This window comes from Brachyistius frenatus, unplaced genomic scaffold, assembly GCF_029030835.1.
Source record: "Brachyistius frenatus isolate BFR_SWC_R1_liver_20210118 unplaced genomic scaffold, ASM2903083v1 Contig_23, whole genome shotgun sequence".
NCBI lineage: Eukaryota > Metazoa > Chordata > Actinopteri > Embiotocidae > Brachyistius > Brachyistius frenatus.
In genome coordinates, this window is record NW_027210622.1 from 1,535,568 (window position 1) to 1,678,245 (window position 142,678).

General features: G+C 39.8%; 8 protein-coding genes and 1 long non-coding RNA gene across 16 annotated transcripts in view; 2 read left to right on the forward strand and 7 right to left on the reverse strand.

The window, feature by feature from the left end:
- Window positions 1-4,031: 4,031 nt before the first annotated feature.
- znf207b (zinc finger protein 207, b) lies at window positions 4,032-12,024 on the reverse strand. Of its 2 annotated transcripts, XM_069697243.1 has the most exons (11): window positions 11,844-12,024; window positions 10,221-10,347; window positions 9,961-10,099; window positions 9,433-9,615; window positions 8,692-8,767; window positions 8,422-8,483; window positions 7,925-8,064; window positions 7,446-7,544; window positions 6,347-6,595; window positions 5,762-5,918; window positions 4,032-4,823 (listed from the first exon to the last, which is right to left on the reverse strand). In XM_069697243.1, exons 1-11 carry the CDS (start codon window positions 11,882-11,884, stop codon window positions 4,672-4,674), a joined length of 1,425 nt encoding a protein of 474 aa, XP_069553344.1. In that variant the 5' UTR covers window positions 11,885-12,024; the 3' UTR covers window positions 4,032-4,671. The 2 variants fall into 2 exon arrangements, with proteins under 2 accessions (XP_069553344.1, XP_069553345.1); XM_069697244.1 differs by lacking the exon at window positions 7,446-7,544 and having other exon boundaries at window positions 11,844-12,023.
- A 2,138-nt stretch (window positions 12,025-14,162) lies between these two features.
- On the reverse strand, window positions 14,163-77,414 carry rhbdl3 (rhomboid, veinlet-like 3 (Drosophila)). Of its 2 annotated transcripts, none has more exons than XM_069697261.1 (10): window positions 77,226-77,414; window positions 76,483-77,020; window positions 75,792-75,815; window positions 45,601-45,759; window positions 37,748-37,972; window positions 36,820-36,968; window positions 26,266-26,378; window positions 17,983-18,083; window positions 17,210-17,270; window positions 14,163-16,230 (listed from the first exon to the last, which is right to left on the reverse strand). In XM_069697261.1, exons 2-10 carry the CDS (start codon window positions 76,621-76,623, stop codon window positions 15,959-15,961), a joined length of 1,245 nt encoding a protein of 414 aa, XP_069553362.1. In that variant the 5' UTR covers window positions 76,624-77,020; window positions 77,226-77,414; the 3' UTR covers window positions 14,163-15,958. The 2 variants fall into 2 exon arrangements, with proteins under 2 accessions (XP_069553362.1, XP_069553363.1); XM_069697262.1 differs by lacking the exon at window positions 77,226-77,414 and adding an exon at window positions 77,103-77,206.
- A 3,434-nt stretch (window positions 77,415-80,848) lies between these two features.
- rhot1b (ras homolog family member T1) lies at window positions 80,849-96,682 on the reverse strand. The gene is made up of 20 exons (XM_069697245.1): window positions 96,410-96,682; window positions 95,027-95,085; window positions 94,760-94,841; window positions 94,601-94,644; window positions 94,451-94,504; window positions 94,257-94,309; window positions 93,737-93,845; window positions 92,143-92,244; window positions 91,766-91,864; window positions 91,521-91,629; window positions 91,295-91,415; window positions 90,864-90,948; window positions 90,252-90,397; window positions 89,720-89,820; window positions 89,183-89,313; window positions 88,257-88,340; window positions 87,065-87,187; window positions 86,762-86,964; window positions 84,940-85,062; window positions 80,849-83,786 (listed from the first exon to the last, which is right to left on the reverse strand). The coding sequence occupies exons 1-20, from the start codon at window positions 96,444-96,446 to the stop codon at window positions 83,669-83,671; spliced, it is 1,983 nt and encodes a 660-aa protein (XP_069553346.1). The 5' UTR covers window positions 96,447-96,682; the 3' UTR covers window positions 80,849-83,668.
- A 1,078-nt stretch (window positions 96,683-97,760) lies between these two features.
- On the reverse strand, window positions 97,761-104,183 carry LOC138620153 (arf-GAP with dual PH domain-containing protein 2-like). 2 transcript variants are annotated; one of them, XM_069697126.1, is made up of 12 exons: window positions 104,036-104,183; window positions 103,325-103,455; window positions 102,842-102,933; window positions 101,296-101,384; window positions 101,041-101,153; window positions 100,764-100,910; window positions 100,364-100,447; window positions 100,035-100,184; window positions 98,958-99,020; window positions 98,779-98,856; window positions 98,329-98,557; window positions 97,761-98,209 (listed from the first exon to the last, which is right to left on the reverse strand). In XM_069697126.1, exons 1-12 carry the CDS (start codon window positions 104,121-104,123, stop codon window positions 98,181-98,183), a joined length of 1,293 nt encoding a protein of 430 aa, XP_069553227.1. In that variant the 5' UTR covers window positions 104,124-104,183; the 3' UTR covers window positions 97,761-98,180. The 2 variants fall into 2 exon arrangements, with proteins under 2 accessions (XP_069553227.1, XP_069553228.1); XM_069697127.1 differs by lacking the exon at window positions 100,035-100,184.
- A 2,177-nt stretch (window positions 104,184-106,360) lies between these two features.
- On the forward strand, window positions 106,361-109,099 carry tefm (transcription elongation factor, mitochondrial). The gene is made up of 5 exons (XM_069697247.1): window positions 106,361-106,492; window positions 106,728-107,215; window positions 107,565-107,714; window positions 107,824-108,002; window positions 108,187-109,099. Exons 1-5 carry the CDS (start codon window positions 106,450-106,452, stop codon window positions 108,449-108,451), a joined length of 1,125 nt encoding a protein of 374 aa, XP_069553348.1. The 5' UTR covers window positions 106,361-106,449; the 3' UTR covers window positions 108,452-109,099.
- A 167-nt stretch (window positions 109,100-109,266) lies between these two features.
- Window positions 109,267-115,545, reverse strand: atad5b (ATPase family AAA domain containing 5b). Its single transcript, XM_069697246.1, has 14 exons — window positions 114,892-115,545; window positions 114,118-114,456; window positions 113,934-114,030; window positions 113,749-113,831; window positions 113,400-113,548; window positions 112,749-112,920; window positions 112,338-112,612; window positions 112,123-112,216; window positions 111,984-112,048; window positions 111,590-111,788; window positions 111,374-111,498; window positions 110,487-111,280; window positions 109,863-110,021; window positions 109,267-109,539 (listed from the first exon to the last, which is right to left on the reverse strand). Exons 1-14 carry the CDS (start codon window positions 115,451-115,453, stop codon window positions 109,437-109,439), a joined length of 3,216 nt encoding a protein of 1,071 aa, XP_069553347.1. The 5' UTR covers window positions 115,454-115,545; the 3' UTR covers window positions 109,267-109,436.
- Window positions 115,546-118,323: 2,778 nt separating this feature from the next.
- suz12b (SUZ12 polycomb repressive complex 2 subunit b) lies at window positions 118,324-130,380 on the reverse strand. Of its 4 annotated transcripts, none has more exons than XM_069697250.1 (17): window positions 130,087-130,380; window positions 129,669-129,813; window positions 128,734-128,780; window positions 128,575-128,639; window positions 128,361-128,429; window positions 128,100-128,149; window positions 127,674-127,759; window positions 127,346-127,577; window positions 127,029-127,134; window positions 126,832-126,937; window positions 126,489-126,666; window positions 124,778-124,863; window positions 124,320-124,463; window positions 122,279-122,436; window positions 121,474-121,672; window positions 120,490-120,569; window positions 118,324-120,231 (listed from the first exon to the last, which is right to left on the reverse strand). In XM_069697250.1, the coding sequence occupies exons 1-17, from the start codon at window positions 130,099-130,101 to the stop codon at window positions 119,919-119,921; spliced, it is 2,079 nt and encodes a 692-aa protein (XP_069553351.1). In that variant the 5' UTR covers window positions 130,102-130,380; the 3' UTR covers window positions 118,324-119,918. The 4 variants fall into 4 exon arrangements, with proteins under 4 accessions (XP_069553351.1, XP_069553353.1, XP_069553352.1 ...); XM_069697252.1 differs by having other exon boundaries at window positions 124,778-124,866; window positions 129,669-129,746; window positions 130,087-130,379; XM_069697251.1 differs by having other exon boundaries at window positions 124,778-124,866; window positions 127,674-127,711; window positions 130,087-130,379.
- A 1,246-nt stretch (window positions 130,381-131,626) lies between these two features.
- Window positions 131,627-142,678, forward strand: part of utp6 (UTP6 small subunit processome component) — a 14,795-nt gene continuing 3,743 nt past the window's right edge. The window contains exons 1-19 of one of the 2 annotated variants that reach the window (XM_069697254.1): window positions 131,627-131,863; window positions 132,541-132,625; window positions 132,728-132,769; window positions 132,920-133,012; window positions 134,012-134,059; window positions 134,138-134,201; window positions 134,367-134,485; window positions 134,680-134,757; window positions 134,859-134,940; window positions 135,903-135,984; window positions 136,196-136,374; window positions 136,975-137,054; window positions 137,216-137,293; window positions 138,188-138,367; window positions 140,131-140,211; window positions 140,568-140,677; window positions 140,830-140,896; window positions 141,154-141,226; window positions 141,588-142,167. In XM_069697254.1, the coding sequence (XP_069553355.1) occupies window positions 131,772-131,863; window positions 132,541-132,625; window positions 132,728-132,769; window positions 132,920-133,012; window positions 134,012-134,059; window positions 134,138-134,201; window positions 134,367-134,485; window positions 134,680-134,757; window positions 134,859-134,940; window positions 135,903-135,984; window positions 136,196-136,374; window positions 136,975-137,054; window positions 137,216-137,293; window positions 138,188-138,367; window positions 140,131-140,211; window positions 140,568-140,677; window positions 140,830-140,896; window positions 141,154-141,226; window positions 141,588-141,742 (1,788 nt within the window). In that variant the 5' untranslated portion in view covers window positions 131,627-131,771 and the 3' untranslated portion in view covers window positions 141,743-142,167. Of the gene's footprint in view, window positions 131,864-132,540; window positions 132,626-132,727; window positions 132,770-132,919; window positions 133,013-134,011; window positions 134,060-134,137; window positions 134,202-134,366; window positions 134,486-134,679; window positions 134,758-134,858; window positions 134,941-135,902; window positions 135,985-136,195; window positions 136,375-136,974; window positions 137,055-137,215; window positions 137,294-138,187; window positions 138,368-140,130; window positions 140,212-140,567; window positions 140,678-140,829; window positions 140,897-141,153; window positions 141,227-141,587; window positions 142,168-142,678 lie in introns of those variants that run through there. The other variant, XM_069697253.1, reaches the window with a different exon arrangement.
- Window positions 142,136-142,678, reverse strand: part of LOC138620239 (uncharacterized) — a 4,808-nt gene continuing 4,265 nt past the window's right edge. The window contains exon 2 of the long non-coding RNA XR_011310861.1: window positions 142,136-142,678. This exon is cut by the window's right edge and continues 2,389 nt beyond it. This is a non-coding gene — a long non-coding RNA (uncharacterized lncRNA).

The following is a 142,678-nucleotide window of genomic DNA, read 5'->3' on the forward strand; positions in this document are numbered from 1 at the left end:
TGACATACAAAAACCAGTTGGCCTCATAGCACTGTAGATCCTCACACCTTCAATAGTGTTGAATAAACAGTCTGAGCAGATCTGACTTATGAAAGACTTTGAAAAACTTACTGGACATCTAGAATTAATAAGTAAAAGGCCTCTTTGACTAGTTTATTATCGACGACATCATTTCTGACTTAATCTTGTTCACACGTTGTTGTTTTTTTCACACACCAACCTGCAGTTCAGACACGAGAAGCAGTTTTATATATACAGTGAACCCTCGTTTTTCGCGGGGGTTACGTTCCAAATAGAAACCGTGATAGACGAAATCCGTGAAGTAGTAACCTTTATTTTACAATTGAAATAGATAGAACTGGACATTAAATATATCTACGTTACATATAGTCGTAATGTGATTTCAATGCACGATGCAAATCCGTGAAGCAGCGAGACCGTGAAAGGTGAACCGCGTTATAGCGAGGGTTCACTGTACATCATATTTTTTTTATTAAAAAAAACACACAAAAAACAGAAAATTAGTGCAGAACATTAATGACCACAATCGGGCAAATTTGACAGTCGTGAGCGATGGTTATCTAACCGGTCTGCTCATGTCTCTGGTATCAGCTTGAAATAACCATTTCCCCGTCCTCCTTTCAGCAGGAAGCCACAGTCAGTAGGTGCGGAGCCGGTGGTTTCTGTTCACTTTACAAGGTGCACCAGTTTGAAGAAAGTGTGGCAGTTTGACGACCTTCAGCTTTGGTGGCTTCTCTCCGAATTCTTCAAATTGTTGTTATTGGTCAGTTTTGTTTGTGTGTATGGCTGCATGTGAATGCATGTGGATGTACTAATTTCGCAATATAGCGGAACACGTCTGCTGTCCTCTCTAATGCTTCTAACCATAAATAGGTTCCAAAGATGTATGACTAATTCCTGTAAATGTACGCAGCCGACCCCAAAAACAAAAACAGCCAATACACACACAAGTACCTTTTTTTTTTTTTTTTTAACACCAACATCTCATCTAACAGATGTAATTCTTTCTTATGTGCAGTATTATTGAAATAATGGCTCCTGTCATTTCCCTCTATTTTAACAGTCTCCTGGGCATTTGAGGTCTAATGTGGATGTTCAGGGGCCCATTAAATTCCTCCAGATGCCGCTAGGTGGTGCACTTTCTGAAAGCCTACAAACTCCAGTTTGTATCACCTCAAATTTAAATTCAGTAATCAAAGAAAAACAAGTGGCAGCAAAATAATGGCACAACTTTTATTTAAAAAAAAAAGAAATTAATAAAAAACATGATTTTGACAAAATGACGTTACATTTTCATTCAATTGTTCTTTAAGGGACAGTTTAGTCATTTTAAAATGTCATAGAAATCATGATTGCGCGTCAAGACCGCAAATATTTGAAATCAAATAGGCTACATTTAAGTTAACAGTCATGACACCAAATTTGGTAAGAAAAAGCAGACATCACTAACCAACATAATAAAACGCTCGACAATTATGAAGATCTTAATACTTCAGTTAGTTCACCCAAAAATGACCACTTATGTTTTAGTGGTGTCTTGTTCTGGTTTTATTTGTCCTGATAGAGAAATCCTTTTCTGCACCTACCACAGTGCAAATAAGATAAATAGTTTTTGATTTTTTTGGTGCCACCGCACTGAAAACGTACATTTAACTCCATGACTTTGGAGAAGCAGCGTCCCTTTTCAGTTGAATCAATTCATTGTGGGAATGTGTTCATAAAAGTGTTGATTTTGTGGATTTGTCAGACCAACATTGTTTCTAGAAAGTGAAGCTGGAGATACATTTTCTAAATGTCAGTTCTGTGATCACCATATACAAAAAAAAAAAAAAAAACATTTTCCTAATTTTTAATTGCAGAACAGACAGAACCCTAAAATCACAACAAATAGACCAAAAACCTGCTGAATGTGTGGTTCTCAAACTGAGGTCACGATTCCATAAACAGGCTCCAAGATGAACCTGAAGGGTCATTTAAAGATTATAGGGATAAAAAAAAAAACAAAAAAACATATTAAAAACTGTTACAGTTCAGAAAAATCATCTTTGATGGAGGTGCACATTTTTTAAAAGGAGCAGTCTGTCAATTTTAAAGTTATAAAGTTAACAAAGGGCAAAAACAGCTTTTCTGTGACTGAAGGAAGCTTTCTTAAGGATGAAAATCATTTTTTATTTTTTTTTTTTTTAAAAAGCATCCGATGTGATAAGATCTGGAGACCTTAAATTTCTGACAAACTCCTTCATACAAACTGGTTTTTTTTTAAAAAGACTGACATTCCCAGGTTGCATCGTGGGATATCCAAGATCCAATGTTGTTGAGACCGACTCATTCCAGGGACTGAAAGTCCAGATATCTCTGCTGCATTCATTTGATTTTATATATATATATTTTTAATACTAAATATGGTGAAAACGCCTTCATTGGGTCGCGAGACCAAAAGTTTGAGAACCACCGCAGTAAGATACTACTACTTAAATCAGGGTGAGTTCAAACTCCCTCGTACACACGAGCTTTAAGCCCGCTGCCGACTACTTACCATGATAATCACACCGGACAGGACAAGGGAGCACAAACATTCTGAACGTACACGTCCGCTCATAAATAAGATCAATAGAAATATCACCAGAGGCCTATTCTTCTCCTCAACACGTGTTTGATGATCTTGGGAACTTCTAACATACTTTAACACAGCACATCATGAGGCCTACAGCGTCCAGTTGTACAGGACAGACCCACACTATAATAAACATCAGGTACTTACTGGGTTTAACTGACCTGTCATGCCAGCTGATTGGGTTTTAAGGCTGAAAAGCTCATATGGACGGGCTACAGACAACAAAAACAAATACAAAGCAGTAAGTGATGAGGGCAGAGGAAAAAAAACAAACCAAAAAAAACAAAACACTAAATATTTACACAAATTTCTGGCACCACCATTTTGTTTTTCCTGATGTGTGCACCGCAGACCCAAATGTGTGGACGGACCTGCAGTCTGCATGAAGAGGCAGGTTTGTTCTTTTAAGGGATCGCTTTCCGTACAACAATCTCCCACAAACAATTACTGCAGATGACAGACTGATGTTTATGTAAAACATTTAGAACAGAAAGGATTCCTAAAACACAAAACCACCCAGCAACACAAACCGGCACCGCCGTAAAGACCAATCAAGCGAAGCTCGTTTTCTTGACGACGGATGTACAAATATCACTTTGGCGCCTTCGCTTGGCAACATTAGGTCGGCTATCTGTCATGCCGGCGAGAATCTCGGCGGCTGCGGCTCCTTCTTGCTAAAGCACGAGTTTTTAGGACAAGCCTTTATATTTCTGCTACGACACGTCCGTTTGCAACGACGACTGCAGGAGCAATTATCAGATACGCTTGTTGCACACGCGATTTATTTTCCTTTTCACGCAACTGCAAAGAACAAAAGTCTCAATCAACTTTAAAATCTAAAAGAAATTGAGAACCGAGCTTCACAATATTGGAATTTAACCCAGAGATGCTGCATCGATGGGTTTGTTTTGCTTTCCCTCCATAATGCTCTACAGGGAGACACAACAGACACCAACATCGGAGCGTTCATGCTGCTGTGCATGTATAGAAAAATAAAAGATCCATGGATAAGGATTGACGTGTTTTTTTTTCTTTTCATTGCGGTGCGAGTATAGGATCTCTAAAATCGTTTCATTTGCAGTTATTTCCAGCATATCACGGGTGTAACGTGCAGTATTTGGAACCAGAAGTCGGCCAACATCTCAAGTTTGGGGCGGGAGACACAAGAAATCTTTGTATCTAAACTGAGGTGAAGTTTCCTTGCGTACAATTATATCCTGTCTATTGGTAAGACGATGGAAGGTGGACTCACAAAAACAAAAAAACAGATGATGGCAAACTCGGGTGTTTAAATAAATACCTGATGAAATCCTGCCGGAGTCCCGAGATGTGTAGAGATACGACAACAGTACAAACCTTCGTGACTCACCTCCACGTACGTCAGGACAAACCAGCATTGGATTTCAAGATGGATTTTATTACAACAGATTGATAAAACATTACAAAGAATGCATACAAGTAGACTGTTGACCAAAAAACATTTAAAACAAACCTGAAAAGAAGAATAAAGCTAGAGACTGATGAGTCATGGGTTTGTAACACTACTTTGTTGGAATCATCTTCATCACTGAGACCCTCACCAACCAAGGTTGGGGACAAATGTCCAACAGCACCTAAGTGTGCTGTGAGGGCCTCAATCAATCTACCAAAGCAATACACAAAATATAATTAATCAAGTGTTTACAAGAGAAACTTGCCTTTGTAAGGGGTTGGTACGTTCATGTTACTCCAGCAGCTTCAAAAGAAATATGAATATTTTAACACACTTCACTTCTATGAACCTGAGTGAAACCTAAGGGAAAAATATATCCTCACATGTAATCAAATAAGAAAAAAAGAGCCGTTAGAAACTTAATGTGGTGTTTGGCTGTTTTCCAATAAACATGTTACATTAAATGTCCATGTGTTCTAACAAATAATGTTTGTCTTCACCACCGCTGGTCTTACTGCTTTTTGCTTGCAGCTAGGTTTGAAAAAGCACAAGGGTGAGAGAAAGGTGTTAACCTCAAACCTAATGTGGTGGCTGCTTTGCTGCTTCAGTAGCGTCCGGCGGGAGACATGACAGGCGGCCTCATACCCATGGGAGGGCCTCCCTGGTAAGGGGGAACCATAGGAGGTCCCTGCCCATATGGAGGCATCCCTCCAGGCATGTAGCTTGGTATGCCCTGAGGAGGGGCACCATACTGACCTGCAGGGAGAACAGAGATCGACGTTAAGTACTACTGGAGCAGGTTTGGGTTGCCATTCAATTTAAACAAATTGGACACTGTCCATATATTTTGATTAACTAAAGAGTGAATTTGGAAGGTTTTCACTGAATTCTCTGTGACTTGATAAAGCTTGAGGTCTATAGTGCGTAGAAGCAAGTGCATTAAAGGCGTGTCCAGATCCACTCTTTCTAATTAAACAGCAGGTAATCTGAGTGCAAAGTGAGGTGCACGGTTCAAAGGGGGTTATACTTTGTGCCATGATTAATGACAGGTGTATGTTGGGCAGAACACAAAATAGACTAATTAGACTGTCACTTCTCCTCCCTTTTAAAAGCCGAGGGCACCTGCACCGCAGGCAGGTTTAACATGGAGGAGGAAAGAACTGCAGAGGAAACAGATCTCTGTTCGTGTGCAGATTGAGAGGATTAATGTACACAAGAATTATCTTTACCAATGTAATCTTGTTATTTTTAATCTTTTAAACTTATTGTTGGAAGCACATTTGCTACTCAACCAAATATAAGCGCTGGACGTGAAAGTGAGATCAATGTCGGTCTGAGACGAGCAAAGACTCGTATTTGGACCCGACGCCACTGTGTGCCGGCCGTAAGATAGAACCTGGGATCTTTTAGTGGCCAGTTTGAATAGGAAGAACAATTATAGCAAGGAAGGGCCTCTTTCCAATGTGCACTTTATTATTGTTTTGAGAAAGATGGTGAACCTATCCTTTAAGGTAACTGAGGGACCCAACTTGAGCAAACCTCAGACATTCACCACAATCTTGTGATATCAAAGTTTAGTGTCTGTACATAAAATCTACCAGGTCCAAAAAAGAAAAAAGAAAAGTGGATTTACACTTCAGAACATTTAAAGGGTTTCGTACACAAGCTGATTTCCCCAACAAGCATTTTCTTACCATGCATGGGATGCCTCATACCAGGCTGCTGTGGTGGCATGCCTTGCTGTGGGGCCATTATGCTGCCCACAGCTGCCACTGGGGGAGCAGCCACATGGGCCTGACCAGGCCTGGGTATAAGACGCTGATAACGGGGCAACTGGGCCCTCATCTCTTCCTGTTGGCAATGACAACACACAAAGCAAACATTCAGTCTAAAGAAACACTAGTATGCCCCTTACAGTACAAAGAAAAACACTCCCAAAAAAAAAAAAAAAAATGTTGCGGAATTGGGTACCAATGTTGGGCGAGCCCTGATTTCAGACTGAGGATATTCAAGTTCAGAATCATTCTTTACCACAACCATAAAAGAACAACTACCAAATTGTATTATTGATCTACAATTTAAATGCTCCACTTGACATTTGATAAGATATTCTGCAAATATCCGATTTCATTATGATCATGATACACATGTGGAAAACTAGATGTATGGTGAAATATTGCACCAGCCGATATCCTCCAACTACTACTTGTACTGTTATATGGATATATCAGTCATTACTTACTGTGAAAAGGGCAAAATAGAAAGCTCAAGCAACTTACCAGTGAGATATCCTCATCAGGATGGATCAACTTACTAGTTGCACTCGTGGTGGTGAGGGTGGCAGGTTTACTGGTCACTGTGGCTGGGGGTTTGGCCACAGTGCTGCTAGAGGGGTTAGAAGAAGAGGAGGTAGAAGAGGAAGAGGAGACAGAGGGCTGGGTGTAGGCAGGGAATGTTGCTTTGGGAGGGTCGGAGGAAGCGATTGTGTTGTGGGAGTTTGATGCTGCAGCTCCTGAAGCATTCTGGGCCTGTACAGAGACACAACACAGGTAACTGCCTGGTAAAAAAACAAAACAAGTTCAAACGGATGCTCATCTTTCTACCCAGCAAAAACACAAATATTATAGACACACAAGAGTCAAAGGATTATACCTGACTGCCAACCATTGTGTAACAGATTACATTGAGAAATTATACAAATTTAGCTTTTTTTGAACATTCAAATTTTCAACTTAGCTGAGGATTTGGTCATTCAATGTAAAATAATATAGCATTCAAATTAAAGCTCATCAACAGAATTCAAACAGTATACTAATCTGACTTGTGAGTTCTGTATCTCAATAAATCAGGTATTAATGTCTTCTAGTTTCAGGTACAAAACTGTTAAAAGTTGCATCATTTACTCTCAATCGTAGTGCAATTTTGTAATCAGATAACTTTAGTTCTTTGTATCAAGAGTGGTCTGACCAATCAACTGTATCACTTCAGACGCTCAAAACTCAGATTGAGGAGAACTGGTGTACTGCTGCAACATAAAAAGGAAAAGCACAATGAGAACTTAATGCACAACTCATGCTCCAGAGGTTAAAAGGGGTTGATGATGCCAAATAAGATCCTTGAAAGTCCCTTCTTATGCCTCATACTGTGTGAACAAAGCGCATGCACAGTAATTAAGCTCACAGACAAAACGTGTGCCAGTTCCTGTCAGAGACAATCGTCCTCTGACACCAACGTTAAGGCCGACGTGCTTGTTCTGACGCACAAGTAGGCTAACAAGGCAAATAGTGTTATTGAAACAGCCTGGTTTACAAGCAGAGCTAATAAATACGCAACATGCAGCTGCCACAGATCACGCCAAAGTCCTGCCTGTGAGCATACTTGTGGCATGTTAGGAAAGGGAGGCTGGGAGGAGGCAGACTGAGGGTCTGCAGGTGGAGAGGGAACAGCTGCTGCGCTGCTGTGAACACCTGAGCCCATCTGCAGCATGGTGGAAAGGAGATCACAGCATTGGCATGTATCATGTCCACATAATCTAACCAAATTCAGCTACGAGGACAAAATTGAATACACAACAGTGGTGCTGATTTAAAACAATTACATGGGGATACGAAAAGGAAATGAGACTTCAGAAATCAAAGGAGATGCAAAATGAAATATGTTTTTAATATCCCTGAATGCTGTGTATATATATATATGGTTTAGTTACATAAAAGGTGGGCAACTATCTAATTTGCATACAATTAGATCGTTAATAGCTAATAAAAAATGGCTGATTTCTATTTTAGTTGATATCTCTAAGAAGTCTCACACACACGTGTATGTGTGTGTGTGTGTGTGTGTGGTTGAATGATGCCCACCTGCGCTGCACTGGGGAAGAGAGGTTTAGTGACAGCGGGCTGAGATGCTGGTGCTGCTGGTCGACTAGGTATTGGTCCTGCTGCAGGGGCTGGGGCCATGTGAGGCATCCCTGGCCTTGGAGCCATGTGAGGTGGCATTCCTGAAGGATCAACCAGACATGTTCGGATAACATTCTTCCATCAGTACGGGAGCAACAAGTAAAGAAAATAAGTAGCCAACAGAACGGAGTAAAGGCCATTCATCAAGCTCTCAATTCTTATCACGCGTGTCTGAAATTGTCATTTAATAGAAACTCTTGAAACCACTGTGGGTCTTGTACACGCAGTTCAGAAGCTTAAACCCTTAAAGGTTTTTCAATTAACAAAATAGTTATCTATTGAATGATTATCCAGTTAATTTGGCTGAATTATTAACCGACTCATTTTAGAATGTAAGCCATTTTGTTGAAAAAAGAAGCAACAACAAATTGTTCATCAGTCAACTTCTGTCAACTCACCGGGCGGAATACCGGGCATCCCCGGCATCATGGGAGGCATCATCCCTCCCATCGGCATCATTCTGCAAAAATCAACGAGAACAGAAAGAATTAAAGAAAAAAGGTGATTTGACAGATCACAACACTAAAATTACATTTCAGCGACTCCCATTACCCCGGAAATAAATCTATGAGCATCCATAAAGACAGGAGTTCCATAAAGACCGAAAAATGGCACGATGTTGGATCTGAAAATGTCTGATTAAACCCGATCAGTGACTGAGCTCTTACCCTGGAGGCATTCCATGCATTGCAGGAGGCATGCCGTGCATCATGGGAGGAACACCTGGCATCATCGGAGGCATTCCTGCACAATGATTCAGAAGACTGTTTACAAACCCGACACGGCAGCTACACATTAAAGCAAAATAACAAACCAAAACCATGAACGAACCCACACCCTGTCCAGCTTTAACAGGCTGCATCTAGTCAGTGTGTCGAGTCAGTTTTGCAGGTTTAAAACCCGCTGGCACTGCGGGCGCTTCATCGATATTTGAAACACAACAAATAAGGACTAAAACAGTGACGCTATGAAAAGAAAAGCAACTGCAGAGTTATGAGAAAGATAATACAAGTAATGTTTAGAACAAAGGCAAAAGTTTACATACAAATTCAAGCTACAAATGTAAAAAGCACACAGCAATAGCCTAATCCGTACTAATATTGATGTTTGGGATATTATAATATTTTGATAACAATATATCAGCCAATAGTAAACAAACACATAATATCACCAAATTTGCCAAGACACCAAAAATAAATCCTGCCATGAAGTTAAAAACCTTTACTCTCTTCAGGAATTCAAGCAAAGATTATTCTTTAATCTTGGAAAGCATCTTTACGTTCACAAATTCCCAGACGACACGAGAAACTAGTGTCTGACTCAGAGTAACGTGACAAGCCTTTTTTTTTTTTTTTTTTTTTTTAAACGAGTTGATTCCCGACATTTGCTATTTAGTACAAGGTCCTTGCCTTGATATCCTCCATGCGGCATCCCAGGGGCACCTGTTACAGGAGGCATCCCAGGTTGGGTCATCTGAGTAGCGTAGCCCGCCTGGGGCTGGACAGCAGTAACCTGCTGAACTGACGGTCCTGCTTCGTCGTCATCATCATCGTCATCAGAGTCGTCTTGATTGTTCTTCTTCTTTTGTCCCTCTGAAATCGGAAAAGGTTATGGTGAGGCCTAAACAAATTGTTCATTACCTTGCTCAGAGACAAATATTGTCAGGTGGCTTTAGCACAGTCTTTAGAAACAACTGGACATACATTAAGTGAGGAGGGAAGAACACCTGCACTTTCAGCTTTGTGGTCCACTAACTAACATCTTTCTAACCACATGATACTCGTAACAATTACAAAGAATTTATTGTAATAACTGAAGTACAAAATACATTCCTAAACTCTCAAGACATTTCATTTAGTAAACTAAGCTTTAATCTACAGACACTATCTTGAGCTTTTCCTAAAATTGGCAAGAAAATGATATGAAGATGAACTAACCTTGTGATTTCTGTTCTAATGTCCGTCTTCTTTCTTGCATGTCTTTCTCTGGAATTCCCTCCATGCCGTAGATCTCCAGCTCAATGTCTGTTCTTCCAGGAATTGCATTTGGTACACTGTCAATCGTCTCTTTGTGCACCTGAAACATATGCAAAGTGAGCTGGCATTAACAGGCAGAGTGCCATCAACTAATTTCTCTCTTTGAACAAAATGTTTCAGAAATTATGGAGCTCATCCTCTACCAGGATAAATGTCCATACCTGCATGCAGTGAATAGCCAGGCCAGGGCCAGTGTACAACTTCTTGTGGCAAATATGACATTTGAAATGCTTTGCCTTCTGATGCTGAATGAGGATCTTCTCATCATCAAAGTCTCGATTACAGTACCTTGAGGAAGGAGTTAAGGGCTGTCCTGTAATTAAGAGCAAGACCCAAAATCGACCGGCGCCAACAAGAAAACATTAGACTTAAATCAAACCAATTGCATCACGTGCACAGGTTTGGGCAGCCTTTTACTTGTGAACCATGCATTCGTCTGAGGAGTTGACTGATGATGTGAAAAGGAAGTATTCCAAGTTTTATCGCACGATCACCATCAGCTCCCGAGTTATACATGTTTTTGTGACTACTACTACTACTCCGGGTGTGTCTGCAATTTCTCAATGGACATGGGCGCACAGTCCATTGAGAAATTGGATATGCACTATATCCAATTATGTGCCAAACTCAGGAATCTGGAAAGCCTTTTGCAATGAAGGTATGAGCCTGGAGAGGTGCTTTGAGTGAGATTACCGCTTCAGATGGGCAGAACATCACTGTCAAAGACCGCAAAAAGTGCATCAGTTGGTTTTCATTTACATTCGCAGGCTGGTGCACTGAGAAATTGTCCCCCGGGGTCAAACTGACAACACTGGTGTTTCAGGGAAACATTCAGTGCGAACACCCTGAACTGTGATGCGCTGACACTTCGGTTCTCCAACATAAAAAAAAACCAAAAAAAAGTTTCTTACTCACAGCAACACCGTCAACACTCCCCACCACCCTTACATACTCCATGTGACTTATTTTTGTTTCAGGTACACAGAGACATAAATACCAGGCCACATGTATACCTAAGGTGCCAATGTTAATCAAGCAACATAAATAGCAATACTTGCTCACAAAGGTGATAGTATCTCTGTTCCCTGCGTCTCACGGTGCTGCACACATTTCTCCCTAAACAGTAGCAGTCTCTCATTTTGAATCCACCATCGTGACGTGAAACTATTTACCCGCAACAGCAATACTGTTTTATCAGGTCAGAGGTTTTATCAGGTCAGAGGTCTGAAGGCTTTCTGACACATCATCATCATCATCATGGCATTTAGTTAAAAATATATTGTACTGCACAACAAAGAGGGAATTGCATTGGGACACGGGAGGATTAATAGTATTCCTCTTGTTGCGCAACATAATCTGGTAGAATACTTCCCGTTTAAAAGCAGCGACCAGGGAGCGTAATTCAACAGATTACACAAAAGGTTCAGATTTAAAATCGCTGGAGTTTAACATCTTTGACGTTACCGCGAGTCTTCAATCCGCGGCTAACAGATTAGCTATCATCGGTAGCCTCGATTCCCTGTGGCAGCAACGTGGGCTCAAACATTTTCCTCTTTCATGTAAAGGCACTTAAGGCTAAGTATATTAAATATACACTGGACAAAAAAAAACAACACAATGTGGTTTCCGAGCGGCGATGTCCAAATCCTTCCGGGGAACATTTACATAGGAGGCGATAAACTCACGGAAACGTTAGCTCGGGCCTCCCTTTTGTCGAGCTAACGTTTTAGCCTCTGGCCTTTCAACGATGGCGTTTTGTCACCAAGTTTAAAAAAAAAGGATACCAGCACCATGGTTTCATCTGCTTCTTCTTTTTCCGGCCCATTTTGGAAGAATACTGAAAATGAAGTCTCTCAACGCTAAGTAGTAGTATTATTATCTCTTTGGCGAAGGCATATTGTGGAACCGTCACAGGCCCGAAAATGGCGCTTCTGGAGGAAGTCGAAGCGATCGCCGCAGTCTCGCGCAAACACGAAACTAACGTCATAAGCCACGCCCCTTGGTCTAAATTGGATCAGCAGGAGGGACACTCGGCCTATGATTGGTTGTTGCTTTTTAGGTTGATTGACAGTCAAACAACCAATCACAGTAGAGCGTGCGTCTACATGCTGTGGGGAAAATTGTCGAAGCCCCCCCCAAAAAAAGTTGTAGCCATACCTCCTGTATCTCAGTCATATCTCGTATAAATGTCTCTTACCTTGTTTTTAGTACACCTCGTTTGTTTACTTGTCTGTTCGTCTTCTAGTTGCAGCCTTTCTTGTTTCATTTAATTGCGTTTAAAATGCCTTTTCAGTAGGCCTATTATGGCACCTTTATTGTTTTAGATTGTGATATAACATCACCAATGTAGTTCTAAGTTTATTCCTTACCTTTGTTTATCTGTTCCCTGCATTGTTTGTATATTTGTTTCTGGAAATAAGATTTATTTTTTTAATTGCAACTTGTGAAATTGTCCACTTGATGGAGACACTGCTACAGAAATATACATTCGAGTTTCATATCTAATCTTCATAGGAATCTGGAAACAAGGCTTGTGTAGAAAGCCCACCCACAAGAGTAGAGGATGTTAAAGCTGCGTAGTAATGTTCTTGGTTTAGGGATGATATGTTCAAAAATCACAAACAGGTGTAAAGTGTATTCTTGGCTGAAATACTGCTTGTATCATGTTAATACTTGCCGCTACTGAATTAGCCAAGATACAGTTCGATGTACTCACCTGTACCAATATCTCTTTGATGCTAACAGCCAAGTGTATTTTTAATATATTTTACAGCTTCAGTTACTTATTACTTTGCAAAACCAGATTATCAACCCAAAATGTAATCAACATAAAATGATACTGTATATGATAATAATATATTTATTTGGGTCTTAATGTATTTTAATACCCAGCATTATTGTAAATTGATGGCACCCTTACAGATCTCAATATTAAAATAATATAAATATAATGATTTATGTTATTAATATAAAACGTGTATTTGATTTTAATGTATTATAGTGCCCAGCGGTTTTTCAATTTAATGGCACCCTTACTGGTTACGATATTAATGTAATCTTCATATAATGATATATATAATAATAATGAGTAACTTCATTTGGTCTTTTAAGTACATTTTGTCTTCTCATATCTCTGCATGTACCTAGAAAGATATGAATTATATGTTAAACGAAGGCCAAACTGTAACAAGTCCTTATCAGCAAGCAGCATAAATGCAAAGATGCCACAAATGTATTCAGACAGATTTCACTTCCCTGCTGCTTCTCCTGTCTTTTTTTTTTTTTTTTTTTTTTTTTTTTTTTTAATGTGAATGATTTCCCCTCAAATTGGAGATTTATGAAGGGAAAGCATGAGTGAGGCGGCTTCCCTTGGTTGAATAATGAATATTTAATTGTGCACCTTCAAAACCGCTGCTCTCCATATGGTTGTACTGGCTAGACAGAGGAGACGTTCAGTGACAGCTTGAGGGGTCCCTCCTCTGAATGAATTATGGCTGATTCTTGTACGCTCGCACATTTCATTGATCACTCTGACGTCTGCTTTTTTCACAAAGGCTCTTACCTCGTCTTTCCACTCGGGGCCTGAGCTCTCTCTAAACATTGGGTTTGAATTTGAAAATTAAACTGGTTCCAAGGCTGCTCAGTTCAAGCATTTTTCTTTGCTTGATAGACCCTGCCCTCCTCACTGACAACTGAATAAAACTTTTATGCGCGTGTGTTCAACCATGTGTGACATAATGTAAGGTCAGAATAAAGGTTTTTGATCAGGACATTTGGATTTAGATGCTGAAAAACTGTCACTCACAAAAAAAAAAAAAAAGCAGCATGGCAATCTTCTGATGAGAGTAGTAGAAAGGCATCATCACGGTTTGGGCCAACCTGGACGAGTGGAAAAATCCTAACTAATATAGATACATGCACATGTCCATACGGGAAAGATGCCGAACACACTCAATTTCTTTCTATTTGCCATTTGTTAAATAGCTAAATCATGGGAAAAGTAGTATTTTCTGCAAACCTATATGACAGATTCATTGAACAGGGACAAAATAGTAACAGTAAGAAAATGATTTAGAAGAGAGCAATAATGGAAAGAAATCTCATTTTGTTCTCATTTTATAAAACTGTTTAATGTAACCCAGTATGTACATATCAAATCTACAAAATATGCACAATGTTAAAATATTATCAGTGATTTAACCCTCATTCAGTTTTGTGTCCTAGCCCTTACTATATACAATCCTAGGCCATCATTAACCAATTTGAAATAGAATACATACAGGATATAGCTAACATATCACAATGCAGACTGACCAAACAATTTACACAACATACCAAATATCACCATGTAGAAAAATCAACAGCAAATACATGTTAAAATATTAATCTGTATTTAATTACATTATAATAGTGTTTGTGCGAAGCAGTTACCAGTGTAACATGAGGTTTAGATACAGTACAGTTTGAGACTTACAGCTTAGGGCTGGGGTCGCTTTCTATCCCAGTTCAATCAATTTGCAAATTAAGTTGTGACAGGAACTAATGAGAGAACATTGATTTACTTCTTTGCCCAATTGCCTCCTGAAATGAGAGTGAAAGAACCCCAGCCCAAATGTAGTTGAGGTCAGGCATGTGTGCTCTTCTACGTTTGGTAATGACAACAAGACTAGATTTATGCAGAATGGCCCAGCTGTCTCTACTGGTGTTTTTATTAGTGTAATCCCACTCAGACGTCACCATAATAAATAAACCTTTTTTACCTTCCCATTGCAAATGCCCCAGTGGGGATATAATTACAACAATTTGACTTTTTTTGTTACATTTGAGCGACTCCTTACAGAATTTTTTTTAATTCATTTTGCTAAAACAAAAGCAATACTTGTTTGGGGCTCTAGCTTCCCCTGGTGCTTGTAGCAATGTTTTGGCATCATTTTTGAAAGCTTAAAGTCTGAATGGCACTTCTGCTTCTTTTTTTAATTTTTTTTATCTCTGCACACAATAATACATTTGTCACACTCTTTGCACACACACGTAAGACATGAATTTGAGGTCCAAACTGTGCTGAACACAAATTATTCCTTTTCCGAGGAAGTGGCAAATGCTAAAGGCAACACTGAATTGAAACCCATGCTTGCTCTCCAAAGGTAAATTCATAATGACTTCTGAAGGTGGCCTGTAGCCTTTATACTCTCTGTTCACTCTATACTGTGTTATAGAGTTTGATGATCATGTTGTCTGTTTAATCTGAACCTCTCATGCTCATTAGCTGCTTGTAATGATGATCATCTCCTATGTCCTCCTTCTTTTTTTTTACAGATTGCAGGATTTTCAGGGACTGTTCTGATCTGGAGATGGTTTACACTGTAGGGTTTTACTGCTGTGACCCCACGCAAGAGGCAGCAGTGCAGAAATACTTTCATCAGGCTGATGTCTCCATGAGTAGGCACCATTGGATTGAGGGAGAAGAGGCAGAAAGGGGTTAAGCCATGTGGATTGGACTGCTCCTGCTTGTTTCTGCTGTGTAAGATCCGAGGCATCATCGACGCAGACAGTCATCCCACTGCCTGATACTCTTGAGATAAACATCCAGCAGAGATGGAGACTGAGATCAGGTGGAGCTTAGCTTGTATGGTAAGCAGGAACAATGATAAAGCTTCACCCGAAAACGTAGCAGGTAAGTCGAAAAAGGTTTGAACTAACATAAAGGGCTGCTGTGTGCTAGGTATCCTTGCATCAGAGCACTGGATGTGGGAGGAAGGTGGATGTCAGACTACTCTGCTCATCCCAAGAAGAGGCTCAGAAAATGGGGGCTGAGGTCCCTCATCCAGCCAAGCGGTCAGGCATCTACCAACAGACGAATAAAGGGGATACAGTGTCTTGTCTACTTCTAATAACCAACTCACGGTGGCGGGGGCAGTCGCACGTCAAGCAAGCTGTAGGCAAAAATGTTCCAGAAGACAGCACAGACCACAAATAAAGTGTAGACACAAAAAAAGATCCAGAACAGAGATTGCTCCTGGAGTCGCTGTTCATAGTTCTGTAGGACCACCACGCCCAGTGTGAGGCCGACCACCACTCCCCCTAGGTGAGCTACAAAACTGGGATTGGGGCAAGGAGGAAAGGCCGGAGGGTAGAACCGCAGCCACACCGCTCGGCCAAACTCTACACTCACTATGAGCAGAGAGAAACAGATAGAGAAACATGATGGTTGAGATGTAAGTACAAGTAGATGTGGAAAAATTACTGCTAATAGACAGTTCCTACTATAAGGTGAAATCCAAGTCTCTTAAAACATGGCGTAAAACAACAATAAACCATTATTAAACAAGTTTTGATTGCTGTAATCATTCCTACAGTTTATGCTGGACTTTACAAGATTCCCTTCTAAGATGCCCCAGTGGAAGAGATGGAGGAATAACTCAACAGTCTTTTCCTGTGCACAAATACACTCTGAATCTTTCATATGAAGTTAATATGAGGATTCAATGGCATGGATTAAATCGAGAAGGTATCTCCTACACTCACAGCTATCTTAGTACAAATTGTTTCAAACATTATTTCCTGCTGTTACTATCCCTGCAAGATGTTGTGCAGTTATAGTGACAAAACTAACTTTGGAAAATAGTCACTTAATTTAGGATGCACTGGAAGCAAACAAGCCGCACAACAATGCCCCTGCTATGTCCCACTCATTGATGTGGGTGCATCAAAGGTCACAAGCAAGCAAGTAGATTTGTCCAACAATTGACTGAATTTTGTGCCACACCGCACTTAATTTTTGTCTGTAAGCTTTGAGGCAAACAACATACAAAGCATGCATCCACAACAGGTAAAGACTCACCACTGCATTAATTTTTGTTATCTTTTCAATGCAACACTTTGAACTTTCAACCCTTCCCTTTTTATTGTGTGAGGACTGCATTGCCTTGTAAAGTTATTTGCCCGAGTCACATAGAAAAAAATTAACAGGTGCGAACCTTCAGAAGCTCTCTACCGCTAGAAATTCTTTCTTAATGTTGTTGCCTTTGGACAAAGTCATATTCATCTAATCAGGAACTCTTTAAGCAGGTTAAAAGTACAATTCTTCTGTTAAAAATTAACTGTAAAACTGAGGTGAGTGTGGGAGTGTGGCATATTCATCGAGACTTACTGCAAACCAGGGCCATGGCCATCCGGAACAACTTAAACTGACACTTCATTCCTGACCAATTCTACAGAAAGAAAGAGAAAGAGAGGATGGAGAAATCATAAAGCAGTACAGCTCTGAGGACAGAGACAGAAAAAACTGCTGTGCAAGGGGATCATGTCCACCTCAGACACACACACACACATATGCTGACACGAAATGACATGAGATTGTGTCCTTTGTCTCAATTCATGTCAATTTTGAAAGCCCCAGAGACACTCGAACCCTCGATCTGTTCTCGCAGTGTTAGATAATAAGATTTCAGCAGAGAGGAGGAAGGGAGGAGGAAGAGAAGAGGAAGATTTCTCTGTCCCGACCTCAAGAATGTTGTGGAGGATCTGGCAGTGTAGATAATGTGCACCCCATTACACATAATAGAAGTTCACCTCTAATGACATTTGCCAAATGTCACCCACTGAGGAGAGGATGGGAGGGTTATACCAAACAGAGTAGGCATACATGTCATAGGACAGCAGAGTGCACTGAAATGGGAAAGAATTTTATTCACATTTTGTCACACAAACATGTGCACATGCTCCCACAGTTTTCTGATCTTTGACGGAAAAGAAGAAACGGATGGTGAGGAATGTTTGGCATCTGGAGATAGAGTAGCACCTGTGGGGGCCCAAAATAGGCTGCTTTGATCATGTGGAAATGTTGTGTAGTCACAGGACAACTGAGTGATGGGATAATAGTCTATAGACACACACACACATAAATGCACACAAAAAACTTACCATTACTACATTAGCCAAATGTGCTGAGACCAGAGCGTACACTCCCCCAGATGAGCCGACCACTGGAGCTGTCATATCAGTGACAGACACAGCCAGAGACCCTGCGGAGATGATAAAGGCCACATGTCAGTGAACTTGCTTTTGGAAAATTTGCAAATAAACGAGGACATCCCTTTAAATATTTTAATCTTGAAAATTTAACAAAATACCCAGGGAGTGGCACTGTCATTGAAGCGTTCTTCTTTTTGCTGTGAAATTGAAGCTGTTAAAACCTCTACTTAGTAATCATACTGCTGTTTTTATTTGTATTTTTTTAATATAAATACCAAGTTAAAAATAATGACAACAAGAAGAGTTCTGGGGGAACAGAAGGAACAGTCAATATCAACACTAAAATAATAAGGGTGTTTGAATGTTATGAAATTTAGGCAAAATAAAATCTGATATATCTATTAAGTATCTATAATCAAATCCAAACTGTGTTAAGTGTACCACCAGTGGTACACAAGGCTCCACCAATTTGCCAAAGTCCAAAAAATAGTTAGGTAATTACATTTTATTACATACAACAGTTATTACAAATACACATAAAATTACATTGACGTAAAGAGAAGTTGTTAATCACTTAAAGACTTTTGAAAATTTGCCTAATTTGTCTATATATCAGTCAGGAAAGCAATGAACTTTGAATCTGAACATTTAAGTCAATTTGGACAGGAAGTCCTCAAACGTGCAAAAACCAATTTCTTTGCCAATTGCTGGGCAAAGAAAAGTTTTTTTTTTTAACCAAACCACCGACATATCACTAGTACTTGTTCCAAGGTGATATTGCAAAAATATAGATATATACTGTGTACACAGTTGATATTGTCTATTATACCTGTATTGACAGCATTCATTTAAAGTCATGTTTGTGTCCACGAGATGACTATATAAGTACAAGATTGACTCTCCTTTTAGCTCTAGATCATCTGTTGTGGGAAATATTTGTCTCTCTTGTTGTTCAACACTCCATGTGTGACATTGAACCTGTCATTTGGTGTAGAACACATCTGATAGCAGTTATTTGAGATTGTGGAAGGTAAACACTGAAGTTGCAAAGGAAGAAACCAAGACATTGAGCTGAAAGACGCTAAAATGCTTTGTAGAGCATGGGAACTGTAACATCGGGTGATAAATCTCTGTTGTTTTTTTTTATCTTTACTGTATGAGCGACCATTTCACATATATTAAACTTTAAGTCGTTATTTTAAAATAATTAGAATAGTTGCAATAGAGAAAAATAGAAATATGAGAATTTAAATTATCACTGTGTGATATGATCAGGAGCTCAAACTTCATCTACTTATTAGACCTTGTGGTGAGAATGTTTAGCCATCAATATAAAATTTGATTAGCCAGGCAGTTGGCCATTTTGAGGATAAATGGATACATATGTTTTGTGCAAATTTCATATAATGAGATACAATAGTAAATAATACAGTACTTTCCCAGTTTAATTCAAATGTCTTGCATGTGAAAACTCGAGTTTGTGTCAAACTGACAGACACTGTGAACAACTGATTTATTTAAAAAGTTTTTGTAAAAGCTATGAACATGATGAATAGCATAAAGGCAACTTTGCTGTTCACTATGTGGCTGTATTACAAATAGACCCCAACAAATAGAGGCGAGCTGCACACTGTGATTTTATGTAAAACAAATAAATGCATTCACACATACTGTGATGCCATGAACAGGGCACCTTGGTACCAATTAATGGCATGCACAAAAGATCTAATCAAGCATTGAAAATGTTAAATATGGGGACATTCAGAGGCAGAGTCACATATCTGTTCTCACTGCGGTCTTTGTGCAAGAGACAGAATATAATAAAATAGTGACAAAAAAGAAAGAATTAAACTATTGATTTACCCAAACACAAGCGCTCCTTCTCTCCTTTGCTATTTGCATTAATTTTCCTTCTTTCTTCTTCTACTACTACTCTCAGTTGGTCTATCTACTGCCCACACCACAAAAGAGAGCACAAGGAGCTGTTGATGAATTGTTGCACAGTCTCTCTCTCTCTCTCTCTCTCTCTCTCTCTCTCTCTCTCTCTCTCTCTCTCTCTCTCTCTCTCTCTCACACACACACAATACAAATATACTTTGTTTGCATAACACAAAAGTATGCATGCATGCTGTACATTACAATTTATCTGGTACAGAATCTGGTAACACCATCATTTAATGTTTCTTTTAATTTATTTTGCAACTTCTGCTGCTTATTCAGTAGTATTCAGTAGAGATCGAGTCATTTTTTTGTTCTTTTGTTTTGTGGCTGTAGATAGTACTGATGAATTTAATTTGGAACCCAGCTGTTGGAGTGGAACATTTTATTGGCTGTGCAGTGTCCATTTCTGGAATTGATTAGAGTCTGGATCCCTTTGGGACAAGTGGTTCCACAATTTCTCTCTTTCTGTTTGCAGCACATTTTATAGTTTACCCAGATTTTTGATGAATTCAGGTTTAAAAGATTCATAGGGTTCAGATACTATTTGTTTTTATAGAGCTTACCGTGTAACCCTCATATTTCATTGCTATACATTAAATATAGGACTCAGAAGTAAGCAATGTCTATGTAAACTGTGTCTAATGGCATAAAAAGTATTGCACTCCTTTTCAATCAGGCTCCTAAACAGCAATGACAAATTGTCCAGTTTACAGTCTGGCCAAGACTATGAGTAGCTGGTGACATAAGTGAGTAATTAAGTAATCAATCTTGTCTTAACTGCATTTTTGTCTGTAACACAGAGTCCTTGAAATCGTTTTATTGAAGAACATGCAACATTTATTCCACAAATAAGAAAAAAAAAATGCAAACATTTCGACATATGTGTGGCTTCAGATAAAAATGCTGCTTGCTAAGCTGATCCATTATAAAGCCCTAAAACTTAAAATTAACCAACTAAGCTAAAGCCACATTTTACTGACCTCGTAAATTTGTAAATTGGTGCAGCTGTGTAGTTTGAGCGATGCTCAGTTCTAGGTCTACACTCTCACACACAAAAAAGGGCATATTACAGTACGGCATACTGGACAGTGTATAATTATACCAGACAGAGAGGGATCTGACTTCATATCACCATAAGGAGGGATGATAGGATAAGCCATGGCATCTCAATCATGATGCTATTTATGGGCGGAGGCACAGCAGTGGATCAAGAACAACATAGCCAAACACAAGTATTGGGCCATGTACACAAGCATAAAAAAAGTAGCCACACATAAATGAATATCACAGTATAAATGTTTTAGAAAAAAAAAAAAATCCTAATCATATTGACAGAATGAGGCATGGGCATGGAGGCAATTCAGTTGGTTTTGTATCACATTTGAATGGTGTATGTGTATGAAACATGCTTCATATGTTTTTGTTATTGTTTCCACATCTGTGTGGTGTAGGATGAATGACTTAATGAAAAAAAATATTAAAAGTAGACTTTGCAGTTTCTTGAGAAATTTCAGTGGGATTGCTTCTTCTGCTGTCCTTTGTCAGTTTGTTGCTCCTTAAAAGCTTAAAGTGAATATCTGACTTTGTGTAAAGGAGCAGTAAAAAGAGCTGCAAATAACTGTTAAGCGCCGTTTACTGTCTTTGAGGTTTTACTTTGAAAATCTGTGTGTTTTCATCTGTACTCTATCTTGATACTAAAAGAGACCGAAAATTCAGACAATTAGTTAAAAAGTAATTTCAGTCCATCTGTCTGTTTAGCCCTGTCTGCCTGTCTGCCTTCAAGGAACCTGGGGTTGATGGCCAAAGATTAGACACTGACAAGACCATGGACACTTCGACATGTGGACTGGAGGAACCAGGGATTGAACCACCAACCTTGATCTACCATCTGGGCCACGAACACCCCATGCCTTCGCCCAAAAGTCAGCTGAGATACGCTTTAGACCCCTATTGACCATGCTCAGTATATAGCAGGTATAGATAATGGATGGATGGATGTAATTTTCTCATCTGAATATGTCTGTTTGTGTCTTTATATCTGTGAAGTGAGATTGACAGGTGTTTATAAGCAGTATAATAAATAGTGGAATTAAACATTGTTCAGGTGTGTGGGAAGCCACAGGCGTAGTTGTCATGGGAACAGCACTCTACTTTGTAACATTTCAGACCCCTATAATAGGTCTTAAATGTCCCAGAAGAAAGCTCACCAAATCTAAACCGTAACTCTTATCATCAAAATTTGTTAACCAGAGGCACATCAAGGCTTTGCTGCAAAAACTAGTGCATTTGTTATATTTCTACAGTAAAAAATGAGAACGATAAAGTGTTAGAAAAGGCTAGACTCAAGACTAGTGCATTTTTTTATATTTCTAGAGTAAAAAATGAGGACAATAAAGTGTTAGAAAAGGCTAGACTTCTCCTTTTCTCCTCAATTTTTTAACATTAGACTCTATACAGAACAGAATTATGTTCTTGCCATTCGGCAGCTTTGTGAGCATAAAGTGTAAGCCTGCTGGCTTAGAGGCATATTTCACAAGAGAAGACAAATTTCCCTACGTTATTATGAGAAAATGATGCCTGTAGATTTTGCAAACAACAGGTTAAAGAGAAAAAATTCTGAAGAATTTTCCAGCCTTTCCTCCTCCTTCAGGTCATAAGGTGTCAAAATGACCAGCTCGTTTGTGTAATAAACAATTGTTTTGAGCGATGTATTAATGGTGGGATTGCTGAGTAATCAATAACAATATTGTAACCAAGAAAAAAGGCAGGTTGAGAATTGTAAATTTTCCAAGCATCTAATGCAATTGTACTTTCACACTTAAAACAGAGAATTTAACAATAATACATAAACTAATGCATAAATGACATAAACTAAGAATACTGCACATATGAACTGATTTTCACACACCACATCAAGTTGTTCTCTTCAGCTGCTTCTAATACAATAAAATAACACAACTTGGAAAAACTCACTGGAGAGAATTATAGTAGTTGCAAGCTTTTGTTCTGCTATGATTTTTAGATGATAAATAGAAATAGGAAAAATAATAACACTTAATTTTTAGTAAGTTTTAATCATTATTATTATAATTAGCAGTGGTAGCAGTAACAGTAGTTGAAGTAGTAGTATCAGTAGTACAAATCTTATTTCTGGGTCAAGTTTGAAGAAAGAAGAGAAAATTGTCTCTGTAATTTCTTTAAACAGTATTAAAATTCATAAATCACTATGTGGTGTCTGCAAGGTTTTAAACTGAAAATCTATCAAAAATTATCATGGATAACCTTAAATGAGTTTTAAATCGGAGTTCTGGCTTTCAGCCCTGTATTTTCAAAGTAATACATGTATGTGACTGAAAGGAAAAATAAAGATTACTTTAAAAACTGCAGCTGACATTTAGCACCAACTAGGACTTTAGTAATGTTAACTGTGGAAAAACAGTCATCAGCTTTAATCTAGCAGAATGTTTAAATCAAGTATCCCTTTTGAATGAACCCCCAGAAGAAAAATTGAATAGTAATATATTAATTTTCTCACCCTCTAGATCAGAGGTCTTCAACACGGGGTCCTGAAATTTTTAGGTTGATTAGACAATTTTTCATATTTTTTAAAAAAATTCCAAAAATTTTAATATCTTTAAAAATACATTAACATGAATCCAACATATTGTAGCGAATGGATAAAGTTAAAATAAAAATGTCACTTTGAATAGCTTGTATGCATGATTATCATGCAATTGACAGACAATGTTGATATTGGCATTGGTATCAGTTGACAAGGTATGTTGCCCTTGCACATGTTTAAAATAAAAACATGAATACATGAACCTGTGTATTATTTGAATAGCTTAATATTGAATGCACAATAACAAAGTATGTTTATACATGGCACTAGGCCCAGTTTAATATAAAACACAACTGTCCATAAGAGAGCACTCTGTGTCTTTACATGTAAAGTCCTTTGGTTCCGTTAAAGTGTCAGAGCATGCGTTGGCCCTGAAGGGTCAGGGACCTTTCTCTGAGTCATTAATTGACCTCTGAACTGTTCTTTGACTCCTCTATGTGCCAGCTGAGCCCCTTTTCATTTCATAGGATCTGACAGCAAAATCATGCAGGAAAACACATTGTTTGTTTTGTAACTAATGAGTTACATTGATTACTGTAAATGTGTAAGGATTAAGATACAGTATTCAAATCAAACAGAACATTTAAGAAATGTGTTATCAATGGGTACATCAGCTACAGTTTTTTTTTTTAATCAAAATCTTCTCAGTTCAGTTATATGCACTTAAATATGTAAGTCCCATGCAAAGTAAATGCAAAGTTATGAAGTAAGAAACTCCAGTTGACCAAAGAAGCAGTTTTTAGCAAAGTCACAACAATGTACCTGTGCATGTAAGTTAAAAGTGTGCCCTCACAACTACCCTGCACTAAAGCCAGATTTTTTTAAGGCTGATACAGAAACACATATTTATAAGAAGAAAATCTAAAAGAAAGTAACAATATGTAAGCCCAGATTCCTTCTTTCACAACATCCCCACATCTCTTAAGACATAATAGACACAAAGAAGTTTAATTAGTTCGCCAAAAGAATGCAGTGAAGGTCAAACATAAACAAATCTTAAACAAACACTTTTGCCAAAGATGCTACAAATTTGGTCATTTTAGACTTCTGTAGGTATTTGGGCTGACAATTTTATAGCCTGACAATAATTGTTACAGTAATTTAAAATAAAAAGTAGAATTTAAATTTTAAGCTTAAGAGAAAATTAAATCTTTCTATACAGTTTAATATTCAATAACCTAAGGTACACCATTAAGGCTAAATATATATATAACTGCAGCTTAAAACATTGATGCATATGTGGCACATAAAGTATAAAATCCTAAGGAAATATCCACTTGTTAATAAATGATTCATATTCTGAAAAGATCTGTGCTTCTACTGCCAAAATAAAAATAAAAATAAAAAAAAGCCCAGTCAGACACAACAAACCCAAACATAACAGCCAACACAACCAGAACGAGCCTCCCTTCTTCCGCTGGTGGTCGATATCTAATTAAAACAGCAGACGTGCGTGTGTGTGTGTGTGTGTGTGTGTGTGTGTGTTGGTCTGTGTGTGTCTATAAGTGTGAGTGATTTATGGTGCGTTTCCTCCTCATTTCACTGTGGGGTTAATGCTACAAGCCACCACAGCTGGTATCCCCAGGGTGTTTGTCAGTGACCCTTCACAGACACAGAGCACGCACGCACGCACGCACGCACGCACGCACACACACACACACACACACACACACACACACACACACACACACACACACACACAGATGGAGACTAAGAATGAGAAAAAGAGAGAAATCTTTAAGAATATTAAACAAAACTCCAATGGCTGTAATTACTATCACACAATCATCTGTTTCTCCCATTCTATCATGAACAACTCACATTTACTGCCAAGTTCAATCTAAAAAAGAAGCCCAATATTTCCACTCCAGTTATTTTGTCAGAAGAATCGCCCCTGGGCACCAAAATAGTTTTAAAAATATACCAATGAAAAAATCTGGCTTGATCCCTTTGGTCGTGATTACTTATTCAGTAATGATCACAAACACTCACAAATGTGGCACTTTGTGTCAGCTGAACGGGGCTGAACACTGGAACTGCACAGTGCCTGAGGTTGATAGGAAAGCAGGAAGGTGACATTTGTTCAAGCTGTGTTGCTTTCACTTTTTCACATTTGTAGTTACTCGCTGTTCTTCTCTTTACTCTTACCCACCTCTTCACGTCCATGTTTGTATTTCTCATATCCTGGACCCCTCTCCAGAACCTCTCCGTCTTATTAGCACTCAATAATTCACATCTCTTCTCTTTCTTCATCTCTACCTCATACACTCTACTTCCTATTTCATTATTACTGCTTGAGTGTTTCTATGATTGAGCTCCATTTGAGAGGACTCTTTTTGCTCTGCCCTATGTTGTAAATGAATACAGGGGGATGCGGGGGCTTTGATGGGGCACTGACAACCCCCCCCCCCCCCCACATCGCACCACGTCTGGTAGGAAGACAGAAACACAAGGCCAGCTGTCCTGAACACACACACATAAGCACAATTTTCTCTTTGACGAGTATCCACCAACACACTGGTTGGACTCTGATAGGCTGTTACATGCATAAAAAAAACACAAAACAAGCAGATGGAACAACAGTGGAGCTGAAAGACAAAACCCTGCAGTGAGTGTTTGTTTTTTGTCTAACTGGGATGTAAAGAGAGAGAGTGCGACCACACGCCTACCTGCCAGTACACCACACACGTAGACTAGTCCAATCCTCAGGGCACCATGGACCATCTCTAGAGGGACCCCCACCAGCAGCTGCATGGCCATGTTCAGGCTTAGGTGTTCAATCCTGTAATATACACACACATGCAAAAATACTGTAAAGGCCAAAGTACTAAAATCCACATCATCATAAGATAATAAACCAGAATTCTATAAAAATAACAATGTTTCATCAAAGTGGCAAAATAAAACTAGCGTGGTGTGAACCAGAGCCCAATTTCCCCTCTGTAAATATATGGGTCTGGGCACCCTCCATAGAGAATCGTTTGCAGTTGTCCCATCCTACTTGGCGTAGACTTCCTGTTAATTTTAACCAATCAGCATGCGCAAAAAACGTCTGACAGTCTGCCACCACTGCAACTACCTACGACCTCTTTCCAAACCTGTTCACCAAAGCTTTTTTTCTTGAGTACAGCCTATTTTTCAAATTGTTTTAATGAACACCAGCATCTTGACAAGGTGCTGAGCATTTATTCTGCACTGAACAATTAACGTGCAGCGATTTTTTTTTTTTTCCGGTCAATGACAATTCAAAAAATATTAGCAATACATTTGTCACTGTCACCAGCCATCCAATCACAGTGAAGGAGGGAAGGAGGGGCGGGACAGACGTGGTTAACCATCCACACTGCTCGCTGTTTGGTCCGCCCTTCAGAGTAGCTATGCAAACCTTAATACAAGCCGAGTTCCCAGACGGTTATCACAGCAAATAAAACTCAAGTTGAGCCACAGTCAACGCAGCCAGGCTAAAATAAAACAAAGCCACTTTATTATAGTTGTTAGAAGTAAAATGGTGGTAATTGTAATGATTCTCATAGTATTATTACTTTGTTTTTGGAGGTTAAAATGAGTCTGAAATTAAAATAAATTAAATGCTATGTGCAATGTGTGAAGACACAAATGGACCGTGACAGAGTTACAAGCAAAGAATATCAATTATTGTGCTTAGACGACTGAAAAATATGACATTTAAGAGATTAATAAACAATGTGTCTTTCCAGAGGCATTGTCCTAGTTACTGTGATTCACCCACATGCAGTGAAATTTTTTCATTGAAACTACTTTTTACAAAAGAATCTCCATAAAAACTCTTGACATTGTGTTGTGTTTTGTTCAGAGTTACCAGGGCACAGTTTCAGGAAAGACCCATTGCTAATGACTATTTTTAAATGTAATTTTTCAGAGCTGCAGGCACTACAAATTAAGTCATTATTTCCGTCATATTGGGGTAGTGGTAAATCTCAGAGCTGCTCACTCAAAGCCAATAGGGCTACAACAAACATTTATTTTAATTGTTTGACCTGTTCATTTCGTCAATTAAATGTCAAAGAGCAGTGAAGATCGTTGCAAGTTCTGAAAGCCCAAAATGATGTTATGAAGCGACATAATTTGTCCAACTAGCAATCCAAACGTACAGATGTCCAATAACACAAAGTACAATAAAGCAACTAATCTTTACAACTGAAAAGCTGAAACAAACAAATATTTGCCAGTTCACTTGATGAAACTAATTAAATTAATGAAAACTTTAAAATTTGTCAAAATTGTTTCTGATTTAGAAAGATTAGAAAGATTCAGAAAGACAAAAGAAGACCTGGGGGGTTGGTAAGTCTGGATATTTCTCCACTGAGGTTTGTTTCTGGAGCCAATATTTACACTCAGTTTTTGATTTGAGAATTGGGAAGGCTCTGCGTGTCTGAGTTGCTGACAAGATTACACGGTTTGTGTCCTGTGTGTGCAGCTATTGAGGATAAAGTGTCCCCAAAATAACAACTAAATTGCTGACTATACTGTTTCGAACTGGTTGAATGCTATTCGAACTTTTTTCACTATGGCATAATGGAGTAAAAAAATAAATAACATCCACCTGCCTTTTATGTCTGTCAGTCTGGCTGGCTACATTTCTCCAAACCTTTTCAATACATGATGCATGTATTCAGATTTTTACAAAAACTTGCAATAAAAATCAACAAGACATTAACTAATTTCCCTGCCAGCAAAATGTTCCAAATGTGAAGACATGAATGTGAAAAGGAGGAAGAGGGAAACAAGATATCACGATTTATACAGATAATGCACAGACATGGACAGAAATAAAGGAAACGGGTGACTTAGATGATTGTCACAAGTAAAATGAAAACAGTATTATCTTTTAACAAACTCTCGTTTAACTAAATAACAAAAGTATTAATAGGAAACAAGCCTTAAAGGACACCCATTATGCTCATTTACAGATTTTTTAATTTGATTCTAGGACTCCACTAATATAGCTTTGCATTATTCACAGCTCAATAAATGTATTCATCTTATACTGGCCCTTTTAGCAACCCCTCAGCTCATCCTTGATCTGAAACAAGTTGTTTTGGCTTCAGTCTCTATAAGGGCCCTCCTTTCTAAAAGTCCACTTTCTTCTGCTTGGCCAACTTTCAGGAAGGCTGCTGAGCAGCAGAAGCCAGTACTTGCAACCCCCGCTTCATCCTCTCACCCATGTGCAAAACAAAAGGTGACCTCCTAACTACCATGGAAATGGAAAATTTTTAAAATCTATGTCTACATGTTTGTGTTAGCACAAACACCTGCAGCAACAAAAATTACAGCAGGACGTTTGGTAATGATCATTACCTGATTATTGTGGGAGATAACGGTTAATCGTTCAGCCATTAGCTGTTTATAGAATTTTTACTATAAATGTCCTTGTTAACAGGTGAACTTGTGGGAAATACACTAATGTAGCTGTAAATGTTTTTCTACCATCACCAAACATCTATAAATTACATCATTTGTACTCTGGCCTGCTGTATCTGGAGCAGATGACCATATAGTTGTGCACTTATATAGCTATTAACACTGTAGCAGTCTGAAAGTGCCTTGCACTGTTTCCCATCCACCCACAAACCAATGGCTTGATGTTCGTTGTCTTGCCCAAGGGCACTTCCACATGTGGACTGAAAGAACGGGGGTTCGAACCACCAACCTCATGATTTGTGGACAACCACTAGAGCAAGAATTCTGCAAGGAACCGAGTGTTTAGAGCAGCCTGAGACCTGAGTTTTTTTCTTAATGGAATTACTTTTACATACATTTACCTCATTATGTAAAACATTGGCCATGTATAATATAAAATCTAACAATGTAACATTATGTGTATAAGAGAAAATACAAAAAGCATAAAAGGTCCTCTTCAGGGCAAAATTAAGTTTTCAAGATTTCAAACAAGTTTTAAAAGCAGCAGAGATTCATATGTCCCTGCAGTGTTAATCAGTCAGACAGCACTGTGTATTTTTTTTATTTATCACCTGCCTGTTTCCTCCGCAGCCATGCACGCACACACACACACACACACACACACACACACACACACACACACACACACACACACACACACACACACACACACACACACACACACACACACATGCACGCACGCACGCACACACACACACACACACTGCTCTTTCATCACACCAAACTGTCATCATGGCCATTAACAGATAATCATCAACATATGCCAGTTCCCCTCTAGACATTACTAACACAGACAGAGGCACACAATGTGCACACAAAGTCACACACCACTCAAAGACAGAGGCAGATATAAATGCACTCACAGTCACAGAGATTTGCACACAGCATAAAAAGATTAACTAGAAGAACAATAAAAAGATAAAAGAGGTGTGTGGCTTCTGCAAATGTACCCAAATCTTCTCACAGCTATGTACTCAATATGTGGTGACATAAGCAAGGAATAGTTTCACGCACAAACACACACACTCCATGTGCCCTTCATGGCTGCAGAGTCCTTCCAGCCAAACCTCAGTCAGCAGCTCAGACACATTCGGGTGTCACAGCAGAATCCAAAAGGAGAGCAGCTAGAATAATCTGGCCTCTCAGCCTGCCTCCCTCTCAGTCTTTATCACCGTCTCTCACTTTCCTCAATCCCTCTGTTTCTGTCTGAATTATTCTGTCATCTCTGTTTCAGCAAATGTCACAGAGGTGACAGAGACAAAGAGAGAGACAGCGATGACTCTTTTAGGATCGTTCTTTTTTAACTTCCTGTAGTTTGACAGACTCAGCCGGTAAATGCAACATGTCCCAGTACATTCTTAACAAACAGTTTTTCCATCCAAGAAATAAACACAAACACTTCCAAAACAGACAGGAACACACACATACAATGCCTCCAACACAGCCAGAAAAAACAAGACAAGTCCAATAATGTATTTAGTTTGAAACAACGCAGTTACCACAACTACAATGCGGAAATAGAAGATTGTTGCAGTGATCAGAGACACAATGGGGCATATTGATCAGCTGGGAGAAGCCTGTCCAAACACACAAGGACAACTCCAGTACAGATAACAGTGGCTATTTATTTTGATACTGCTAATGAGCCTGTGAGGAATGGGCTGCACTGTCAGGCAGTGGATGCCCATGAGAGGTCCTATTGTGCCCAGATGACCACGGTCTTTCAGGACACTCAACAAAAGCACTGTTGAATATTTTTCTTGTTGTCACTGGCTCACCAAATTACAGCTGAACTTTACAGTTAGTTCAGTTTACTGGAACAATTCAAGTACTAAACTGGGAAACTGGGTGCAACTTTTTTGGAACGTTGTTTGAAGAAACATGAATAAATATGAAATTATTACAGAAACTTAATCACATGCTCAGGTTGTACTGTAACAGTAATGCTCATGACAAAAGCAGGAAAACCAAAAACAAAATGTATCCAGGCTCCAAAATGTTTCAAGTCCTGGTTTCATCTTGCAAGTTAATCTTTCTGAAGTTTTCATTGCTGCTGCAGACATTGGTTTTGTATTTGTGACAGACAGGGAGAAGAGAGGAGAGAGACTCTGTATAATGCTCTGCTGAGGGATGTTTTGGGGCCAATATTTACATTCTGTTTTAGTGTTGAGAATTGGAAGGATCAGTGCTGCTAAGCTGCTGACAGGATTACATGGTTTGTAGATGTGTATGAGAAACTGGTATATGTATGTGTATGTGTGTGTGTGTGTGTGTGTGTGTGTGTGTGTGTGTGTGTGTGTGTGTGTGTGTGTGTGTGTGTGTGTGAGAGAGAGAGAGAGAGAGAGAGAGAGAGAGAGAGAGAGAGAGAGTGTCAGTGGACTGCAGCAGCTTATTGAGTAGTTCATATACATAAATAACAAAATAAAGTAAATAAAATGCACAAAACAACTAATTTGCTCGTAAAAAAAAAAAAAAAGGACGGTGAGTGTAAGCATAGTAAAGTAGCAACAATCTCTGTCTGGTCTGTCTCTCACTTCTCTCTCCTTCTTTCTCTGTCCTCCCCTCCTTCTTTCTTCCTTCCTGGCAGCTGTCTCCTTTTCTGCTTCCTTCCTGTTCCTTTCCGTCTTCCCTTTTCTCTCTCTTCCTTCCTCTTTTCTCCAGGTGAGTAACAAGCGCTCCAACAGTTTCTGGAGGGCTATTCTACAGGGGAGCAGGCAGCTCAAAGGCTGCAGTCTCAGAGATGAGGCAGGCTTGGGACTGTCCCAACGGTTGGTCCGCCACGTTGCCTACGAGACGCTGCCCCGTGAGGTCGACCGCAAGTGGTACTTTGATAGCTACACCTACTGTCCCCCTCCCTGGTTCATCCTGGCTATCACAATTGCTGAGGTAACATGTTCGTGAGCGTGAGACCAATATGTATTCTACACCTAAATGTACATTATATTATGAGGGTTTTTGTGTGATGGTGAGCAGGTCCATGCACAAAGATGCATATGTTTCCGCATGCCAGCGACTGAACACCAACTGCAGATACCAATAATGCAAGGCAAAGATTTTTAAGAAGAACTGTCCGGTGAGATGTAGCATTTACTTATTAATTTTATTAGCCTAACGGTATACTTCTAGTCCTGTGTTAATTGATGTTTAATGTTAAAACGCATCACATGCTGTCAACATTTTTTTAAAAGGGAGCAGTGGACAGTAAACAGTGGACAGCAATGAAACCTATATGTAACAGCTGGGAAGGAGATTCCCAGAAAAACATAAAGAGTTCTTTGAACCAGAGTCTATCAGCTGAAATCAAAATTGAATTTTGAGTATTGCTCTAAACACTCGCTGTATAAATGCTTTTCTTACTTGCTCAATGATGCGCGACTCGTTCCTTTGAATGTTTCATGACAGCAGCTTCATCATTCAGACCCAATTTGTCAGCTAGCAGCTGTACTTGGACCTGCTAGACAGATCAGACTGAGAGGAGTGACATATTAGAATTCAATTTATGGCTGACTTCAGTAAGGATTTGAAGTGATTAGAGAGAAGAGGTGAGGGGACCTGTGACAAACTGAACCACATGACATTTCCTTTAGTGAGGCTGAAAATATTCAGGAAACCTATGTGTTACATATTCCTACCACCACAACTGTCAAGGGAAAGTAAGTAAATCAGACAAATTAAAGCTACATACATCACAAGTGGGAAATTAAATAAGGCCTATGCTAAAGACTCACTCGTTTGTATACTGAAATCAGTGAACAGAAGTCTCCCCAGCTGCTGCCCCATAAACACATTTTCTTTTTTAGTGAAACTTTTCCCTATTTTTGGATCAGGAAACTACAAATCCTGTGTCACTTGCTGAAGATGGTCTGAGATTACCTCTCAGCCAGACAGACAGCCCACGGTATGAAGCCATGTTGAGATGATGTGCTTTGTGTTTCTGTATTTCCAGTAAAGGAATGTTCAAAACTTATGCACGCCTGGAAGTCCCCTTTGTGTGTGCAACAAATATAAATGCTTTTATATGTAGCCTATATATTTTTTTTTTACATTTTGAATCACTGAAATTTTTTCTATGAAAACTACGCCCGGAGAAAACACATTTTTATTTATTCATGGATTATATTTTCTTTTATATGTAGCCTATACATTTTTTATTTTTTATTTTGAATCACTGTCAACCACTGCACAGGTGTGTTGTGTTGTTATTGCTTAATAAATAATTGCTAAATCCTAATCCTTGAATCACCACATGTGCACATTCGTAGAAAGAAGTTTCTCTTCCTGTGTTTCTTTGGAGTCTGAGACTTCTCTTCAAACTTTTCCTCCTTCATCTGCAGGACATGCTCTCTATCAGTCAACTCTTCCCCCTTCATCTGCAGGACCTGCTCTCTATCAGTCAACTCTTCCTCCTTCCTCACCAGGACCTGCTCTCTCTCTGTCAACTCTTGCGCCTTGCTCTGCAGGATTTGCTGTAACTCTTTTAACGTTGTCTGGTTCTTCATATTTTTCACAAATTGCGCATGTAATTTGGCTATCTGCTCTACCTGCCTCTCAAGTAAATCGTCGTGCTTCTCCAAATCCTGCTGGACTCTGTGGTTTCTCATTTCCTCCACATCCACTGCTTCCTCATCATTGGGCATCTGTTCTGGAGGAACCTCCCAAACCTCTGATGCAGTTTCCACATCAATGTCAGACGGTGTCCTTGAGATGTTTGCCTCGCTCTCGGTGTTGATGATGCTCGTCTTCTTCTGGACCTGTGCCCTCTCCAACTGTTGATGGGTCTCCTCCACTTTGAAACTGAGGTCCTTGCTCTTTGTGCGTACCGGACTCGGACTGGAGGCAGAGATCATCCGGACCTTGTTCAACTCACACTGGAGACGTGACAGGTCCCGTGACAGCTTCTCTCTCTGCTGTAAAGCCTCGAACTCTCTGGCACGACTTTGTTTGAGCTGGAGTTTCAAGTCACGAGCAATTCGCTTGTGGGCACGGAGGCTTTGAGCAGTCTGCCTCTCCTTGTGTTTGACTTCCTTGAGTTCAGTTTTCGTTTCAACAAGATCACTCACCTCACAATAATTTTTGGGAATTTTGGAATATTTACCATTCAGACGATCAATGACGGTATGCAGTGTCTCAATTCTCAATTTAACAAGAGCTCTCTCTTTTGGAGTGGGAAATAGATGGAGCTGCGCCATGTTGAACATAAGCTCTTTGCAAGTTATAGTCTCCCACTCTTCAATATAAGAGGCCACTCGTTCCTCCAGGCTCGGAGTGGACTGTCTTCGTTTGAACAGTGACATGGTAAAATGTAGCTGGTGTGACCAAATGTGACCTACTTAGTCTGGGCTGAATTTTTGCTCTTAAGAACCAAATCAATGCAAGTGAAGAACTTTGAGCCACACTGAACTGTGATGTCACAGTTACGGAATGCCTTTGATGGAAGGCCACACCCCCAAATCAAAACACACCCTACTCTCTGTTCCCATGGTAACAGAGAGTAGGGTTTAGAATGATGCAGGATCCTTTTCTCATATCCACCACACTGCTGTTGGTTTTGTGGTACGGAGAACACTATTGGAAAAAGTGTGTTTGTCACAATATTACAGCTGCATACACAATGGAAAGGCCTGTACAATTTAAAAAAAAATAATAAAACCCTTATTATATAAGCAATAGAGAAATGCAGTCTGCATTAATCCCTCCTGAGAAAAAGCACTTTCATTAAATTGTTATTGCTGCTTTCTTACTGTCACTTTTATCTCTGAGGATGCTTTAAAAAAACCATTTCTGAACATAGGTTTTATTTATGATGCAACAAATAGAACTATAATCAAGGACCGCTTTCATCCTGGACACAATGTGTTTCACTTGCACAAGAAAAACAGGAGAGTCATTTTTCCAGAGTTCTTGTTATTTTCCTCTAAAGGAGTCCTATTTAATCATTTTGGAGCGTAATTACTACCAGTAGCCAGTAGAGTGGGAGCAAATATTCAGAATAAAATCTATTGGAGTAAAACAGCGTGACCACGCCCACAACGTTTCCTTAAATTTGGTTTCTGCTGCTATGACTGCGCTGGAATGAGCTGAAGTGAGAAACAGAAGACGGCATTTGTAATAAGATGTCAGGTAAGTTAATTATTTTTGGTTAACTTCATGTGAGTAAGGTCAACTTTGTAGCAACATTGCAGCTAACCGACTTCACCATTTGCATTGTCAGATACAAACCGTAACTTCTGATTGTTTGCGTTGCCAGATGCTAACGTTAGATTCTAATTTTTTCACGTAGTCACGGTCAAAGCTTCGAGCAAATTAACATCAATTTGCACAACTTTTGGTGGTTTATGGACATATTCACGCCAGGTGGATTGTCAACACACCTGTATTAAAGTCTCTACAAAGCAGTATTAGCTACGATCAGTAGCCAGCGGACTTCACTGAGCAGGTGCACTTGTGTTTTATTCTGTTGTAGAGGGACCGTTTTTTGCTGCAGTTAGTTGGTGTAACGCATGTATTTTACTGTGAAAAGAGCTCTGTAGACAGGCCGTTACAATCTGCAGTTTGTTGGGACCAACACGTGTATTTTACTCTGAAGCGAGCTCTGCAGGTGGACTGTGTTTATCTGCAGTTCGTCAGCACCCTGGTCGATGCAACATGTGTGTTGTACTCTGAAAAATGCACTTCACTGTGTTGACTACTAAAACGAGCTGGACTTGACGTTGGCACAGGCCACCCGCGAAGCGCGGGTAGAATCGGGCAGCACAAGCTGATTGGTCTGTTACACTGTGGTGAGCTAGAGACAGCAGAGTCAGAGACAACCAGGTGAAGTAGACATTGTTCAAGATGACGACAACTCGGTACATTTCTTGTTACTGTAAGTCTGCACATCCTCTGTGTGTTTCTGCCAGAATTACCACCGCTAAAGGGTTCAGACTCGATAATTGCCTGGCTATGAGTTAACTGGCGGCTATATGCCCTGTATTAGAGTGAACGTGTAGTCAACATGGCTTCGACATTAGTGTTCACTAAAAGTAAATAACATTGATAACACAATGACAATTGGTATTTATATCAGCATATAGCCAAGGTGGAACAGATCTTTAACACTCCTCCCAGTGCACAAGTTGTCTTTTTTATTGTACGTTTTATGTTTAAATATTTTAGCATAAGAGATGCTTTTCAGTTTTATTGGTTATTTTGACCTGTTGTTAGTACAGTGTAATAAAGACGTGCTTGAAATTTCCTGTATTTTTATAATGAAATAGTTTACCCCTGTGGAGACATAATATTAGTCCATGCATCATGTCTTTCTAATGTTAGCTTACTATGATATTACTAATGTCAGCAGTTACACTGTAAGCGATGCTTACTGACTCCGAATATGCTTTGTAATAAAGACTCATTTTGAACTTTTCCCTGGTTCTCTAATTGATCCCCGCATTTGACTCAATTCCATTGGGTGGTGAGTGTTATAGCTTTTGATGATTAAACTGTTATGTAAGGCTCTCTGATTCACTTCAGCTTTCTAAATGCCATAAACCAAACCACCCAAAGCATAACAACTCTAATTTGTATTCATCAATATGTATATTCCACCAAGTGGTGCTACACACACTCCTCTGACCAAAAAACTGATGTAAACAAACTGTAGCAGATGTTAAAATGAGTGATTTCCATAATAAAAAATCTGGATGGTAACAAGGTTACAAAAACACTGTGAACTATAGCATAAAACTCGAACTTAGAAATCTAGTTCTACGATTTGAACTCACCCAGTATGCATGAAAATGTAGCTGAGGTACCTCCAGGCCTGGGCTCGTAGCTGGGGGTGGTAAGAGAGGGGGCTCTTTAGGAAGGATGGGCTGGACACCTGCAGGACTAAGCGGTCCAGCTGAAACCCATAGTACATGAACACGGCTACCTGGCAGAGCACAGAACAAACAACGAGTGAGTTTAAGGAGTGACGGCTTGTAATACATATCACAAAAATACAATTGATTACTCTCGTGATTCGATGAAATTTGGGAACAAGTTGCTGTAATCAACAGCCATTGTAATTCTTCTAAGAGCAGGTGACGTTTATTTGAATGTGAATAATTTGTCTTTTTTACAGGAAATACTGATATTGGACCCAAGTTAGTTCTCCAAATGTAAAAGATCTGTGTCAATAATGAATGGCAAAAACGAACATTTCTGTATTGTACTGCAATATATCTGCAAGTTTTTTTTTGTTACTTATAATCATTAAACGGAACTTTGTGGAGTTTTTTTTGGTAACAAACTCAGTTAATTTTATACTGAGAGTACTGAAAGCATCCATCCTCAATAAAATACCTGCAAAACCAGTATTTTTATGTATAGTTTTACATTGTTTATATCTATACTAAAAGTTACAAATTGCTGCCTGTTTCGCTGGTACATACTTTTCTTTCTATTACTGCTATTAGTGGAATAATATGAAACAGAAGAACTTCATATAATGACTGACATTGAGGTAAATGCTTCCATCTCACCAGACAGTTCTTCTTAAAAATCTTTGCCTTGCATTATTGGTATCTGCAGTTGGTGTTCAGTCGCTGGCATGCGGAAACATATGCATCTTTGTGCATGGACCTGCTCACCATCACACAAAAACCCTCATAATATAATGTACAATTAGGTGTAGAACACATATTGGTCTCACGCTCACGAACATGTTACCTCAGTAATTGTGATAGCCAGGATGAACCAGGGAGGGGGACAGTAGGTGTAGCTGTCAAAGTACCACTTGCGGTCGACCTCGCGGGGCAGCGTCTCGTAGGCCACGTGGCGGACCAACCGTTGGGACAGTCCCAAGCCTGCCTCATCTCTGAGACTGCAGCCTTTGAGCTGCCTGCTCCCCTGTAGAATAGCCCTCCGGAAACTGTTGGAGCGCTTGTTACTCATCTGGAGAAAAGAGGAAGGAGAAAGGAAAAGGAAGGAAGCAGAAGAGGAGACAGATGCCAGGAAGGAAGAAAGAAGGAGGGGAGGACAGAGAAAGAAGGAGAGAGAAGTGAGAGACAGACCAGACAGAGATTGTTGCTACTTTACTATGCTTACACTCACCGTCCTTTTCTTTTTTACTAGCAAATTAGTTGTTTTGTGCATTTTATTTACTTTATTTTGTTATTTATGTATATGAACTACTCAATAAGCTGCTGCAGTCCACTGACACTCTCTCTCTCTCTCTCTCTCTCTCTCACACACACACACACACACACACACACACACACACACACACACACACACACACACACACACACACACACACACACACACACACACACACACACACACACACAGAGAGCACTCCCACTTTGCTGTGGCAACAGAATCACTGAATCATCACCTAGCAACCACCATACCCTTCTACCCTTCTCTTCCCTCCACTGAAATCAAGTTCTATTCCTTATATGTACTTTATGCCCATTTTTGATGGTCATTCAGAACCAATCAGGTCATAAGTAATTTTAGAAACCTGACAAAATTACTTTTCAGTTCTGGGTGCGAAGGTGCCATTATTTATTTTGATTCAGTGTAATAATTTTGCCAGCAAAGCTATCACATTTTTCAACTCTCACAACCTCATGCAGGACACAACAATTGTATTGATTAGTTCACTAATTGACTGCTTGGAAACAGTTTTGATAGTAATTTTCAAAAAAAGAAAATGTAAATGCAATTTTTGCCATTCAACAGTTCCTGCCTCTCAAATGGGAGAAATGGCTGCTGTCATACTGAAATACTTACATTACAGTAAATTCTATGTTTTTCAGCTGCAGCCCAGACAAAACAAATGATCTTTGATGACTTTTAGAAAACCTACTTATGACAATTGAAGGAATTTTTCACAGTTATGATATTTTATAGATCAAACAAATTATTAATGACTGAAAACAATAATCTGCAATTAACTGATGACGAATTTTGGCTGCAGCGCCACACCACACAGTGTGAAAATGTAGAGGAGGTAAAAATAAGCACATCTTTTGAACATACTTCCACAGCCTACACATTCACACTCTGTCCACAGACTGGATTTGAGAGATATAGTTCCTTACTAAATCTCAAATTGAGATTATTCATGAACACATAGACCTCGATGATAAGATCAGATATATTTCAGATAGAGAATCTGAACCCCCATAACAAATCGTTGACTTTTAGATGCAGAAAATAATGAGTGCACATGCATTTTGTCCAGCTCCTGAAGCAAGAGTGTCTCATCGTACAGTGAAATTACACCTCACCCAAATGAACCATCCAGCTAGCGGCATAAAGTCTACAACCAAAGAGGGATAACAAGCTAACAGTGGTTCAATTTTAGCCTTTTTTAAACAGTTTTTCTGAGAGGGCAACAACTCAGTAGCAGTGCAACAAACAGGTCAGAAAAGTTAGAATTATAAGCATATATGCATATTCATATTGAGTCAATCTTTACATTTCATGCACAGTTTGTACATGAATATGAGAAGAAATATAAGTAGAAATGTAAATGAGTATATCTTTCTGACCCAAAATAAACCATTTATGAAAGGAAAATAATACTTGTGTTCAATAATAAACAGAAGATTGGTATGCTATGGACACAAACTGTGTTTGTATCATGTAGAAGATGACAAAATTTGGGACCTGAGCTTATCTCAATCATCTTATGTTGAGTGCAGTTGAGGAATCCATTTGCATAGATGGGAAACAGATTTTAGTTTAAAGCTGCTGTATGAATAGCTTTTTACCTAAATGACTGCTGTCTCCAAGCATTGTGGCTTTTATTACACTTGCTGGGTGTTTTATAAGATCCTTCACAACAATGCAAAGACTCCTCCAGCCTCTCTCCCACAGTCTTCTTGCTTCTCTCACTCTGTTTCTCTCTTTCCATTCATTCCCAATCTATTTCTTACTCTGTTTGTGACACTCCATAACTCAGTGTACTCCTGTGTTTGTGTCTGTAAAACCACAGGAAGACCAGATGTGTGAGTTAGAAGATGTTATGATCTGGCTATAAGGATGAGTGATATTGTTTTCAGGAAGGACAGAGATGATCAAACAACATGAATGTGATGTGGCAAAGCGGCTATCGGCAATAAAAGTGCAACAATAAAAGGCGGATGGATATAACCACTTTGACTTCAAAAGCTACAACTTTAAATTGCCTCAAATTGTCAGATGTGTAATAAAGCTGTGATTGATGTTTATTTAAGAACAAACTCAGAGTATCGCAGCAATAATGAATTATTTTTGCTTTAAAGATAGCAAATTTAGCATCTTGAGAACATCTTGAAAATAAAAGTACATATCACAATTTATTTCGAACTGAATTAGATGGAACGATATGTACAAGAAAATACTAATAAGAAGACTTGTAAAATCAGAAGATCTGGAAGATTTTTGAACAGTTGGCTGATGGTTCTTCTGACACTGTTTAATGAGACATTTAGTGTCTCTGCAGGCATCTCTCTTAAGAGAAACTTCAGAAAAAGCCAATTATTTCACCGTTCAAATATCACGGCACAGAGACCTGTGGGAAAATGATTACGGGTTACCATGGACACTTCTAGACCGCACACCAAAGTAAGAGAAGAGGTACACACAGAGCCCCCCCCTCCCACCAGGAAGCAATGCTCCATAAAGACAGTCAATTCTTCGTGTGAAGTGACTTCAATTCCTCTCCTCTTTGTAAAAGTCAAAAGAAAGAATGACGTTCTCTCTGTTTACCCACTGCCAAGAGGAGAGGGGAGAGGGGACAAGAAGAGGTGAAGGGGGACCAAAGGGTGTTCGGCCAGCAAAAGAAAAGTTCACTGTTTGAGCAATGGAAAACAGAGAGACAGTAAGACACAGACAGAGGTAAAAACAGAGAGGAGACGGAGACATATGAAGGAAATAGAGAAACATGAGGCTGGAAAGGAGAAGGTAAAAGGAAGAGCAGCAGAAGTGCATCATTTTCATCACAGAACTGTCACACATGGTGAAAGTATATGCATAATTAATTTGAGCTTTTCTTCTTTTTGTTATTTTGCCAGCTGGGAATCAAACCAAGGACTCACTGCTGATTGCATTTGCGCCCATATCGTATGCACCCTAGCCACTCAGCTATCTGACCCCTACTCCCTCAAGCCTATATGGGGCCCCTCTCTTTCATCTGTTTTGCCAAAGTGTTTTGTTGTTGGCATCAACAGAGCGGTCTCAGAGGGTTGTCAGGCAAAAAAGTTCAACGTTAACTTTTGCCGCAACATCCACCCAGCCTGCAGTGTACAATCAAATAATGTCAAAATTCCTGACGGATGGCTTTGTAATGTCATATTTCTACTAATAATATAATTACCATTGGGCAGTGTTTGTTCAATTGAACTCCCTGGGCTGTACCTCACTGTCTCACTGATCACATCACAGTATTTTGTCCCACCTTTTTAAATGAATTGAGCTGACTCTATATCAAATACTTCACCTGTCCATGGTTTTAATGTTATGTTCGGATTAGTGTGTTTGGGAGAGTTCCAGAGACAGGCACTAGATCTTTGTTGTCATGGTAATAATAATAATAAACACACTAAACAACAAACATTATATGCTACAGGATACACTGATAATTTGCCCTGCCTTCGAACTGACGAACCTAAACCAAACCATAAAAAAGAGGAGGGTACCCATATACTTTTGACCATTGTTTGCATCAATTGAAAAAAACAAAAAAACAAAAACAAAATGACTGCTATACACAATGCAAAACAGGACATATACTGTATAAGTATCTACACTATGTATGCTTTACATAATTTCCTCCAATGGAGGTGAAAAACAAAGTGGTTAAAAGTGTCTCTTGTGGGAAATATACAGATCCAGTTTCTGCCCAAGACATTTGTAATAAAGGCAACGCTTCAGTGATGTGTGAGAGAGTTAAACAGAAGGAGACAAATAGACAAAAAGAAGAGAGTGAAATGAACAGATAAGGAATAAACAGTGGGAAATCCTGAGAGTTTATACAAAGGAAGAAAGACAGAGGTAAAGGTAAAGAGTGAGAGAAGACGGGGGGGGGGGGGGGGGGGGCGAGGAAGAGGAAAAGAGAAGAATGAGCAGTGATTTCAACGCTGACTGCAATGGAGAAATGAACACGCAATTACTGACAATCACAGTGATGGAAGAGCTGTGGTGCAAAGGAGAGATGGCGCGACAAATAAACCCCTCACAGTTTGTCTCTGTCTGTCTTGGCCTCGGCCTCCCCTTCCATTGTTACTCCCTTCTTCTACCCCCGAATCGTTGGCTTCTACCGTCTTTTCCTCGGGAGAGATAAAAACGTACCAACAGAAACTAGGCACTGCCAAATAACATGGAAGAATTATAATTCTCTCTTTTAAGTTACTGTTTTGGCTTTGGCACTTTGATCTTTAAGCCCCTAAAAAGTCCCTTATGTCATGCTTACATGCCACACACTCCTGCAGATTAATGTATGATATTTACAACCTTTTTCACACAACTGTGGGTTGAATTACACAGTGGCTTTTGGGGCATCTCTGTTTTTCAGTGAGCACCGCTACTAAACATGTACATGAAAGTGTGCGGCAGCAAATTCAATTGCAGGATTTCTAATATGTTCTCTGTCTTTGTCTCTAACTCTCTCACTTTCATTGACTGTCTCTTCACTCTCCCTGTTGTTTCACTTTTTCCTCAAGGGAGGAAACTCAGGGCTTAAAAGGCTTAAAGACCACTAAAAGAAGCAGGAAACGGAACAAAGTGACATCTGTCTGTCTCAGTGAAGAAAAGTTCAAGAGTCAACATAAACTTAGTGATCTGAGTGCAGTGCTGCCAGACGAGGATGGTCACAACTGGGAGTCTCAGTGAAGACAAATATTCTAAAATTGGTATGGGCAAATCAACACACAATATTGACCTCAATATAATTTTACTATTAGTATTTATTTCAGGAACCTTATTGTAGAGAAACTCAAAATCTCTAACATGTGACTGCAAAAATGAACGATGGTTTAGAGCTCCCACTAAAATGTCTCAAATTAGGCTTTCAGGGGAGATCAAGTCCTTTTCAAGTGCCTCCCCCGTAATTCAAACCTTGTCTGTGACATCTCAAAAAAGTAAAAAATACTACTCACTTTATTCAAGAGCCTGATGTAATGTCTCCAATTCCCTGGTTATGATATTTAAATGAGATAAAACAACATACCTTTGCATGAAATCATGTTACTATATTATATATTTGTCCTGTTAAACTGAATTTATCAACTAATAATGGCTGTTAATGAACTATCTGTCTATTGACCAATTAATTCATCGACAATAGTCTTTTGAGCACATCTTATCGCCAACACTTCACCATGCACAGGCTATTGTGTTTTAGAATCAATCAATTAATAGTCCAAGAAATATTTTGGGATTTACTGCATTACCAAAACCTCAGGAAATGTCTTAAGACAACTTGTTTTTCCTTATCAACACTTCAAAATTCAAAGAATTTAGTGATTAAAAACATAAAAGCAGCAAACCTTCAAATGCCAATAACTGAATGAAGCAAATATTCAGCAATTGGTTGAATAAATAATTCACAAAGCAGTTAATTTCATCGAAAATAATTGTACCAGCACCTCTTATAACACATCATTAACATAATCATGAATAGTGACTTCTTTCTTTCTTCTGTGTTTAGCGGCTGTTGTTGTTGCCTCTGTGAATATCTGAACCAGTGGGTGGGTGGGCACAATAGCAACTAAGAAAAAAAAAAGTGAAAGTACACACAAAATGCACATACCCTATTCCTCTGTGTCCCACATCCAGTAGCACACCATGACCCATAACATCACACGTGACATGAATGCACCAACTGGAAACCAACAGCAAAAAGGCCCTTTGATATTTTTCCAAGCTTCCTACAGGCCTCATTCCTCACCCTCTGTATCAGACAATAAACAGCTCTGAGGAACAAGACAGACGGGGAGAGATGGACATGCTGAAGCTCACAGACAACAATGAATTCCCTACAGTCGCTACAAACATGCACACACACCCCCACCACATCCCTCAGCCACCCAGTAGTTATTGTTTACCACAGAACTACTCCAGGCCACTCCACACTTTCCTGGGTCAGCAGTTCAGCCTCCCATGAGGAACAGCAAAAACACAGTTGAAAACAGAACACGAGAAGGTTACAAGGAAGCAAGCACGGCTGGAGATACTTGAGTGAGACCTTGGACAATCAGCGGCAGGCTGAAGGTGAAAATGGAATTGGGGCAAGGTGACCATTAAAAGGGGAATTTATCACCAGACTGAGAGTTATTTCTTACGAGGAAGACTCTCCACCTCATAGCTGTGGTGATCTTGGAATATAGCTTTTGGGGCTTGATGTAAAAATGTAAAAAAAAGTGTCATGTGTGATTAAAAAAAAACCAATAACTGCAGATGCAGACAGTGAGGTGTCCCACAGGAGAGACACGGACATTGATTTGCAAGTCACAAGTAAGCCTCCATCCTCTGCTCTTGAGTCAAGAGTTAATAACCAAGTCATGTCCAAACTCTAAACTGCTTTGAGCTTTATTAAAGGTATAATGCACCCTTTGCCAATTCTAATGTTTTTTTTAGCAAGCTATATGAGCATAGTGGTTTTAGTATAGTAGATTTACAGAAATAATGAATGATTCGTGAAAGTTAGAATTTATTACGTTGGAATAACTATAAGCTACAATAATTAATCATTTCTGAATATAATGTTTTGCATAATGCTGTCTATTTTTTGTTCACAACAGCAGTCTCTTTACAGTTGAATGTAACACACGGCTCACACCTCACAGTGCTGAACCTTCGTCTCCCCCCTTTTGTCAAGGAGAATAATTACAAAAACACTGTTGACACGCGCTTATGTCGGTGGCTCCGCCGTAGCCTAGTCTGTTGCTACCGTTGTAGCTGTAAAACAGTGGATGAATATTGGATAAATGGTGGATAAAATTAAGCAAAAGGTACCCCAACCCCGCAAAATGATTTTTATTACTATCAGAGGTTGGTTTGACAACATTTGGAAAGTCTAGAGGAGCCCCATGATTGAATTATTTCATCATCATTCAAGATAGCATATGGCTAAACCGTAAGTTAGCTGGCTCTGCTGGCATACTGTAAGCTTCTGGTGTGCATGCTCTGCAAATTCACCACGGTCAGTTTGCATTCATTCAACCAGCACACACATGTCTTGCCAGACAGGAGATGTAAAATCTGCAGTATGAAATACAGTAAGATTTATCTGGCAGTGATAGGCGTAATGTATAAAAGAATTTATAAAAGATCTTGAATGTAATGAACGTTCATTTGTGTAAATGTTCAGGTATATATCTTTAAATTTCAAAGTGTGAGCAACTGTCAAGGGATTGATTAAAATTATATCCATTGTTATAATAATGATAACCTCGGATGAGGAAGATGTTTGTATATACATTATATTGATATTAAAATGACATTCTAAACCCAAATATAAATACGAGAAAGGTCACAATAAAGTATTGAACAGTGATGTCGGTCAGTCTAAAAAAGTTAAAACATCTCACCAGGTTGACAAAGTCCTGGTAGCAGATCTTTCCATCAGCGTTGCCATCGGCGAGGGCCAATAGGACTTCAAGTTTGTGGGGGTCAAGCTCTGAGCCGTGGGTCGCCAGCAGGTCCCTGAACCGCTCTGTACTGATGAAGCCTGAATTCTCTGGGTCATACTGCAAATGAACAAGATAATGCATAAATGACCAAAAACTTATGTTATCTGTTTGAAAGCAATAATATTGAAGTGTGAACATAACAGAATAAACACAGATACATCTCTGCTTGAAGCAAACATGACAAACAAACAAGTACTTCACAGCCACAACACACATGCAGTACATCAAAAAGGCACTGGAGATAAATAAATATATTAGAAGTTTACCAGTGGTCAGTATCACCCAGTGCATAATTTTTTTGTGCAGCCACACATCAAAACCCCAAAAAACCATCAGCAGTGGTTTAGTCAGTTACAGCATCTTGAAAAAAAAAAGCTCTGGTTGCCCTGAAAAAGCCAGACCGTTGAATAACTTTTAACAGCTTTGGATTTTATTTTGAAATGACACTCAGCACCACATTTAACCACAGGCTGTTTTTCACTTATTTATAGCCAGAGCAGAGGAAGCATTCAAATGTATCTGAAACAAAAAAAAGTCAAATATTCTGACAAAACTGAAAACATTTGAAAAGCTGAAAATTCAAAAGCTCTTCAGAACAGTGATTGCTTAAGCACTATTCTCCATCTTTGTTACCCTTGATAATCGAGGTCCCACACGCTCTTTTCTTTTCTTTGTGTTTAATAGCATAGGCCTTCAAATCTTAAAAGGCCATATATAGTGAAATTGCTACTTGATATTATACAAATATAAAATATAGAAATACTGCATATTCTGTGTTTGACGTTACATCCCAGAGAGATTGGACTCATGAAAGAGGCTTACTGACTGCCGAGAGGTGAACTCTGTTTTTGGAATAGTCTGTTGGTAATTCTGCCAAGTGACGCTGCTGTTGATGCCCTAAAACAAGGATAAAACAGAGAAAAGCTACAGCTGTGTGACAGTGTCTGTCTGTTCAGTTGAGGACAAACTAGCCCGGAAAATATCGCAATCGAGGATTTGAATGTCAGGTTGTTTGTGGATGCAGACAGAAGACAGCTGCTACCATTTTGTTTAGTGTACCTCTCTGTGTATGTGTGTGTAAGTGTGTATGCAGATGAAACTGTGTCTCTTTGTATATTTGCAAATGTGCATTTGCGCATTCATGCATAAAGATGTGACATTCAGACAATATTAACCACCTGCCAGATTCCAACACCCCTGAACCAGAAATAGTGAGAGTACACACGTGTGTGTTCGTGTGAGTGTGTGTTTGCCATATGCCGGCGTTAGCAGAGGCTGAGTACAGCCAGGCTGGCAGCAGGTGCTCTGTGCTTGACCAAGTGAGGACATGGAAGAGAAGTTTTGGCTCTCCCTCGTGTTGTTTTTGTCCATGTTATCTAACAGTGATGATGCAGTTTTTATTCCATCTTAAGGGTACAGTTATTGCTACATTTTCCACTCCTGTCATCCTAGAAATCTGGCTGTAAAACTCACCGTGTATATTCAAACTTAGCCTAAAAATAATGTTCTAAATTCTGTGGCAGTTGATAATTGAAGGTATTGTCTACAAAATTGACTTTCTGTGATTCTGTGTGACATGTATGCTGATGTTATAGTAAGTAAATTAGGAGTTTTAAAGCGATACTATTTGGCTTGGAATGACTCATCAGAAGTGGGCAGACTGGATTATTACAAGTCTCTCAGAGGAGATGAACGTTGGTCTGTTCTTTTGCAGATGGACACTCGTCCCCATCGACACCTGTCAGCACACAATGAGGGAAACCATAAGGGTTTCGCCAACTGTCACATTAAAAGCATGAAGGATGGCAGGAAGATTATTTTATTTATTTTTTTTATTTTATACACTTTATTAATCCCCGAGGGGAAATTTCTTCACTACAGCAGGGGGGCTCTCAGGGGGGAGATGCTGCAGCAGGCTGCCACTAGCGCGGCGCCAGGTAACCTGACCTAAGGTGCATGTTTTTGGATGATGGGAGGAAGCCGGAGAACCCGGAGAGAACCCACGCAAGCACAGGGAGAACATGCAAACTCCGCACAGAAAGGCCCAGGACCGGATTCGAACCTGGAACCTTTTTTTTTTGCTGTGAGGTGACAGTGCTAACCACTGCACCACCGTGCCACCCGTTGGAGAATATTTGGGCACAAGTGTAAAAACAAATACGGCAATTTGAGTTACCATGATGGAATATGACACACAACTGTACTTGTAATGTATGTTTATCTACAGGAGGAGGAATTGGTAACGAGATACCCAGAAATCTGACAAAGGTGTTTGGATTTTAGCAAAGTAAGCATTAGAGCAGCCAACAAGCAACTGCAATAGCATTTCAGGAGTGATACTATGAATTAAAATGTTACTTCATAAAGAGTTTTAATAAAATCATGATTAATAATGAAACTAACTAAGATTAATTAAGTCCATACATGACCTTATATCTTTACATTACATTTCATTTAGCTAACGCTTTTATCCAAAGCGACTTACAATAAGTGCATTTCAACCATGAGGGTACACAACCCAGAATAACAGGAATCAAGAAAATACAATTTCTTCAAGAAAGCTAAACTACAAAGTGCTATCAGTAAGTGCCATTTTAAGTGCTACTAAAGTTCTACTGTTCAAGGTGAAGTCGGAAGAGGTGCGTTTTTAGTTTGCGGGGGAAGATGTACAGAGTTTCTGCTGTCCTGATGTTGGTGGGGAGCTCATTCCACTATTTAGGAGCCAAGACAGCAAACAGTCGGCAGTACTTTTTCCGGCTTCATGTTGACTTGTTCCTTTCTAAGCTACATTGCATCTGGATTATGTACAAGACGATGTGACAACTTGCATATCTGGGAAAGAAGTGTGGGATATGTGAGCGCAATGTGAGTAGCATCCTGTTTTGGTGAAACAGCATCAAGCCTTTGAAGCATTCTGGTGAGTTTGCAATAAGAAAAAAAGGCAACCTGGGATCAAAGAAGTAACCAGAAGTGAGCTATTCATTTATGACAACTGGTCTGAATGTGCCATCTGAAGAAGAGGAGGAGGAAGGAGGTGTTGCAAAATATAGTTCCTGTTAAACTAGCGGACATCCTTCCATTGACAGTACATGTTTACAGTTGTATCTTCATAAAGAACAAACCCTGAATACAATGGAACTTGCACTAGATCTGACTACAACAACACACACACTGCCCCCTTCACTTGCATATGTGCAAACATCTCCTTTTCTCTTTCTCAACACACACACACACACACACACACACACACACACACACACACACACACACACACACACACACACACACACACACACACACACACACACACACACACACACACACCAGATGCATCAAATGTAAATTCTACTTTCCTAAAGGAAGTACAAACCTTATCTTGCAGTAGATCAGCCGGTTTTTGCTGAGGACATTTTGTCATGATGAAGTAACGTCAGCCAAAGCCAGTCTCACCTCTCAGTGTGTGAGCAAGACAATATGTTCAGTGTGTGTGTGTCCCTGTCATATTGTTTGTCCCAGACTGTGCAGGGTCATTTCCAACCAGGACTAAAGGATTACAGTCCAATCCAAGACCCTTGCCGCACACCTCCCCCTTCTCTCTCACTGTCACTCCCTCCACCATACCAAAAACCCCAATCAGCCTCTCGCCCCCTTCCTCGCTCCACCCCACGCAGAACACCCCCATACCCTACATTCATGCAGTCCTCCTCCACTCTCTCCCCTCACTTTCTCTTTGTAAAGCAAACACGCAAGCTCCCTCAGAAGAAAAATAAATAGTTCAATAAATCTGCCTGTTATCTCTTTTCCTGCCACTCACAGATGCAGGCAGCCATACATTATTTTCTTCACACAAACACTTCCCTCACTCCGTTTTGCACCACCACAGGCTTCATAGTTGAGTGAGCGCACTCTGAAGTCAATGGGCAGGCTGCTGGGTGGAGCTGCAGAGGGACATGCACCCGACAATGGGCCTCTGATGGCAATTTCATGCAAGGTTTACCCAGTCCCGTCACTCCAATTAGTGATCATTTGCTTTTGATGCAAGTCCATGCAGAGAGGGACATTATATAACACAAGAACAACTCCCCATCATGGACTTCGCAAGCTTTACAACAAACTAAAAAATAAATTTGCAGATTAAATATTTACTGCAAGAGAAATAGCTAAAATTTTAATGAATTAAACACTGGATTTTTTGTCCCAATTAAATTAATAATTGTTTGTTTAGAATAGTAAAAATGCTCATCATAATTTCCCATGCCCAAGTTCACATTTCTAAATTGCTAATTTAGTCAGGTGTTCAGATACTTAGATTAGATATTCAATTTATTGCATGAACTATTAAGATTTGTTTAAACTTTACTCTTTTCATATTGACTGTGTTACCAGAGTTTATTTATATAATATTTATTAAATACACTTTGTAATAGATTTGCTTGGTCATAACATTGGATTTTTTTTACATGTTGGAAAAAGTGTAAGCTCCACATAAAAAGAAGATTGGAAACTATATATTTTTTAAAGTAATCTCCTGATATTACATGATGAGAAGAGGATTTTGGGTAATGTCCTAGTCATACGTTGGTAAGTATTTAACTTGTGCATGTAAGAACATATACCAGATTGAGGATATTATTGCACTTTAGGCCAACCACATTTTAATTTTCATAACTATGTTATTGCCTCTGCACCATAAGGCCTGTTTTGCATAGAGAGAAGGGCGTATGATGCAAGTCACTGAGATTAAAATAAACACACACACACACACAACACACACACACACACACACACACACACACACACACACACACACAAATCCTGGTACAGACATAATAACACAAAACATCCACTACCAATGAGCTTTCATATTAAGGGCGTCTAAGCAGTCTGTCAGTGCAGAGGAGAAAAGGCAGCAGAGAGGGAGGGGGTCAGGGACTAGAGGAGGGGTGTGTGTGTGTGGAGGTTGGGGGTTGAGGCTTTGGCGAGGGGGTGCAGATTGGACACAATGCAAGGCTTTTTGTCTTCAGCCTCATTTTAATAAAGCTGAATATTAAAGAAGTAGAGAGTAGGCAGTTTGTAAGGGTCAGCCAAGAATGCAAGTTTGCATAGAGAGCCTGGAGAAAAGAAGAAGCTCTGAGCAAACAGTGGAAAATAAGCACAAAACAACTGAAGTCTGATGAAATGTAGCCTAATGTCATATCAAGTGACTGAAAAGAACCAACAACAGAAGACCTCTGCTGTACTTTGGATGTGATTAGGATACTGCAAGCCATTAACTTGTTTTCCAGAGTTACATCCCTTAAAATAAAGAGAAAAGCCTGGCAGGAGGTCCAATTTGATCAGCTTCACCACTGAGCTTCAGAACTATCTGACCCCTTGGACTTTCAGTGAGCTTTGACGTTTGACCCAGACTGATATGGGTCACTGTCCAGGAGCTGTGATCTACTGATGATCCGGTAAGCCTGGGGTAAAAGGGAGAAGGCGGTGTGGGGCATGAAGGGAGAGAGGTCTCGGTTAATTAAAAGAGACAGTGAGTATCAGTATCTTATTCCAGTATACTAACAGCAAACTGGTGGCCAACCACAAATCCTCTTATACCTACTACAATAAATAAACAGTCACGCAGGTGTACTGAATGCTGACGTATGATAATTTTGTTCTTTTGTGATCTTTTTAAATTGTTTCTCCACTGTATTAAAAGAGATCAATAGCTATACCACTGACAATAAATAGAGTATCTGTCTAATTTATGCTGCTTCTGCAGGAAATATTTCCCAAAAATTGTTGACAACAACATCATTAAAATTTCAGACAGGATGCAACCTGGGAGCTCTGCAGGAAACAGGTCATACTGTTCCATGTAAACTCAAAATGTTGGTTTTGAATGTAGATGTTTGCCGTGAGTCATCCTGACAGTCAGTCATTCTTTCACTGCTCGTTGTCTTCTCTGTAACATAGCAGAAGGGCTGTGAAACAAACTGACAGGGCAGGAAATCGAATCCGTATCCCTATAAAGTCATCTAATTTCCCACTGGAAAATAATTCAGTCATACAGATTCATGCAGTAACAGGCATGAAGCACTCATTCAGCAGCATGACATGTGTGATCTGTCTCACCGGGATGTAATGACACACACAGGCTTCTTTCCCGTTGTTAATGTCACTCTGCGATCAGTTATACTGTGAGGAGAATAACTTAAGTTGTCTGGTGCTGACGGTTACCTGAAAACAGCAAAGGTTTGTTGGGGGACAAGGACATGAAGCAGTAAACATGTTGCTTGAACACATGTGGCTGCTGCCTGAACAGTAAGTGGAGATTTCTAATGTCACACTTTTTAATAATAACATCCTCCTGAGGTGGTGAGGGGGGCATGACCACGGATAATCAGCAAGGTAGCACACAGTGGCAACACAAACCAGTTGCATGTGTAACCTGAACTGCAGAGATTTAACTCAGACCAATAGTTACTGTATGGATATAAGGAGGGACATAAGTAAAGTATTTTGTGTGTGTTTGTGTGTGCAAGCATATGCTGCAGGTGTGTGTGAGGAGCGAATGCTATAAATAAACGCTGCCTTTACGATGCAGGAGATTTATGTTTGGCAGCATCTTTGGATATTTAATCAGAGCAGAACGCAAACTCACTTTATTTGTGAGAACGCTCACATTCTCTGTGCAACTGTGTACAGTATATATACATTATATTCTTTATGTTTCACTACATGGTAAACATCCCTGTATTGATATTGTTCCTAAATCACGTGTGCAAAGCTCAATCACCATAAAACTTTGATTCTGCAAAACTATGCTCATCTTAAATATTTACTTTTTTGCATTGCATTTTACATTGTCATTTTGAGTATTAACAATACACATACATAACTATATTATTGGATCTCTGTTTATCATTATTGCTTTCTTCCAGTTAAATACGTGGTATGGAAAAGTGTAGTCAGCATATAGCCTGTCCAGCAGTATAATTACTTACAACCGTGCCTCAGAGTCCAACAGTGTGCACAACTGAGTTGTTGCTATTTTAAGGATCATGCAGTAGAAAAACAACAAAATCAGCCTCTATCTGCACAATCTGCCATACCACAGACAAAACAAGCTATTGAATTATCCAGTCACTGGCATATACTGCATTCTACAGAAAATCAAACATCTTATTAAAACTTCCAGCAGTATGGCTACACAGTACTGTTGTGTACTACACAAACACCTGCTTTACGGTAAAGATGATAGGAAGCTTGGCGATGTTAATGCTTTTATTTTAAATTCATACCTATACGACTGGAAGCTTCAAAATTAAAGGGTAATTACGGTATGAGGTGATTGTGTATTCCACTAGACACAAAATCTGTTATATTGCATTAACAGACTGGCCAAGACAGACCAATCAACTGTAGCTGACATTATAACAGAACATTTAATGAGCTGGAAGGTTGTTTGCTCTCCTAATGGCTTTCCTTTTTCTCTTTGAGAGTTTCCAAATTGAACTGCAGGCAGCTGGTGTCATAGTATATAATGTCTACATTTATAGCATGTTCGCAATATATTTTTGCACAACCTATTACATACAGCACTTCATCCACACTAACTGTGAACTGGTCAGCACTGCCTTGTCCTCTATTGTGTCTTTTGTCCTGTTTAGAAGTTTTGTCTTACACTCTTTGCACACATGCCCTTATTGTAGGTCTGTGACACCAAGTGCCTGGAGGAATGCTGTTTGGTCTCTCTGTCAGTGATGGTTGACATGATATAAAGCCACTCTTGACTCTTGACTCAATTTGAGTTTGGTAGAGACCTAAAAGTTTGGGAAGAAAAAGCAGGTATTTGGCAATGATATAAAAAATATGCATATATGTGCTCCAAAAGGGATACAAAATCTCTCTAACATGTGAGAAATGTAACTCAGCCAACCTCCCTTAGAAAAAATAGAAACAATTCAAAAGAAGCTTTCGTGTCTTTTTTAGTGCAGTGGAGGAAAACACTGGCAGGCAACCTGGAGCATGCTAACTAACCGATTAATCAGTCAGCCCTGATTATTGAGGAGTTACGAGGTCCAGGCATACACTCGGTTTCAAGAAGAAGCAAGGACTCACACTCACTCTCTCACACATACACTCTCTCTCTCTCTCACACACACACACACACACACACACACACACACACACACACACACACACACACACACACACACACACACACACACACACACACACACACACACACACACACACACACACACACACACACACACACACACACACACACACATGTTCACATCTCAACTATTTCTGACTACTAACAAATTAAACTGCCATAATTTTTCACCATTGCTATTAAACATTAACATATATTCTAATGAGCAAATAGAAGGTGGCAGCATGACCTAAATGATACTAAACCTTTAGTCTTTGTCACAACAGAAATTATTGCATGTCATAGTAGTAAAAGCACAGGTGTTGCTACCAATATTAATAATGGCTCTGCTCTTCTTCAAGTGTCACAGTAAGCCATCACAGTGTGACGGTGAGGCAGCATGCAAGTTACCAGGATCCTGAAACTGACACAACTAAATGGAATTTTGACAACATTAATTTTACTATTGACACATGTGAAATGTCAAAATGCTGAATGATCAGCAGATTTATTCACTAATAAACAGGGTCTAATCCTAATCTTCATGAATCTAAAAGACTATTACAGATCCACGGTTAATTTGGTCTAAACTGACCACAGGAGCACATAGACTGTACATCACTCTCGAAGCTGCAGTCTAAAATCTGACACTCAAAATGTACTCACTTTATGAGGCCAAAAGCAGGTGAGGTAAACAACTAGTGTTTGTGGGGTTATAAACATAAACTACACAAGTTATCACAGCTTGTGGGATAACACCAGCAGTCCACAAAGTTGTAAACAATACAGCTTCTTATTGAGACATTTACTGTCATTAATCTGTCATACTCCTCTCACTGAAAGCAGCATCCTTCCTTCTGTGTGTTTTATTTCTGCAGTTACACAAAAAACATTTCTTGAAAGAGAAGTCAGTTAGAGCCTTCTCTCAGACTTGATGGAGAGCCTCGCAATTTAATTTATCAAAGCTCAATCAGATTGAACTCTGAGTCAGATTATGACTGGAAACCTGAGTCTCAACCTCATCACAGAAATTGATGGGGAGGGAAAATTCAGTTTGCACCAGCAGTTCAAGTCATAAGAAAAGAACACAAACACAAACATTCTCACATGTATATACTGTATATGCAATGCGAATGTATGTACATGCATATATTCCTGTCGAAATGAAATCGTTTAAATCACTTCTCCAAATTTTCTATTACCATTGGTCTATAGATGTTAAAACAGCAAACCCCCATAGATTGTGGACATTTATACACACACATTAAAGAACCCATACACAGTGACTCCACATCCCTGTGTTTCCTGAGTACACCCTTGACATGAAGCAATTAGCAGCTCTAATAAAAAGCCTGCCTCTTTAAAGCTCGTTAGTCTCCCTGCTAATTACAATTGGAGCACCAGGGAGGACCAGCATACCACCTCATCCACTGGCCATCACTCTCACACACACTACAATGAAAAAAAAAGACTCACACACACACTCACCTTGTCATGTTAATAAGGCTTTTCAGACTGTGCCCTTGACATCAGAGGGGGTTTTCCGGTGTAATCTCTCTCTTGTCTCATCCCTGTCTCTTTTTCGCTCTCATACACATTCTTTTGTCACATTATCTGACACAGCTGAAGCAGTACATTATCAGTGCTATTGCCCACTGTAGGCTGGAAGACGCTCTGTGGTTATGGGGCTTATCATCGGCCTGCTGGTGGGGCCCAGACTCGGTCTCACTTAGGAGACTAGTTCAGGATGAGTGGAGCCGACAGCTTGTCAGCGGGAGGCATCTCTGAATGGGAGGGGCGGGGCAGTGATGTAGAGGTGAAAAGTTAAACACTCAGACTGACAGCTGACATCCCCAAAAGAATCAAGACTGTGACGCAGTGAGAAATCATGGGCACGGATGAGAATCTTGATTATGTGGTGAAGTGTTTGTGTTTCTTGAGACAAGGAGAAAGAGAAATAGAGACCGTGACCATGTAATGTGGGATGAAAATGAATATTTTGCAGTCCTTTTAACCTTCTAACCACAAGGTGGATGTAATAAAACATTGCCATGACACATGTATGTTCTCCAGAAGATGAATCCTAATGATTTTGACAATCCCCTTAATTTTCTCTTAACACCACCAGATCAGCATGTTTTTTATTGAAAAGTCTCATCAACTATTGGATGGATTGCCATGAAAATTGGTACATAAGTATTTTCCAGAGGAAAACGTTTTTATTTATGAGTAAACTACACCCACACATATGCTCACACAAAATAACACACAAACTACACTGACTGCTGTGTTGTCTTGTAAGAAAAAAAGTGCCAAGTTCACAGAGGTCGATCTGACATGACCAGGTGTAATCTCTACTACAGTCTGGGGTTGAACTGACAGCTCCCAGCTCGGGCAGGCACTGATGCTGACGGGGTACCAGTCGGTAGCGAGTTGGTTGTTTCATTGTTCTCTAACAGAGAGAAAATTCAGTTACCCGGACAAAAGCAATACTGTTGAGAGCAGAAGACGGAGAGGAATGTGGCAGCAAGTAATAAAAACCTACTCAGGAGAGAAATTGTTGGTCTAATTATGCTCTGGTACGTGTATCTTCTTTTAAACCTCAGATGGCAACACCTTTATCTGCACTGATGAAAAATAATCAGCTCAATTGGACTTGTGTGACACTGAAGCTAGATGACAGTCTTTAGTCTTGTTGTCGCTCAGATTATCTTTTCAATTTCATTATCACCAAAGTGTTCAAAATGAATTTTGAATGCATTTAACTGAAAACACATTTCTACCTGGGATTAACACAGATAGGTAAATGCAATACCTCCCTGCTCCTCCCAGTTAGATCTCCCCACTGGTGTCACTTGACAGCTGAGTGACACTGCGACAGGAGAGTGAGGCAGGTTGCAGAAGGAGGGGATGTGATCAGCCACAACAGTTTCACACCATTAATTACTCAGACATCACCTCCCCTGTCGTGAAGATTTCTACAGGAAAAGGTCAGCCGTCTGGCTCGCATAAAGACCAGCTCACCATGCATGTCACGGCACCCGCCGGCCCAGCCAGTGCTCTGCCCACGTCAAACTTTAGAGACATGACTAATGCCTCAACAAGACTTCTAATAGCCTCCAAAATGGCACAGCAGTGCCAGTGAATGCAGCCATAAACAACACCGAGACTCAATGGCTAAGGCCAAGGCCACAGACGAGTAAAGGGGAAGAGGGGAGGACTAGACAGAAGACAGAAAAAAAGGAATGGTGGGGCTAAAAACGAGGAAGAATAATGAAGAAGACACAAAAGTAAGGAAAAAGGAATAAATGGTATTATTAAAATAGGAAAAGGCATAAATAGGGGTGACCGTTGATTGGGACTAGATGTTACACTAACAATCATGTTGATCTGTCTTCTTTATATGATAATAGTAATGTTACACCTGTCTATGAAATAATAATATAACATAGTGATTGTAACAATAGTATTTCAAAAGCACCCAGACTTTAGCCTAATAGAGGTAACCAGCATAGCTTGGTGGATAGAAAACACTATTGACAACAGGCGGCAGATTAAAATACTACTTTTGATGGGTTAACCTTCCCCTGGGCACAAACCAAGTCCATTAAGCAACAATCTGACATAGCATACATCAGCGAGATACACAAGCTGAGAGAGGACTTTGCTTGAGCACAGCTCTCTATTATAACCCACTCCTATTAAACAGCAGCTCCTCCAATGGCTTCTCACCCACTCTGCTTTCTTTCCCTCGTTAGTCATGATTGAATGTGAGCAGTGTTTTCCCCTGGGAAACTCCGCTGAAAGACTGAGGGGGCAAGTGTTGCACAGACTGCACACTTGAAATTGTTATTTCCCTGGCTCTTTGTGGGAAAAGATGATCATTGTAAGACAGAGAGCATGGCTGAACACACTTTGCTTTGAAGTGTGAGAGACACAGGAACAGGAAGAGAGTCAAAAGAACGACTAATCACTGAGAGGTTTATGTGGGTAGCTCATATACTACACTCAACACTACATATACCAAAAAGAAATTATGATTTTTGTAAATCTCTTCCTTTCTGAATAATTCGCAACAAAGATTTTGCTTCACAAAAATGATCTTTTATGTTTCCTATCATGCATCCATCCTCTATATGAGCATTTACTGTAATGTCACAGAAACAAAAAACCTTATTCTTGCCTGAAGTCGGTCAAATATACTTTTCTTTTCATCAAGATCGACATTTTCCAAACCACTCTTCCACTTGTGACTGTCCTCCAAAAAAACCAGTCCTATAGGTCTTTTGTGCAAGCAGCCTATTATGACTCATAGTAAGATTTTAATGTTGCGAAACCTGAAGAGACAATCTGTTGTCCCGCAGAAATTGACACAGATTATTTCAATATAATGGTATAGGTTTTCCTTTCTAGTAGGAAACAGGTTGGGTGGATGGTTTGAATCAACAGTGTACTTAGGTCGAGCAGAATGCTGTGACAGCAAATGTTGCATATCTTTAAGGAAGTAATAAGTTCAACGTACAACCCAGTGCAAGTCAACATTTTAACCCAAAACATTTTTTTTCCAAACTTTGACCAAGTGTTTTTTGTGTCTAAACCAAGCCAAGTGCACAAATTTAGGAAACACTCCTGGTGGGTCACATTTGAGGGTGAGAATAAATGATCTATATATGGTCATATGGGTTTCAAGGACTTACTGTTCCACTCAGGGAACAGCGTAGAAAAGCATTGTGTAGAACAGGCTGTGAGAACTCAAGAAGGGTACTTGAATATAAACACATTACACACACTCACAAAGCACTTTATTACGTTGAATCAAATGCAATCCGATACATAAGCTCTGCCAGGAATTCTAGTTTTTTGTTGACATTGTCACAAAGGTAATAATTCTACTTTATGTTTTGAGGTTGTACTCGTCCACAATTAATTATAAAGGGTTCCTGTTATTTTGCCTCCCTCGTGTATTTTAATCAAGCTGACAAATTATTACTAATACTTGTAAAATTGGAATCTGGAGTTGTTGCAATAAATAGCAAAAGATTACACAGGTGTTCCTATAAAGTGCACTATGATTGTGTATATAGCAACAAAGCAGACGCTCATCATTTGAGTCTTTTAAAAAGGAATACTAAGTCAGAAAAATAATAGGCTACAGGTAATGCAGGGCAGACTGTACAGGTAAAAACTCAATATCTATGGATACTTTAGAACCACTAATCTACCTGACTCAAGTTTTTAAAAGATGAGAGGGAAATCAACTGAAAACTTCACTGGTGAGAAAAGTCCTTTCTGCACTAAAGCTAAAGTTCTCTCAGCAGGGCAGCTGATCCTACCTGGGGACACCATCCCTTCCTGCAAGTTATACCGAGTCAAAAGGTGACAGAAGTCATGGTATATTTCCCCCAATGTGTATAAACTTAATTAAGCCGGCACATTTGTTGTCGGCCCATTTCTCGGTATTGTGTGCCTCCAGCTGAAACTTTATTCTGCTGTTTTCGTTCCTAGCTATAGTTTACCTGCTTACTGTGTGTTTTCAACAGTGCGGTTGTCTGTGCTCCTGGGTGTGTCACCATACTTCCTATTGCAACGGGGGAGAGTACCTAGGCAGAGGTAGGAGCTAAAAACATCCCCACAAAACTTAGTTATCGGAATGAAAAGATTCTACGTTCCCCTGTTGCGTACACACAAAAAACAGGTAAACCCCTCCCACCATTCTTAGAACAGTGAAATAGTCCCTCCGTTCCAAAAGCGCCTAAAGTCTCAATATCAGCCCCCCCAAAAAATTTAAATTTAAAGTTAATTGCATTTCCTGTGAAGCTATATTCACTCAGGTTAGGTTTATCAGCTCTCACAGAGACAGCTGACATGCAGTCCCTCCTGGCCACAGTATCTCCAATCTCCTCTTCCTCCTTTTCTACTTCCTTTTCCTCATCCAGCCTTTCTCTCCTCTTGTCCTCCATCTCCTTTCATTACCTCTTCTCTCCACTGTGATGGGAAATGCACATAGTCTTCCACAGGTAATTGCTTTTTCTTGTGCACAGTCTAATGTACTCTCTCTGCTCTTCTTCTCTCATTTCTTTTCTACATCTAGTACACCATAAAACAGACAACTCTTACAACACACAGACCATAATAATGGACCAGAATGAATCTATACAAAACAGAATTTGGTTTCTTTTTAACTTCAGCCATGCACAGTAATGCGACGGTAGAAAGCATGCAATCTCAGATTTTAAAACAAATCTTGTATGATAAAAAATACTAAAAACATGAGAATTACAGATTGCTTCTTACAATTTTGGACCACTTTGGTTTCAAAATAAAATGTTCTAGGTAAGTCATCTACATTACTCATTCAGTCAACGGTGTGTCTGTCGGGGCTAATCAAAGGAGCGCTGGGTCACCTGTCTCAGTTGACAGATTAGAAGCCCTCATTCATCTCACACACACGCAGCCCCACATAAACGCTATCGTCTGAGGCCATCACAAATTAGCACGGGCCATCACTGTTCCCTTGCCAACTGGCCTGTAACCAGGCAACGTTGGTCGGTGTGAAGATGTCTTCAGTGCACGGATACACGCATGCACGCACACTCAGTCGGGGCTTAATATGTGTATAGGTGTCAGACAGTCAGGTATTTCTTTAAATCCTGCGACATCTGATCCTCATAATGTGCAGGACTGAAACACAGAGACAGCACAAAAAGCATGCGGACGCACCAGCACACACATGTACTGAACTTGAAGCAGCTTCACAGTTATTTATTCTGTAAAACCCTGATCCAAACCACAGGAGCAGACTCGCATTTAGTTACCACTTATGTCTCTTCATAAGTACATTTTCCGATTCGATCTTCATCATTAATAATTCTACATGATCTCCACACTGAAGGAGGATTTTCTGAGGGAACACGGTACTTTTAGTAAATTTATTCTTCAAGGTACAGTTGCACTAGTGCACAAATCCACTTATACGATATGAAAAAAAGATACCATTCATCATTTTAGTCAATCTGTTCAAGGTAGGCAATCTAACCAAGATAATAATTAGTGACTCATTCTGTCAAAGATTTACATAATATTAAAGAATATATTTGATTGTGTGAGCTCTGTCTACTTTATCTCAAGTGCACAATTCTTGTTTCTTTGTGATGGACACTTTAGCTCAGAATAATGTATGCAGAGGTGATGAGCTGTGCAACCTGTGTTCAGTGGGTCTGAGTAAACCTGATGTAATATTAGTTTCTGCTGAAGGTGTGAAATGTGCAACCTTTTCTTTTCTGTGCAACCCACTGCTGTAAATAATACTGTCATCCCCTTATATCTTGCTTGACCAACTACGGCTGAATAAATCAACACAACAATGCAGAGACCGCTAGCAAACCTTCCTTCATCCAACAGTCTTGGTTGTTCAGCTGAAAAAAGGAAAACAAGACTGCTGTACATAAAAAAAACTTTAAAAAAAACTGATGATAAACTAAAATAAATAACCGAATGAGATGAGTAATTTAGTTAATTACAAGTGTATATTTCAGAATTTGCAGCTTTTTATCTTGCGGTGCTCCTATACTAGTCATGTGGTGTATTATTTTACTTGTTGGAAGCTTTGATTATCAATGTGCATACTAGAATAATAAAAAAAAATATTTCAAGTTTATTTTTTTGTTTTATTGATTCCTCATTTAGAGTTGCAAAGTTAAAGTGAAGCACATTGAAGGCAAACATAATTGCTCAATGAATTATTCAACATTGTGACTGATACTTTAAATTGGAAATGCATTGGTTGGTTATACAGTTATGTTTGTCACAAAATAATTACATGTTTTGTTACCTCTTTATTGTGGCAGTAAAGAAACAATGTGAGATTTAATGGTGTTCTCCGAGTCGGGGCCTTCCACTGGACTGCAGAAAAACAAAATTATTTATTAATATATACTTTCAGTATAGCTGTAGAGAAATATATTCTCCACACTTGAGTATCTCAGTCACTTATAGTTACAGTGTCTGCCGTATAAGTCTAACATCCCTCAAATTAAAAAATGTTTATGCATCAGTTAACTGGGAACTTAACTGTTTTGGTCCTGTTGTGAGGATTGTTGAGGTTTAAAAATGAACTGTTGGCTGTTAAACACAGAAACAACAGTAAAAAAAACAGTTTGATCTTTGGTTTAGATTAGTTCTCAAGTGAGTGGTGTTGAAGGAGGTATAGCAGTAAAGAGAGTACATTATTTATGACATCCCTGGAATCATATTAATACGTTTTTAATAATGTTTACTAAAAGCTGTGGCATTTACTTTGACCTATAATATATTTGTAAAATAATTTTTCTATTTATTACAATACTAGGCTTGACTTGACAGGTGTGCATGTGTATATATGTGTTTGTGTCACTTTATGTTTTGTTGTAAATTGTATTTCTGGGTTTATTGTCTGTTTTGGAAATTTGTTGTATGTTTTGTGGAGCTGTTTTGTGTTTAAAAAAAAAAAAAGAAAAAAAAAAGGGTACACTGCCAATGCAATCAAAGCTTACAAGCTGCCAACATGTGTGATTACACAGCCACCAAGTGTAGTATTCAAACAGTAAGACCACATGCATACATGGTCTTCGTGGGGTAAAACTGTCCTCTGTTGCTTCTAACAGTAGTGATTTTTGTGGGTTCTGATGCAAACACAGTAGTTTCTTTGGAAATCTTTTATGTCTTTTGTGTGTTTGTGAAAGCAAATAAATGTCAAAATTAAAATCAAGTAATAAATGTCAAAATTGAAATCAAGTAGTGAAGATTTATCCTGAGAGAGTACAACTTGCATTTAACAGAATTTTGGAAAAAAACAACAACTAGATTTTAGAGCTAGACATCAAAGAGTGGGTGTGGAAAAAAGAGAAAGAGATATATTTTCAAAATTCTCTGAAATAGTCCAGACATGGGTTGATTTTGAAGCAACATGAAGCAGGACGGACTGGTTGATAGTTTAAAAAATGGGAGAGAGACAGACTGAAGCAGAGCGAGAGTGCTGTACTGCTCCCAGGACATCTCCAGAAGGAGATGGGATTGCAGCAGACAGTTGAATGGCCCCTCAGCAGGCTCTCTAGCATGTGTTCAAATAAACACTTTACCCCCTGTCGCTGCTTGTGAAAGCATTCACACTGGAGAAAAGCATGTGTGGGAAAAAAAAAAGAAAAACACACCACAGAATTCAGAAACAAGACACACACAAACAAACACACCAGGAGGAGAAAGCTTAAACCACAGCTGCTTTAAATGTAACTCGCACCAAAACCCAAACTCATTTGCGACGAGATATTCAGAAGTCAAAATTCTTGTCAAACACATGCATATAGACACAAAGCTGTGATAAGAGTATCCATGTCACTCAGGAGCAGGGCACAGACAGGTCAGCACAGAGACAAAGATGGAGTTTGATGACCTTTTCTGGCCAAACCTCCCCTTTACAACGAGGTGAGAACCCCTCATTAACGCCAGGCCATACCCCCCATCAAACATCCCCTCACTGCTCCGCGCATTCAGCAGCTCTTCACAGAAGAGGAAAGGGAACAAAAACAGAGGAGAAACATTTGTTTAATGAGCCATCCCCAGGCCGTCTTTCTCTCCCATTCAGTCCCCTCTGCTGCTACAGGCCTGCCCTGGGGTCAACTCCCCCACAACACTATAAAATCCCTGCACCACTGATGGCAGCAGTTCCATTCACAGTAGAGATTTATGATCTTTAATAGCTGGCAAATGGACCCGAGGTTGGGCTTCTTCGAGGGGAGGCCCCAGACTTATTTTCTTCAAATCTCAAAAAGAAAGGGAAAGACAAAAAAATAGGGAAAGCTGTGTGAGGCTTGGGGTGAGGAGGGGGGAGTTAATTGTGCTCTCAGAAACATTTTCAAGGTTGCCATCTGGGCCATGGGGGGATCTTTCAAACTGTCTGTCAATCTGCAGCTAATTCCACTCCCTTATCAGAGGGATCACACTACAGATGCAAAGGACATATTGTACAGGTATGAGGGACAAAATGACTTCTGTCACCACTGACATTTTACTTCCTGTGCCGTTTTAAAGCAATTTTTACAAGCAGAAGCTTTTATCAATCGGCTGCAATTAGGTGGTCAGTCAATCAGCTGTCTCCTGATCCTTAGCGGTGGTGGCAAGTCCCTCTCAGGCACCCTCTCCTTCATAATCCTATTCCCAAAATACGCAGAGGTCAGCAACCAAGTAACAATCCTCACTCTCACTATGACCAACTCTGCTTTCTTTTTAATCAGGGAAAAAGGGAGTTCTTTCAAACAGCAGTACTGAAGTTAAAAAAAAAAAAAAAAAAAAAAAAAAATTACTGAAAAGGCTGTTCATGGTAGTTAAGAGGTAAGGCAGAAATAATGTATTCATGCAGAAGCCCAAAGATTCACAGCCAACTTTTTGCAGGGAATTGACTTCCTTACTTTTTTAAAGTGTAATGTTATTGGATATTATCCATTTTACAGAAATATCATATTTGTTTAACAGTGTCTGACATGGTGAGAGATACGCTTATATATTTTGTCCCACGCAAAAGAATACTAGTTCCTTATGTATTTTTTGCTTGCCGATTTGGATTTAGTTTTCCACTGCAGAAAGCATTTCTACGTCATACATATAGCGACGCCACATGAAATTACCTTGAAGTCATCTTCAGGAATATTGCTGGGAACTAAGGAGGCCAAAAATTGACAAGAACCATACACTTGTATATTATAGTATAAGTACAGTTTTCATGGATATATGATTATATTCAACAAATGTGTAAAATGCTGATCTATTCCTTCCACCCTTGTGACGTTTAAAAGAAAAGCTAGCTCAAGAGGCAGATTGTTTGCCATTTCTTCCATCCCTATGTAGCAGAGGAGTTAATTTCTTCAAGATTCAGTTTTTGGTGTAAGAAAGAGAAAATAATGAGATGTGTGATGACAGTCAAGACAATAAAATGAACCTATGGACTTCAGTTTTTAGACAAACCATTCATGTGGCTGTGCCTACAAGAACTCTGCTACCTATACCCCATTCACAAGTTTATTTTATTTTGGAAAGACTGCAGTAAAAGTGGTAAATAAATGGGAATCCTTCTTCCACCTGAAATGGCAGTGTAAGTTATCACAATACTGGCAGCTGTTCCCTTTAAGGAGATGAGTCTTATCATTATGCCACCCTTAGTGCCAGACCCTGACAGGCTCCCCGATGAGCCACTGTATCTGCAGTAAACCGAGTGACAAAGATAAGAAAACCCCCCGTCTGTCCTGAAACTCTGAGAAGATTTCTATTAGACACAGCGACACTTTTAGTGTGATAGTGTTGTCGCAGGACAGGGCCATCTGAAGGCTCTCCTTGGCCTCGTTTTCACACCAACGTGCAGTTTGGTTGATCGTATTCCAAGTGAACAGCTGGAAATACAGGTGTGATTGCACCCAAGGACACACTGGGATTCGATCACTACAGCCAAATTTGGAGGTGACATGAGCACATAAAAACACAGATTCCCTGCTGGGCTGTCACAGGATTTGGGGTCAATTTACAGCCTAAAAACTTTTCAAATTCAATGCTTTAAATGGAAAAGACATGTTATTGTCCATTTACAGCACTTATCCCATCCCACATAACGGTTACTGTTCATATTCAGGACAATACAGCAAGAGCAAGTTGATATTCAACAGCTAGAGGGCAGGGCTTTGAGAAACCTTCAAATTGGTGCAATAAATAAGGTTCTCACTGCCCTACAGCAAAAAACAATAACAGATCTCTGAAAAGAATAATGTGCCCAAAGAGCAGTGGCATTAACACTCACAAGAAAATTTCAGTTTTGTCTTAACTCGCTTATTATCTAAGCAGAGCATGAACACATTGCAGCTGCAAAAACAATCTCCAAAGATCTCCGCTCTCCATACGGTGAGTAAAAGCTGTTAGGAAGTAAAACAAAAAGCCATATTATGTGCTCGAATACAGAACATGTGTTACCCACCTACACAGTAGCATGTGGTTATACATATTCTTGATCCACTATGATAAAAAAAAGAAATTACAACTTCTTATTATTTATGTAAAAAGCTGTTTTCTGAAAGTTGCAGGGAGTTCATGAGGGTTACCTATAGACTGAATAAAAAAAAGTGGATGTAGCTTCCAGGTCTAAAAAAATGAGGCTCAAGCTCCATAGACTCCAATTCAATTTCTCAAATAAATTATACAGTGAATATATTATTTTTCCACCAGTCAATTTGGTGTCGTTAGCTAAATTCCCTCCGTATTAGTTTTCTGGCGGTACATCCGAAAATAGTCCCATTCATTAATTTGATTTCAGGCCTCAAAAAGAAGCATATATGGGGGGCTTGTCTGTTTGATTGACAGGCCTGCGATGTAGTTAGGTTACCGCTATAGGTGGATGGGGCACAGTATCCTCGAGTTCTCAATCAGATCGTTAAAATTAAATGCTAATTTTATTCCCTATTAATTATCAAAGAGTCACAATACATCTGGCTCAATCATTATACACTGAATACTTCCAAATACTTCAAATGATCAGTATATGCTCTGCAGTGTATTTAATTTAGCCTTTTATGAAAACACACTAGGAGTCAACAATAACAGGACAACAAAAGGTGTTATGACCAACTAAACATAGCAGCAGGGAGTAAATGGCTACTTTTTGTGTATTGATGTGGTTTTGTCCTTGTCAGTTTGCCACTTCAGCACTTTGGCTCGGCTGGCAGGCTTTGGCAGTGATGCCCTGTAAGACGACACAGAGGGGACAGGACGGGAACGGAGATCTGTGTGAAAGCTAAGCACTGTCACTCACCTTGGGCATTTGCTGAGCTTGCCAGGAAAGGTTACCATGACAACAGCCAAACAGCCAGAGCATCTAGGAATTTCAAAAAAGCATGAAAGGATTTGAACTACAGGCCTCCTCGTGTTAATCCAGTTTCACTGTTCTCCCTATAAATAAACGTATTTAAATAATAATGTTGTCGATAATACATATTCTCATAATATTCCAACTTTACTTTTACAAACTTTTCACATGTGTGAAATAAGTTCAAGTGGCTTAAAAATTTGGATCGAGACCGAGGAAAAACCAGGGCTAGACCAGTTGAGAATAACCGTTCAAGTTTAAAAAAAATAATAATAACAATAATACCACACAAATTATGTCTAGTTATTACATTATTTGTGATTTCAGCATGTAGTTCTCCGCATGGGTAAACCACAAAAACTGCATGCAAACCTGGACATTTAGAAAATGAGAAAGCTACCTTTTTTTTTGCTGATTATTCACCTTAACTTAAATATTCTGTGAAGGTAAACAGCCAAATCCTCCCTGCCTTTCTTCAGGCACTCTGATCATAAAACTGGGACAAACACAGAGTCTGAGGTGAAGCCACTTGTGTGATTAATTTAGCTGAGGAACATTACAGTGCTTGTCAGAGGAATCGGATGCAGGCTGAATCGGAAGAACAACTACTTTGAGAGAGGTTACTGTGATTACTACAGGTTATCACAGGTCCTAAACTGAGTGGTGCCCCTGGTGCTTTGTGCATAGTGGAAATTGTTTTTATTCCCGTTGAGTGAGGTGTTAGCGGAGGAGGGGCGAGCTGTGGATCTGACTGAGAACCCGAAGACAACCCAAGCTATAACCCGCCCACCTATCGTAGAAACCTGACTGCACCCAAGGCCTGTCAATCAAACACATACACCCTCCAAAATCCCTCCATTTGAGGCCTAATATCTAGTTAATGAGGGAATTTGTTTCAGATGTACCACCAGAACTCTAATCAGAAGGAGAAAATTAAACAAATGACACCCTAATAACTAACTTTTTGACTTTTTATTTCATCTAGAGAATTTGAAAGGGAGTTTATGTAGCCAGAGGTTTTTTGAAGCCAACCTCTAGTGGTACTCAGTGGTATTGGACATTAAGGCACTTCCACAATGGCCTCACTTATCAAACCGGGAAGCTACATCCACTGTATATACAGTCTATGGTAATCAGAGTCTAGGGTGTTTTGTCAGCGTAAGCACTGATCGTATCGGCATTATACTTTTTGTCCACTTTTATATAGTCTATGGAAAAGACAAATGAGAGAATAAACACATTGTAGGTGATGTCTTTAAAAGGTACAATTTAACAGATTCTTATGACAAAATAGACCAGAAATCCTCCTAAACAAAGAAAGTTTTAAGAAACTGGGAGAAGTGAATCTAGAAAGCAGTGGCTGTGAACTGCAATCTGAATGCTAAACAAAGCAGCAAAAACATGGGATTGCCTTTGAATTATGCGTGTCTTGCTTTCTCTTGTCTACACCACAGTCTACCATGACAGCAAACTCTCAAGGGAGATGAAGAGAAAGGGGAATAAATGAGGAGACGCTGGTGAAGCAGTTTGTTAGAACAGTGCTTCACGGATAGCTGAGCACATAGGAAGACAAAGTGATTTGAGAGCCGACAAACAATTTAGAATTCAAAACCACAAAATGTATCTGCCGTTTTACAACTAGCACACAGGCATTACCATGTGAGCTGGTAGTTGTCAGCATTCATTTGAGGTGGTCGTCAGAGTGCCATCTGTCTCAATAAGGAATGAACTGTTCTTCTACAGGTAATAAAGATGGGGAACAAAAGTGTTGGCTCAGTTGGACGCTCACTGTGCAACATTCCTTGATGGGAAGAGCTTGACTGAGGAGGCAGAAATCAGTTAACACACACACACACACACACACACACACACACACACACACACACACACACCGCAAACACAGGGTTATTGTACCCGTGTCATCACCGCACCTGCGAGGCTTCAGTGTGGACCTGCATGGCCTATGGTTTAGGAATGTGTCCTAGAATATCTTATTTTGCGGCATCTATTAACTCTGTGATAAAATGGACACATTTTACATTTCATGATCCGCAGGTCCCTAACACCTCTGAGTCGTCACTAGAACACAGAAGAAAAGGCTTGCAAGTCTATCACACATTTGTACACACATTCAAACAGCCTCCAGTTGTTGGTGTGATGGATCGTGACCAGTTCTGTCAACACCTCTGTAACTACAACCTGTGGGATGATTACTGTCTCGACCATAAGGTGTAGAACGGACCGGCATTGTGTCTTCGAGTGACAGGTGTGTGTGAGCCAGAGAGTGAGCAGGGTTTGAACTTCCCTTTCAAGCTTTTTTTTTCAATCTCCAGACTAATTCTGTCACTTTCTGCATTATGTCCACCTATACAATTGTATTAGAAAATAGGTACAATAAATGTCTTCAGGGAAAAATTGTACTAAAGTTAATTAACACTTTTATCCTCTTTTTTAAATAGTTATCACATTTAGTCTCTCTCTTTGCCTTTTAACCCGACTATCAAGTTTGGAGGTTTCGATAATCTGTAAACACTTTAATTTAGGATGAGTTTGTACAAAACATTGTGTAAATTAGATTGTTTTAAAAGTCAATTTTCCACCCCTTTGAATACTTGGGCCCTAGTAAACGTGTGGGTCAAAATAAATGTTTTGTTTTATCCCTGCTGCAACTAGGGCAAACTGAAATGACTTCCACCATCTCCTCACTATGCTCCCCCATGCCCTCCAGGCTTGGCCACAAATCCATGTTGTTTTAAAATGTCCTTTATTATTGATATTTTATCAGTATTTATATGTCCCTTTGCTGTTCACTTTCTTTTTCATTGGATATTTTAACGAGGCTGTTCTTTGTGTGTTTGTACTTTTGTTTTCATATTTCATATTTTATTGTTGTTTTTAATGGTTAATTTACACACAAAAAAAGAATTGAATTGAATTGAATTGAATTGAATTGAATTGAATTGAATTGAATTGAATTGAATTGAATTGAATTGAATTGCCAAGGCACTGTCTTGAAAAAGCTAAATAGCTTCATAATGTTGGATGATTTCCAGGCAGGAATTAGTTAACAGGTCGTGTTTGTAAACTGAAAATCACTCTTGTATTTGTTCAGAAAAAATATATAAATGAGAATAACAAAATTGTGATTATGGAGATCAGGAGAGGAAAAGACAGAGGTTGAGACAGCTAAAACTCAGCAAAGTCACCAGCTGTGTGTTTGCCTTCTTAACATTTGCTGCCAGGCACAATTTTCTTGCTTGCCAAATGAACAAGCAAAAAGAAGGAAGATTTCACCATTTTTCTTCTGGTGTTTGAAGGTGGAAAGATTTTTTTCTGATGTGTAAACAGTGTTTGCAAGTTTAGCTAACTTTGTGTGGACATAGCTTAAGAAACAATGCTCATGGCCTTTTAAACTAGTGTGGCTTAACTAGTACCCAAACAATCGAGCATCAATCAGTTTGTTTAACTGAAACATGATCTTCTAGACAAAAGTAGGTTATACACAGCAGCGACAAAGACACTCACTGAGCTCACAATGACACAACATTTAGCCTCAGAGAAGACAACACTCAGCTCCTTGATCAAACCTTAATTTGATGCTTTTCCACTGGGGCCCTTCGGTTTTTGCGGCGTTATTATAAAACTGATGAACTAGTAAGTGGTGGCGGCCGGGAACTGTGAACAGCACTAATGAAAAGAGATTAGTGCTGATGAGCAGACTGAGACTGAAGCCTCATCACATCTGCAGTGTCATCCACTAAACTCTGACAGCCAACCGCACTTCAGAATAAAAACATGAGAGACAGAGAGAAAGAGAGACAGAATAATAAGTGAGAGGGAGATGAAGGTGAAGAAAGAAAGTAGATGAACCAGGGCAAATTTGTGAAGGAGTCAAAACTTACACTGACACTGGTCCTAAAAGGCTGCAGGCATACCCCGCCTCCATCACTGCCCTCCCTTGACCTCTAGTAATGGATTCACATTTTTAGACCTGGCATGCACAAACATACTGCATGTACACACATGCACACACAGAGCTTATCAAGGCTGCCACAATACTGAGCCATTCAGCTATCAAAGTAGACACTTCGATTTCATGCCACCACTGCTATGAATGTTGCACACTATGGGCAATTACTGATAAACTGGCACATCTTCTTTCTCCCATTTACAATTGACAGGCGCAGCAGCTATTTTTACCTCTGCATAAAAGCAGAGACCGTTTTCACACTCCGCCAACTGGAACTGTGCCTTTCATTAAGGAAATCTATTTAGAGCTCAGCAGGGGAGAGGCAGAGGAGCGCAGAATGATGAGCTCTGATTAAATCTTTCAATGAAAATGTTTGAGTTTCTGATTTTTATTTTATCCGCACACTGCACAGGCACAAGAGGCGGAGTTTAATTTTCTACGTTGAACTACTTTTATGATCCTTAATCAAGACAACACAGTTGAATATGGCAACAAACTTGTTTGCCGTTTAGTTGTCGCCAAGACTCAGCTGGTGTCAATCACTGCTGTAGCATTAGATGAGCAGGTCAGCAATCTGTGACACCACCATCTGTGTGTGTCAACAGCAGTTAGGCTAATAAGCATACAAGTATAGTATAGAAGATGTGAATCAAAGAGGAAAAAAAAACTAAGGAAGATGCACAGGAAAGAAACCAAAAATAGGCGAGCCGATTCAAGAATACACCTAACGTAATTGATATAAAAGCAATTGCATAAACAGGAAATATTTTGGTCTGTTCAGCGATAAGAGAAATATCCTTCCCTTTATTTGACCCCTTTTCAGGTTTTTTGAAATTCTACCCTTTCTAGTGTGCGGGTTCCCTTCTTTGAACTGACGCACCTGAAACTCTCCTTTGAAGCTAAGAAAAAAGACATCCTCACCTAAACACACTATCTACCATCAGCAGCACTGCCTGCTGCTCATGATCTCACTGTCTAAACTTCCCTTTGTTTCTAATGTAGGTAAAACTGACGGGGCGTGGAAGGACATCCTATTCCTGCATGCACCACTGAACGCAGCTGAGGCCTCCCAGTTGGCTAATCCATTAAGCACCAGTTACCTGTGTGGTGGACCCTTCATTTAAAATGTACTTTTAAAAAAAGAGTGACGCTGAGACAATGCCAGCTGTGCAGTATACACAGGACGATAAGGCAAAACAATACTACCAGACAAAACAACTTCAGATAATGAGCTCTTTTTAGGTGGAGATGGTGATCATAAATCATGTATCACTTTATAGAAATACAGTGTTTTCCTCACATTGCTAAACGCTAAGTCCCTCTGGCTTGACAACATTCCTAAAACCCTTATATTGACATTTATTTGTGTGGTTCCAGTGAGTTGTTCTAGGATTATACACCCATCAGATACTTTTCTACACCAAGAAATTAAAAGGGAAACACTTTCATGGAAAGTATGCAGTCATGTGAAAGTGTTTAATCACTAAGCTTCTGTGGGCGCGTGCCTGAGGGATCTCAGCATGGCCTTGAGAACAGGCTGTCAACACAAAGACCACTGTGGACATACTTATGGATCACACATACACATAAACATTTATTGGTATAAAGCCCAGAATCAAAGAGATGTTACTGTTCACTGACAGTGACAAGATGTGACAAAAATCTTTTTGCAAGACTGGAGTGAAGAGCTATCTGAAAAATTATACATTTTATACATATAAATTATGTATAATATGTATATGTATAACATGTATATAATAGACAAAGCAATCTTGTAAAACATCCCTAACTTTATCTCCTTGAGTTACAGTCACGCAAGACAATCCATCTGATGTGCCTTCAAAACAAATGAGTTTGGTTCATTTTGTGATCTAAACATGCCTAATACGGTTTATCACATAAATCCAGGACATAAACTGTGGTCCATCCTCAAATCCCTAGAAATCCTTAAAAAACAAGACATGAATGGGCACTTTAGTTATTGTGCATATCAGTCAGCACAGAATTTTAAAAAAGACCCTGTTTCTTCTTTTGGATAATACACATATTGTGTGCAATCAGGCTACCATGACTGCAGTCTTTCTAGGTTTGTGTGTGTGTGTGTGTGTGTGTGTGTGTGTGTGTGTGTGTGTGTGTGTGTGTGTGTGTGTGTGTGTGTGTGTGTGTGTGTGTGTGTGTGTGTGTGTGTGTGTGTGTGTGTGTGTGTGTGTGTGTGTGTCTAGAGGACAAACAGGGACACTTTGATTATGAGGGAGAGAGAGGGCAGTGCAGCTGCTATCCCCCTAACAACGTCTCCTCTGCTTCATTAGACATCGCCTCTGTCTGTGTTCAGTCCTCATGTTTGTTTCAAGCGACTGGGAACATGAATCAAAGCATTCTGATGTTTGCTCGCTTACTTCCTGTACGCAGATGAGGAAAGCACTTATACAGCAACAAAATCCTCTCCAGGGACAGGAGAGCGGAATGAAGGGGAAAGCGAACAGCGACGCAGCACTTTGATTCCAGGACCCGATGGTCTGAAACCCAGAAATGATAGCTGGATGTACTGAGTCACATGGGAGCTGGTAAAAATGATATGATGGCAAAGGCTTTGTACACAAACCAGACAGCTTTAAAGAGGCTGGAGGGGAGCGACAGTGAAAAAAAAAAAAAAAAAAAAGAGTAAGAGAAGATGATCCTGTTTTTTCTCTGCTGTGTAAACATCTTTGATGAGATAGACAGAATAGAATGAGCTCTGCATCTGACCAGGCAGAGATGCCACACTTGATTAACATAAAAGCATCATTGTCTTCATCTCTGTACACCTTTGTTTAGCAGTTTTCTTAGGATTTTATTCAAAGCAATAAATTATGTTAGCTAGAGGGTTAGGTTGTGGCTTTGTGGAAGTTTGAGACGGTAAAGAATGAGGTATGCTTTAAAGAGTACACTCATCCGACCAACTCTAACGGCAAACGTGTTTAGATTCTGTTCAGAATCACCACACTCGATATAAGAAGCCATCACAGAGAAGGGTGAGATGCTATGAACTGTACAAAATCCTCAGTTGTCCTGAAAGACATCCATGTGGTCATGAGGAGTGACAGTAGTAGTGGACACCTGGCCGAACACTGCAACGAGTGGCTGTGTTAGTTGTCGTCGGGAGACCTCTGTTGCATGTCATATCTATATTAGCCCTTGTTTCATGTCTCTCTCTAGATTCTCAACTATCACATAAAAGTGAAATGGCCAAAAAACAGTGTTATTAGATATTTTATGACTGCCCCATTATTATGCTGCCAAATAAACCACATAACACTGGACTTACATGCACAGACGAACTTTGCAGTGTGTATCTTTGCATGAGACATATAAAAGCCTGGGCTTTGCTCTTTGTTTTCCGGCAGCATTTATCTTTTATCCCTCATGCAGTAACACAGGTTGCCAGGGTGGATTAAAACTCTTCTTTCTCTGGCCACTGAGGGCCCATCATTTCTCTTGTCGCTTCACAGAAGGCGGGGGTCTCCGAGGTCAGCCCCCTGACAAATGGAGCAACTCATTGTGAGCAGGAGGGAGGGACAGAGAGTAAAAGAGTGAAAGGATATTTGTTACTGCCAGAGCGGGCAGTAACCTTGCCATTTGGACAACCCCGTGCTTTATTTTTTATTTTTTTCAGACAGACGGCCACTTGAGGAAACTCAAAGCTGTGCCACACGCATAAAGACAGCGGCTTGAGAGGCCCACTCAATGCTCGTCCGTAGAATATACTCCATCACTAATACATACACACACACACACCATAATCCCATGGGACCCCTGTCTCCCCCTGAAAGAGTGAGTCTGACACGAGCCTCAGACCCAACCCTGAAAACCCTTGAAACCCCTGCACGCACACACACACACACTTATGTGCATACAGCTCGCACTGCTGGAGCACCTGCCCGGCTGGGGGCCCCCTACTTTCTTATGTGAGGGATTATATATGTATGTGTGTGTGTGTGTGTGTGTGTGTGTGTGTGTGTGTGTGTGTGTGTGTGTGTGTGTGTGTGTGTGTGTGTGTGTGTGTGTGTGTGATAGGGGGTCCCGCTTGCCGTCTGTCAGACCAACCTGCTGCTTGCATGATCAGCGGGTCTATGTTTGTCTTCTCCTGGGGTTTCTTGGATGTGTGGTGTGGTGTGGTGTGTGTGTGTGTGTGTGTGTGTGTGTGTGTGTGTGTGTGTGTGTGTGTGTGTGTGTGTGTGTGTGTGTGTGTGTGTGAGACTCATAGATCAATGTATCCAACATTATGTATCACCCTAAGCATTATTGGGGTCAGTGTCAGTGAGCAACACACCCACAGCCCCTCCCGTCCTCCCACTCCTCTGATGCTCTCGGCGCTGCAGGAGTTTGGTTTGACAGAGACACGGCGTCGTTACATGTTATGCCATAACTGTGACCCAGCAGGCAAAGGATTTAAACCAGGACTAGGCAAAAACTTGATCTAAAAATACATTTGTCTAAACAGCCTAAATAAAAATAAAAAATGGGGCTGAAGGAAAGAAGACTCTTCATCTCCATCAGCAGAGACAGTTGATTCACCCCATTTAGCCAAATTAAATTCTGGTGCCACGAATGTTTACAATCAGAGGGAAACAAATAAAAATTTAACTGATATACAAACTATAAAGAGCAATGAGTGGGTATCTGAAATAAAAAAATTTCTGACGGTTATTTCTTGCTATCAGTTTGCAAAATTTCCAAGTGCAGGTTTAAGTCACTTCTATTAGTGATAAAGCCACTGTTACAGCCTAATTACAATGTCAAGGTCATGATCCATGGGTCATATTGACACAAAAGCATGTTAAATATTGACTTTTTTCCACATTAAAAAAATAACTTTATCCTGTTTTCCAGTTCCCGTTGTGCAATACTCAGCAACTCAGTTCTTCCAAAATCGTTCCTGTTGTTCATGACCTTTACAATGCAGTGCTTAAACTGTGTTGTTTCAAGTTGGTATTGAAGATTAGGTCAGAAGTCACCCAAAGTTCACGCACACACAGAGATGATCCCCTTTGAAGACAACACGGCTCCAAAATGAGTGAAACATGCACTTGGACAGAGATTCAAGCAACTCTTATACATACCTTGTCAAACAGAGACTTCCATTGCTGAGACAAGGAAAAAGGGAGAGAGAAAAAAAAAGGGGAATGTGAAGGAGTGAGTGAGAAGAAGATACAGGAGGGAAAATAAACTGATACAGGTGCCAGAGAGGAGCGGGGCACCTGTTTGGAAATTATGACCAAAGAGACTTTGTTCTGTGTGTGCATTTTCCTTAATTGCAGACTTGCAATCACATGCTGTTATTATCTGATTATTGTGGTCAATGAGCTGCAGCAAAAAGATAATAAGGCACCAAAAGTGTGGATCATTGTGTAAGGGGTAGTAGGTTGTTTGTGTGTTTGTGTGTGTGTGTGTGTGTGTGTGTGTGTGTGTGTGTGTGTGTGTGTGTGTGTGTGTGTGTGTGTGTGTGTGTGTGTGTGTGTGTGTGTGTGTGTGTGTGTGTGTGGTGGCTGCTGTAATTGTCCTACAGTGTTTTAAATGCAGATGTCCCTGTAAAACTCCCATGATGAGTGATGCAGTGACATTTAGACAAATGACCTTAAAAAAAATAATTTCTGACTGGTGCTATGACATCCGTTCTCATTAAATTAAACATAGCGTACTCTTTGACTGCTTCAGTGAAAGAAAAATTGGAGATCCTGATACGTAACAGTGGAAATGTTAAAAGGTAACAGGGGTCACGTGTTCATTAGAGGTACTGCTGTGTAGACTTACATCCTCTGGAGCCACGGGAAGGACGTCCGTGCTTTCCAAAACCTCGATCTCCTCGCCCTCAGCGTTGGCCGCGACCGCCGGAGAGATGTTTACCGGCACCTCCCGGGTTCCACCCGTCATCCTCGGGCTGCTCTTCTCCATACACCCACGGAGAGCAGCGGCTAGATCCTTAGGAATGACTCTACATGCTGTAAATTACAATCCCATCTCGTTTCCAGCAAATTAAAGGTGTGCGTATTCGAGTTATGTCCAGCGCGCGTTCACCTGACAAACAAATCTATATCCGCAGAGGAAAAGTTGATGTGAAATAGTTTAGTAATAGTTACGGGTTCAAAAGTGTCCATGTGGTGTCAGTATCTTTAACCACGTCGTTAGTCAGCAGTCACAGAGGCTTTCAGGGCTGGAGAGGAGCCTGAATTTTGCTGGCCACGAAAAGAGACAGCGATCGAAGTTTGTGAAGGTGGAAACGCACATTTGCTGAGCGAAATTTTCAGTTTGAGAGATGCGTCGCAGCAGCAGAGGCAGAGCACAGATCCATCTGAAATAAATAATTACATCATCAGTGGTGACAACAACATGAAACCCAGGACAGAGATGACAAACCAAACTGGATGACGCACAGTCTCATATGGCTTTCCCATATAGAGGAACCGGTGAAACTTGAGTTCAGCAGCGAGGGCACATGGCAGACTCGAAGAGAGAAGTTCAATAATGTGCCAATAATTTTTGGTGCGTCATGATACCTGGCACGCTGTTTTCTGCCGGTCGACTCTTGCAGACCGGGGACTGCCGTCTGGTTTCTCCGCGCGCGCCGAGAGGAAACCTAAACAGGCACGGGGTAGGAACACACCGACCGCCTCCGTTGGTATAACTGGTTTTACTCCAAGGGACGCCACGACTCTGCTCCATCCGCATACGTACCCCCCTACCCCCCCACCCCAAGCACAGAAAAAGAGATGGAGAGAGGGTGGGGGCGGAGAGATGAAGGAAGGAAGGGAGGGAGGGAGAGATTTGGCCGGCGGTGAGGAGGGATCACCAGTCACTCCCGCTCAGGGTTTTCGAGGAACTCCGGCTCCCTGAACAGCTGGCTGTCACTGACTCCCAAGGTTTTAGGACTTGCGCATGATGTCAATGTAATGTGTGCCGCATCTTCACAACGTATGGACACATGTAATGTGACATTATCACAAGAGAGCACGCTTTACTTCTGTCTACACACCGAAAACATGTTACTTCTATACTACTACGCCTGTGGCGTCATAGGTGTTGTTTTGTCTAACCCGTGCGTTTGATTAACTATCTCCGTTTCAATATTTGCTCCAGCAAAAACCGAATATGTCAGTGGTCTTTATTCACATTTAATCAGGTCTGATCTGATGTGATACTCTGCAAATGCATGCCTTAAGGCAGAGAGGAGGGCGGGTCCACGGATGTAAATTCCTGTTCGTTTTAGGGGATATAAACTGTCCCCTCCAGGTCTGCTGCTACAATCACCCAGGGGTACCTATTCAGACAAACACCTATCAATTACCTGAAGAGACATCAAACAAATTCTAATAGCTGGGTGGAAGCCATGTATGAGGGAAAATTATGTGTGGTCTGCAGCATGGAGGTTGATCAGCATGAAACTCCCCCAGGATGTGATTGCATTGCCATGGAAACGATATGGCCAGTTGATATTTTTAACACTTGGGGTCTTTCATTGATTCCTACACAGCAGCTGGGATTAAAGTTTGATTCTGTTGTAAAAGATACAGGGGCCATGCTGTGTCAGTGGTTAGCAAACCAAATGTTAGCATTCTGTATTTTCATGTCGTTTTTCTTTCCCGATGAGAAACAGGTTTTGACTTATTATAGCATCGCGCAGAATTCACACAGATCTGTGCAAATAATTTCCTTTTCCTTCTCACATTTCTAAAAGCTAATTTAACTTCCTCTGTGCAGACAAAGCTGGGACATTAGTGACATTTTAGAGGCTGAGCTGCTGATCGGTTGTATGTAGCCTATAGAATATCCGGATTACACAGCATAAAACTGTTGGGATTTACATTACATATATCTATTATTTCCATAAATGTGCTTAGCCAGACTCTATCGGACATAAAATCCATAAAACCATACAAAGATTGTACAAATTGTCACTGCACTTTGCATGCAAAGAATGAATAGTAATACCACATGTTCTTGAGGTTTTCCACAAACAGTAGCAAAAGAAAAAACTATGTTAGGGAGGTAGTAAATTAACTAATGAATAAACGCTACAGTCTTCCAGGCCAGATCAGAGTCTTTCATATCATGGCATGATCATTGCCTCATTAGCGAATTGGACAAAATAAGCTCTGACGTGACGTGCTTTCTCAGGTCATGTGCAGGCATCAGCTTAAGAGGTCTAAATTGAGCGTTAGAGAGAAGTGAAAGATGTGAAGAACAGAAGAGAGTGTGAACAAGATGTGCAGCAAGAAAAACACCTTCTTTGTGATAGAACTTACCACGTATAAATTAGCAGCCGGGAAATATCGCTTTCTTTTCACAGGAGCGGCGCTCAAAGCTGTTAGTAGGCACTACTGCACTCGAGGTCTGATGTGCACCCACAGTTGCACTTTCATCAGCACCATCCCTGATGTCCTAAATGTGTTCATTTGTCACTGTTGATAACATAAGTATATTGATGTTCTTAATATAACTGAACTTTCAATTTCTCAGATCTATTTAGCAAAGTTTGCATGCGTTTTATACTTCCAGTTACTACATTAATAAGCAAGTTAGCTGTGCCAAATATTACTTTGGGAAAAGTAATATTCTCAATTCTGTTTATCCAACACTTTCAATTTCCAATGTTTACACGTTTACAATAACCATTATCCATTACTTTTAAATAACCGTTAGTAGTTTTTTCAACCTTTTATTTAATGGTTTATTTATGCTGACATAAGGTGTCATTCTGTTGTATTTTCATGTAAACCTGGTAATTATTCTGAAGGTTTGAGGATTTAGGAAACATATAAAGCACAATAAGTTCTGACATGTGAGCTAAAGATGAAATATTTAAGATTCTGTACATCAAATTGAAGCAAGAGGCATTGACCATGATGACTCCTTTGTAGAACAGGTCAGATTTCCTTGAGTTGTTTTCTTCCACTGAAGCAGCGTTCAGATGACACCAAGGTGGATTTGATTGACTCATTGGTGGCTTGTTCAAGTAGATCAACTTGTATCTTTTGTCTATAAGCATGGCTGTATCTCAAGTTTCCAGCAGAACACTGCATTTTAAGTGCCATTGTGATAGTGGGAAACATGACATCAGAACTCAGCGAAAGTGTCAGATTGTTATTTTAAGCAGAGAGGGGTTCTCTTTGCATCAAAATATGGCTAAACTGAAGGTTTCTATGGCGGCAGTGCATGGCACTTTGCTCGGTGGAAACTGGATCAGTTGAATCCAAAGCACGATCAGGCAGAACAAAAGTGAACACGCCATTAGAAGATCGATACATCAAGCTTTGTTAGCCGAGACAGAAAAGCAACTTCAACACAGACACCAAATTTGCTAAATAAAGAAGGCAAGACTCCAAACAGGAAAAGTCATGTCAGAAGAAGGCTTTCTACAGATGTCTCAGAGGATGAGCTGTCAGGAGAGAAAACAAGGCCAAATACTTGTGGTGGGCCAAGACATAACTTCCACAGTCACCTGAACTCAACCCCTCTGAACATTTATGGAAACACTTCAAAACTGAGAAAGTAAAGTATTCCTGACATGACAAGAAGCTAAGTCTAAGATGAAATGAATGTATCTTTGTCATGTGTTAAATGGAAATAGTTAAACTGATATTTTGCAATAAAAAAATTTTAATAAAGAAATGTGTATCTCTCCATGTCAGATCGAATCATTACTGACAAAGCAGTTTACAAGATATTTAGCTTCAAAAGTCCAAATGCAGAATCTCTTAACTCTGGAATTAATAATCTGGAGATAAATTGTGGGTCTTTTTAAGACTCTTTAATGGCCCATGAATACATGCACAATATTAAGGTTCTGCTTTTAGAAATGCTTATGGGTTGTGAAGTCTTCCTAAACTAGTCTGAAAGACAGTCAAGCTTTTAAAACCAGATTATCCTCTACCACATTCCTTGTGAGGTCATTCCAAATATTTGGTTTAACGATGCTTAATGCTCACATGCTCGACAAAAAAGAAATTTGGATTCAAGTAGTTTATAATAATGCTTGTAATCTCTGTGTAATCTGTTGTATTATTTGCCTTTTCTGTCAAACATCTTTTGGAAACTTAATGGATAAAGTCATGGTTCTGTAGTTAAATATGTACCAAATCTTTTCATTTTAAATTCTTCCAAAGAAGCTCAACACTGGGTTTTAAGTCAAGATGACACCTTGATAATCTGGTACTGTACAATAATACATTGCGATAATTTATGAGTTTAGTTTTAATTATATGATATCCCTAAAACAGATAAAATGCCTAACATTTTACTCCCTCATTAACTACTCTAACATGATGTCTCCCTGATACCCAACAGAGTGGCTAATTAAACTGGGACACTTGTCTACACACATCAACAGGCTGGAGTCAGTTTCACACTGTATTTAAAAAACGCATTACATATCAGACAATCTGGTTTTAGCCACCATGAAGACTTCTTTTTAAGCAACACTGCCCTCTTGTGTCTTATTAAATCTTGTTCCCATTTCATTACATACTACAGTCAATATAACCTGTGGCCTGACAGAACAGGAAAGTTGATTATGTGGTATGAAATCAGAATAAACCCATAATAAACAAGCTGTTATGGTGACAAATAATTGACAAAGTTAATTTTCAATAATTAAAAAAGTCGGTTTTGTGCTCATTACAGTAACACTTGATTGTTCACTGTGGGTGATGTTCATAAATTCACTAAAGAATCCAATTTTCTTGCAAGCAATGGTAAAATCTTCACATCTCTTAGCAAACTAAAAATAATACATTTCATAACACCACATGTTATAGACATATGTATTTATTGTAAACTTTTGGAAAGGCAGGGCTGAATCTATACATAACGTAAACCTTGTGGCAAGAAGTTTAATTCTTACGAAAATTAACATCTGGGGCCGCATAACCACATCTTTTGCAACCAGGAGAACTGATTGGGTTACAACAATGGCCAAATGACCCAACTCTCCTCTTTTCATAACGCACATCAGGAAACTTGGAGAATACAACCCTGGATTATGGGGGCCAGCAAGCAATGTGGAGAAGTTTGTGTAGTAATGTTTTTTTTACAGCAAGACTTAAAACACTGGAATGCGGTCAGAAATAAGGAAGCATGCAAACACAAAATGTATGCAATGACTGTACTATGTAGCACATGCACGCATGAAATGTAAAGTGAGCAGCATAGGAAGACATGAGAGAGAGCAGCAGACACTTCGCTCAACACATTTACATCCACTGGAATAACACTGACCAGATCAGATGAAGACATAAAAAATAAAAATAAAAATAAAAATGTGCGTGCAGGTATTTGCCCATGAAACAAATCACATTTTTCTGTCAGGTGAATGATCAAAGCAAATGTTTGTGCAATTTCATGAGGATGCTGTTAAACGTATATCTCTGAAATCAGTGTTTTAAAGGTGCAAAAATGTCATGTTTAATTTTTTTTTTTTTTTTTTTTTTTTAAATCTTAATCTTATCCACAGAATGTGAGGCAATAACAGCATGGATATTATGTCAAAGATATTTAGGAATTGTGTTGCACAGATGTTAAGTGAGGTTAGCATGCCAACTAGCAAGCCCTGTGCCATCTTACAATACCACCCCATACCTCAAGAGGCAATAGAGGGCCCAGACTGCCCTCAGTTCAACAGGAGGGGCAGATGACGCAACGATTGGTGATACTTCTGGCAACATAGAAGAGTTAACACTGATGCTGTTGCTGGAGACATCTGTAAAGGAATAAAGCTTAATGATGTTTCTTCTCGACTGGTGGGTAATCAGCAGTTAATGCTAACCGTGACTAATTGTAGTAGTTAGAACAGCTGTATGTGACTCGGTTAGCTCTTCATCTAGCCATCCAACAAAGCAACTTTAAACCAGGCGTACTGACCGTGTTTGGAAGATTTAAAGCAAATCTTTTGTGCAGCTAATAACAATGGAAACTGTACCCAAAACATTCCGAATGGCATCAAGATATGGTTTTGCTGTGTCTGTTTTCTTGTTACTAGGGTCTTGCTGAAAATAGAAATAAGTAAGTTATAACGACAACCATAGGCTTTGTAATGATTTTAACAGATCAATACTGGGTCAATACATTCTAACTTTCTAATCATTGATAACAGAAAAAGCTATCCATCAATGACAAGTTAAGAATACATCAATTTGACCAAACTGATGAAACTTTGAGAATCAGTGTCATACTGAAATCTGTGACCTGTCCTGATATTTTTTACTTTCACTTATGTCTAAATATAACCAACACCGTCAGTCAGTGAATCTCGTGTCACAGTTTTGAGTGTAAAATCGAACTGAAGGCAGACTGCCTTGACATTATAGTGACTCACTATTGCCCCCTACTGTACAAAGTGATATTAAACGATGGCATTTAATTCTTACAAATTACACCTTTAAATGTGAATCAGGTATGTCCCTTTAGACACAAAAAAAACAAATGTACTTTATGTTATATACAGTATTTACACATTGTTCAAAAGAATCCATTCTAATTCATACCTCATACATTACAAACCCTTATACTGTTTGTGACACCAAGTTGATCATCATATCAATCAGCAAGCAACCAAAAAAATAGCTATGTGTAACTAACTACAACTCACCAGCAGCTTATCCATATTTTTCATATAAATATAAATATCTTATCTTTACTTTGCAAATACTTGCAGATCACAGCCTAAGCAAATTAGCAATTTGGTACAAAATTAAATAATTGTCTCTTTAATTCCCAAGAAGAGAAACAGTGGAATGAAAATGCAAAGACAGAAGGTTTGCTGAAGTAAATTTGCACACAGTTTTACCCCCAAAACAAAATGCACTGTTTAAGAGGGGCTCTTTAAACTACAGAATCATGACAGGTTTGAAATGAAAGTTTCATTTTCTATATGCAAATGGAAACTAATGTTTTGACTGGTCACAATGGCTCTATTATGTACCATGCGTAATGATGTGCTCGTGGATCACCGTGTTTTGAGCAGCACTCTGTACATGGCGAAGCCCAACACTGCAAATACTGTGGCCCCAACACTCGCTCTCAGCCAGAAGGTCGAGCTCTTCAGGTCTGCTTGGCTTACGTGCCTGTTAAACAGAGAGAAGCAGGCCCAAGTATAAATACTGAGACAGAGTGAACGGAAGGATGGTGAAAATGTAAGAGAGGAAAACAGAGACTACAAATAAAATGATGAGGGAAAGACAGATTTCTGCTTCATAAATTACTCTTACTGGGACAAAAGTGACTGAAAGACTGCACAATCAAATGAAACATAACTAAAATATTTCTCGTCTACTCGTATCTCTCAAGTTTAAAATCAAAGTGACGAATGGAAGTGTCAGTAGGGACATTAGGTACAAAGAACGATCATGTGAAAATAAATAACATCAAGAAAATATGGCTGAACAAATGACGGAGTGGGAAGGCAGCCTTAAAATATGAAGATGCTGAAGCAAAAGTCATCCAGACAGATGAGGGACACGAGACAGCAGGGCCAGAAATGAGGTACGACAACTCTGTTAAATGTGATGGCGGGGGCACAGTGATTTACATGACACCAGGGAAGCTGATACCAACTGACGGACAAAGGAACTGAAATCAAACATTGAGAAAGCTGCTTAGTCTTTATACATTAATATCAAGATTAAGATAACTGAAAGAGAAAGCTGGAAGAAAACAAAGATAGCCTAAAAGGGCTTTTGAGGGGCAAATCCAACATGAAACAACCAAGGAGAAGGGCACTAAGAGGAAAAAAGTTAAAAACAAAACAAAGACGCACTTCAACACTGGGTCACAACAAAAGCTGTAGAGAGATGGTACCTAAATAACAGTAAAACAAATCTGAGGCAGAAACCCTGCAAACATTAAGTCTCTAAACATATTTGGATATCAAAATCAGCAGCAACACTGAAAATTCAATTCATAACCAATTTAAAGTCACTAATATTAATCTAATCTCTAGTTTCATCTGTTTTGTTTTTTTACTGTACATTTGTGGAGAGTGGTGAGTTAATGTTTCCCACATCTGCATGCAGTAAAGTATTTGCTGGGGAAAGTCACTTCTACAGGGTGGGAGTTGATACAGCTGTGCTGAGTCATTACACGGACCAATGCCACAAAAGGAAACATCTTAATAAAGAATGGAAGTATGAAAAAAAGAAAGAACTGGAAGACAACAAGGAGCACAAGCTGTGATGATGGTAACATTTCAGAGAGATAAAAGAGAAGTTTGCAAGAGACCTTCTGAGTACGACAGCGTAGAGTTTGGCCCTGACCGTCTGCAGCAGCTCAGAGTTGAGGAAGTTCTGACACAAGCAGAATGTGCACCTGTTACAAGTGCACATGCAACGCAGCCGGGCGTGGCTGAGGAAAGACACACACAACAGCACACAGTAGGATTTACAGGCACACAGGAGCAAATGGGACACGCACGCAAGATACAAACGGGGAAAGGAGGGGGAAAAAAAGTTAAAGAGTTGAAAGAGGCTGCCACCTTCAACACAGTCCAATGTGGCTCAACACGAGAGCCAGGTGGATAAAGAAAAACTGAAAAGTTTCTCCTGTGAGATACATTCAAGGAAACAATGGAATCCAGCACACTAATGTCTTAAATATAATTTCAACTTTTAGACCACAAGAGAAGGACAAGAAAGATAACAACTGAGAAAGAATGTTTTTGCAATGTGAATAAACTTCTTTTAAGGACTGCTTTTAAAACGTGTAGAACCCCCCAAAAAGAGGATGCTGGATTACTATGGCGACAGTAAAATCAATAAGATTATTTGAATGCAATTGTCAATTGATTGCAAAATTAACATTTCGACTTTATAACATTTTTGAATGTTTGGATCAGTAAAACCAAAACATGTCCAGATTAAATGTTTAAATCCCAGAATATGTGGATTGGTAGATTAAAATCTCCCTGCAATTATGTAACTGCATGATGTGCATGGAGATGATTTGTGATGACAGTGAACTACAGGCTGACAGACTGCAGGAGTGTGCCCCTCTGGGAGAGATCGACATTACAGCCCAGCAGGGAACCCATGTATCCGCAGCGTAAAACAATGTGGCATCAGATTAAAAGCAACATGTCAAATCAAAAGCATGATATCAAATACCAACACTTGCAGAGAGTGTGAGCAGGTTTACCCTGAGACACGGATATTACAAAGAGCACAGCTTTGTATAAACTGTTTTTCAAATGAATCCTGTGTAAAAGAGAGAACAGATCACAGACTAACAGGTGAGGCAAGTACTTTTATCTAAATACTGACTGAAAAAAAGAGTCTCCTATACAATTCCACCAGATTAATTTCTGCAGTTGGGATGTAATTGGCAGGAAATCGTCCTGGGGTGCAGGTAATACAATTATAACGTTAGATAAAAAACAAAAACGAATTTGCTACCAAATAGCAAATTAGGATTCAATGACTGAGTGACTTCATCACCTCAGGTCCCTGCAGCAACCAAGAAAAAAAAAATTACTTTGTTCAGATCCATCGCTGAGGATTTACCAGACTAATTGGTTTCTTCAATTTCCTATAGATGAGGGAATATATACAAAACTATAAATTGTGTACAAATGTCTCCAAGCAAAACATTTTCCTTTGGTGGGAGAGAGTTTTACCAGACCATCGTATCTTTACATAAAAGTTATTCATCGTAGGTTTAGTAACAATAAAGTGATTATAAAGCCAGGTTAGCTTTAAATATCCTGCTACATCTTTGGAACATTTTCAACCAGGAAGTTGTGCCTCATTAGTACAAATATGATAAACAGAAATGCACACAAGTCCTATTTGAATGCAATTTTAATTTGGTCAATAAATAAGAATGTTCAGTCTACATGAATCTCAGAACTGCGAAATTGCAGTTGTGGTTTACTTTCATTAAGAAACAGACAACATCCTCACGAGAGAGATTTCAATTTCAGCTCCAAATACTCATTTCTGGGATTAATTAAAATGATTTATAATCAATAAACATAAATGTGAAATATGCATAATACAACTGTAATATATTTAGATGAATGTTGCTCATGAAATGTCTGTATACTTACGGGTACATGGCCATAGTGGCAAGTTTGGTGTAGATGTCTCTGCTGGGCGCTGCTGCTGTGCTACTGGTGAAAGACTGAGGAGGCGGCATCTTGTGCCTCCTGCAGAACTCCAGAGGACTGCAGCCGTACATCTGTTTGATCTCTGGCAGGTCTGACTTGGCTGCAATCATCATGCATGGTGTCTTGCTGTCCATGAAGTATTGCTGAGGGACAAGTAGGAGATGAATGATCCCGATTGAGACATTTTTTAAAGTGGACAAACATTTGTCTTTAATATAACCTGAACAAAGGACACAGTCTTACCTTGAAGACTTTGGCGCAGTATTCAAAGGAGTAAGGGTTGCTGACATCGTAGACCAGGCAGACAATGTCGCAGGCCAGATCAGCATCAGACAGGTAGTCGAAGTCAGGGAATACTTCATGAAGCTGGAGAGGAGGTCCAATCATCCATTATTGGAGAAAAACCCTTCTCTGAGTTTCAACCTTAGTTCCGTGTATGAGTCAGAGGTGTGGCGCACCCCTAATGTTTACAGTAATTGTTACTGTTTCCTGTATTTCTGCGGCCCACAGTCATCCACTGACATATTCTGACATTAAAAGATGGTGGAGGAACTGCAGCAAGAGTGTGGCTGGCTTTTGTCTCTCCACTTTTGAGAGCATTGCTATTTTGACTTACTATATGACAAACGCACACAGACAATACAATGTGAATCACTGCACATTTTCACAACATGTCAGAGAAATAAGTCAGATTCTACCATTGAATGTATTCAACAAAGAAGTACACCAGCAGTCCCAATATAAGAATCAGTGATGAAAACCTAAGTGCTGAGTACTACACAACTGACAATAAAGACTGAACCACGCTGAGAAAATAACCACATTGTTTGTGCTAGTGCAGTGATTCACTGTGGATGCCAGAACAGAGGGAGTTTCTGTGTGCAAGTTATCTTTAAATGTTCTTTAACCAGTGTCAACACAAAATCAGTGCAGTTAAAGTTAATGTTGAGTTGGTGCTTTTGTCAAGCAAGCGGAGATGCTTACTTGATAAAAGCATTAGGTAAACATAAGAAGCTTAAATGAAGAGCAGTGTAAGCACAGCCAACCTCAGGCTGGGCCGGCCTTCATGGTATAAATGACAACGCCTCACACAATGCATAGTGGTACATATACTAAAGTCAGGGGCATTCGTATTTGGACAGTTGCATGTTTCTTTGGACTGGACTTCAGCACATTCAATTTAAAATCAAATAATGGTTACTTGGTTAAAATACAAAGTCTGAGCTTTACTTGCAGAAGTTTTACATCAGTACTGAGAGAACTGTGTGGATGATGTAGCCCTTTTAATTGCAAGGTCAAATCTTATAACATATGTTTATATATATTATTAAAATTGTTACTTTAATTATCTATCGGAATTTTTTTAAAACAGAAGTCAGAAAAAAAAAATGTAAAAAAGCAAATCATTCAAGTTAGTTATATCTTTGATACTCACAAGAAGGTATTTCTCCTGGCCGTAAACATAAGTTGTACTGATGGCATAGTAGGATCTGTGTTCCTCTTTGATAGTTTTTTGCCGCTGAGAAGATAAAAGGAGAAGATTTTGTAAATCACATCATGATGCGAGTTTAATTGTGATTGAGCAATGGAAAAATTCAAAACAAAATTTATAGGCCATTCTAAGTACACGGTCAAAAGTGAATGGTGCAAGTGCCTTTAAGGAGTGTCCAAATCCACTTTTGCGAGTTTAACGGCAGATAATCCAAGTGCAAAATAAGGAGCATGGTTCAAGAGGGTTGAACTTAGTGTCCTAATTAATCAGAGTTCTGTTTTAGACGTAACGTGAAATAAACCAATCAGCTTGACATCTCCATTCCCTTGAACATCCAGGTGTGCCTTGGTGAATTGGTGAAGTAGTAGGAAAGAAGGCCCCTCTGCAGAAGAAACAGGTCTGCTTGTGAGCAGATTGAGCACACTTTCACATTGTAAATGTTTGTATTTTCAATGTATTGCACGTTTGGTGCTGCTGCATGTTCCTGCAGAGTGTAAGCGCATTGTGCTCCCTGCCTATGTAGATGAATATTGTATCGTAATAATGCACCCTCAGAATAAATACTGGGACCATTGACTTAAGACCAGGTTTTGGTTGATCAGTCATGCAATAGTTTTCTGCTGCCTTAAGATAATGCACCAACAATACGCCACCCAACGCATCCATAGGCGCTCAGACAGGTGCAGCAACATTTGTTACGGAAACAATGTGGACGCTGGGAGGTAAATAACAACTGCGTCAGTCTGAAACTAGCAAAAACACATGCATCGCGGTTGGCACTGGTCTGTGACGGGTGTAAGATAAAGCCCTACAAGTACAATACTGCTGAAGGACAGTACCGAACTTCACTGGTGTTCATTTCTGCTTACAATGAGGTTTTTGCCCAGGAAGGCTTGGAGGAACCCGCTCTTGCCACTGCCAATGTCTCCAAAGACATTACAGCGGAAGACGCTGCGCTGGGTCTGCTTCTTCTGCAGGTCAATCTTCTTATCCCTGGTCACTGCAGGGGGGGGGGAGGAACCACACACAGGTATCAGAGGATCAGTTTACGCTGTGGCTGTAAACAACACATGCCTGCCATCAGTAAACCACAACATGCAACTGTCCAACAGGTAATGTGTGGATTAACTGATGGGATTACTGATTGCACAACTGTTGAGTAACATAGTTCAATAAAGCAATTTCTACAAAACAATGAGCTTATCAAACTGAATAATAGCAATAAGGCTCCAACATTTCATTGTACAACTGTATCATAACTACATCATATAATAAAAAAGCACTAAAGTCTGACTTTTATCCATATGAACATTACTGTGATCTACAACTCATGATTTATATATTATTTTGAATTAATTCGTGACAAATGTATATGTTAAAATGAAAAGTAAAATGGGATAATTCACCTGTAATCCCTGATGCATGAGACTCCTGCTCAGCGATTATTGAGTAACCAAGGTAGCCTAAATACTCCAGACATCGTTGGACATCCAGATAAGTTGTTAACCTGAAGAAAGAACGGGTGGATGGTAAAACACCTAAACTAAACGGGGTCATTCATTGAACATAAACACCAATGTAACAAAGATGACATATTATTTTACATGCAATCAAAGAGAGAAAGGCAGTAATTGCTTAAATAAATCTTAAAAAAATAAATCAATCTGATTTAGAACAAGTCAATCAAATACATAAACTACACTTGGAATCAGACCAATAGTGTATAGTACTTGACAATTTTTGATACTTTTTAATTTACCCAACATGTATTTATGCTTAATACGCAACACTAGTTCATGAGTTTTTGTTTGAAAATAATAAATAAGTTCATCAGGTGACATCACACAAAGCATCTCTTTAGATACAACCACAAGAGGGCTCCAAAGGCAGAAATCATCTAACTCTACATGTAGGTGCTTTAATTTGATGCAAACTTACGTCCACTGTGAGAGATACCCCTGGTAGGTGATCCAGCCCTGCTCATTAGTGCAAACTGTGTTATTGACATCTGGGCCCCAGGGCATGTAGGGGAACACATCAAACAAGTCTCTCAGCTCCTCTGGCGACAAGGCACAGTCACGGTCCTGACGGACACAAAGGTGGGTTGGCGTTGTACAGAAAGGAATCGCTTTCAGGGGGATTTAGGAGATCAATGTAAACTGAAAGAGCTGCTCTAGTTCATTCGATTTTAGAAAATTCTGCCTTGTCTTTTCTACCTGACACAACAAACAATGATGCACTGGAGCACACTTTCAGTTTGGAGACTAATCACGATGACAGGAAGCGGATCTTGGCACAAGCCGTCACTTTCACTCTGACACTTCTAACACTTCTAACACACTTCTAACACTTCACACTTCTAACCTCAGCTAATGCTTATGTCAATCTGTCCTCAGCGCAAGATGTTAAATAACACCTCAGCAGGGGGTCACCGTCAGCTGTGGGAGTGTATTTTGGTTTTCTACAGCACTGGACACTGAGCAGATTTTGGTAGGTGTCTCTTCAGAGAACAAGCCAAAGTAAATACAGAAGCAGGCATGCAGGTTGTACCTTGTCATGTTTGTCAAATATGCTCTGGAGGAAGAGGTAGGCATTGTGGTTGAGCTCAGTTGTGCAGTCTGGAGGAATCTTCAACCTATAGGAGAGTGAAATATCACAAAGGGCAGTTATATTTACACACGAGATAAACAAACTGCTCAACAAGGATAAATAGGCAAATATTAGAGTTGACTTGCAAAAGTGGGAAGGAATTAAGTAGTTTTCAGTAGATATTCAAGAATTAATCCTATAGCATTATGTCAAGTAATATTATCACAATGTACAAAGGCAATATCACTCAAATATAGCAACAAAATAATAGTTTTGCAATCCATCTGAATGGTAATATTCTGAGGAGCAAAAGCAGAGGTGATTATTGAGAAAGGTGACCTCGTTGCACGCAGGAACAAGCTGGTATTTGTTTGGATGTCAGAGAAACTCACGAGGGGAAAAGATAGTCCTGATTTAACTCCAGGTCGTCGTCATATCCGAACCTCCTCAGCACGGTCCAGGTTGTTTCATGGCGACCTCGCTGAATGAACAACGTGTGCAGGAACAAGAAGCCTGGAGAGAGAGACAACAGAAATATCAAATCAAGCACAGTCAGCAAAAAGCTGACAGAGGTTTGTGTTCACCTAAAAGTGAAGAGGACAGTCCATTCATCCCCACCTTTCAAAGTGAGGCCGTTGTCACACACTCCATCAGTCAAATTCTTCCTCACCACATTTTTGACATCCTCCAACGCTTGAGGCTCTAGTGGGGTGTTGAAGCACGTCCGCTGTGAGCAGTCAAGACAAAAACAACTGTTGTCAAAACTGGCAATAAGGTCACTGTTCACAAGAAAGCAAATGGATTCCCACCAAAATCAACACATTTTCCTTTTTTGTTTTGACAACAAGCAGCAGTTGATTTACCTGGAAGAAGTTGAGCTCATTGTCATTGAGGATTCCATCATTGTCGAGGTCCGACACTTTGAAGATGCGAGTCAGAGCTTTCACACAAAGTGACTTGATCTGGAAATCAAGGAGAAAAATGCACAGTTAATTCAACAAAAAGCTTTAATAAATCCCATTCTGCTAAAACGTCTTAAACCTCAGTGGCATATTCAGTTTTAATACAGATTTGTGGGCTTATAACAGATGATACTTTTATATATAGCATTACATATTATTCATCTCAAATACAAATCTGTACCGATTTAAAAAAAAAAAAAAAAAAGAAGGCTTGATGCAAAACCAGCTGTGAGTCACTGGATAACACAAACAGTGATGCAGTTTGTTTTTGCTCTTACATCTTTTTTTTCTGGACAGTAGAGGGGACCTGTAGGGTGGAGAACTGCCTTTTGGGCGTAGTAGAACAGCTCAGAGATGTTCTTCAAGTTCTTTGCTGAACACTGTAAATAACAAGACAAGGAAAAAAGGAAAATTTTTACACAAGTATGCTGGTTTCTTTTCAAAACAGCCGTGCAGCTCTGTAACTTGTTGCATAAAGTTTATAATATAAAAACCTTGATTATTTTTCAACCCTGTGAAAATACAGTGCAGCGCTGCTTCAACTGTACTATGCTTTGGAGTTTGGCTTTGTAACTAAATCATTGACACTCATCAAAGCATCTATCGACCACCAGACTACCACTGAAAACCTTGTTCGCAGTAACGTTTGTTTACTCTGCAGGGCCAACCAATCAGTGACCAGTGTTTGAGTTCAAATGCGATGACGTTGAAGTAAAGATTTTCTAAATGTAGTTGCAGGTTTAGTTTAGTCTTGGCATGTGTTGGTCAATGGTGGTTGGTTAAAAGCTGCTCCAAAAGCTTCAAAATTAACCTGAGGTCTACACCCAGTAGGATGCAACGACTGAAAATAATTTACTATGGAGAGTACCACGACCTAAATAATGACACGATGGATTTGGGTCTGGTGACACCCGGCTAATTCAAAACACAAATGATCAAAAATGAGGTTAAGCACCACAAGGTTTAAAAGTTGATGGCAACAAATTCTTAAATCATGCGTCATTAATCATCAGCAGAAGAAGGAGGCGCAACAAAACGATGTCATCAAAAGAGTAACAGTCACACATTAAACAGCCGAAAAGTGATGAAAAGTGATGGAAATGTGACATTTCTGTCAGGTTTCTTCAGCTGTTTTTGTACATATAACTGGAAACGATTCTAAAGATTTTTTAAATGATTGTGATCAACTCAAATAATCACGATCAAGTAATGTAATAATTGTAAAAGGTCTACATAAGTTAATAAAAACAGAACACAATTACAATCGACTTTCATCACTGTAAATACTGTATGTAGTACACGTGGAAAGAAAATGATCCATTATGCAGAGGACAGCAATTTTCAGGTATAATAAAATGGGAAGCTAAAGCAACACTAGAGAAGAAAAAAATTGGCAAGTTAGGTTAATGCGTACAAACAAAACAACAATCAATAAAGTTATTTATAGGCTGTAGATCTTCAAGGTTTAGGAATTTAAAATTACATCAACCAATCACAGTGTAAGGGGCCATTTCTCATCTGTAGTCATTTTGTTTCTATTTTTTTCATCAACATAGAAAGGAAGTTAACCTCAATAAACAAGCAATGCTCTTCTTCTTAGTTCCTGCCAAATTGATAGCTTCTACGCAACAGTTATTGTTGAACAGCTGTTGTGGGTCTTCCCCTATTTATGCTCCGTTTGTGAGTAGAAGATAGAGGAAGATATTGATTTCCATTTGTGCTTGTCCCTTTCGCCCTATTATTTACTGCTTATCACCTCTGTGTCTGTCTGCCGTCTGAGTCAATAGCATTGCTGCTGCATTAAACTCGAACATGTAAGTATTTATCAGACAAATCAAAAAGAGCTCAAATTACAATGTTTTGCTTTCTTACCTCAACACAAGTCTCTATCTCACTGTACTGGTTCATAATGGGCAGAATGGTCTCCATGCTGCTGTGTTCCACCAGGTCGGACTTGTTCCCCACAAGGATCAGAGGAACCCTGAACACACCAACAACACCAAACACACATTACATATAATGTAAATTCCACAGACAATGCTTCCAAGATATCTAATTCACAAGATTACACCTCTCTGTATGTGTTTTTGTATTTTTCTTTTCAGAAAAGCAGTGACTCATTTCACAGTGGCTGATTCTGTTCATTTGAAAAGCTGCACTTCCACTGCTGCTCGCTGCATACAGTAAAGCAATTGTGAGCGAGATCACCGTGTGACTACAGGTCACCACTCTAAACACGAGTAGAAAACTTCCCTGGTGGGCTTCTCACTACAGAAACCTGTCATTTGCAGACTAAACTGAAAATTATGTACCTTTTACTTCCCCCATATTTCGCAAATACAAAACTGAGCTGACAAAGAAAACTCTGGACTATTTTTGTATAAGTACACACCTGCTGTCCTTGTCTGTGTTCTCAGTGATGAGGGGGATCCAGTGACTTGTCACCTATTAAAACAAAGATAGAGGGAAAGGCCACAATTTTGAGAGACAACTCTGAATTTCTGAGTATAATACAGACACACATGTCATACTGTTTTACTGAAATACAAACAAATTATGGAAATGTTAGCAGAAGAGGGACCTCACCTTCTCTATGGAGTTCTTGTTGTTGACAGAGTAGATAATGCAAATCACATTTGCCTGTAGGAGGGACCAACACAGACACCCATTAGGCTTTTACCTGAACTCAAACACTTTCCCCTCAGAAATGTATCTATGTATAATGCACTGACTGACCTTGGAAATCTCCTGAAACAACTGCTCATCTGTCTGCTCTGCCTCTGTGGGTGGAAGAGAAGTGTGCTGAAGTAAAAAACAATGAGACTACCCATCTTTCTCAATTAACTAAGCAAAATAAAAGCACAAAGACAGCAAACAGTCATGTTCTTAAAGTACCCGAATAGTCCACAATGTGTGTGGGAACTCGCTCTGGTGTGACATCTGCAGGTATGGTGATTTCCTCAGCTCGGTAGGGAACCTGGAACAGACACAAGTGGTACATATACACAGACATGTTTACAGCTGACTTCAAGGCTTTAACAATACAGTCTAATGAATGGTGTTAAACTCAAGAGTTTGAATAGTGAAGGAACTGGGGAAAATTCAAAGTTCCACAAAGGCAGATATTCATAAAGAGTCTGACATAATAAGATTTATTCGTACCACATCTGGGAACTCCTCGCTGACCAGCGACATAATGAGAGACGTCTTCCCCACCTTGGCTGTGGAGGGAGGGAGAAACAGTTAAGGGATGTTGGTACAACTTCATTTACTTTGGCTTTGACGCATTACATTTAATGTGTTAGCGCCGGGTCAAATACATCATTTATTAATTCAACATGAAAACAATCATGCGTGAGCTCAACCACGTGACTGCGATAGAGATTTCACTTTATGGACATGAGAAAGCCCCAACGTGAATACGAATAACTTTCACCCTTTATCCTGCTACGTCAGAGACCTTCTGTGAACTACAAACTTTATTTCAAACTGTTCTTTTAAAAGCCAGAAAATATGAGGCAACAACCCCATGGATTGCTTCCTGTGCAGAAGACCCATACAGAAGGGTGGATTTGAGTACGCCTCCCCAAATGCTCCAATATTCTGAGTTCACAACCGATAAAATAAAATTAAAAATCCAATAGGCAGATGTCACATGATAAAGTGACGAGTGTTTCAAAAAGTAAGGATGCCCAATAATATCAGCTCGTCATCCGTGTCGGCAGACAAAGGCTTTAAAATGAAATATTGAAATCAAAGCAGAAGCAAATCTATGCTTCAATCATGCCTAAATTCTTGATGCCTGACTAACTACTCGACCAGATGTCCCCGAGCCTAGGGTGCACTTAAGGCCCTGGCGTGCAGCGTGACATAGTGTGCAACAGTTCAAGTTGCTATTTGCAGTGATTGGTCAGAGTCGGTGCCAAGAGGAGCCACATCATTCCTTCGACTCTACAGATTGAATTGTCTATTTTAAGAACAATCATCCCCGTCAGTGGAACAGAGAATTTTTTTTGCATAAATAAGTAGAAGATCTTATATCTTGCAAAACACTTATCAAAAATGCTTTAGCCGTGAATGTAAAATAGTATTTTGGCCATTTGTATGGTTTAGCTATAGTATAGGAGGCAGAGTGCAGTGCTTTTAACGTAGGGTGTAGGTCAATGTGGAACAAACAGTTTGCCATACCTTATTGGATCAATTTTAAATCTTTGTGAAACACGCAAGAGGTTAACTGAGGTTAGCTCATAAACGGGACAGAAAACATGTGCTGTTCTATAAAGCCAAAGCCAAATAGTGTCCTGATCAAGATGTGCCGCATTAACAGTCACATACCACTTAAAACAAAACCATTTCGGGGGTTAAACAAAACAAACAAAAAAAGGACGAGAGAGCCGAGATGAACACACAGACCCCATCATCACGAGGACATCAGCATCACCTGCCCAGCTGGTAGCATCGTTTCAACGAGACCATTAAAGGCTGACTCCGCAGACAACCTCAGGTCACTGTGGACATAGCTTTAACTCCATCAGATTTACTTACGCTCCCCCACTAATAATATCCTCACGTCCTTGCGCATCTTCCACAGCGTCGTCAACCGAGTAGGTAAAGCGTTTTGTGTGCAACATCTATGCTCCGGTCCGGATGAAGGGGCCGGCCGGACGGACGGACGGCCAGCCGGCTCTCCGCCGCGGCCTGGCTCCGCTTGCTAACGGCTTCGTTCACATTACAGCTCCGGGCTCGTTCAATACGGACGGCACACCGTTAGAGGTCTTTACAAACCATAAGATATCCAACGAGGTTGTTGTTGTTGTTGTTTTTGTATACTAAACTCTACCTGTCAGGGACAATCAGTCAGATGGTGCTGCTGCTGCTACAATGACCTGCTAGCTAATCACAGTAACTTGACTGCAAAGCGGCGTTAACGGGAGGTTTTTAGCATGCGTGCTCTCCGCCACGCCCCTTCGACTCGAAGATCGTATATTCAAAAGAAGGGTCACGTAAGAAATAGCCCATCAACTCATCCCACAAGTGAGGTCTTTAAATAGACGCAGAGATCTTACTGCATTAAAGTCTTTAGCGCCGTTGCTTGTCTAGTAAGAGAAGATTTCTGGTACTGGGAAAAGCTTGAGGAGTGAGACGTCTTTCTTTTTCTCCATCTTGGAATGATTGGATGGCCTTGTCAGCATGCGCCACCTACAGGCAAGAAAACTAACTGCAGCAACTACAACTGTGAGACACTCGGGTATGGTGTGGACATAACGACAACTTTAGGTAGCCTATATCCTTACTATTAAATTGTTAAAAGAGAAACTCTCTTGTCAGTGAGCCTGTAGCATATTTCTGTGCATAGTGTATGTATTAAACAAACATTTATGATGAAATGCATCGTGATTACAACATAAACGGAAATGATAAAGCTTTAAACATTAAGTAGCCTATAATCCAGGTGTTGCCTTTAGGTTCTTATCTTTGTCTATAATGTACTTTGCAGTTTCAAAACATTTGATGATAATTAAGTGACAACAAACTGATAAATGCTGATGTGTGGATTTGGAGTTGACGGTATAGCAGTTGTCCATTTGGCCTGGTTGCTGCTAATCCGCTCTGTCCCAATGACCTGGCTGTAATAATAAAGGATCCGACAGAAGCACATCTGCAATGCCTCATATAATCCCCAACTGTCATCTGACACAGTACACTGTATGTTTGTTACTGACGAGGAATATACATGATATATGCCCTTACAATTGGTAAACATTTAAGCAGGAATCAGCTATTTATTAAGTTTAGACAGCTACACAAAAACTGTAAAAAAAAAAAAAAAAACCTTATCTTTTGAAAATGTGCAAATAAAATAATCTACAAAAACTACAAAAATGCAAATTAACTGTAAAGTTTAAAGTCCTTATTGTTAATAAATAAAATATTGGGTTCCAGTAAATCCATAATATATTGCAAAAGATTGCTACTAGGAGTTGTCCTCCTGGCAATGATTACAAAAACAGTGTAATAAATTCAAGAGACACTGCTTCCAATATGCATGGATGTTCTGAAGTAGCAACATGTCAGCAGTGATTGTAACTTCTCCAAAGTGTCAAACAGGTGAACAGTATAGCCAATATGCAAAGTGGTGGAGTTGATCACTTGTCAGTGATGTCAGAAGTTTGCCATAAAAAAAAAGTGTGTTTGTTTCTTTTTTTTTGCCCCACTGACAAGCTCAGGAGCATCTTTGGGGAGCTTTCAGTCTGTTATGTCCCAAAAAAACCGATACTTTAGTCTTTTTGAAAATCAGCAGGTAAAACTGTTCCAGTCATTTTCCCCTTCTCAAGTTGGCTTCATCTATATCAAAGAGAGAAGGAGAGTGGGTAATGATAAGATCAGTGGCACATGTATTAATTTGTGTGTATGTAAGCACAGGACAACATTAGTTGCATTAAGGTGTAACAACAGTATCCTACTGGAGTAGTCCTCTGGTGTCATGGGTTGAGAGATGACCTTTCTGAAGGCCTCCATCCACTCCCTCTGTTCCTGCTGCGTTTCACACATGAACACAAAACACCTGCCCGGAATCTCCAGTGTGATCCCCCAGCACCACCGGCCTCCCCTCGTGCTCCGTCTGCTGCTCTCCGAAACAGAGTAGCCGTGGTTCTCTGTGCCTATAAAGACAGCACCCAGATCTGTAGCATCCTGCAATGTAAACAAGCAACAGAGGAGTATAACTGTAATTAAATATAAACTTTATATATTGTTTCATATCTGCATTTGATTTGATTTCTATCTAAAAAATTCAATTTGTTTGAATGATTAATCATTGTTTTTATCATTGAATTACATGTTTTTATGTTTTGTAATTATTTATTAATTCACACACACACTTCAGGCATAATGATATATCATTTGTTCATTACCAGAGGAGATTTGAAATATAGAAGCTTTCTGTTCATGGAGCACAGCATGAACCACCTCTTTTTGAATGGCTCCCTTTGCTGAAAATACACACATACACAAACACACACCAATCAAATTAGTTTGGCAGATAAACCAAAGGTAAATATATGCAATTCATAAATTCAGATAGCTGACAGACCGTCGGGCCAGTTTTCTCCATGTATCCCTCTGTCAGGCAACGTGTTGTTATCTGAGGTATTAACTGATGTGCACAGAAACACAGGAAACACTGTTAGCTGAACATCTGAGGAAGTTTAATACTTTAACAATCTTTAGTTGCAATCAAAACTATTCAATCCATCAGAGTTTGGAAGGATTTATACATCAAATATTTTGTCATGTTCTTGATTTGTTTGTTACATTTGGATGAATTGTGTTATATAATCAATTTAGCAGTATGCTTTTGTAAAACAGCCAGGTTATAACTAATCAACCTCCGTGCGATAGTGCTGTTTTTCAATCACTTGTTATGTAAGAGAAGCAAATGTTATGCTGGGAACTCTATGAATTTGCTTCAGCTGTGGATACAGATATGAACCCTGCCTTTGCAGGTGTTCAAGCTGAGTAGCAAAGATGACAAAGATAAAGGAGCTGTCTCCAAAGCTAAGATAATTTAATTTATTTTATTTTATTTTTTTATTATTTTTTTTTAAGTAGTTCATTTCATTAAAAAAGGCAATGTTTCAAAAAAAAAAAAAATAAATAAATTAAAAAGCGACGATTTCCAAGACACACTCATGTTACACCAGCAACCTGTTTAGGCAAGGATGACGGATCAAAATGTCCCTAAAGGGAGTCTGACATTTGAAAACAACAGCTGACAATCGTTCTTGTAACACTGAAGAAGACTTCCGGGAGGCACTGATGAAGGCAGGAACAAAAGTTTCACTATAGACTACAAGAAGAACACCAAACAAGGAAGGAGCACAAAGCACATACAAGTCCACTTGAAAAGGCAAGGAAAAAAATGGATATGCCTGCAGTTCCTGGAGTCTGTTTTATGGAGCGATGACACTGAACTGGAGCTGTTTGGACCAATTTATCAGTGGTATAAGAAGGGTAATGCCTATAAAAGAAGAAGACCGCCATCGAAATGTTTGAAAGTTTGGAGGTGGATCCCTCCTGTTTTTGAGTGTTTTTTGATGTGTTTTGCTGCTTGAAGATGAACGTGATGGCATCAGAGTGTAACTTGAAGCTTGGTATTGATTGAACTTACCAGCAAGGAAATCCTACATACATCCAGGTCAACCAAAACTTGGTTCAGGAAATGTTCCTGGAACATCCTTGTTGAGTGGCCATGCATCTCAATCTTCGGATTTGAACCCCATTGAAAATCTTTGATGGGGTTGAAAGAAAGCAGGGGCAGCTGGGAAACCAACAACATTATGTTTTCAAAAATCAGTCAAATATGCTCTATTGAACTTTCTTTGGCTGTTTCTCAGGACTTTACTTTTATTTACAACACTACATTTTCTTGCATGTTGAGAGGTTGAATAGTTTTGATTGCAACTGAATGTAGTTAATCTTAATGAATATTTGTCTCACATCAACGTCTTGAAGATTGGGATGTTTCTTCAGGAGGTATGCCAAGCGTGTCGCCCGAATAGAATTGAAAAAGGATACAATAACCTACATGGGGTCAGACATAGAGCGGAATATCAAAAGGACTAATCCATACAGTGAGATGATTTCATTAAAGTGTATCATTTCTATGTACAGTTTATACAGGGGTCACCTTCCAAACATGGACAGGGGTACAGTATAAAGGATTTATCTGTGAAGGTCTGCTGAGATTAGATTATATTGTTTTTCTCGCATTTTACATTAAGTGCAAGATTCAAAGGTAACGTGCGCTGATTTGATTTCTGTGCTACAGGTTTGCATGCTGCATATCCAGACATTTATCTGTTCAAAGTAGATATAGCAGGATAGCAGCTGCCCCCACCTGGCCATCCTCATGGTAAACAAACAGGTTCCTCGTGTTTTCATCCTCCCGGTAGGAGATCTGCAGACCGTGAGCGTGACCAATCTTCTCGGGCTGGAAAACTGCATTCAGATCCTTCATGCTGACAACAGCTTTGGGAACTTTGGACTTGGTTTTAAGGAGAGGATTTAGTAAAGATTTAATAAGATTAGAAACAAAGTTATTTTAAAGGCTGTAACCCAAGAATTCTCCTAAAACATAGTTAACGTTAATAGTTTGTACGTAAATAACTACTCACATCCTCTTTAATGAAGTATCTGAGGGTGAAGTCTTTCTTTGACAGCAAGAAGATCCTCTTCAGATACTGCTTGTTGTCTCTGCCCTTCTTCCACAGTGTTGAGTCAAACAGATCTGAGTTAGATACACCAAATGGTTCAAAGAGATTAGATGAAACATAACAGCTCATGGTCTGTGTGGAAAACAAATGCAGGATTCTGAATACTTTGCTGATGGGAAGATTGTTTTCTTCTTGGTTTAGTGGCAGGGTAATTACCTGAGCTATAAACCCTCTGAAAATAGATGTTTTCTCCTGTGAATTCCCTTCTTTCATACTTAGCACGGATCCACTGATCCTTAAGAACACTGAAAGCAAGTAAAAAACTCATTAACATTTTTTTATGGATAAAACACAAGAGTTAAAAGTAAATGGAAGCCACTGAAACCTCACTTTTTCCACATTTTGTTATGTTACAGCCTTATTCCAAAATGGATAAAATTAATTTTTTTCATCAAAATTATACACACAATACCCCATAATGACGAAGTGAAAAAAGTTTGTTTAAAATTTTTGCAAATCTATTAAAAATAAAGAAGGAAAATATAACATACATACTGCAAGGCTTTGCTCAATACTTTGTTGAAGCACCTAAGGCAGAAATTACAGCCTCAAGTCTTTTTGAGTATGATGCTACAAGCTTGGCACACCTATTTTTGGGCAGTTTCTCCCATTCTTCTTTGCAGGACCTCTCAAGCTCCATCAGGTTGGATGGAGAGCGTCGGTGCACAGCCATTTTCAGATCTCTCCAGAGTTGTTCAATCGGGTTGAAGTCTGGGCTCTGACTCATTTGTTATCTTGGCTGTGTGCTTAGGGTCATTGTCCTGTTGGAAGATGAACCTTCGCCCCAGTCTGAGGTCCAGAGCACTCTGGAGAAGGTTTTCATCAAGGATGTCTCTGTACATTGCCGCATTCATCTTTCCCTCGATCCTGACTAGTCTCCCAGTTCCTGCCGCTGAAAAACATCCCCACAGCATGATGCTGCCACCACCATGCTTCACTGTAGGGATGGTATTGGCCAGGTGATAAACGGTCCATGGTTTCCTCCAGAAGTGACGCTTGGCATTCAGGCCAAAGAGTTTAATCTTTGTTTCATCAAACAATTTTTTTTTCATGGTCTGAGAGTCCTTCAGGTGCCTTTTGGCAAACTCCAGGTGGGCTGTCATGTGCCTTTTACTGAGGAGTGGCTTCCGTCTGGCCACTCTACCATACAGGCCTGCTTGGTGGAGTGCTGCAGAGATGGTTGTCCTTCTGGAAGGTTCTCCTCTCTTCACAGAGCAACGTTGGAGCTCTGTCAGAGTGACCATTGGGTTCTTGGTCACCTCCCTGACTAAGGCCCTTCTCCCCTGATCGCTCAGTTTGGCTGGGCGGCCAACACCAGGAAAAGTCCTGGTGGTTCCAAACTTCTTCCATTTACGGATGATGGAGGCCACTGTGCTCATTGGGACCTTCAATGCTTCAATGTTTTTTCACGTTATCATTATGGGGTATTGTATGTTGAATTTTGGGGAATTTTTTTAAAATTTAATCCATTTTGGAATAAGGTTGTAACATAACAAAATGTGGAAAAAGTGAAACGCTGTGAATACTTTCCGAATGCACTGTATATACCAAAACCTTTCAGTGTGTACTGTTCCTCTTTCTATATTTGCAACATGACTTCTCCACTCCCATCCACTAAACAGACTATTTGTTGAATGTTCACTATCCACTTCCGTTGAGCTAATGAGGTGAGTGGGTGGCAAATGCGGTAACGGTCACTCACACACAGTCTTTTTGATGAGGCCGGTAGTAAAAGACAGGGACATGCTTCTCAAAAATGGCTTTGGCAACAACATTCCCCCTCTCCTGCATGAACTGAAACCCCAGAGTGGGAGATTTTAACAAGTGAGAACAAGACAATTAATACTCCACCAAACTAGACATGGTTACTCTGCAAAGTTATCCAAGACAGACCTCTGGTTATTATTAACATAATATATATCCAAACTTTAACATGACTAACAGATTCAAAATTCAAAAGTTTTATCAGTTGAATTATCAGACAATATGTTCTAAATGGAATAGAATAAGAAAAAAAAAGTATTAAGAAGGAAATTTGAAGATAAAAATCTAACTATATGTAATATGCATCTTGATATTGCCCTTATATTAGGTGAAAAGGTTCAAATATAACAACAAATGTTTTTACCTCAATGAATAATTAAATATTCCTCCATATAAAATGAATACAACCTACAAAAATTACCTCTACTAGTGAATCTTCCCAGAAATCCAGACGTATGGACTTCACTCTGCTGACAGCAGGCAGATTACGATGTATCCCTGAGCAGTTCAGGCACACAAAGATCCCAAGAGTGTAGGAGGCCCAGTCCGGCCCTGCAAGCAAAAAATAATCACATTGTTTATTTTTTAAGAAGGAACTAAATACATTACAAACTAGTTGTATTAGCCAAAGATATACGTCTAATATTATAAAGTAATAGTGCAAATAAGTACCTCTCTTCTCTGCAAATATAGAGTGGGTAAATTGAGAATTGACAATTAAGAATGAAATGAATTAAAGCTTCTTGTTTGTCTTTAAATGTACTTTCTCTTTCATGTCCTTTCAAACAGGCACACACTGTATTAACTGTCAGTGATGGCAACAAAGTGGTGGAAGGTAAAGGAGGAACAATGAGATCATATCACACATATACCTCTTCCCCTTATAAAGGTTTATTACAAAACATGGCTTAGATATAAAATATTATTTTGGACATGGTTTTGTTGACACAAAAAAACATCACATGGCTTTATAGTACAAGCTACTGTTTAACATGTATTGCACTTTAATAAAGAAAAACATTTCAGATATATAGGTCGTGGCAAAAAAAAAGTTAAGAAAAAGTCAAACGGTGCTAATATATTAATTGAAATACATAGATTTTGTTTGTTGAATGTGTTTTATTGTACTCACCAGGAGTTCCACAGTCAGCACACAAGTCATTACCCGGCTGTCGCACCAAACTCAGCAGGATTTTGTTATTTCTTTCCTGACAGGCCATAGATGAAGGTAGTTTGCTTCTGTCAAATCGACAGTCAAATCCCCAAAAAAAGCTTCCAGGTTTTAACTACATATTGATTCTACATATTGTATGTTACAAGAGCTGTGCTGTGCTGTAGCAGGTAAGAAACAGAATTCCTTCTGACTGGTTGGTGGCCCAGTATTTCCTCTTACCACAGCAGCATCATGAAGTTTATTGTTCAGCACACAACAGCGGTCCAGAAATAACAGAAAGGAAGTGAAACAAACATCACTGTTACAGGGTGATTGACTGACAGCATCAGGCTGATAGACTTAGCTCGTAGAAAACTGAGTTTGAATGGTGCGTTTGAGGTGATAGATTAAGAAATTTTATTTCCAGAATATTTGGCAAATAATTGAAATGAAAGGTAGAAATAACAAAGCATCTGTTTACATTTGGAAACTTTTTAGACACAGTATATTGATGCATTATTCTACTCTTTGCAACCTGTGACAGCTCCAGTGCTAAATCTAATTTATGGTTTGAATAAGTATGAGACGTATTAAAGGCTCTATGGCTACAGCACTTTGACAAATCCAATGTTTTCACTTGTTGTGCCCGATTAGAGGTCTTGTCATTAGGTATTTATTATGGCAAGACAAATTACACATTTACCAATTTAATAGTATAAATCTGTGACTCCCAGTAACTTTATCCAGCTTTTAAATGTGTGCGAGGGAGCAGGGCCTTTAAAAAAAAAAAAATTGTGATGAACACGGTCTCACTAGCTACAATCTGACAAGCATTTCAAACCCTGATCAAATGTTTCCTTTTCTAAAATGTTCTCCAAATTCTCTTCATCTGCTGAAAGGTGATCCAAATAGTCATAGCTTGAAACAGATGGAAAATTGATGGACCTATATTGCAGATCTATAGATTGTCCAGTATTAGCTGCCTTGTTTAAATTATGTTTTGCCCACCAGGCTGGTCATGTGACTGAAAACTTAAAATTTTCATAACACAAAATTAAAATAAGTCAGTCTTTTTTATATATAACTCTCTAACTTGCATTACATTAATCTAAAAACTATTTAGGTTGATTTCATACTGTCAACCAGTCTTTCATAAATGTCTTTGTGAAACTGATTTCAGGGTTGGCCTTTTACACTTTGGCTCACAGTGTGACCACAGTAACCATGAAAGAGAGGGAAATGATGCAGGAGGGGATTTTACAGGTAAAGTTAGCATCCCCCTCACCAGCTGAGAACAGACAGATCAATGATGAGAGGTGGTAATGGATCAACATCAGCTTTGAAGTCTGATTATCCAGTCTGGGACAATTGACAGGCTAATTAGTGAAACCTGCAACTTGTCATGAATCCTGTGAGGTTCTGGTCATTAGGTCTTCTTTTAAAAGGATAGCTGCTGACATCATGAAGAGCATTCTTGCTGTGCAATCACATAAGATTATTTTTTTCACTATGCAAAGAATTTTATGGTCTTTGGCCAACTGAATTGTTTGCATTTAGTTTACCTATCTGTTACCCTTGATACTGCTGATATCTCAGATAAATATTTGCTTTTTTTTTAAGACTTGTTCTTTACTTACATAGAAACATCTTTACACCTCATCCACCTCAATCTAAACGACAACTCTCCATCAACACAGAGCTGCAAAAGAAACTTGCAACGTGTTAAAAGTTGCTGTACCCCCCACAGCGTTCTTTCAACAGGATGTAAACCTACTTAAATTAAAACTGAGTTTTGCATCTTTACCAGATAATTTAAATATACTTGGTTGGACTGTAGGCTACATATTATACATATTAATATAAGATTGCTACAGATGTTGAAATATAACAATACTAGTCAATCCTGTCTTCTGCATTTGGTCACAGGTTCTGATGAGTGTGTACTTCCCCTGAGGTTAGGACGTAGCCTCTGCAGGCCATGTGAATACATCTCTAAGATTAGGTAGGTAGGTAGGTAGGTAGGTGGGTATATACTTTATTAATCCCCGAGGGGAAATTTTTTATTTTTTTAGAATCTTACATCAGATTAAAAAAAAAAAGGGTATAGACATAACAATATTTAAATGCAGCTCAGTTATGAAAGAATTAACCACGTGATTTTGTGGCGTTAACTCTCTGCACATTCCCATACAATAGGTGGCAGCCTCCACTTTGTTTTACAATCCTCTTATAAACAAGGAAGAAGACCCCCGGAACCAATCAGAGTTGTATCGTTGTCCTACGCCGGTCCGTTGAAATCGTCGGACACCATATAACCTGAGGGCAAAGTTGTTCAATTTGCATGATGTTGTAGCTCAAATTAGTAATTTAAAAAAAAAATTAAATGAACGATTATGTGGGTCGCTCGGCGAGTTCTGTCGTCTGTCGTTCAGAGAAGTAAATATTTGTTATAAAACTATCAAGTCTTAAATTCGTTGTTTTCTGGATTAGCAAGTAGCGTTGCTAGCTGGTAATGATAGTGTTATCTTAAGATTTTAAAGGTTACATTTATATTTCTATACTTTTATCTGTTAAGACCATTATCTTTGTTGTTGTTCCCCCCCACCCCCCACCTTTGGACTTGACATATTTGTTTGGACAATAGTAACTTCACACCGTTTTTGTTTTACAGCTCAGTATGCGAGTCGGTGCGGTTTATTCCGCCGCCCTCAGCACGGCTCCCTCCCCGAGCTGGAGCCGCGGTACCTCCAGTGCACGTGTTGCTGGAGGAGCCGGGTTCCCGTGGCGGGCTCCGAGACCCTGAGCGCCACCCTGTCCTCCACCTCTGAGCGGGAGGAGGAGGACCTGAGCAGATCCCTGGATGCCTGCTACACCTACGAGCAACGGGACTCCATCCTGCAGCTCCTCAACAACGCCACGCCGTCGGAGCTGGCCGGCGTGAAGCTGCTGAGAGGCCGCAAGTCGCTCAACATCGTGGAGTACAGGACTAAAAACGGACCTTTTAAAACTCTGGAGAGTGTGGTGAATGTGCCTCTGCTGAAGCACAAGAGTGCCGTCATAGTGTTCAACTCCATCCTCAACCCGGTGAAGAAAGAGAGGAAAGTGAGGATACAGCTGGCCAAGTTTATCAGGCCAGAGGTCGACAGGTCCTGGTTGGAGGTGAGTTTCTGATCCTGTGTGTGCGCGATCACGGTTCTCATGTTTGTCATTATGTCAGAAAAAAAAAAAAAAAAAGTATTGTAGGGCAGAGTTTTAAACATATTTGTTGTTTTGGCTTCTGGTTTCTATTTGTCTGCATCCAACCTGCTTCAGGATGACGGGGGAAACCTCCCCAGCTGTCTTGCCTCCCCTTTATTCATTGACAGCTGGTTCAGACCTCTCTTTCCAATGACAGATTTAGTTTTGATCTCATTGCCTCTCTGCTGTCAAATAAAATGTTAAATATGAAACGCGAAAGCATGATAATGCACTTTGATCACCTGCAACAATTCTGTATTTGTTTATTCAGGAGGCCAGTTCCATCGTGTCAATAGTATGTGGGACTAATAAAATCGCCTGGGCACATGTGGACCGTGGAATGATAGTGTTGGACTGGCAAGAGCTCGAATGTCCTAATTTCTTGCGAGGAACATACATGGTCTCTGCTTATTTGAATGATGTGAGTATATTTAATAGACTCTTAATAGACACTTCGATGGGTTCAATGACCAGTATTTTTTTTTTTAATAAAAATTTGGTTAGAATCTAAACTTCCTCTCTGCCAACAGGTCTCTTCAGTCGTGTCACTCCTCCCGTCAGCGGATTTCTACATTATAGAGAAATCCTCCATCTCAGTCCAGAATACAGCTCTGTTCCCCATCATGGCCCACATGAGGACCGTGGAGGCCATGCTGTTCTCTCTGCTGGAGCCCAGAAACTCCCCACCAGAGGCCAACATTCCTCCCAGGTAGGAAAAGGCAGTGCATACCAATAAATACTGTTGTCGACCTCAAACATGTACAAAAACACTGTTTTAGTAACATTTCAGACCAGATGTGGTCGTTTAATTTTTCTTGGCATTTAAAATCCTGAACACTTGAGCGGACGTACATGTGACGACTCGACACTAACTTTACTTCGTTCCTTTGCAGGGTTCTGAATATGATGCGGACTGCTGTGGGACGCCACTTTGGACTGATGGTGGGCGAGTCTCGGACCAGCGGGGCGCAGGCGGTGCGGCAGCTGATGACCGAGTCGGTGACACAGAAACTTCCCAGGATAAACTTTCCTCAAGAGATGCTCGTCAAATATAGGAATTCCTTCCAAATGGGCAGCAGGAGAGGAGGGGAGGAACTCTGCGATGCTATGCTTCAGGCTGTAGCTTTTTACGAGCTGCTCAGTGAATCTTCCTCATAGCCGCCACCAGGATCAGTCTCATGTCCTGACTGCACTACATCCACTAAAAGAAACCTCCTGAGTGGCATTCTGAGCCGTTTAGAACTTTCAGGAACAGATTTGTTGGGAACAATTGACACCTTTAAAGAATCGGATATTCTGACTGTTCCCTAAAACACTCAAATACTGTTTTTCAGGCCCTGAAGATGAGGGCTGCTGCTACGGTGTTTTGTATTTCTCCTATAGACCTTGACAGGTGCACAACGTAACGGCTGTATGCCATTTTCCTGCTGTCTGAAAGTTTTCACTCTTTTTCTTGCCTGTCACAATTATTACATAACTGTCTGATCGTAATTATTTGAGCATAATTGTCAGAATAGTTTCTATTCATCTGTATAACAACTGATAAAACTGTCCCTTTATATTTCCACGTCATTTTCCACCAAGTGAGGTTGACTGGTGTTGTTACCATGACTTCATTTCATCGCACCCATTTTTCTACTGTGACTTAAAGGCACATGATTGGAGAATTAACCATTTCTTTATCTCGAGGTGCTTAACAGTTTATATTCAACTGACTGCTTTTTGATGAGCAAGTATTGACATAAACATTGTGGATTTAGTTTTTAAAGCCAAACACCACAGCCAATAAATGGCTCATCTTCATAAGCTGTTTGAATGTTTAGACTTTGGTTAGGTTTAAACTACAACTGTGACTTTTAAAAAAAGAAAACCAAATTAAATCCTTATTTCTATGACAATTAATTGTCAACTAAAATGAGAAGTATTATGCTGACCTCACCAATTACACAGGTCATCACAAAGTACTTTACAAATTCTTTAAAACGGCTTAAATGTAATTTACAAAAATAGAATGGTTTTTTTTTAATTCACTTTTCATGGTTGCACTTACATTTAAATAACACATTTCATCTAGGCTCTATTAAATTAATCTGATAGTATTCAGGTAAAACAAATACTGACAGGAGGAAAGAGGTAGTGAGGATCAACACTCTTTCCAGACTTTTCTCCAAGTGAAATCTTCTGACAGGAGCTGCATGGTTGACTTTGAGAGTCCCAGGTGTTTGCTGTTGAGGTAGTTCACAACCCTAATGTGGGAGATAAATCATTTAAATTTTAACTACAAATAATGATGTTTAAATAGTCAAATTGAGGTTAAATGTTTAATAACACTTCAATAATTGGAAATAATTATTTAATCCAGCAGTGATCTAAATAACAATAGCTGGCCTGGATCTACACAGTGTACAAAGTAATGAGTAAAGTAGGGGTATGATTGAAGATACAACTGTCATCTGGCTTACTCCCACAGTCTTCATTTATTAAATACAATTAAAAATGTATTTTGCAAATTTATAAGACATTTTAGCCTGTCAGGTCTGAATTTATATCACTGTTGTGTGTGGCCTACCGGACCGGCTCCTCTTTGAGTTGCCGAGCTCTGTGAGAGCGACAGATAGAGCGGAGGACCGGCATGTAGTCGACACCAACGGCCTCTCTGTTCCCCAGCAGGCTGAAGGATCTACTGTTGAGAACCATCCTGCTGAGCTTGAACCTCCTCTGGGCGACACTGCAGGGTCACAAACGAGAGGTGAAAAACAATGTCATCGGCAGAGTGTCCTTTTCCAGTAAAATAAGAAAAAGCCATTAAGGTTGGATGTAAAATACCGTCTTATTTTATTAACAATAAGCTCACAAATGCATTGATCTCTGAAACTCTTTGGCAGGTCAAATGTAGTTTTAAAACTTTTATTTCTTAAACATTGCTAAATAATGTTACGCTGAACTAGTTATGTTTGAAATAGACGGACTCAAAATCTGGCTCCTACGTGGTGTGAGTGCACTTGATGTAAGTTGTTAACAATACTTTCACTTTAACTCAATAATACAGTAAAGAGGAAATGAACATGATGGAAACTTTGACATTGAAATGCCTAAAGAAACGTATGACTGGAAGACTGAAGTGAAAACACTGAAATGTCAGAGTGAACCATTTGAATCAGTATTCAGCAGTTGAGATGGAGAACAGACTCACTTTGGTGCACACAGAGGTCGAAAACTAAAGCTGAGACTCTGTCTGTTAGAAGAGGAAGTTAACGCCAGGCTGTCGACCAGCTTCCCCCATTGTTTGTCCTCCAGTGTCTGTCTGTGTTTTTGGGCTTCAGTCCACGCCCCCGTCACTCTCCACGAGCACCTGTGACACCCTAAACCTTCAGCAGCAGCCTGAATATACAGCAGTCCCTCCTGGCTCCAATTCCGGTCCTCCTCCTCCTCGCTCTTCTCGTCCAACAAACCGTCTTTGAACTCTGCTCCCGTCCAGACAAATGTCTCAGAGCCTGGACCGAGCCGTCCTGCAGCTGGCAGTGTGGCATCGAGGTAAGACATGAGGTCAAAGAAATCCGTCAGGGCGTCTAAACAGTCTGACACCACTTTGGCTGCATTTTGTTCAGTCTTGTCACTCAAACTAAAGACTCTTGAAGGATTTACATTAAATGATAATGATGTTTTTTGAGGTTTAGGGGTCAAAGTGGAGGATGATGTTTTGTCAAACACTGCTGTGACATATTTCCTTCTGCTAAGCCGTGAGATTCTTCTGACAGATTTGTTGCTGGTCTCTGACAAACTTGGACTGATATTGCTCTCCCGCTGCTGGATTTTAAAGACACTACCTGAAGGTGCCGGCTCACTCTGCAGCCCAGAATACATCACCTCGGCCCTTAAGGACAGAAGAAGCTCCAGGTTGGAGTAAAGAAGAGGCACACCTCTTCTCCAGCTCTCAGCCAACAGCTTCAGGAGCTCGTTCATGTCTGTTTCAGACCAGCACTGAAACTAAAGAGTCCAAAACAGAAGTTGTTGCCCGGTGAGGTGTATTTTTCTTTACAGAAAAGCTTCTGAGCATTATGTAAAGACACAAATACATACCCGGAGAAGGTTCAGCAGGTGGTTTGGTGTTACAGGGTGGAGACCCAGCATGTCGGCAGAACAGCCAGCCTCACGTGGAGGAAGCTGTGAGTCTAAACTGTTTCCTTCTTCAGTAGCATTTGAGTCTAGAGTAGGAAATCAAGAAAACTCCTGCAAATCTGTACTGGCATTAAAAAAGTTTCATTTCGGAGTAGAGTCAGAGTTAGAGAAACTTACACTGTACACAGAAAGGTTCCTTATGGAAGCACCCACTCTGGGATGCTTGTCTTCCACCAGTGGTGACCCACAGCTGCAGCTGCAGGAGGCAGCGTCTGATGTCACCACAGGTGAGTCTGATGAGGCTGCTGACGTCATCCGGATCCAGCCGCACTCTCTCAGCCAGACACACCAGCTGCAGGTAACTACAGACATTTGCCTTTGGATAGATGGCGTAAGTTTATGACTTACTGGATCTTTTTTTTTTCTCACATTTTCTTTATCAATTCTGCTTCAATGACACACTGGGCAGTCAGTGGAGGTTTTTTTTGGCACAAACATACCAAAAAAAAGTGTCGCTACCTCCAGACACATGCAGTGGAGCGGTAAAGGGATGTAAAAGTAACTGACTTACTGCGGACGGCGTTTTGAAAGTGATTTCCTCCAGGCTGCAGTCAAATCTCTCCTTGAATGAGGGATCTAAGGAAAACATTTGTTTTGCATCACAGCTCATCTTCAAACAATTCAAAACTACACAGTGTGTGTTTGTTTACCATTTGTGGTCAGAATGACTGGTCTTTTAGTGGTCGCCATGAAAGCCTTGATGGCCGCAAGGAAGCCGACATCATCATCAAATATGACATCAACCTGGAGGAGCAGAGGGTTGCAGATAAATCAGACCGAACATGGCTGATGTGCAGCCCCATATTATCATATTATATTATCACAAGTTACATGTCTGACAGCGTGGGGTTGCCGAAAGGTTTACCTCTTCAAACAAAATAAGTGATGTGGCTGTCTTTTTGTTTTGTGGCTTTGGTTGGTCAGAGCCTGGTGATGAGTCGCCCAATTTCTTGCTGTCAGGTTTTTTAGATGTCGACAATCCACCAAAGTGTAAGTCATCTACTTTGGCCTTCATCTTAAAGTAGTGTGCCAAAGTGACTGTGGCTGGTTTAGCTTTTACTTTACGACCGGAGCAGCCGAGGTGCCTGGCTGCTCTCCTTTTTGAGGTAGAAGTGCAATTTTTAGAAAGCGTTGTTGCTCCTGTTAGAAGAAAAGGATATAAATATCTGTAAAATATGTTCAAATGACACTGAGGCCTCTATTTTTGGCTACAGATATAAAAGCTTAACGCTGACACCATAAGGTTTTTAAAAGATCACAGTCATCCGTGTCCTACCAGGTGAGGTCTCAGATTTCATTGTGCAGCTGTTGGTGTTGTAGTTGCTGAAGTACGCTGGTTTCAGCGGGTCGTTCCCTGACATCTCCACTAGGTGGGACTGGGTAACCTCCTTCAGCTGGGACAGAACATAGCGGCCACTACGCTGTGAGGAGCAGTTCACCTCAAATACCTTTCGTTGAAAAGGAAAAGAAAAATGAAAACAAGGACCTCTCTCATTTAAGTGGGATGTCCAGATGAATCCTGACGTGAAACACACATACCATCCAACTAACTCTACTATTACTCACACGAACATGTGACATGTCTGCAGTAAACTCCCAGGCAGAGGTCTGTGCTCTCACAGTACCCTTGCAGTTCACCTTAATTATTTTGAATGATCCATCTGCGAATACCTGAGCGAACGAGTTTTATAATATCATCGTTATATCTGTCGACTTTTCAATGTCAATTTGTGATTCAAGTGTGACAGTCAGTGAAATACAGCTCAGGTCTGAAAGATAACACTATCAATAATAAACTGGGACTTTTAGAAATACAACATATACACATTTCTGACATGTCCAAATTTGAATACAGAAAAGATAATTAAAGTTGTCAGTCTTTTCCAGCATTGATTCAAAGAAACTGGATCTATCTGAGAATTCCCACCTTGAAGCCGAGCTCCTGAGCGCAGGCATACACTGAGGCGGTCTTGCCCACACCTGAAGGTCCTGTAATCAGCAAGGTATTACACAGTGGCTCCTCTCCACCATCCTCTGACCCAGCTTCACCCTGGAAGTCTCCACAGTCCCATGAGTCTGCACAGAAGGACAGTTGTTACTTTTCCAACCAAAAATTACACACATGGAAACCTCTGACAAATCCTGGGTCATTTAAAAAAAAAAAAAAAAAAAAACAGTCATGTAGATATTTCAAAAAGGCAGGCCTGTGGCAAATTTATAGTCATCTTTAAATAAATGTCGGACTCTGAGCAAAAAGACTGATGTGATTTTCATACCATTACTGTTTTCTTCTTGTTTCCTTTCCTCCATGTTCATCCTCTCATTACAGGAAGCTCTGAGTTTCCATTTCTTCAACCAGCTGAAAAATGAAATAGAAAAATCAAAGTTATGCTCCTCACACTGATTTTAGGTCTAATATAGTGAGACTGTCGGCTACTATAGCCAAGTATACAAAATTCACCTGTGCAGTTTATTGACTGAGGCAGAGTTACCAATGACTTCACTTGAACGCTGAGGGCTGTACTTGTCTGTCCAGAGCACGTCCTCAAAACAAGTAACTGGGAAAAAAGAAAGGAAAAACATTTCCTGTTATTAAAGGACAAAACATGCAACAAGTATAAAGAACTAAAAAGCACGTGACAAACCTTGACAACCGTTCTGAAGAGTGCCAGAGTTTTTGAGTAATGGAGCGTTTGATTCTGTGGGTTGTGTCCATCCAGAGTTCAACTCGCAGTTGTTCACTGGACCCGCCTGCCCCCCACTTTGCAGCTTTAGTCTGTGAGTGCGACTCAGCTTGCTGCTCCTGGGCTGTTGCTGGACAGGGCGGGCAGTACTTTCCTGGACATCCTTGTCTGACAGGTGACAGTGACCCACACCAGCAGCACCCTCCGCAGACCTCAGACGCTTGGGAACCCCCTCTGAGATTTCATTTCCCCTTTTCCTCTTCTCATTTAGTGAGGAGCTTTGATATGAGAAGTGATCTGCTTTGGAAAGAAAATAAAGGCATAAGTGGTCATGAAGAAAATGATACCCTCAAGCCCACTTTATACCTGCAAGGATTACGGAACAGGCCGAGTCGGCACTGGGCCCCTGATCCAGAGCCTCGGTTTGAGGTGACTGTTAAGTTAGTCAAAGAATCACAAAGACAAAATACAAAATACAAGAGACTCAATATGGCTCAAAACAACAACAATGACATTCAAAATAACTCAAAACAACTACAAACCACTGCAAAGAGACTCAAAATGACCAGAGACGCACAACAACCGCAACAAGAGTGTCTCCTTCAGTGTTGGTGTCATGCCTTTTAAAAGTCTGTGCTCAGGTGTCACTTTGACTCATAATCCATCCATGGCTTTATAGTTAAATAAAAAGAATAAATGCACAGTGGAACTGCTAAAAGACAGTGTCTCACTCACCTGCGGGTCCACACTCCTGCAGCCCTTCATTTGCTTTCTTCTGCAGAGTGCTGAACAATGTTTGGACCGGAACAGCTGGATTACAGGTTTGGATTTCTTCCAAGCAGCTGTACAAACCACAGGGTGACAGCTGTCTTCTCCGGGTGGACAGAACAGACCTGTCTCGCACTGTCAGGTCAGATACTGTAGGTGAACTTCTCACCAGTTGCAGATCATCTTTCTCAGGAGGGAGCACTGGTTTCTGTTTCGTCTCCACGGGCTGACCCTGCTCCCCATCGCTCCTCTCCTTATTATTTCTTTGCTGCGTTGTTCTTAAGAAAATTGGTGCAATTTGAACGCCTTTTGGATACAAGGTCTTCTTCTCCTCCTGCAGGACTGCAGCTTCTCTTTTGGAAAAGTCCACCGTACAATTTGAGCCATATTTGACTTGAGCAGCCAGCGACGTTTCATCCCCAGAGCAGCTGGACTCTGATAAAACGATCACCCCGGGGATCTGCACTTGGTGTTTGCCTAGACTCGTTGTGTCCTTGTAGTTTTTGCCGCGTTTGAGTTTGTTTCGCATCGTAAAAGACTTGCAAACTCAAAAATCCTTAGTTAGCATCTTGGATTTGGCGCTTTGTTGTCACGGATGACGCAGCGGCGACGTCATTTTGTGCGTCGTTAACTTTAGGCAAAAATATGAGTTTTCTTTTACACGGACCTGGCTAGCTAAACAAGTACTTCAGTTCAACAAAGGTATAAAAAATAAACACCATAAAGAAATACAGTGAACTCCCAAACGACATTTACTTTTGGAGTTGAATTAATCTGTCTATCTGAAGTGACGTGTTAAAAAAGCGCGAGGTTTTGGGGCAGCCAAAGATCGCGTGTATATTGGGTGCGTTCAACATCCAACTGCGGCTGACTTCGTCTGACTTGATGGACGTCGAGAGCCCCCGGTGGTTGCAGGGGAAGGGTGTGTATATATATATATAAAGCTGCTCCTAATTTATGGATCTGCTCCTTCGGTGGCCAAGGTTTTACATCCAAAGAGAAAACTGTAAAAGAAAAAAAAAAAAAAAGGATTATATTAAACATACTTAGATTTAATTTGATGTGTCCAACACTGATGTAAACTGTGTCTGGTCTGTAAATTTGTCCCGTCAGCTCATCAGTCTGAAATATCGACACTCTTGGCTTAAAATACAAACCCCAGAGCTGCTCTGCAGGTTTTTCTGCTTACTTATTGGTCTATTCAACTAAACTAAACAACTAAATTTCCCCACTGTGGGATTAATAAAGTCCAAGTCTAAGTATAAATCTAAATCTATTCTATCCTGCTTTCTTATCATTATACTTTAAAATTTCTTACCCATTATACTTTAGGTGCCGTGCCTAAACTGACAACAACGGCTGATCTCGCGGTATTTGCCTTTCATTTCCATTTAAGCTTATTTCCATGAAAATATATAGCTCCAAATAACAACATCAGTCATGTCAGGACTCTGAACACAGTGAGATCCTTACAACAGAAACTTACAATGACATAGGTCATCTTATCTGCCTGTCATGTTCAGGTTTGAGTCATGAAACATTTAATCATCAATAAGCAACATCCCAACACATACAAATCCATCTAGCTGTGTCTCAGCAGCAGCTTGTTCATATAAATCTGTGGAAAACTTGCACAGCTGCTCTGTGGTTTCTATTTGAAGCATGTAACTGTAAACCTCAATATTTCAAACTGATGAGCTGACACGTTTATTCAGCCGAATATGTTGCTCTCTAAAATTTACAGACCAGACACAGTTTACATCAGTGTTGGACACATATATAATGAAAGTATGTTCAATAGCAACAACCTCTTTTTGTAAAAGATGTAATACTACAGTGTTACTGTGTTGGTGCGTATTGGTGAAACTTTAAACCTATCAGGACAGAGTTGGTCAACACAGAGCAGGTTCAGCCGGAGGAGAGCAGCTGCAGCGCCTGACTCAGAAAACTGCAGTCCCCACGCTCACGCAAGGTTTTAATACGGTGTGACATCGCGACGTTTTGCAGTGCCGGCTGAAGTCGAACAAAATGTCTAACCATCATGCAATGAGGAGCTCAGTCCAGCATGCATCACGTTCAGTCAGCGCTGCGCACCGCCGCAATAAGTCAAATGCACCCATTGACAAAACACAGAGGGTTTCATGCAAGTCAGCTATACAACCAAACGATTAAGATGACATAATCGTTAGAACTACACATCTCGCAAGCCTAAATACCGTGTCGAGATCTTAATAAAGTAAATCAACCCTAAAAGTAACAGAAAACATGTTCTTTAAAACTTGTTGAAATCGTACACGGAGCAGGAGTAGAGTTAAAGATCTTTATTCACCTGCTTCTGTGTATTTTGGCCATGTGTTGGTCAGGGCTGAGAAGAGAAGGTCATATATTACAGGTTAAATTGCTTCATGGGTGTAAAAGCACACTTCTCATGTGTTCATAGACATTCAACCAGGTAGTCCAACCCGTCAACCAGGGGTCCCTGTCAGTGAAGGGAGGCCCCATCCGAGCAGAATCAGAGAATCAGCCTGAATAAGCTTTCCTTCAGGCATATGTCAAAGAGGAACCAGGAACCCCACAATAAAAGAGAAGTCAGAGTGAAATTAAGTGATCAATACCTTTACAGTATCAGACTTACCCGTGTGAGTGATCAACCTCAGCGTGTGCCTAAAAACCAGAACTGAAAAAAGACAACCAGGACTCTACTGACTGCACCCAAGCTCAAAATGAAGGGAGCAGCAGAGGTATCTGTTTTAAAGGACTGACAATACCGGTCCAATTTTATTAGTACCTTGGAGGTCCTCCACCAATAGTCACCTGAGGAGTAAAAATGCTGACAATAAAAACAATACTGATATTAAAGGAAGAAAAAAAATGTTTAAAATTGACAGTCGAGTAAATGCTGAAGACTACGGAGTCACACTTATATCAACTCTTACCAGTAAGAAAACTGATGGGAGACAAACTGGAGATAATTTCTAGACCTTTCGGGGAAATAAGAGACTCAAGAGTCATCATCAGCCAGGTTTTTTTTTTTTTTTTTTTTAAAGTAAATAAAAGGTACCTGAGAAAGAAGCAGTATGATGTAGAGTATTTCTTTCCTTTAGAAGGAAGGAAACATTGGAAGTTTATGAGACCTGTACTTTGAAAATGTATATAGTGAACCCCTCCCTTGGTAGAAGCAAAAATCCAGTTAGCCCCTAATTCATATTCGGTTAAACCTCACGAAAACATAAATTTTAAACACAAATTGATCTGAGCGTCATAATAGAAACCTTATTAGGACGTATTATAGGCCATTGCGATGATGCACAATGATGTACATTTCAATACACAAGACATACTCAGACATTTAGTAATGACAGCTGAAGTCCAAAATTGCTAAAACATTAAAGCCATGAATAAGGACAAATGTATTTTATTTTCTTAAATATAAAAATCCCCTTAGCCAGAGTGTATAGTTCACAATTTGTAACAGGGTGTTTTGACAATAATGGTGAATATGTCTCCCTTTTCTAGATGAATACAGAAACCCTCCATGAATAGTGGAGGGAGGGAAAACAAATTGTTAATTTGGTTGTCCACAAGGGAAGTGTGATGAAATAATGACTGGTGAAGATCACCAATTTATGTGCACACTACAAAATACAACTACAGTTTTTTTCCTTTAAAAAAGAAAAAAAACTTGTTATGGAATGAACAAAAGAAAATATACTAAAAAAATATACAGAACTAAGAGACTGATGAAAATATCCCCCTTTGGCATAAACTGCATCTAAAAGAACAGACAAATGATTTGGACCTGAAAACTCAATCATCCAAAAATCAGCATATTGCTTTGAGAGAAGAACTGCCATCTGTTAATGACTAGTCAGAACGGGGCACAGCTAAACATCTGTTGTGATTACATGTATACACGTTTCTTTCAGCTACTCATAATCCATGGTTGTTGTTTTTTTGTTTTTTTTAAAGAAAAAAAAGAAAGAAAGAAAAACATGTTAAACATTGTGTTTCTGACATTTTCAAACTGTGAAGTGAGAAGAAACAGCAGGTGGCGGCATCAGAAAACATTTTTAATCTTTGATGCCATGCACAGTACATGCCATGGGGAGTAATGTGCTGCTGGTTGTTTGGAAAAATATTCAGAAAAGTTGATTTTCCCTGGCTTTCCTTGAGCTATTGTCAATGCAGGCCAAAAGGCTTAGGGGTGATGAAGGAGGGAGGTTTAGCCTGCACCTTAAATCTGAATTTGTTCTGTTGTCCAGGATCCAGAGCTTACAGTATAACACTACTGTCATGATAACCTGCCGGCACAATCCACTGTCCTTTCTGGGCTCCTAACACAAGATTTACATAACTGTATGGCCCCTTCAAAATAAATGTCATTCACAACAGTGGAATCCAACCTATCAAAGTTTCTCCACCGATGACAGCAGAAAAGTTGCACTTAAAATTTGGCGCAGTGTGATTTTCTTCTTTTAAATGACAATTTCAAAAGGTAAGTTTTCTAAATACAAACACCAAGTGCTAAAATAATCAGCTAAAAGGATAAGTTTTAACAAGGTTATTGTGTGTGTACAAATAATCAAAAGTGACAATGATACCACCGTTACAGAGACTGTAGTCTCAATACAGTTGCCTATTACAAGGACATACAGCCGTGCCACTTCAGAAGATAAACAGTTTGCTCACTCTCTCACATACTTCAGTGGCTCCTACAAAATGCATATTAAGTAGGTTCAACTTACATCAGAAAGTCCTTGAATTCCTGGTTTGTGTAGATGAGGGTGATTCACTTTTATATTGTTCATATTTGGTTCAGTTCTCAAGTTCCAAAAACTTGTTTTACCTTGTGTACTGGTCTGTGTCCGGTCAGATCCTCTGCTGACCAGTTCTCCCGCCTATCTAAGCACCAAAGGGTCGGTAATGTTCATTGAAGAAGAAAAAAAAAATTAAAGATAAAACGACAATCGTTGTTCTCTCCGTCAAGCCTTACATCAGTCTGTTAGCGCACTTTTTGTCCTCTTGCCCTGTTTTCCCCCACCGGAGGTGACGGCAGTGCCGTTGCAGGCTCCTGCTGATACCAGAGTCTGGTCCTGCTGCTCCTCCACCATGTCCGGCAACTCCTCCTGGATCTGTCGCAGTCGGGCCATCGCACGGTCGATGGTGACTGTGCTCACCAGGTTGAAGTCGTGCATGCTGACGAGATGCAGGAGGAAGTTGCGGCAGAGGTTGCGGCGAATGATGTGAGCAGCACGGTTCTCCACGAAGAGCATGATGGCCTGATTCATCTGGTTGTCTGCTATAAAGCTGCAGCGAAGACAAACCACAGAAAATCGTTGATTCTAATGTTTCTATTGATATAACTACAGCGTAGTTGAACTACTGTATATTTGACTAAAGCTGTGATACTTATACAGTAAAAAGATCATTTCTAAGTGCTCTGAATTATTATTTTTTTAATCTATAATGGCCTCCTGTCTGAACACTTAAATATTTGATGATGCATATCATACATACATATATATACATATATACACACATATATATCAGATTTATTAAACATACCCATATCTCATGACATGCAGGTTCCACAGCTTCATCACTTCCTTCTCTCCTTCGTTAACATCTGTGAACTCATCCAGTTGCTGTAACAAAAATAATTTACAAATCATTACTGTTTATATGCAATATGAACACACTATTATATCAGCTGACAATAGGAGTATAAGAACAGAGTATAAGGTTAATCAGGTTTTGCCCCATTGCCATTATGGCATCTTCCTTGAGCGAAAACTGATATAAAGTTATGGCCTTGAGAGCATGAACGGCTTTGATTGTGTTCAAATTCCTGTTAGTTCGACAGTGAAACTACCAGAGATTTTGTTCTGCTGCAAGTTACGTTAGCAGCTTCAGGAAATCTATAGTGAAGTGATAATAATGTTGTGTATGGGTGTCGGAGCAAGCCGAGGCAGTACTCAAGAGTTGGCACTAGTTTCTGCTCTAGTGAGCACTTTTAAATTATTTATGGGGAACAAGACCGACCCAAATAATTTCACTGTTGTTGCCATGGTAATCTGACACCAAAATCTTTTTACCATTGCTTCATTTATATGCTTTTACTGTCCTCTCAAAATTTTCTCTGGGCCACTCGCAAACACAATCAATTTAAATCTATTTCAAGCATTGTGAATTGATGATTGTGCCAGTGGTGTAGCCCCATGTTTTCTTTGATTTATTTCATTATTGGGATATTTGCTACTTGCATCAGTGAACAAATGTAAAATTGTTTTGAGCGCTAAAGAAGTTACCCATCTGAATCTGTGATAATTGTCAATAACCAACCACACAATATGTTTCAAACATCATAAGTCATAATGTGCTTACAGCCAAACTCAAGAATGTGCCAAGCAGCCCAACATTAGATGAAGTGTACACTGAACTGCGAGGTTAATTGGATTATTTAACCAATTTACATTTCCGTAAATTGACATTAATTTCTTCAACAGTGATTGCAGACACTAAACGACTCCATGAGTAATGGCTTCTCACCGTGGCAGTCTTCTCTCTGAGCCACTCTGGGTCTCGCTCGTCCTCGCTGTCTACATCCATCTCCTGGGGCCGCAGGGGCATGCAGCTGTCACTGTGGAAGTAGAGGCGGTTGTGTCCGCTGACGTACGTCCTCTGCTGCTCCAACTCTCCATCTTCAGACTCCAGGAACTCGGACAGACTCGGTTTGGTCCTCTTGGGCCTGGTGATAGCCGGAGATAAGACAAATCCTGCATATAAACTTTGTCGGCGGGAAATTCAAATATTCATATTCTCATTTGTTAGATTTTACATCAGTTCTGTTTGTATACAAAAAAAAACCTCTAAGCAATAAAATAACACCCTCTGGTTCAATATGCTATATACCATAATATCACTTGGGTGCAGCACACCAATCCTGTTTTCACAGCACCTAATTATTTTAGGGCAGGGGCAGCATTTTTAAAGAAATATTGGGATGATAATATTCCAAAAGTTTTTAGTCAAATATCTATAAATAATAAGAATAATAACATTTAAGAGATCATCACATGTTGGACTTCGATACTTATATTTACCACATTTCTTTCGAATTTCCACACCAATATAAAGAAGAGAGCTACTTAAGGTCACCTTCAGGCCGACTGCCTTAAACTGTTCTTTTTAACCTCACTGCTCATCAACAGTTCATTAAAGTTAATTCAGCTGATTACCCACTCATTATGAGGCAAGAGTGCATGAGAAGCTGATTAAAGTGTTCACCTTAAAACGGGTTAATTGTTTGACTTTGAACTTGAACACCGCTCTTGAACAGAGGCGCCATGTTTACCTGCAAACAAGTATGTGAGTAACAGCGGTCCTCTTGACTGGGCCGTTGCGGCTGAAAGCGAAGCCTGGCTGGCTGTGGATGTCCTGAGGGTTGCCAACGTATGAGCCATCGTAGCACTCGTTGATGGACACGTCTATCCTTGCTCCTTTGGGGTGAGGCTGCAAATAAAAAGATTATTAGAAGGCACAGGAAACAACCTTCAGCAACAAGAGAGCCTGGTACTTGTTCTGCTCAACGGAAACGTCAAGGCTAGAAGCGTGATTTATGGAAAAAGTAAACCACAGCATACTTTGAATTAAAGTCCTACTCCAGACACAGAAAAGAAAATGTTTTTGTTTTTTACTGCCAAGTGCTGTACAAGTGAATCTCTTCTATGGAAAGTAATTAAGGTTTGTCCACAAAGTCACATTTGTAGCGAGGCACTTCTTTTTGGGGGAAAAAAAACAAACTTGGCAGCGCAGCAACACTGCGACCAGGGTCTGTCCCTGACTGCGTATGTGTGACAGCTCTGATCTGAAACGCATTGCGCAATGGAACAACATGAGATTGACCCCTTTCTCCTGTCAATAGAGCTACAGTATACTATTGGGGCAGCAACCAAAACGATGAGCAGAATAGCATTATAGTGTATATTTGAATAATATTTACAACGACTTCAGCCATGGATAAAAATATTAATAATAATTACACAAAACATAACCTCCATATGGAAATTTGGACTGTCCCTCCACCTCACAAAAGAAGAAGAAATGATGAGCAGCTGAATATGTGTTTCTTCAGAGGCCTTTGATCACAAGAGTCAACAATGATAACTAAACATTTATTGTTGTGTTTACATTTTATATGTCACTGGCAATAGAAAAAAAGAAAAGAAACATTGGTGATTGTATGTGTCACATGGCTGCGGTCAGGCAGTCATCATCACAGTCATATTTGCAACGCTCCCAAGCAGGCCACAGAACTACAAGCACTTTCTTCCTTAGAAATATGAGCTCAAAATTGTTTCGCCACAGCAGCCAATCTGTGAATAAAGACTTCACAGTTGACTTCTAAATTAGACCTCCGATTTATTCCTTCAGCAAATTGGCTACCAAGCAGGACGTGGTAATAATTTTACACTTCATAACATGATAAATAATCCTCTAGCACCTGAGGGGTCCAAACAACAATAACTTAACTATAACCTATTTTTTTCTGAAAACTGCGATGCACTTGTCCCCTTTCACCTCACGTAGTGTCCTAGCCTCACATCTCTTCCGCCACACCTCCCTTCAACTTTCCCAAAGCCTCACATTTGATAAACATCCTGTTAAATATTTCAAGCTGTATCTAAACTTAGCATGGACATTTCAGAGTGACATTTACACCCATTTACTACTGCTGGTGAGATGAGCTCATCTGCCACTGCTACTGACTTGTTGCATTTGTTTTTAGGGATCTGAATTCTCACATCAACAGGCATTATCAAACTGCCCCTTCGTCTTGCTTATGTACCTCAAATAAAAAGTTAGTGGGTGCACACTCAGCATCAGAAACAGTGCTCTGTAGGCGTTCTGCATCATGTATGAAAATCTTTTTAACTGAGGCATGGATATTTTTAACATCTGCAATGCAGTCACTTCCAGTTCAAGCATTCGACTGTGCCTTCCACAGAAAACCACACACAATTAACAAATCAACCTCTACATAGCTAGGCCTGCCTCTGTAACCGTGTCGCAAGCATAACTTCCAAACTGCTTATAAAGTTTGGATTAAGTTTTGTTGCTCAAATCCTATTGGAGTCAAACTTTGTCCAGAGCAGGTATTGACTTTTCCTCAACAAAAGCTGCACAGTGTAAAGAGCACCACCTGAGGTACACTGAGTTGTGGTGATCAGGATGTGGCTTTACACGCACATAACCAGAGCTGCCACACAATATCTCCAGTTGTATATTTGCAGATTTTAAAACTGCACGAAATCCAGTGGTGTCTTATAAACTCATGAATAGCTCAACCACACACACACACACACACACACACACACAGACACTCAGTTCTTTACCACATAGTTAAAGATGAAGCGGGAGTGGGAGAGTTTGAGGTGTTTAAGCAGGCTGTAGAGTTTGCTGCAGTTCAGAGTACACCAGGGACAGTGAAGATCATCTCTCGCCTCCGTCTGCTGCCGCGTGTTATTGTTATACAGGAACTGAGAAAGAACAGACTACAGAATTACTAAAAGGTTAACCAGAGAAGATCAACCCACAGCAGATGTAATAATGACTCTAGCAGTACTGCATAATGTCAGGAGTTACTGTCAGCTGTTGGTAATCCATCCCTAAAGACAGAGAGCCCAACAGTCAAAACAGTTCATCATTAAAGCTGTGAATATGAACTTTTTACTACATCACAGTCCTGGTGAACAATTACAAAATAATTATATCCAAAACACAAACCACGAAGACATTTGGCTTTCCAGCAACCTCACCAAAAGATTGTATTTCTTACTGATGTGTGGTGTACCTGATAAAATATGCGTAGCTTCTGTCGCGGCTCACATGGGACCTGCTCTTTCCTCGTCTGAATGTCTGTGCTCACTGACTCTTTCACTGCTGACAGGAACAGACGGAGAAATTAATTCTTGCAGAATCACCAAATAACAAAATCTGTGAATTTCATACAGTCAACGTGGATTTTTAAATTGCATAATTTTCCCATCACATCAAGAAATGAAATATCAGCAAACACGACTGTTGATGAAGCCGCTTTCACACATGAAATATGTAACATTATTGTCGTTTCATCTGCCTGTTGGCATTAAAACATCCTGTGGGTCTCTGGTACAGAAATGTTCCATAAAGGCTTGGTTCAAACATGACAGGACAATCACAGATACAGCAGCAATGTTCGTGCAGTTGAGCATTTGGTAACAACGCAAAAAACCTTTTTCCTTCTCCCCCGACAACAGTAGCAGCACAGCTGAAAAATTAAAGGCGCTTCTGGGCTGAAATAATTGTTTCATAGTTCATGCAATGCAGGCACAAAAGAAGGGGAACTTTCTTCAACAGTTCTTTTAAACTGAGTATGCCTTTGGTTTGTAAAATGCTGTTTTGGAGGGACATGTTTACTTTAGTTCCTACTTCAGGGTTCTCCCAGCACAAGAGAAGTTAGAGGGATTAAAGTGTGTGTGGTGATTGGTCAAGAGCAAATACTTTCATTGATCGAATACAAGAGCTAATTCAACACTGGCAACCACCATTTTAAAAACCTGTGTAAAAAGTTAGCAGTGTAAACAACATTTCCTAAAAAAGCAGCCTTAAAAAAAAGGGAACAGCATGGAAACAAATGGAGCATTGTTGCTGTATGTGGTGCAGAAGTGATGTTGCCACACCCGCAGCCGGCTGAAATCACTTATTGGGCGTGCAAATGCAAACAAGAAAAATATTTCCATGAAAGTATGTAGGTCTCCCAGTGGGAATTTCCTTTTTGGGAGTCCTCAGAACTCTTTGGTCTGAAAGCGCCTTTTAAGTTGGCTTGCAATAAAATGAAAGAAGACGAGTCCACTTCCCACTTAGATTACTGATATATTAGATTTAATATTTATGGTTTAAATTGTACATTTCGTACATTCTGTACAGTTTCAAATGATGAGATCTTTGGTAATGATTCTTGTAATTTCCATTTGCTCATATCCAGTATGTACAATTATACTGGATATTCATTCATACTATCTGAAATAAACCCACTGCGTAGGATTGCAATTGAGACTTTTACAGAAAAAGTGTTTTAGTCAAACATGATGGTGAATTATAACAGATGCCTGAACTCTTATGATTTAAGTGAATGTCTGAACGGGACTAATGAATAACACAGTGCCTTTTGCCAGGTTAAGTTACAGACAGACCATCCCACATAATGTCACGGGGTGAAAAATCCAAACCCCATGACACACTCAGAGAATCTGTTCAGGAAATTCATCTTTGTTTATTTTTCACTCTGAACACAATACTTTTAAATGAATCAGAAGGTGTGTCGCCTTCCCATCCTTCCTCATCTGTGGATGTTTTCTGCCTCCTACTCTTAAATGTGATAAGATGAATAGATAATCCAGGATATAATAAAGGAATTTGTAAAAATATCATGGTCCCACACAACAACATTGATAGAAATTGTCCACATCAAAGACTCCACCTAATATAAAGTTCAAGTGACCCTTTTTTGTTTGTGTACTTACTCATTAGGGCAGTTCGGTGGTTGCTGGTCCTGGTCTCCATGGGACTGGAGCTGTCTGAGTTGCGAGTAGCAAGAGGTTTGGCCACAGGGGCAGTGGACTTCCCGCTGGCATCACCTGTCCAACGCAGCGTGAACTGCAATGTGGGTCCCTGAGAAAATGTCTCAAATGGTGGCAGTCTCTGTGGGACAGTCACAAAGAGTGATGTGAGGGCATGAAGAGCATAACAGGCTTAAGTCAAAGTAAAGTAAAAAAAACAAACAAACTGGGTATTGAATTTACAAGCGCTCATGAGTCAAATGAGGTAAGACAGTCCTTGCAGACATATTTTTACAGCCAGACCTACCTTCCCATCAAGAATTGTTTCCCACGTGGCTCGCTTCTTGCTCACAGGACTGTCCTCCATCCCCTGCATCGACACCTCGTACTCCCCATCCAGCAGCTGCAGTCTCCTGTAGAGGACAGATCAAAGCCCATATTTGAGTGGGATAGCCAAAAGGAACAGAAAAAATATTTCACAACTACAAATTCACAAAACCTTACCTATTCTTATCAAAGACAGTCATCTGTGCAACATAGGTCTCTGTGGTCTCTCCCTCCTCTCTGTGGGAGGAACTTCTCTTCTTTCGACTCGGAGTATCTGTTACATCTTTACACCAAAAAATGCAAACGCAAAAGAAAAGTGAGGACGTTCATATTTAACCTAAAAACATTTCCGTTACAGCTAACATTATTGTTTAGATTATGTGAAAGGCTGGAGCAATTCATATACTAATATATTACTAAATCATTTATCCAGATACAAACTGCACTTAGTTAAAAACAGAAAAAAATAAAGGGTTTTAATATGGACTTCCTACCAATGTTCTCATTGGCCTCTCCATTGACCAGCCCATTGGTATCTCTTCTCCCTGTGCGTGACACCCTGAACAGGAGTGAGTAGGACTTCACCATGTGGCTGTTGCTGGGCTCAAACTCGTTGCTGGAGACCAATAAGGAAGGGTAGGAGCCAGGCTTGGTTTGGTTACTGTCAGGATTCAAAGGCACCTGCTTTTTACCTGTAGGCACTTGCTTTATCGGGCAACTGACATCCTGAAAAAACAATTCAACAAACACAATCACGGGTAAATAAAAGCGGATTCAATTAGCTTTTGCCAAAGTGAGTGGCTCAGTAATGATATACGTTACCTTGCGTTTTTTATGGCAGACTTTGACGAGTAGCACCTCTAAGGACACAGAATTTTGTTCATTTTCTGAATTCTGAGATGGCTTTTCTGTATGACAACAAGGAGAGTTTATGTCAATCATTCTGCCAGTTTAATACATAAAATGATCTTTTATTATCATTCATTGTTATCCATATGTAAAAGTTACATCAAAGTTGTCCACTACTAGCATGCAAGTGTTTTTTTTTTTAGGCAGAGCACTTGATCCAAAACAAACTTCTACCATGTTAGTAGTTGATGGCTGTAGTTGTGTGGTATCACGTCAACACAACACAGTCAGGGGATTACTGTCAGCACAACAAATCCATTACTCAGCCAATTATCACAGTACCTGTGCTTGCTGCCGTGTACAAAACACAAGCACTTGGTGAGACTGAAGTCTGCTTACCATCCTTATGGAAGAACCCAGTGAAGGTTAACTGTAGATGTGAAGACAAGCTAAAGAGCCAAAAGAAAACAAATGTACAGGTGAAACAGAGTGATAAAATCCTCCATCTGTTAGTGCAAATGGTCAACTAGACAAAGTTGCACCAACAAATAAATGTATTAATAAAGGCACAATTAATTGTGTCCATCTGGTTTCTTTAGTATTTTATTCGTTTAAACTCTCAAACAGTATAAAGGTGAAGCTCTCGTAGAGCTTCGTTACCTTGGAGAATCCTGCTCTCCCTTCATCTTCTCCACTCGCTGCAACATGTCATCCACTTTGAATGTTTTCCTGGAAGGAAGGATTAAAAGTCAGATGTTTACAATGGATTTATGGAAACTTTTATCTTTTAAAATTCTGCAGCAACATCTGTTTGTGCAACACAAGGTATCCTGTTCATATATCATAACTGTAAATACATTGTCAGACTCCATACCTTTTGGCATTTGTTCGACCATTTCTGTGAGACATGAAGGTGAGTGTCCTGTGCAAAAATATGGGCTAAAAAGGAAGAACAATGAAGTTGTCACTAATTTTAAGTGAGAAGTCTCAGGCAGTTAAATACAAATAAAAACATGTAAAGTACTTTGCTTACTGCAATCAAGTTCCTTGTGCGGAGAAATCTGTATATCTGAGTTGGCTCTAGAAAAGAAAGAAGTCTTATTTTAGAGATGATCAAAATCTCATGTTATCTCAATGACTTTGCAAAATTAACCCAAGAGGCCACAAAAATCCAAAACATGAGCTAAAATGAGAGTTTTCACACTTGGTCCCCTTCAGCCCCCAAAATGAACTCAGAGCATCAGCAGAGTCAGCTGAGACCACCTCAGGAACGTGGTCTCAGGTCGGTTTATCCTGTGAACACCAAGTGCACATGAAGAGCTTCAGGTTCACTTTGCTTTTTGTAATTGTATTCCAGACTTCTAGGCTTGCCAAAGACGGATCATATGTTATTGCACAGGACTCAATTAAAGCTGAAGTAAACCAGAAAGCGAAGTGAGACTTCTTTCAAATGAACTTACAATGTGAATGGAAAAGTCCCTTTTCTGTTGGTCCACTTTACAAGGATTGTATGTGAAAACACCCTAAATATCGGGCTGTTCTGAGTTTTACTGAGGGCAGATGTCCTGCAGTATGACAAAGGCCATTCAATTTGTGTTTCACCATGTATCCCTATTATTGTTAACTTGTGCCAGAAGGAGGGGTGTTGACAACTGGTGGCTGATAAGGCAAAACATCCACCCATCAAATGTCCATTTAATATTCACATGTTCTTAATTAGATCCAGCCTAATAATGGCTGCCCGAGTATAGTCATCACAATACAGGGCGTTCAGTTATAACAAACAATATCTGGGCTCCCTCCGGTTAAACTAAAAGGCCTGCCAGTCAAAACCAGATTTTGAAAACAAAATAAGTCACAGTAATGTTGAGCTGGAGGTTAAATGCTTATTGGAAGCACAAAAACAGCTCACCGTGTTCCCAAAACAGAAAAGTTGGATTACAAAAGTAACGAGCGGTGAAATCTCACTTTCAAAGGCCTGCAGGAAGAGCTCATGGTCGGCCTGGATCTGCTCCATCTTCGGCTTCTTTACAGAGCTCATCATCGCTGATGAGGCAGGGTACACAGCGCCGTTAGCTTTGCAACTCGCCCCACTCATAATATGACCTGAGTTCTGCGAGAGACAGCAGCACATGTTAAAAAAAAACAACCAACAACACAAATTACGACTGAACAAGTGGTGGCAAGACAACAAGTTAGCTTAGCAAGTGGGCGAACACTCGCGTTAGCCTTCGAGCTAGTTAGCTCAGCTAAACTCCCAATGCTAACATGTTAGCTACCTCTGGGATTTCAGCTTCGTATTCGTTCGCTCAGATAAACTAGTGTTACAACAGAACCTCGAAATCGGCGTGTGGCAAATATCGAGCCTAATTAAAGGCAAACCCACCCTGGCTGATGGCATTAATTGGTTGGCCTCGCTGCCTCTAGCAGAAGCCCGGCAGACTCAGCAGCAGAAGCCCATGAAGAGGCGTCGAGACGCTGGCTAGTTAGCTGGCGGCGCTAGCGACATGGTGCGCTTTGAAAACAAGCCTCGGTCCGCCCGGAGTTCCCTCGTATTCACCTCTTCAGAATATCGTTTAATAACAGGGGTGGTTTTGAGCATTTGGGATCAGACTATTGACGGCCTATCTGTAATTTATTGTCGATGTGGTTTCCTCCAATTTGTACTGAACAACAGAGCAGCAGGCGGCTGTGAGCCAATGGGAGACGAGTTGAGATAATGCCGCGCTGTGATTGGCTGAGAGCCTCCGGAGATGACACACAACCCGCTCTCGCTTTCTACGATTTTGCGGGAAATCGAGTTTATCAGCATTCATAAGGATTCATATCAAGACAATCCCCCGTCCCCACTCAACGAGACTCACAGATTACAGTAGATGCACGGTATGGATACCCTCCATTTGTCTGTACGTTATCTCAGCGATTCATGTAATAGATATGAAACAACAAATTGAACTTCGTATTCTGCAATAAATTAATACAAACCGCAGTTAAGAGTTGACCATTTATGAGTGACGTCATTATTTTTTTAACGACTATTATCCCTTTTGAAAAGTACGCTTCAAATAGCTATTGCGACCTTATTTCATGGTATGAAAGCTGCAGGCTGTTACTGAAAACTGGGATGTAACAAGTACATTTACTCGAGGAGTATTCTCAGTGTGGTATTAGTACTTTTACTTAATTAAAGGAACTCGATACTCATTTCACCACTGATGACTCAATCCAATCCAAATACTTCTATGTGGTTATTGTGTTCAAAAAGTCATTTAAATACTGTAAAACATTCATATTCACCAGATTTGCATCGTTTTATATAAATGCATTCTTTTTCAAATTAAAGTTGATAAAATTGTAATTTGTAGCCTGATGTACAATGTAAATAGCCTACAACGTACGTGTGGATGTAAGCTATCTAATTGATGAACATATTAACAAGACGGCACAGGAAGTAATATGTCATTAGGTGCTTAAAATATAATTCAGCAGCACTTAGCAATAACTATGGATTTTAAAACTGGGTTTCATTTCCATGAATTAAGCAATACGTAATTAAAATGTTGAAAAACTCTATTCTGTGATGCACTTTAGAAATAGTATGACAGTTTACATGAAACCAAAATTACTGTACAATGAAAAAATAAACCAAACAATTTGATCTGTGGGTCGGTAACATTTCCAAATAAATGCTCTTAATTGTACGAGGCAGTGTACTGGTTGTTTTCCATCACTAGTTTCAACTTTGAAGTATTTTATTTTGTATCATATTACTATGTGCGACATTTGTAATTCAATGTAATTTGCCGAGTTTATAACACGGTTTGTAACGAGCCTATGTTTGTAACTAGTGAATGAGCCAATCACGATCACACATGTTTTTGTTTCCTGTCGGACCCATTTGCTAAAGGAACCGGAAATGCCGTGAATCACAACTTCCCCACATGTGTAGGGTGGAGAGGGAGATTCGGCTCGTCGTTTACAGTCTGGTGGTATTTCAGTGTAGTAATATTAATAAAATATACATCACCAAATAACAGTTGAACCGGAACCCGTAAAGGTCGCATCGACAAGATGGCGGAGATCGTTCAACAGCGGATAGAGGACAGGATCCCTGAGCTGGAGCAGCTGGAGAGAGTCGGACTGTTCACCAAGAAAGAAGTCAAGTAAGGCAACATGCGAGGGTTTCCACTCACCGTCCTTCAACAAGACAGCAAATCAGGGAACGAGTGAGCCCTGTTTGACAAGATATGTTCTCAGAGAAAGTCTCCCACCTGAGAAATGTTTTGTTGTTGGCATTATCTGGCAGACAGGTGTAAAGCTGTGGACATTAATATGGAGAAAATGACAACAATCTGATAACAACATCTATTCTATTTATTATCATCCCGATTACCCCGCAACTACAGGTGACATTTTGGGGATCTAAAGAAAACTATATGCCAAAATAAACAAAACACACTATGCAGTGTTTAAAAAAAATAAAAACAAAAAACTTTTCAGTTCAGTTCTGATTTGTGCATTTACACGTTTCTCTGTAAGCTGTACAGCAGAAGGACATGGAAGATCATCTAAGAACAAATCCTGGAGCTGCTCTTCATTATGAGACACCCATGATGATTAGAGATGCGCAATGTTGGATTTCTTAAATATACATTATACCAATATTTTCCAACTCTTTCGGCTGATTGCTGATACACAAATATTCTCTTTTTTCTTCTTCATGACACGGTAGTTCTGAACATATTAGTATTCATACAGTTCACTCGTGCTCTATTCCATAGAATGTGTTTTGTAAAGTTTTTTGATTATTGATTATCATCCTTATTTTTCACTATTTTAGATCCATAATCAAGAGAGCAACGGCTCTAGAGTACAAGCTCCACAGGTTGATCGTAAACAAGGAAGACTTCATTGCATACATTCAGGTAGAGGGGCGTAACTACTCAATATATTTACCTTGCATTTAAATGAAATGAGATCTTGAACGATGTTCAAACCACTTACTCCAACATCTTGTTTATTTACAGTATGAAATCAACGTGTTAGAGCTGATCAAGAAGAGGAGAGCAGTAAGTAGCCTGTAGTAAAACTAAAAAAGGACACTGAATCCCTTTATCTCATGTTCACACTTACTTTGCATTGGAATCAAGTGGTGGGAAAAAAAGGTTTGTTTTAGTTAACTGAATGTCATTTGACTGTGCTTAACCTTTCATTTCCAGCACATTCATTACCAGTTCAAAAGAGAGGAGATCGAGTTTCCCATCATCCACAGAATAAACAGCATCTTCAGAAGATCCACAAACAAGTGGAAGGTACTGTAAACACAACATTTATAAACCTGTTGTGTAACTGGGTTTAATGCACATACATTCAGCTACATCTATCCACCAAGGTCATGTTCAGATTGTCAGTCAAAATCTGATATAGGTCCATATAAGATTTTAATCCTCTCATCTGAACAGCCAATAATGACCCAAAATCGGATTATTTCTTTTTACAAATATGTTTTAAACCACGTTCGTATGTCAAATTAGTTTATGTCTGACTGCTTAGATCAGATTTCAGGTGTTTTTTTTGTTTTTTTATGTCTGTGACTTTTGATGCCACGGAAAAATCCTGTGTACATCACATGTGCAGGAAACATGTTGGTGGCGGAGGGAGACAGTCACAGCTGGTCTGTCTGGCCTTCACTCCTCTGCTGGACAGAGATACAGATGGTGACAGCTACATGGAATAAAACCGGAGCAGGCAAACGTCCTCCGTCTCTAATGCGGTTTCATAATTTTTCATGAAACCTGCGGCTACACGTTGCCACATGGTATAAATAAGCAAGCCCATTTCGTTACCCTCCACTTTGGTCTGTTTATGTCAAGGACTGGTGCGATGTCATTACTGTAGTAACCAATGAGGATAAGACTGAAAATGAGCATCGCAGCCCAGACACCCAGATCAGATGTGATCAATGATCAGTATGATGTGAACAGTCAGAAAGATCAAATTCTGATCGGATGTAAAAAAGTCTGATTGTGACTGACAGTCTAATTATAGCTTAAGCAAACTGTGTCAATGGGCAACTTGACACAACTTTAGTGAAACTTATTTTATTTAAATTGGCATCATATTTATGAAATATGTCAAAGCACCATAACTGGAAAGTAAGTGAAAGGTGAGGCCAATAAATAAAGTGATGATGTAACTTTCAATGCTCCCCTCATTGTTGAATATTTGCACTGTGTTCATAATGAGTACAAATTCACTCAACGAATGGAAGGATGAAGGAGTAACTATTCAGATGTTTTCTTTTCCCACAGGACGATGTGCAGCTGTGGCTCTCACATGTAGCTTTCTGTAAGAAATGGGTACGTAAAGATCTCATCATCTGCCTTATAAAAGTGAGTGTCTGCTTATTCTGATAATGAACTCTGTTCACTCATCAGGCCACCAAAGGCCAGATCAGCAAAGTCTTCTCCGCCATGCTCGCCATCCACCCTGACAAACCAGGTACAGAAGATGAAGCTTAATAAACTGACTTTATGTCTTCTGCTGCTGTTCAGTGAATTGAAATGTGCATTCAAATAATTTAAAAAGCCAGGAATATCAGATTTTAAATGTCATTTTAAAGAGAAACAACAATTAACAGTAACTTATATCTGTTAATCTCTTAAGCCCTGTGGATCATGGCTGCTAAGAGTGAGCTAGAGGATAGAAATTCTTCTGAGAGTGCCAGACACCTGTTTCTGAGGGCGCTACGTTTCCACCCAAACAGCAAGAAAATCTACCAGGAGGTAAAAGATGCAAAATATTTGTTTCCTATCCAAAGTGTCAGTCGCTTGAATTTTTTTTAAAAGCCTTTTTTTTTTTTCCCACTGTGGTGCTTCAATTAGGCAGAAATCACAGCTTTAATTCAGTGATAAGGTAGCGGTTGTTGAAAGTGTGATGATTATGAGGGTGACTGTTTCCCCAAACAACTGTGTATCAGTACTTCCGCATGGAGCTGCTGCATTGTGAGAAACTGAGGAAGCAGAAAGAACAGCTGGAGAAGGCTAAGATGGACCTGGTGAGTGTGAAGCAAACTGAACACAAACAGTGCTCACATGCATGCACAGAGGCTGTCAGTTTGTATTCAGTGTCTTAATACCTGCTCTTCACACCTTCCAGGGGGAATATGAGTTTTCTCCCGAGATCCTGAGTGGTAAACTGGCTGAGGTTGTGTACAGAGATGCTGCAGGGAAAATCAAAGGTAAGCTTTTTAAAATGTAAATCTGGGTTTTATTCAAAGGCAACTGGACTTAAAGTTTCTATATTTCTGTCTAGAGGGGGAGTTTCCAGGTTTTAACTTCTTGTGAGGTCGTTGAGAGTCGTTTTGGTCTCATGTGGGACCCACACGGCCTTCCTTTGGATTGTTTAGGTCACAATAGTCATAGTGTGGATGAGTTTCGGGTCACTGGCTCACCTGGCCATCATGTGAGTCGTCACAGTCATTAAAATATTTAAAAACAGTGATTAGAACATTAAGCAAGCTAAAAATAGAAATCATCACTTGTTCAGGCAAACTCCATCTGCCTTAAAAAGATGTCTGTGCTCCCAGATAAGCTAGAAATTGTTGATAAAATGCACTGAATGGACAGTACATGCAGTTGAACTGTGTTCAGTGCAAACAGCCTGCTGACTCTTTCATCTCCTCCTCTGACCGGTGGAAGAGGAACACTGATAAACACCTGAGCATTGACAGAGCTGACTGTGTTTAACAGATCAATAAAGTTTCACTTCAGAACTTCAGACTGTTGTAAGTGGCTGATAAGTGGTGTCTCAGACCATCTCCTCTGTTCACTGATGGTCTTTCCAGTTTGACATAGATGTCTTCCTTCACTGCCGTTTCAAACCATTAGTCTTTGGTCAATATGTCTACATTTCTCTCCTTTAATGAGTGTCCTTGTCCTTCAGATGGAGATGGACTGCTGAGTCCTGTCCTGAGGGAGTTGTCTCTTCTATGTTGTACCATGCACTCGTGAAGCTGTTGTTTTGTTTTGTTTTTGTTACTTTTAGGGAGCCTATTGTAACATCTGGTCAGGGACTACAGATAAAAGTTAGCCCTTTTGGCTAACTGGCATATTTACAGTAGCATTCATTAATATGTATTTTCTCTGTCAAATAAACAAATAAATACAAATACCTGTGTCCCACGACCTTTCTGTCCCACAGAAGCAGAGTTCGTCATCTCACTTCTAAACATCGCAGCCATCTTTGACTTCACCAAAGAACTCCAGGACTTCATCCTGCAAGAGTAAGGCACACTTTTAATGAGTTTATTTTTTAACTCTTTCTCACACACACACACACACACACACACACACACACACACACACACACACACACACACACACACACACACACACACACACACACACACACACACACACTTTAAATTCTTGAACTCAAACAGCGCTTCATCTTTTAAACAATATCTTGCTTTTTTCCCCTCCCTGTGTTTCCAGCTTGCAGACTAACTACACAGAGGACAGTTTAACGTGGGACTTCATGGCAAAAAGGGAGTTGGAGGCTCCGGGGGCCGGTGAGGAGCTCCAGACTGCCAAAGGCCGGGCCTCAGATACCAACCGCAGAGAGGAGCGCTGCTGCCAGGTCTACGAGGAGGGGGTCAAGAACCTCAACACTGGTGGGAGCTCACTTACACACAATGAACACACACACACATTATGATTTTGGCTACTTTAAAATCAATTTGTTGAGACTCGTTCTTTGAGTTTGCTCGTTATCCAGTCACATATTTCTTTGCATTGATAGTCAGAGAAAGAGAATTTGCTTCATAGGAAAAACTTACTTTATTGAAATATGCCCAACTCAAAGACTACTTACCAGCTTTCAACTACATGATCTTCATTAGCGAATTGAGTTTACTTAACGAGTTGGTAAAACATTAGAGAAAAGCTATCATCAAGGTCAAGAATATACTTCTGCTTCAATGGACTAGTTTTCATCACAGTGTACATGCACCTATTTTTCCAAACAAGAATGAAGCACTATTTAATTACATTTATTTTGCACACACACCATCAGCCTCATTTCCCTTGTTGAATTCATAGAATGTCTAGTTTTGCAGACTTTTAAAAAAATTTTTTTTTTTATTGTAAAAAGTTATCAAATGTCACAAGTGTTTGGGTGCCCCCCTGTGTTACTTCATGGCATGCATGCTCATTGCAGACTTGATGTGTCAGTATAAGAAACCACTGCTGTGTTAATGTGCTTTTCCCTCTAGAGCCAATGTGGACCTGCTACGTGGCCTTCTGTTTGGAAAGGCAGAAGAGGAAGACCAACGTCCAAGAGCTGAAAGAAAACGTAAGTAAATCATTTTGGGATTAACCACTTTCCTTCTTACTCTGTTACCGTGGTAGCTTGTTTGGTCTGGAGCCTAAAAACTAAACTCGTACACTTAAAAATGTCTTCTGCATTTTTAATTGGAGTTGAGGAGTAAATTCTGTGATGTGTTTGTGTCACAGAGGCAGCAGAGGCTACTGGGAGTGCTGCAGCGTGCCCATGACTCCTCACTGCTGAAGGAGAATTATTATAAGAACTGGGTAAGATAACGTCTCCATTAGATGTGTAAGTGGCTCTTGAGCCTGTCTTGTAAAATGTGTTTACACAGAGCACGTTTTGTTTAGGCTGTGTGAGGATCATGCCAGTCAGAGTCTGATTGTAAACAACAAACATCTTTAAAACCTTGTCAGTCTTCTCTGCTTGGCGGTGCAGGTCACAAGGAGCAACAGTGCAGCTGTACTGTGTTCAAAACCCAATATATGATTGGTCAAAGGAGGACAATATTAATATCTGAAGCGGACATCAAATTGTTAGTCAAAGTTGGATGTTCGAGCATTAAAACTGTATTTGGTGACCCATCAGATTCTGTTAACGTGACATATTGTTACACTACCCATCTCACTCCTCATACCTAAACCCACTGAGGAAGTGAGGGTCACAGAATCTGTTTTGGGTGCCACGCCCGTTGCACGTAAATCGTTGTGCGATATGAATATGTCCTATTGCTTTGTACTATTTACTTTTTAATTTACAAAAAAGAAGTCCATCAAATAATACAAACACCTTCTTTGACAGGCTCTTGGTGCCAAAACTACATTAGAAAAACAACAACACTCGGAGTCGGTTGTGGGACTGTTTACAGTCAATCAAAAATATTTAGCACTTTTTTTCAGCAATGATTCGAACTTGATTCTGCACTTTGTATGTCTTAGATCTTGTTACACTTTGCAAATATTAATTTATGAATTCCTAGATTCTGTATTTTTTTAAACTATAATGGGGCTAAAATGATTTAAAAAGAAGATTGAAACTTTCTTGAATTATAATTTTTTTGGGGGGATTTAGAAAGAAAGTGATATTTAAAAAAGAGCAACGATACCTTGTGTTGTATGGTCGTATGGAAACAACCAACATGATGTTCTCCATGTGACCAGCTGCAGATGCTGCTCTCATCGGGCGATGCTGAGGGAGCAGCCAGTGTTGCTATGACAGCCACGCAGCGCTACAGCCAATCGGTGTTGGTGTGGAGTCTGAGTCTGCAGACGCTAATGCAGCTGGGAAGTGGAGACATAGGGAGGGTTTTCCAGGACGCTCTCACATACGTTAATCCCAAGGTACACACACACACACACACTTCACTTCACTTCACTTCACTTGTTCGCAGTTACATCAAGTTCGATAGTATTCTCCGCTCTCACCGAACGCATGCACTAACACGCTGAACACACTGGAGCTGTTACAGTACCGGTATAATTGTTGTCCTTGGAGAGCGTAGACAAATGTACGCACACACACACACATCTGCCACCAGCACCGCTGTATAAATGGGCCATCTACTTGGCCCAATTAGTCTATTCCATCATGTTAATTTCCTCAAATGGCTTTCTCTGCCTATATATGAGGGAATGTGAAGACAGGTTTAAAACTCTGAGATTAATCATTTGTGTATTTATTAGTTAACTAATGTCAGAGTCACATGTTTTGGGTTTTCTTGGTCATCATCAAATCATCCTATTAATGAAACAAATTCCGTGCCAAACAATTTTTCTTTTTACTAATTTGTTGATGCACTAATTCTCTCTCATTGTTGCTCAGTATATCCCAGCATAATGCTGCGTAGCTTTAAATACACATGCCTTGACTCAGGCGCAGGGCTTTGAAGCAGTGAACAGAATATCTGGTTAGTGTTGTGGTGGGGGTTTCACAAGACTGGTTTTGAGACGTAGCTGTGTAAAGGGGATTACTACACATTGCTCATTATGCAAGTCTTTTCTCTCAAGAAAAACACTCTCTTTCAGTGTTGGGAAATGGTATAAACTCCCGGGGTTTGTGCCTGCTATTTCGAACAATCTTGTGTTTCCATATTGGGCGACACAGAAGCGTAAGTGCATTAATGGGGAAAATGTGGACATACTCTTAATGTTGCTTAATGTTGTATACTCATGCAGTCTAAAATACTTTGAATTGACCTGCAGGAAAAAGTCTAATTGAGAGCAAAGACTGGGGACCCAGATGCTGCCTTAAGATAGCAAAGGATTAGTCATTTTTTTTAAATCTATGAGTAATGGGAAAACAGAAAAACTCATTTTGTCCCTGCATGGGTTTGATTTAAGTTGGGCAGGCTCAAAGTGAGTGAGTTTAAGAATCTTGTGTTCTTGTTCTACAGTGAGGGTTGGATGAAGCGGTAGATTGATAAGCAGATCAGTGCGGCATTAGCAGTAAAGCAGGCGTTGTACTGAATCATTTTGGTGAAGAGGGAGCTGAGCCAGACACAAGAGCTTTCCATTTAACAGTCGATCTACAATGTTAACAGTCGATCTACAATGTAATGTTATGACCCTCACCTATGGTCATAAGCTTTGGGTAGTGATTAAAAGAACGAGACGGTGGACAAAAGCAGTTCAAATTAGTTTTCTCTGCAGTGTGGCCAGTTTTAGCCGTAGAGATAAGGTCAGTAGGTCTTTTATCAAGTAGTGCTGTTGCTCCTTCGTGTCGAAAGGAGCCAGATGTCTCGCTTCAGACATCTGATTCGTATGCTTCCTGGGTGTCTTTTATCGGAGACATCCAACTGGTAGGAGACCGCGAGCTAAACCAATCTCATCTATCCTGGCAATGCCTCAGGAACCTCCAGGAGGAACTACACAATGTTGTTTGGGAGAGAGACATCTGAGTAAACTTGCTCAGCCTGCTGCCACTGTGACTCAACCTCGGATAAGTGGCAGAAAATTGATAAACTTCTTTATATCTTGTAGGTAATTGATAATTGAGTGAAACAGGCTGAACACTACTGAAGCAAACATCCAATGCAGTGCGCACATGCTCGTGGTTGTCTAGATGGGCGATGGGTTATTCAGCTAACATCTGTATCTCTTGACAGGAGAGTCTACCACTGTGGCAGCTGCAGGTCCAGTGGAGCGTGGCCAACCAGAGTCCTGAGGAGACAGAAGCCATCTTCAAGGTGCCCAACTCAATCCAACAGTTAGTCTGAAACACAGTGTGTTGTCATTAAAGCCATTTACACATTCTGTATCAGTGGCAGGGACACATTTTCTTGTCAACATGTGACGTTGTTGTGAATTTGTTAGTTTCCACTTATGCTGATGACTTTAGGAAAAGTGCAACAAAAAATTATACGATAAAAAACAAAAAAAGAAATCAGGAACAGTGTGTGCAGTTCTTGATAAGACTTTCAAATAAATGGTAAATCCTTCCAGATGAAGCAGGGAAGATGAGTTGTCTTTTATGTGTGAATAGTGATTTTGCTTTTGAAATGAGAATGGCTTGCAGACAGTTTGTTCTCTTGTTTGTTCCCAGAGAGGTCTGCTGTCTGCAGTAGCAGCTGTTGCCATGGAGATGAAAGAGAACTACCTCAATTGGTCCTACTCCACCGGAGGCTACAAGAAAGCTCGGAAAACCTTTACGAGGTAACAACAAATAACTTTGTTATTCGTGTTGTCCTTACTTTAAATGAAACACACAAAAGCAATACACAAATTAAAAATACACTCACAAGATCTTAAGCAAATTGTGATGAAACTGTTGTGATTAACTTTACTTTTTTTTGTCTCGCCTGTAGCTTGCAGGAAAACCGTCCGTTGTCCAAGGCCTTTTTCATGAGAATTATTCAAATTGAGAAGGAACAAGTACGTATACCAACTACGGCATTTCACAAGTGAAATATGTTCAAATAAACTCACCTCAGGGTGAAACCTTTCAGGTAGAAAACAGATTACAATGAAAATAGTTGGAACTCTTCACAAAACTCACAATCTGCTGTTTGACGTGCCACTGAATATCTGGTTTAGTTTCCATCGCGGGTAAAGACAGTGAACTTTGATAATATTTGTATTGCTGATGAGAAAGATCCTGAATGAGAGAGCAATGTTATTTGTTCTTCCAGGAGACTCCAAAGATGAACAATCTGAGAGACTACTATGAGAGGGTGCTGCAGGAGTTTGGCACCTCAGATGACGGTGAGTGGAGGTTAAATGACTGTATAACTATATCCTGTTATACAGGTATGGTGGACAACATTCTAGGTTTCCATCTTGACAAAACAATGGCACCAAAAGAAACTGAACAACTAACCTTCAGATGATATAAATACTTGTCAGTCTCAAACACTTTAACAGTTATTTGATCAGATAATGAAATGGAAATGAATGCATGGAGAATCAGAAATGTGGCTGGATCTCACCACAAACTACTAGTCTGGTTTCTAGGTCAGAGGAAAAATGTATGATACAGGTAGATGAAGAGCCCTAGTTAAGCGTCACTATTTAATCAGAACAGCCATTCATTTTAGCTTAAATTTTTTTTTTTTTATTTCTGAAGATCTGTGGCTGCAGTACATCCAGGAGGAGCTGGGACCCCGTGGCCAGCCAGAGAACTGTGGCAAGATCCACTGGAGAGCCATGAAGTTTCTGGAAGGCGAGAGTGTGGAGAGATTCATTTCTAAATACACTCTACTTCAGACTGGACACTTATGAGTGATCCCTTAAAGTCCAAGGAGTGTAGAACAGTTCAGATAACAACAAGCAGTGTTTCATGTTTGTCAGCTGAAGAAGCAGCAGCACATGTTTTGGTGTTCCTCTTGGTCCAGCGGAAGACTTGAGTCATGACTGCTCATGGATTGTTGCATTGCCATGAATTGTAAACCCAGTGTTGCAGTTACTGAAGTTTTCTGGTTATCAGAACTGAGCCTGATGATTCCTCTTATATTCTTCCAGCCATGTTATAAGAGATATTCTTAGATTTGATTGAGAGGTTGTTTTTTTTCCAGCAATGTGATTTACAACCTGTATTTACACTCAGTTTTCGTGTACAAAAGTTCAAGCTGTGTTTGATAACTGATGTTGAGAATATTTGATAATGTAAGGAGATCCAACTTGATTAAATTTCACATTTATTTGGCTTTTGGAGAAGACAAACTTTGATGCTTTTATAATGATATGAAAACAGTCTTCCATTCTTCAGTGGTTATGCTCCCTCTGACACAGTTACATAACATATGCACAGAGATAAACACACACCTGTTTTTTTTAAACCCATGACTCGTATGACAGTAGTTCCCACTGACCCACCACATCTTTAAATGATTCTCTTGGTAGGTTAGCAAAGTAATTTCTAAGTTATTAAGTCAAACACATTCATTAGCCTCTAAAACTTCACACCACACACTGAACCAGTGTTTGCAGTCAGTAACAAGTATCACTTAAATCTTCCACTATCATGATACAAAACATCACCTTTAAGAAACAAACCATAAATATAAAGCAGCATTAGCACTATGTGATGTCTCATCTATGAAATGTTTCAATGGCCAGCTTAAAAAACAACAACTGCCAATCAACATCGAAATATATTTACAGTTTGTAAGGACACTTCAAATTGTTGCATTTTATACAGCAGTGGAACCTACATTA

Coding starts and splice junctions, on each gene's coding strand:
- znf207b (XM_069697243.1), bottom strand. CDS start 11,884: ATGGGCCGGAAAAAGAAGAAGCAGATGAAACCATGGTGCTG. Junction 8,065..8,421: donor GATGCCCGGTATTCCGCCCG/GTGAGTTGACAG, acceptor TTGATCCTTCAG/GAATGCCACCTCACATGGCT. Junction 5,919..6,346: donor CTGATGAGGATATCTCACTG/GTAAGTTGCTTG, acceptor CATTGCCAACAG/GAAGAGATGAGGGCCCAGTT.
- rhbdl3 (XM_069697261.1), bottom strand. CDS start 76,623: ATGGAGAAGAGCAGCCCGAGGATGACGGGTGGAACCCGGGAGGTGCCG. Junction 17,271..17,982: donor ATTTGGCTAATGTAGTAATG/GTAAGTTTTTTG, acceptor TTCTTTCTGTAG/AATTGGTCAGGAATGAAGTG. Junction 16,231..17,209: donor GGCCATGGCCCTGGTTTGCA/GTAAGTCTCGAT, acceptor CTCTGCTCATAG/TGAGTGTAGAGTTTGGCCGA.
- rhot1b (XM_069697245.1), bottom strand. CDS start 96,446: ATGCGCAAGGACGTGAGGATATTATTAGTGGGGGAGC. Junction 91,416..91,520: donor CAACGGCCTCACTTTGAAAG/GTGGGGATGAAT, acceptor CTCTCTCTCCAG/GCTTCTTGTTCCTGCACACG. Junction 86,965..87,064: donor ACTGCGCCAAAGTCTTCAAG/GTAAGACTGTGT, acceptor CTTGTCCCTCAG/CAATACTTCATGGACAGCAA.
- LOC138620153 (XM_069697126.1), bottom strand. CDS start 104,123: ATGGCCTGTCAGGAAAGAAATAACAAAATCCTGCTGAGTTTGGTGCGA. Junction 100,448..100,763: donor TTTACCATGAGGATGGCCAG/GTGGGGGCAGCT, acceptor GACCCCATGTAG/GTTATTGTATCCTTTTTCAA. Junction 100,185..100,363: donor CCAATCTTCAAGACGTTGAT/GTGAGACAAATA, acceptor TTGGTTTCCCAG/CTGCCCCTGCTTTCTTTCAA.
- tefm (XM_069697247.1), top strand. CDS start 106,450: ATGTGGGTCGCTCGGCGAGTTCTGTCGTCTGTCGTTCAGAGAA. Junction 107,216..107,564: donor TCGACAGGTCCTGGTTGGAG/GTGAGTTTCTGA, acceptor TTGTTTATTCAG/GAGGCCAGTTCCATCGTGTC. Junction 108,003..108,186: donor GAGGCCAACATTCCTCCCAG/GTAGGAAAAGGC, acceptor GTTCCTTTGCAG/GGTTCTGAATATGATGCGGA.
- atad5b (XM_069697246.1), bottom strand. CDS start 115,453: ATGCGAAACAAACTCAAACGCGGCAAAAACTACAAGGACACAACGAGT. Junction 111,789..111,983: donor CTTTCAAAACGCCGTCCGCA/GTAAGTCAGTTA, acceptor ATCTATCCAAAG/GCAAATGTCTGTAGTTACCT. Junction 111,281..111,373: donor ACCTGCTGAACCTTCTCCGG/GTATGTATTTGT, acceptor TGGACTCTTTAG/TTTCAGTGCTGGTCTGAAAC.
- suz12b (XM_069697249.1), bottom strand. Junction 122,437..124,319: donor GCTTCATCTTTAACTATGTG/GTAAAGAACTGA, acceptor TTTTATTTGCAG/CCTCACCCCAAAGGAGCAAG. Junction 120,570..121,473: donor TCAGAGAGAAGACTGCCACG/GTGAGAAGCCAT, acceptor TTTTTGTTACAG/CAACTGGATGAGTTCACAGA.